Source organism: Xenopus laevis, chromosome 7S, assembly GCF_017654675.1.
Source record: "Xenopus laevis strain J_2021 chromosome 7S, Xenopus_laevis_v10.1, whole genome shotgun sequence".
Taxonomy (NCBI): Eukaryota; Metazoa; Chordata; class Amphibia; order Anura; family Pipidae; genus Xenopus; species Xenopus laevis.
In genome coordinates, this window is record NC_054384.1 from 88,916,658 (window position 1) to 89,056,986 (window position 140,329).

The 140,329-nt window shown below is 38.9% G+C and overlaps 1 protein-coding gene across 5 annotated transcripts; it reads right to left on the minus strand.

Moving 5' to 3' along the window:
* Positions 1-11,546: 11,546 nt before the first annotated feature.
* Positions 11,547-121,650, minus strand: LOC108697705 (tumor protein p73). 5 transcript variants are annotated; one of them, XM_041571501.1, is made up of 15 exons: positions 121,315-121,639; positions 97,136-97,231; positions 95,391-95,514; positions 64,575-64,820; positions 35,247-35,433; positions 33,008-33,123; positions 32,244-32,353; positions 29,118-29,260; positions 26,612-26,700; positions 26,178-26,302; positions 25,706-25,857; positions 24,497-24,629; positions 19,742-19,835; positions 12,643-12,787; positions 11,547-12,099 (listed from the first exon to the last, which is right to left on the minus strand). In XM_041571501.1, exons 1-15 carry the CDS (start codon positions 121,380-121,382, stop codon positions 12,050-12,052), a joined length of 1,878 nt encoding a protein of 625 aa, XP_041427435.1. In that variant the 5' UTR covers positions 121,383-121,639; the 3' UTR covers positions 11,547-12,049. The 5 variants fall into 5 exon arrangements, with proteins under 5 accessions (XP_041427435.1, XP_018083483.1, XP_018083486.1 ...); XM_018227994.2 differs by having other exon boundaries at positions 11,547-12,787; positions 121,315-121,638; XM_041571502.1 differs by lacking the exons at positions 11,547-12,099; positions 19,742-19,835 and having other exon boundaries at positions 12,622-12,787; positions 121,315-121,638.
* Between the last annotated feature and the right edge of the window lie 18,679 nt (positions 121,651-140,329).

Here is a 140,329-nt window from a genome sequence, read left to right on the forward strand (position 1 = left end):
AAACCTGTTTATTGCAAATTAACTCAGACTATCACTCTCTAAATTGTAATGAAAATTCTTTAAACCTCCTTAAAGGGATTTTTCCCCTAACAAACACTTTTTTCAGTTCAGTTGTTTTTAGATTGTTCCCCAGAAATAAAGACTTTTTTCAATTACTTTCCATTATTTATTCTTTGCTGTTTTTTCAAAAGTTTAAGATATAATTAATCCTTATTGGAGGCAAAACAATCCTATTTGGTAAAAGTAATGTTTAAATAATTTTTAAGTAGATGTAAGGTATGCAGATCCAATTATGGATGACCCCTTATTGGAAAAAGCCCATGTCCCAAGCATTCTGGATAACAGGTCTCATATATTACATATCTTATTCAAATTGCCTGATTTTCACCATTATCTTAACTCCATGCCCATCTCAGTCAGGGGACTTGTTAGATCAAGTTGCCGTGGACAGCCACCCCCGGTAACCAGCACTCCGTAATAATGAAGGCCGGGAGTTCAAGAAAAAGGAAATGAGGTGTCATTCAAAGGAAATTAGGACCAAAGGATGTCAAAGTGACTGATTCAAGTCTTATACAGAGTCACATACAGCCTGAGACCTAAGAGCCAAATGCAGCACTTCAGAACATTTCTAAGGCTCACGGCTTATTCATCAACATAGTTATGTGTATCACGTGATTATACATGAAAAAAGTCAACTCTGTGCAAAACCATCACTTCATATTCAAGATCTCATTTGATCTATTTCTGAAAGAACTGAATCAGATGTGTAGTTTTATAGGACTGACAATGGAGTCTGACATTGACATGAGCCACATGGAAGCCCATCGGGTGACTATCCTGTGCCGGGAAATACTTTTGCGTCCTTTGTCATTAAATTCAATGAGAACTATTCCTCAGTTTATTACAAATCATGTAGTTGTGTTTATTGTGCATAACTGCTACTCCATTGCTATGATTGATATACCAATCTTGAATTCCCTGTGTTTGAAGAAATCTGGAATAGGTTGATCACTATCAAGAAATTGTGATGCATTCCATGTATTCCCAAGCCATTTGTGAAGCTAATAGACCTCTTGATTGTCGACTACTCAAGAAAAATTGATTATTCGAATACTAACAGGAAGAATATCTTCACGTCGATTCTGTACTATCTTGGTGGGTGCAAGAGTTGAAGCCTCTGATTGTTTGAAGTTGAATCGCAGAGTTAGAATCCCGAGAAACTGAACTGACTGGCAGTGCATTCCTAAATCCAGTATGTTGTGCTTACCTGGCATATAATCTCAAAGGAAGACAACAGAAAGAAGAAGGAAAAATGTCCCACAATCAGTTGGCTGAATCTCATTCGCTACAGGGGTTCTGCCCACAGTGGTGGGAAAGCATAAAGGAGCATGAGATTGTGATCTCCCAATAAGGAGCTGTAAAGCCTAGCTGCACTACCTCATACTGAAAACGGAAATGTAGAGGGAATAATTGTTATTAAACTTTTATTAAAGGGATACTGTCATGGGAAAAAAATATTTTTATCAAAATGAATCGGTTAATAGTGCTGCTCCAGCAGAATTTTGCGCTGATATCCATTTCTCAAAAGAGCAAACAGATTTTTTTATATTCAATTTTGAAATCTGACATGGGGCTAGACATATTGTCAATTTCCCAGCTGCCCCAAGTCATGTGACTTGTGCTCTGATAAACTTCAATCACTCTTTACTGCTGTACTGCAAGTTGGAGTGATATCACCCCCTCCCTTTTCCCCCCCAGCAGCCAAACAAAAGAACAATGGGAAGTTTACCAGATAACAGCTCCCTAACACAAGATAACAGTTGCCTGGTAGATCTTAGAACAGCACTCAATAGTAAAAACCCATGTCCCACTGAGACACATTCAGTTACATTAAGAAGGAAAAACAGCAGCCTGCCAGAAAGCATTTCTCTCCTAAGGTGCAGGCACACGTCACATGACTTGGGGCAGCTGGGAAATTGACAAAATGTCTAGCCCCATGTCAGATTTCAAAATTGAATATAAAAAAATCTGTTTGCTCTTTTGAGAAATGGATTTCAGTGCAGAATTCTGCTGGAGTAGCACTATTAACTGATGTGTTTTGAAAAAAAACATGTTTTCCGATGACAGAATCCCTTTAAGTATAAAATCCTCTAACAGGCTCTTTTTCAGAGAAGTAGGGTAAGAGTAATCTACTATTAGTTTCCCACATGACTATGAAGTTTCTATTAACTGAGGTCATGGTATATCTAGTATAAGTAATTCTAAAACAACTGGACTTGCTGAGTAATCATTGAAGACGTTTCACTACTCATCCGAGCAGCTTCTTCAGTTCAGCTGACTGGTGTGGGAAGTCCTTGGCATATAAACAGTAACCCCACATAGAGACATCTCTGCGAGTTTCAGATATCACCTCTCTGAAGAGTTACAATGTGCTATTGTGATTGGATTAGTGGAAGAGTTTATATGCCGAGAACTTCCCACACCAGTCAGTTGAACTGAAGAAGCTGCTCGGATGAGTAGTGAAACGTCTTCATTGATTTCTCAGCAAGTCCAGTTGTTTTACAAATTACATTGAAGAATATTTTGTCAAAAATTCGAATAGGGTATGGTGCGCTGAGGCAACGGTATATCTGTCCCAAAATCTAAAAAGAGAAAAGTATGCCTGATAGTGCAGCAAGCCTGTAAAAAGGAAACGTACATTTTTGCAAAATATAACTACTCATAAACTTCTTGTGGTATTCATGCCAGTAAGTGTTCTCAACACGGTAGAAACATCAGGCCTCCTTTTTATGTGATGCCTACAGGCATACTTTTCTCTTTTCAGATTTTGGGACAGATATACCGTTGCCTCAGCGCACCATACCCTATTCGAATTTTTGATTACACACGTGGACCAGTGGATCCACATACTATAGGTGCTGCTTAGATATTTCTACAAAGCGCGGCCTCTTCACCACTCTACATGAAGAATATTTTGTGTTGCACTTTTTCCAGAATGTGATACCTGGCGGGTTTTTTTTGGGGGGGGTGGGGGTGGTTAAGAATGATCTATGGGGACAGTGAAAAGCTGAACATATAATTGTGCATATAATTGTGCACATGGGCAGTTATGTGAAACTGAAAAAGTCCTTCCTCACATTATTGTCACAAAGTACAATTCCCTAGATCATTACTGTACATAGTAGCGCGCAAACTTCCACTGGAATGAAGGGGGCAAAACCTATACCAGCAGATTCAGCCAACACCATAATTCCAGCTCACTTTACAGTTGGCACTACAGTATGAAGGGAAACCGGTATCGTTCTTTCGGCACCAAACTCACTGATGATGTAACATGATTCCTCTAGAACACTTTCCACTGCTCCAAAGTCCATTGTCCATGTGTTTTACACCCGTCCAGCCAACACTTGCTGATCTTTAGTCATAGAAACCGAGTGCCTGAAGTGCAAAACTGACAGTTATTCAATTGCTTCAGAGGAAGTTCGACACTCAGAAGTTAGTATTGCAGCCAAGGACAGGTGAAAATGATGTGCATTACCAATCGGTGGTCCATTTCTATGACCTGGGGTTGTGGTTGAGCTGCTACTGCTCCTCTTTACAATAATGGAACATAAACAGAATATACAGTATAAAGCATAGCGGTGTCAGGCTGAAGACTTAAACTGGACTGTTCCTTGGGTCTGTTGCACAGAAGATGCATCTGCCCTACATCATTAGTTGTCAAGACATTTTATAGCTGACTTTATGGACAGCGGATATAACCCACTGAGACCCATAAGTAGCTTTATTGTTCATGGAAGGATTAGTTAATCGCATTCCTTTATTTAAGCACATCCTTAATAACATGGTGTATTTATAATGTCCCACCCTCACCTTAATAGGCTAACATTACCATCTTAAATTAAACGAGTGGATACAGTTATGTTGTGTTTGATTGACAGTACAGATTGGGTTAGCCGAATTAGGTTTACTTAGAAAATTCACGTTTAGTGAATTTGGTTGGCACCCTCAATGGGCATCTAAACCCTTAAATACACTTACCGGTAAGTAATGTAAACGTATTCAGAGTTCTTCTCTGAGCACTTTTGTGGTTTACAGTTGTGTTCAGAATAATAGCAGTGTGAATAAAGCTCAAAATCCTTGATCAAGTACAAGCTACTGTTTTATTATTACAGAGAAACAGGAAATCATTTTTTAAAATTTGGATAAAATGGAGTCTATGGGAGACAGCCATTCCGTAATTCGGAGCTTTCTGGATATCGGGTTTCCGGATAAGGGATCCTATACCTGTAATAGCTTGTATCTCCATACACGCAAATGCATTGGGAACACTGCACTAGAGTCAAGTTTTGGACAGAAAATTCTGGTTCCGTGAGCAAGCAGGTAGTCCAGAGGTAACCCACCTGGGTACCTGGCTAAGGTGCCCACCCTCACTAGTGTTTTTTAGTTTAGTCCCTTTCATGCCGAATTGGTACTGGAGTGACACCACTTCTAGTCCACTGTGACACCTCGTCCGGTCCACGTCTGAATTATTTTTCCTACTTATTGTAGATTGGCAGACTGACCTGGACAAGTGTTTTCGTTGCTCAAAGAAGAAAATGTGAACATCCAGGGCATCTTAATGCTGTAATCCCTATATTCTAAGAGAAATTCCCCAGCCTGACCTTTTGCACGACCCCCTGATCAGTGATTGGCTGCAATGAATGCAGCTTAAAATAGAATAATTTGTGGTTTTAATAGAAATTGGTGATGGCAACATGGAACCATTTTTTTTGTACATTGAACCTTGTACAGGATGGAGAGAATTATTACAAAAACATTTGAAAAACGGGTGAAATTTTTATTATGTGACAAAGGACCCAAATACAGAAATGACATTAAAAAAATACATATTACGCTAAAATTACATTTATAAAATAATGTATTTACAGTAACAATTCTGGAGTATTGTAATACTGCCCAAAGAAAGTAACTGATCACCTTGAATATATGAATTAAAAAATAAAAAATAAAGCAATAAAGTGCTTTACATGAAAAGCTTAGTGACATACAAACACTGCTGTGACCAGGGCTAGAACAAGGGCAAAGGTAGTCGGCAAAAAAGAATGACAGTATGTGCAGAATGAGAATTCCGTTTCTTTATAAAAGAAAATATCAGAGGCGGGAAGAGAGTTTGCAGGGGAGACTTTCTGCTCTCATCCAGATGCAGCCATGCTTTATAAAATGACAATGTCGTCTATCAATGGATCAATCACGCTGCACTCTAACATTCCATAGTTTGCAGTTTTAATATGCAATCACACAGGAGGCCTATTCTGTATATACACAAAATGGTTTGGGCCAATGTGCCTGCAATTTCCATGTGCATTAGGTACAGGGTTTGCCTTTAGTTTACAAGGCACCCAAGTCACCCTATTAAAAAGCAAGGACCTCCTGTTGAGCATTTGCACGGGATGGGGATACACTAAATCAATTATTTTGGAATTCCAACATATCCTAAATCTTTCATCAAGGATTCCGGCGAAATTGAACCCTAATTTGCTCAAATCAGGGCACCGAAGGGTCATAGGGGCAAATACAATAACCAGTGAAAATTCGCCAGCGCTGGCTTTGCGCACATCGCAACACTTCGCCAGGCGTAAATCCCCCTGGATAACGCTAATTCACAAAGATCCGAAATTGCGCACCGGGTACCAAACGATGGCGAAATTACACCAGCGAAATTACATCAGCAGTGTGAATTTACGCTATCGTTGGCTAATTAGCATACGGGGTGCAGTTAAAGTACAATGGCCGTATATGCTGCAGCAAATACATTACACTACACAAGGCCCTACACATGTGCCCACAGTATAGTTTATGTGCCATATGTTAGCAAATGAAGGGGGGGGGAAGGAGGGAACCCCAAAAAAAAAATTACGATCACCCTTTAAATATGAAAAAACGCCAGCATTTTTTGGGACTTAGAAAAATTTTCAACTATTTTTTGAGGAACTCCCATCTACTCTATTGCACTTCGCCTGGTCTGAGGTGGCGAAGGCAAGTCTTGCTATAGAGGTAACGGTCAGTAAAATCAAAAACTTTGGGAATTTGCGTAGTAACGCTACCGAAAATTTGCCTGGCGTTAGAGGACGAAGTTGCGCCAGAGTTTATCTCCTTTGCAAAATTACGCCAGCTACCATTAGTAAATTGGTGAAGTGCCTAAATGACGTCACGCTGGCGAATTTTCGCCATCGTTAGCCACTTCGCCCTTTAGTAAATTTCCCCCATAAAGAACTTGATGCCAAAGATGAATCCCAATTTCATTGTGTGACAGAAGGTCACATGATTCAAAGGATTCGGATTCAGTTCAGCCAGGCACTTGAATTCAGCCGAATCCTATTAAAAAAGATAGAAGTCTGAACCGTTTCTTGGATTTGGTGCATCTCTACTAGTAAGTGCTTGTGTGTATGTAACTTCATGATTAGAAATCATCCGGCATGCTTTATTTACCATGGGGGGAATTTACAACTAGGCAACATTGTATTCAGCAGAATTATGACCAAAGCTTCAAGCCATTTTCACAGAAATTATGACCAAAGCTTTAAAGCAATACTGACGTTCCTATAAAAATCATAGGAATATATCCATATCAAGGAGGTGCAACACTATGAATATTTTCTACAAACCCCCCAAATCCATCCCCAGACCCACAAACCTTTGTGAAGCCGACCCTCGGACACTGCTAACGGATCTTCTGCGTTAGATCAGTGACGCTGCGCTGGGGGCGGAGCGATCCTTCCATAGGCTAATTACAAATGAAAACAGGACTTCAGCCTATGGAAGGATCGCTCCGCCCCCAGCGCAGCGTCACTGAAATAACGCAGAAGATGCAGCGTCAGAGGTTCGGTTTCACAAAGGTTTGCGGGTCTGGGGGCGGATTTGGGGGGCTTTTAGAGGAAAATATTCAGCGTACAGCACCTCCTTGATACGGACACTTTCCTATGATCTTTATAGGCCAGTTTCGCTTTAAGCCATTTTCAGCAAAATTATAACCAAAGATTTAAAGGGCACCTGTCACCAAAACATAAAAAGCTATATAATAAAAGTCCTCTTAAAATAAAACATGAAACTCAAATTCTTTTTTTTATTAAAACAACTCTTCCTGTTATATATTTGTTTAAAACTCCCAGCTGTCAATCATATAGTGCCTGCCCCTCCTCTATGCCTTAGGCATAGAGGCGGGGCAGACAATTACTTTCCCTTTCCATTCTGCACTTACTAGATGTCACTGCTCTCCTCACATTCCCCCTCCCTTCTGGCCATCTAACTGTGTAGCTGCCCCATTCTGGTGCATAAACAAGATTTTGGCATGATCTAAAGGTTAACTTAAAGGATAAGTAAAGCTTAAAATAAGTAAATGTAAAATTGATGAGGGTGCTATTCTAAGCACTTTTGCAACGTACATTCATTATTTATTCTTTTTAAATTCCAAGATATTAAAGGATACATGTACTGTTAACATGAATTAATTTTGTTACAACAGCACCACCTGCTGTTCTTCTGGTTAGGAAAGATTTGAGAATGGTTTCTATTTTTTTTTCCTAACCAGAAGAACATCAGAGCAGCCTCTTTCTTTTTTCCTTGACTACAACCAGCAGGTGGTGCTGTTGTAACAAAATTAATTCATGTTAACAGTACATCCTTTAATATCTTGGAATTTAAAAAAAACAAACAATGAATGTACATTGCAAAAGTTCTTAGAATAGCACCCTCATCAATTTTACATTAGCTTATTTTTAAGGTTTACTTTAATAACAGTGTCCAGTGTTTGGTGAACAAAATGATGTAAATCAAATTTTTATGACACTTTTAAAGGCTGTCAGGCCTAAACTGCTAGATCAGTGGATTAAAGTCTTCAAATGGCCATATATGGGCTCGCATTATATATTATTATCTGTATTAATTACTAATCAGCCTTATATTGTGACATTTCTATTCTATGTGTACTGTATATTGTGAGTGGGTCCCTAAGCTCAGTAAGTGACAGCAGCACAGAGCATGTGCAGTGAATCAGCAGAAAAGAAGATGGGGAGCTACTTTGGAGACACAGATCTTTACTGCTAAAGGGCTGTGGTTGCCTTGGGCTGGTGCAGAAGCCAAAAATATAATGTACAACATTTCTAGCAACTTCTTTAGTTAAGATTTAGTTCTCCTTTAAAGAGTGGCTGCTGCCTACTAGCAGCCTGGTCACCAAATCATTTTTACCAGGTTTATATTTTGTTTTTAATCCCATCAGGGACCTGACTCATGGAACTCTTCATTGCCCTGCTTTAAAGGGGTACTGTCATGGGAAAAAATTTTTTTTCAAAATGAATCAGTTAATAGTGCTGCTCCAGCAGAATTCTGCACTGAAATCCATTTCTCAAAAGAGCAAACAGATTTTTTTATATTCAATTTTGAAATCTGACATGGGGCTAGACATATTGTCAATTTCCCAGCTGCCGCAAGTCATGTGACTTGTGCAGTGGCGGAACTACCGGAGGAGCAGGGGGTGCGAGCGGGTCAGGGCCCGCACCCCCTCAGGGCCCCCCCGGCAGTCAGTGCGCCACAACAAATGCAGCCAAATGCGGCCGTATGGAGGGGGGCGGGGCCCGGCTGCGCATCACGCACCAGGGCCTGCCCCCCTCTATGATCGCTTCTGGACTTGTGCTCTGATAAACTTCAATCACTCTTTACTGCTGTACAGCAAGTTAGACTGATATCACCCCCTACCTTTCCCCCCCCAGCAGCCAAACAAAAGAACAATGGGAAGGTAACCAGATAGCAGCTCCCTAACACAAGATAACAGCTGCCTGGTAGAAGAACAACACTCAATAGTAAAAACCCATGTCTCACTGAGACACATTCAGTTACATTGAGAATGAAAAACAGCAGCCTGCCAGAAAGCATTTCTCTCCTAAAGTGCAGGCACAAGTCACATGACCAGGGGCCACTGGGAAATTGACAAAATGTCTAGCCCCATGTCATATTTCAAAATTGAATATAACATTTCTCTTTTGAGAAATGGATTTCAGTGCAGAATTCTGCTGGAGTAGCACTATTAACTGATGCATTTTGAAAAAAACATGTTTTTAAATTTCCTCTCCCGAGGGTGATGAAGCACCTGACACACCTGCCCCTTAACATTGGGGTGGTTCACCTTTCAGTTAACTTTTAGTATGAAATGAAAATGGATAATTCTAAGCAATTTTTCAAATGGCATTCAGTTTTTGAATTATTTGCCTTATTCTTCTGACTCTTTCCAGCTTTCAAATGGGGGTCACTGACCCTATCTAATAAACAAATGCTCTGTTAAGGCTATAAAGGTGTAGTTATTGCTACTTTGTAATAATCATCTTTCTATTCAGGACCTCTCCTATTTATATTCCAGTCTCTCATTCAAATCAATGCAGGGTTGCTATGGTAATGTGGACCCTAGCAACCAGACTGCTGAAATTGCAAATTGGAGAGCTGCTGAATAAAAAGCAAAATAACTCAAAAACCATAACATTGTATTAAAATCAACAGAAATCCTGTCTCTCTACATGCAGAATTTGTTAAAAAGGCAGTTATTTTGTTAGATTTGGTTTGTACTGGAATCAGTTATTTGAGTGACCTCTAATACATCTGCTAGGAAAAGAAACCCCCCCTATAAGATATATTGGATCATTCATCTGACACTGAACTGCTGCATGAAGAGAGAATGAAGAGAAACAGATGCTGAGAGAGGAATAGTGAACATAAACTTGATTATTTCAGAAACGATGCAGAATATTTAATTGATTGTATTTAGAAAGTTTCTTATTTCAGTTTGCTAAAGCTTATATTAAATAGTAATTTTCCAGATAGTTCCCCTTTAAATAAAATAAAATGTGTAAATAGAATATGCAACTGAAATACAACAGTTCCCTGAAAGATACACGCATGTTATTTGTGCAACGAAACAGCAGGCGTCAAACTGATTTGTTGTTTGCAGCTTGTCCCTCGATTTTATATTTTCCTGCCCACTATGCTGACATAATTCATCCGAAGGGCTAAACAGCCAATGAAAATACTAAAGGACAAGGAAAGTCTAAAATAGAATAAGGCTAGAAATGCTGTATTTTGTATACTAAACATAAGTATGAACTTACTGCACCACAAGCCTAATCAAACAAATGATTTATGCTTTCAAAGTTGGCTACAGGGGGCTGTCATCTTGTAACTTTGTTAAACATCTTTGCCTGACCCTGACCCTGCACATGCTCAGTGTGGTCTGGGCTGCTTAGGGATCATCATAAACAAAGCTGCTTGAGTTCTGCATGGCTGTTAAGTAAGGCAGGGGCTCCCCCTGCTGTTCATAAGTATGATTGTTTCCCTGCTCAGCAGTTAGGGACCATCTGACAATTCCTATCCACAGCAGTAAATGAAGGGAGAATTTCACTGCATACAGTCAGGTTTCTTATAAAAACAGTACACAATTTTAGATTATTAAAGTAAATTGGAGATAGGTTTCTTATTTTTTGCCTTTCCTTGTCCTTGTTTTTAAGCACACCTTGTGGTGGTCTATTTACATGTACACACACACACAACACTATTACTGACACAACATTTATAAACAGTGGTTCCCAACACACTGCTGAGGCTGAAATGTGCATTATTTTACACAGATTTAAAGGAGACATAAAGGATAAATGAAAAAACCCTAATTTTGTAGGCAATTATAATTGATTTTATATGGTGCTAAAAATTTATATTATTTTTAAAAATAGCCCCTTTATTGGAGCTCCTTATAGATGTTCTCTGGTCCCTGTCTGTGTTTCAGATGTGGGGTGGGTGTGTCCTACGGTCCCTGCCAGAAGAACAGTAGGAGGGGGACAGCCAATCACAGCCCTGCAGTCACACAAGCACAGACAGGCTTCAGTTCCCTGTCAGGTCCTGCTAGCGGCTGATTGGTTTCTGTCCTACAGTACAGTGATCTGAGAGCTGCCGGCTCCCCTGCACAGCCTGGGAATTCAGGGAGCAGGAAGTGGAAGGGAGGGATTATTAGGGATTAGATTATTATCCTAAAACATTAGTTTGTTAAATTTGAAAGCAGGAAAGGAGATGATTCCGCACACCGATGTGTTTAAAACTCCAAAGTTTTATTCAAATCAAGTAAAACAGGCACGTTGCAGAACGTAGCTTGAAGTGTTTTGGGCGCATGTGTCCTTAATCATAAGTTTATGATTAATCACATGCTTATGATTAAGGGAAATGCGTCAAGCTACGTTCTGCAACGTGCCTGTTTTACTTGATATGAATAAAACTTTGGAGTTTTAAACACATCGGTGTGCGGAATCATCTCCTTTCCTGCTTTCAAACATTTGCACAGCCTGGGACGTCGAAGGATTCCAGCGCCCGGATACTTACAAGCTGCCAGCCTTCTTCTGTGGATACATGCGGTATCATTCTTCTATATCTAAATGAGTATAACGCACTGGCACTTATTTTGGAGTTCTTATAACGGTTCTTATTTTTTTACACAAAATGTCTCCTTTAATAAAAAAGTAGAGTTTAATAAAGTTCAGCGTGAGGAAACCAGCGGCAGCAGCAGCAGCAGAGACACAAAGCAGATTATGGTTATATTCTATAATACCAGCAGCCGGCCACATTATTATTATGTACGGGGAGCTCTCTCTGCATATTAGAATCATTATTCCAACCCCCGACCGCCGGCAATTGTATCAGTGACCAAAAGAGTCAACACTTGTAATCTTATACAGAATAATTAAATATATATTACGAAGAAGAAGGAAAAACTGTATATATATACAACAACAAAAAACTGTAGGTCACGGTCAGATTTTCTCTTTTGTGCCCCTAAAACGCAGCAGGATTGAGACCAAAGACCTACTTCCAAAACACGCTCTGAGGTGTGTATCCATACAACAAGTGAACCCCTCTCATACTCGAAAGGTTATTGTTTTGTGTCGTTGTCTAAGGGTTTGAAAGTCAATGCAAAAAATACTTTTCTGGCAGTTCATCGGGAGAGATTGGGATCCACTTCCTATGGCAGAATTTCATTGTATGGCCGCCATCTTGGAACTGGAGATTTATCTGTGTGAAAGAAGAGGTCTTTATGAAATATATCTCGCTCTCTGACAGCCTTTGTGAAACAGAACATTTTCATTAGAAAATTCCCCATCTTTACTTGGTTGCTTGGCTGCCCTCTCTACAATAACACACACGTCAATGGTTTCTCCATTCAGTTGATCCCCATAATAAATGACCCTAAAATGGAAGCCGTTTAGCACAGATGATAAAAGCCACGTATCTCTTCTTGTTCTTGAACCAATAAGCAATCGTCACTTATGGTCCAAGAACCTCACAAGCTGCACACGGCACGGCCATTTTAATTTGGCTTTTCGCGCATGGCTATTTATTTGGTCGGCTACATGACTGCTTGAAGGAGTATCTTCTCATATTAGTTAATGTCACTGTTTTCATACTCCTCTTTAATGGACTGTTTGTGTGACTTGCAGTCAGGTAAATCAAAGCCGAAATCTGCCCATTCATCAGCACCGCCCCGGTTGGGAATGGTGATGGTGTGCCGTACGCGGAAATGTACTGCCTCCATTACACGCTGCCGCTGGAGCTCACCGGAGCTGCCGATCGAAATGGTGGAAGCGTTACTACTCGATCGAACATGCTGCTGGGCTCCATAATCATGGCTCTTGTTAAGCTCTTGAATGCCTCTCCAAATCACCGCTTTGTAATGTTCTGGGATTTTCAATGCTCCAAGATCCTAAAAGGAGAAGAATTTGAGCGTTAATTTATTTTATTTTTTTAAAACTTGCAGTATTAAGCTGCTAAAAAATAAATATGCTTGTGTACATAACTCTAAATGGGTTTGCATCTCTCTACATGATCTACTTTCAAGCTGGTGGACATTCTAACTACTCTTAGGTGGTTTATGTAACAGAAAAGTGAATTCTCCAAAAGCTCTTTTAAAAATATTTTATAGGGAATTTCTCTCTTCCTTTTGCAGTCGTTGTAAGTGTGTCCTATGACTATAACAGAGGCAGAGGGTTTTCAGTAGCCAAATAAGCAGCCGCTTCTGGAGGACTTCCCCCTGATCCAGGTTCTAGAAGGAGCCAATCACAAGGGGGCTAGGCCTCAGTTATATATATTATATATATGACTAATAATAAACATCAAAAGTTTTCGAAGAGTACAGATGAATGGTTCCATATTCACATTCACCAAATACATAGCAATAAATGTGCAGCATTTGTTTTAAATTGGTCCAAATTTAAAAATAAAAATTCTATTAAAATTGTTATTTCTCTTCAGCTAACCATTACATCCAGTGTATGTTTTTTTTTTTACCACGCCTTAATAACATTATTATATTACAGCACTCTAAACATGCCCCCCCCCTCCCACGGTTTATATATTTATTTATATTTATATTACAAGACAAATGTAGGACAGGACAATGTGATGTGATAAATAGATTTGATTTTACACTTACTACCGTTGAGTTAAAGGAAAAGTCGTTTAGCACTTGTTGGGGGTGCCAAATATCAGGCACCCCCAAGTGGATGTATTGACTTACCTGAAACCCCGGGGCTCCTATCAGCAGAAAACTGCACTGACCCGGGGTTATTCCAGCGAGCACCACGGAGCGCTTCTCTTCCGTCCTCTTCTTTTTTCGCGCGGCTGTGAATGCGCATTAGAAAAGCCCAACTTTAACTAAAAAGTCAGCTTTTTCATTCTACTGCGCATGCGTCTGCCCCGGGAAATTTGAAGAAAGAAGATCGATCCGCGGTGCTCGCTGGAATAACCCCGGGTCGGTGCAGTTTTCTGCTGATAGGAGCACCGGCACTGGGTTTCAGGTAAGTAAATACATTCACTTGGCGGTGCCTAACATTTTGCACCCCCAAGTGCTAAACGACTTTCTTTCTTCTTTAAAGTGCTGATGTTTGGATTGGTGATTTCAGCACTGTTTTTTGGCAGTAAATAAATATATCAATATTTAGTGGGAGGCAAATTCACTTAGTAAACTAATATAGGGAAGGTTCATACACAACCGTGCCCATAGATAGTTTGGACTCTACAATTTTAAAGGTGCACATATCATTTTCCATTTAAATTTACTTGATTTATAATAAATATAAAATATATCATTTGTATAAAAATTTTGATTCCAAATAAAGTAGAACTGGCAGCCTTAATAATCATCCTTATTTGTCCTCTGGTATCTACTGTGTGTAGAGACCTGTTACCTAGGGAAGAAATAGTCTTCCCATGCTGAGATGTTCCTAAGGGTCAGAGTACACAGGCAGATTCGGGGAGATTAGTCGCCCGGCAACAAATCTCCTATTCTTCGGATCGACTAATCTCCCCAAACTGCCTTCCTGCCGGCTAAAATGTAAATTGATGGCGTATGGCATTCCGAGCGATTCTTTTTCCGAAGCTGCCCGACATTGGAAAACTTTGGAAAACGACTCGTTCTGAGTGCTATTCCGCTGGCGATTTACATTTTAGCTGGCGGGAAGCAGGGGAGTCAGTCGCTCCGAAGAAGAGGAGATTTGTCACCAGGCGACTAATCTCCCCAAATCTGCCTGTGTGATCTGACCCTTACCCAGTTCTTCCCAAATTATGGGGTCTAATCTGAAGGCCACTTAGTGACGTGTTTGGGAAGAATACCCTTTTCTGATGTAGATTTGGTTAGAAACCCATCTTAAAGGTCAGTCAGAGCAAGATTTTGGATGAAGTTATTTGAAGTCTAAGTATTCTACAGTATGTCTTTTGTCTATGTCTATGGCTGATTAGTTGTAATATGTTTCACATGTTTATAAACGTGTAATTGACTAAGGGGAGGGCCTGAAATCAGGGTTGAAATTAATACATTTATAGACTGCTGCCTTGACCTATGATTACTATGAAACCAGAATATAACTGGCTCTAGCTTATTATGCCATCAAGAGGCTGAAACAAAACATGTACGCTTCGTGGCCAATGCAGGTTAGTCTAAATGGGCTAAACTTTTGTTGTTAATGACTATGAAGAAATATTTTTATAGTTAGACAATGAATGGATAAAAAGTTAAATGAGTCACATATTTTATTCTAATCAAGTTTGCAGAAAAAAACGTAAAAAACTGTCATTTTCTGGAAAATGTAATAATAAATAAGCGTGAAAAACCCGAGCAGATTTGATCGGAGTTTGTAGCAGAAAATATTGAGATAAATTCGGACTTTGATAAATAACCCCCTACGTGACTTGAGATATTCCTCCACTTACAGAGGTAGAATCCAATCCTACCAGCAGTCTTAACTGGCACCTTATACAAAATGTAATTTCATAGAAACTGGGGTTGGCAGAATCAGAATGGCAAATGCCAGAGAACCTAGAACCTAACTGCATTGCCATGCTTGATGCATTAACTATGCAGAACTTTAAAGATTTGAAATCCCTAAGTCATAGGGTTCCACTAAGTACATGAACCTGCTGTAATGATTTTCATATTGAGCAACCCATGCATATGCTCCAATGATCTGTAAGGGTTTAAGCACACGGGCAGATTTGGGGAGATTTAGTCGCCTGGCGACTATTCGCCTCTTCTGCAGGGTGACAATCTCCCCGAACTGCCTTCCCCGTGCCTGCCACCTCCTATAATGACAAAATGCCAGCACCAATGCACTCGTGACGTTTCGATTTCCGAAGTCGCCCGAAGATGAGGTGATTAGTCGCCAGGCGACTAAATCTCCCCGAATCTGTCCGTGTGCTAGCTCCCTAAAGCCCGGGTTTTTTACATCATCTATAGTGCTCAGTATGCTTGCACCTAAGCACGTTGACCACCAGATGTCTCTTCATGCATATTCATTAGGTGCGCGACAATAGAGGAGAAGTAGGGTTGCCACCTTTTCCCGAAAAAAATAGCGGCCTTCCTATACTGTATATTTATCTTTTTTCCCTATTAAAAACATAAAACATCATAATAATTAAACATCATTTTTAAAAAACCGGCCAGGTGGCAACCCTAAGGAGAAGTGGGACAACAAAGAAAGGGCAGGAGATGAACATCAAGATTTGAGGACATCTTGTAATTTAATATATTGCTGCAGGGCTGATTTTTACATCATAGCAAGATATAGTTGGGTTTTATTTGCCATTTCTGGCCAGAAGAGGTAACTGACAGTGTTTATGGTGGACGTTTGTGTTTATTGCATGCAGAGGACAAGTTAACAGCAAGTAATGCAAGGCTTGTGCTAGATTCATCTTTCAAGTGAGCTATCAAGTGACTGAGAAGGTACTTATTGTACTGAGCTCTGGGGATGAGAAAAATATGAGGCAATCATAAATAGCGTAAAATTAGAAGAAGCCTGGTGTTAGATATTAGATTAGAGCTGAACTGTTGAAATCTAAGAAGATGCAACTGTAATTAAGTGCTGCTGGTTGCCTACCAATGGCATGACTACATTGGCCAAAAACAGTTTCAGGTGAATGTTTCAGTACAGACATGTCAGCTCTCGGTGTCCTTTTTTTCTACATAAAGATGAAGGGAAAACGTGTACTAATAATGCACAATTTATTTACAGACAGGAATCAAAGTTTTTTACTTGGTAACCACTAAACCAAGCATCTCATAGACATGGCTGCCCTTATTGAATAGATTTTTGCCATATCTGATTATTATACAGGTATGGGACCTAATATCCAGAATGCTTGGGACCTGGACATTTTATGGAAAACTTATCTTTCCTGAATTTGGATCTTCATACCTTAAGTCTACTAGAAAATCATTTAAACATTAAATAAACCCAAAAGGCTGGTTTTGCTTCCAATAAGGATTAATTATATTTTAGTTTGGAGGTAGTACAAGGTACTGTTTTATTATTAAAGAGAAAATTAAAATCATTTTCAAAAATTTGGATTTTTTTTAGGATAAAATGGAGTCTATGGGAGACGTCCTTTCCAAAATGTGAAGCTTTCTGGATAATGGGTTTCCGGATAGTCGATCCTCTACCTGTACATTGCCAAGTACAAGAAAGGCATCAGGAAACAGGTTCCTGTTAATAACAATGTATAGAGCCCTCTAGACCAGTGATCCCCAACCAGTGGCTCGTGAGCAACATGTTGCTCACCAACCCCTCGAATGTTGTTCACGGGGGCCTGTTTTTGAGTTCCTGGCTTGGACGCAACTTTTGGTTGCATGAAAACCCATAGTAATGCCAAACAGAGCCTCCTGTAGGCTGCCAGTTCCCATAGGGGCTACCAAATAGCCAATCAAAAACTCTTATTTGGCAGCCCTGGACCTTTTTTTTGCTCCCCAACACAAGCAAAATGTTGGGGATTCCTGCTCTAGACTAGTGATCCCCAACCAGTGGCTTATGGGTATTGTAATTGTAATTATTTGATTAAAATGGAGTCTATGGGAGACGTCCTTTCCAAAATGTGAAGCTTTCTGGATAATGGATTTCCGGATAGTCGATCCTCTACCTGTACATTGCCAAGTACAAGAAAGGCATCAGGAAACAGGTTCCTGTTAATAACAATGTATAGAACCCTCTAGACCAGTGATCCCCAACCAATGGCTCGTGAGCAACATGTTGCTCACCAACCCCTCGAATGTTGTTCACAGAGGCCTGTTTTTGAGTTCCTGGCTTGGACACAAGTTTTGGTTGCATAAAAACCAAATAGCCAATCAAAAACTCTTATTTGGCACCCCTGGAACTTTTTTTTTGCTCCCTAACACAAGCAAAAGGTTGGGGATTCCTGCTCTAGACCAGTGATCCCCAACCAGTGGCTCATGGGTATTGTAATTGTAATTATTTAATTAAAATGGAGTCTATAGGAGATGGCCTTCCCATAATTTAGAGCTTTCTGGATAATGGGTTTCCAGATAATGTTTGGAAGAACATTCTTCTTCTTTAAAGAAGTCTTCTTTAAAGGGATACTGTCATGGGAAAAAAATATTTTTTCAAAATGAATCAGTTAATAGTGCTGCTCCAGCAGAATTCTGCACTGAAATCCATTTCTCAAAAGAGTTAACAGATTTTTTTATATTCAATTTTGAAATCTGACATGGGGATAGACATTTTGTCAATTTCCCAGCTGCCCCTGGTCATGTGACTTGTGCCTGCACTTTAGGAGAGAAATGCTTTCTGGCAGGCTGCTGTTTTTCCTTCTCAATGTTACTGAATGTGTCTCAGTGGGACATGGGTTTTTACTATTGAGTGCTGTTCTTAGATCTACCAGGCAGCTGTTATCTTGTGTTAGGGAGCTGTTATCTGGTTACCTTCCCATTGTTCTTTTGTTTGGCTGCTGGGTGGGAAAGGGAGGGGATGATATCACTCCGACTTGCAGTACAGCAGTAAAGAGTGATTGAATTTTATCAGAGCACAAGTCACATGAAATTGACAATATGTCTAGCCCCATGTCAGATTTCAATATTGAATATAAAAAAATCTGTTTGCTCTTTTGAGAAATGGATTTCAGTGCAGAATTCTGCTGGAGCAGCACTATTAACTGATTCATTTTGAAAAAATTTTTTTTCTCATGACAGTATCCCTTTAAAGAAGTCTTGAACTGAAAATGTCTGACAATCTCTGCTCAACAAATTCATATGAATGATACTTGAGCCTTATTTATCTCCCTGGTTAACGGCAATGGCCGACAGGGAGATTTGTCACCTCCGGTTATTTATCCACAACTGTGGGCCGGCCAGTCTCCTGAAAATGTGTCTGCATTGGAAGTAATGGAAATTGTTGGGGGAAACACCAATATATCGCTGCCCGAGGCAACTTCTCGGAAGAATGAAGTGACGGGTTTCAGTTATTTCCAATGGAGAGGCATATTTGGGAGATTTGTCACCTGCAGTCATGCATTTGTATCATGGGTGACAAATGTCCCAGTCTACCACTGCCCTAAGGGGGTTATTTACTAAACTCCGAATGCAAAGATTTGGACTTTTAAAAAATCACACTTTTTTCAGAATGTATTAAACCCTGAGGATGAAAAAGTCTGAATCAGAAAATCTGGCATCTCAGACCTGTCAAGGTTGCATATAAGTCAATGGGAGAAGTCTCAATACATTTTTGATGATCGCTGGGTTTCGTGCAATACCCCGAAGTTTTCAGGGAAAAAGTCTGAGTATTCGGGTGAAGAATTCAAAAAAATCATCAAAATCGGATGAAAAATCGTGAAAATCAGATTTTTTCCTGCAAAGCAAATTTTCGGGAAAATTTAATAATAAATAAGTGCAAAAAAAAACCCGAGCAGTATTGATCGGAGTTTGTAGCAAAAAATATTGAGATAAATTTGGACTTCGATAAATAACCCCCCAGGTGTATTCTAAACAGTTTATTTATAATTTTTTTGGTGTTACTGGCCCTTTAACGGAAAACGTGAAATATCAGAAGTCAAAGCAAAAAAGGGAGAAATAAGTTTGAGGAGACAATAACTAACATATTGGTCAAGATGCAGCTTTCAATATTCAAGCGACAATGAAGAGGGTTTCATGGAGGAAATAAATGGAGCAGGATGGATGAGAAACTGCAATTAGCATTTCTACTAACACTCTTTACCTTCACTATAATGAATGTATGGTGGAAAGATAAGAAACATACAGAATAAGTGAAGTGTGCATATGATATATATTTTTTTTAAATGCCATGTATTCCTCCTTTATATAAACATGAACAACTGGCCGTAAATATTTTTTTTATTTTTTATTCCTGAACGTAATTACCTCCATGGTAAGGTTCTGCAGGTGGTAAATATTCTGTAACCCTTGTGATGTGAAATATTCGATGCAGTTGGGGCACCCCAATCCTGTTAAAAAACTGCAGAAACAAAAAGAGTTTGGAAAATAAAGTGGTATTAACTCACAGACATATGACGGGATCTTAGAATTCTCGATTCAAATTGACTCCTGTTCTTTTCTATGATTTTGCCACCATTACTAAGCCGTTAAGTGGAAGTCTACTCTCCTGTGCTACAGAACAATGGGGGTTCACAGCCAAAGTGTAAAGAATTATCTAAAGAAATAGGTTTTAGACATGAAGCAAAGGCAACATTCAAACAGTTGTATTACACACACTCGTGATACTGAGAAGCCAATCATTTCCTTTGTTATCCTTTGCTTTTGATGGCAGTTTACATGAAAGCAGTTAAGAGAAGACTGTAATATGATTCCCTATTTAGAATAAATGGAAGCTTGGTTATAATATGAGCTATTTAGAGTCTATTCTAGGGATTTGCACTACCAGAAGCCTGACCCAGCAGGGGACTTGCTAAAAATGTCTCGTGTATGTTAGAAAACCTCTCGCAAAAGTCAAAATTGCAGCAGGGCTTAATGGATCGAGAAACTCAACCTCAAGGTGGGCAATGTCAGGAGAATATCTGCTTGTTGGTTAAAGGGATTCTGTCATGATTTTTTGGTGTAGTTTTGATTTCTAAATTACACTGTTTACACTGCAAATAATTTACTCTACAATATAAAATTTCATTCCTGAACCAGCAAGTGTATTTTTTTTAAATTTATAATATTGGTGTTTAGGTGCATCTCAGGTCATTTTGCCTGGTCATGTGCTTTCAGAAAGAGCTGCTTTCTGGCAGGCTGTTGTTTCTCCTACTTAATGTAACTGAATGTGTCGCAGTGGGACCTGGATTTTAATTATTGAGTGTTGTTCTTAGATCTTATCTTGTGATAGGGAGCTGTTATTTGGTTACCTTCCAATTTTTCCGTTGTTAGGCTGCTGGGGGGGGGGGGCGCGGAGGGAGGGAGGTGATATCACTCCAACTTGCAGTACAGCAGTAAAGAGTGACTGAAGTTTATCAGAGCACAAGTTACATGACTGGGGGCAGCTGGGAAACTGACAATATGTCTAGCCCCATGTCAGATTTCAAAATTGAATATAAAAAAAGCTGTTTGCTCTTTTGAGAAACAGATTTCAGTGCAGAATTCTGCTGGAGCAGCACTATTTCGTGGCTATCCAAGAAAGTGGCTGGATAGCCATGAAACGCGTCAAGCAGTGGTTCCTTTATGATATGGAGTGCCTGTTTTAATGGAACAAATAAATATGGATTTTTAATGATTATTTAAGTTTGAGTTGCTCCCTCTTTGGTGCACTGTGATCCTTTCTGACGCTTTGAACCTTTGAGCTCACTGGGGAAGCTTTCTATGGGCTGCACATTGCAAAAACATTGGAAAAACATGTTTCCCATGACAGTATCCCTTTAACCTCCCCAGTCAAGCAGATATTTCAATGTATGTCCAGCTTAAGAGAGATGTCTCTTTGGTAGGATCAGTAAAAGAAATGCATGCCCATGGTCGTACTGCACCAACATCTGCTCAACTCTCCTGAAACATTTGCTCATGCACGGGCAGCTTTAGGCTAGTGGCACAATGGGCTTTAATTGGGATTGCAAAGAAAAGTATATGGAATTTCTTGCTCAACTATTGTTTTAGAACATGGAATCTGCATTTTGACAGAATCATCTATTTGCCTGTTCCAAAAATTGAATCGCGTAGACTTTTTCAAGAAAATTCCTGGATTTTTCCCTGTGACTTGAACTTCTTGGACCCTTTTGCCCTATAGAAATACCTGACAGGTGTCTCACTCGGCTCAGCCTTCTCTGCCTTGTCCTAAAGATTTGACCTGCCTATCCTCTGTGACACCGCAACAAACAATCACGAAAAAACCATCCCATTCTCAAAAAGTTGAACGCAGGCCTCTGTACTCCTGCTGCAATATTTCTTTCTGAAGAGCAAAAACATGGCAGATTGCTCAACTTTTTTGCCCTTTGCACTGCACATAGTTAATGACTCCTGGTGAGTTCTGAAACAATGTAAAAAATACACTGGTCGCTAGAATGGAGGGGGGGGGGTTCTGATTTACTTGCACTGTTTCCAGTTCTTCACTGAGTTGAAATGAGGTGTATTTAAAGGAGAAGGAAAGCTACTGAAGTAGTTTATTGCCAATAGATTAGCCACAATAGTGCAAGCTATAAACACTATATTTATTCTGCAGGATGCTTTACCATACCTGAGTAAACTGCTCTAGAAGCTCTCTCTGTTTGTTTAGGATAGCAGCTGCCATATTTGCTTAGTGTGAAATCACTTCCTGCCTGAGTCTCTCCCTGCTCACTCATAGCTCTGGACTCAGATTACAGCAGGGAGGGGAGGAGGGAAGGGGAGAGGAGCAAACTGAGCATGCTCAAGCCCTAGCCCTGGAGATTTAAGCTGAAAACAGGAAGTCTGATACAGAAGCCCTGTGTTGTGCTGTGTTTCTTTAGACAGAGGACTTTGAGCATCACTACTTTGAATGTTTACTGGTGTATTTATATAGACCTTTCTGATAAGGCTTACTTAATTTTAACCTTTCATTCTAATTTAATGTATGGATCAATGAATGAAACCCAGCACTACAGCCATATAACCCCAACTTTAGGTACCAGTTATAGCTAAAGAAATGAATGTCTTTCCAACAGGTTCAGTGCACTATAACCCCAGTAGGTGCATCACTATTTAGCAAACTGCCTGCTGGTGCCTCTAAACTTAATGACAAATTGAAACAAGTGAAATGGTTTAATATCTACGATCTCGTGTTTTACTTGCTATGTTCAGAGTAGTGAAAGGAAGCAAGCGAGAAAGAGCAAAGCAGAAGAAAAGAAAAGCTTAAAGGAACAAAAAATGAAAGTGTCCTAAAGTAATAGAAATATCATGTACTGTTGTGCTGCACTGGTAAAACTGGTGTATTTGTTTCAGAAACATAACTATAGTTTATATAAACTTGTTGCTGTGCAGCCATTCACAGCTGAAAAAGGAGAAAAGAAAACAGATAAGCTCTGTAGTATACAATGGGATCCTTCAGAATTTATCTGTTATCTACTGTGTATCCTGTGCTTGAATGGCTGCCCCCATGGCTACACAGCAGCTTGTTTATATAAACTATAGTTGTTTGTCTGAAGTACACACACCAGTTTTGCCAGTGCAGGAGACAAGTACATTATAATGTCTTTCCTTTACAGCACTTTAATTTTTTTAGTGGTACTGTCCCTTTACGTAAGGGTTACATGGGTGACTTTGCCCTGTCCAATACGGCTTACAAGCAACAGTACCAGATTAACAGAAGGATCACCGTGTTGGGGAATTGTGGGTGGCTGGGGCATGGCAGATGATGAGCCCGTTGTGATATCACCACTTGTAATGTAGGGGGCTTACAACAGTAGTCAAGGCTGTACAGTATCACATCACCACTCATTACCCATTTAGCCAAATCACTGGCCTAAGCCACCAAGGCACATTAGCAAACCCAGAGTTTCTCCAGTAAGTGATCTATAGGCTGCCATCAGGTGATGAACTTTTTTGTCTGAGCAGTAGTATAGTGAAGGGGTATTTTTGCCCTATGGCTGCCATAATAACCCCATACCAGATAAGTGTGCTCTTCCTATGCCTCTCCTATTCAAAACCGGACATTAACAGATGCCAGGATTCCGTTTCAGTCTGAGTTAAAATATGTGCCTTGTAGTTTTAGCTGAACATTCATTAAGTTCCCATTATAAAACAAACAAGAAATACCATATGATATTGATACTTTTTACTATGGCATTCCCTAGCACTGTATGAATATATCTACATGCTGATCTCATACTAAACATGTCCATTTTAAAAAAGAAAATGTATACATTTTGGGGTTATTTATTATGCTCCGAATATCCGAAATTCGAATAATTTGTGGTTTTCGGACTAAAAAAAAAATGTGAATTTTTCGGAATTTATTAAAGCCCAGTCTTAAAAGTCTGACATCTCAAAGCTCTCAAGGTCCTGTATAAGTCAATGGGGAAGGTCCCAGTGTCTGCACTGCTGTTTGTACTGATATCCAATCATTTTGGGGATTTTGGACTAAAAAGTCCAAAAATCCATAGTATTTGTGGAAAAGTACTTTTCGGGCAAAGCTCTGAAGTTATCAGATTTTTGCCTGACCCGATTTTTTTCGGACTTTTATCATGATAAATTAGGTCCATTCGGGCAGTCGAAGTTGATCGAATTTTTATGTTAGAGATACTCGGACCTTGATAAATAACCCCCTTAATGTGTATATTGTGTGTTACATACATCACCAGCAAAGTGAACATCTAATAAAAGGTTTCATACGAATATTGATTAACTTTGGGTTGCCAAATATATGAATTCCACAACTATTGAAATGAATTTGCCTTTCATTGTTGTTTTACTACTCATTTGCACTTACTATTAAACAAAGCTAAAATCACTTATATACCTTTGAACAGGCCTTCAGAATAAATATATACTGTACATGTATTTAAAATGGATGAGGTAATATGTTATCATGACATGACACATGCTGATGAATGGTTTCTAATGGCGCAGCTGTCATTTTTTCTTTTCTAAGCACAACATTTTGCATTAATAGAAGCCGTTAGACTTTTGCAAAAATAATAAACGTGCTCCAATAAAATAAAATAATAATAATAGTACCTGACTAAGCTGGGGTCTGCACTGTAGGGTGGTGGAGGGGTACAATGTGACCCTGATACCATAGATTGGGATGAATGAGCCCCATTCATCTCTCCATTAGTCTGCAAAGGATGACTGTTTAACATTCCAGGTCCTACAGAAAAGAAATCACAATATTACAATCTCACAGGGACGATTTAGGAGGAAAAAGCAGTGATGATTTAGTAGAAACCCAACGCCATGTTGTTCTTCAGAAGTCGACAACCATGACTGCCCATGGTATATATAGAGATATATAAAGATATATACATAAAAGCTGCCATATAATGAAAAGATATTGGATTATGAAAAGTAAAGACACAGACATTTGAAATGTTATAATTCCATCCTTTACCCTGAAAATGTTTAAATGGGAACTATCACGAAAATGAAAATTTAATATAAGCTTCATCATACACCTTGTAAATACAATCAACTGAAAATTCTGCATTGTTTCTGAAATAATCAAGTTTATGTTCGCTATCCCTCTCTCAGCATCTGTTTCTCTTCATTCTGTCTTCATGCAGCAGTTGGGTGTCAGATATTCATTGACAGTTAGATCCAATATTTCTTATTGGGAGGCTTCCTTTCCTAACAGATGTATTAGAGCTCACTCAAATAACTGATTCCGGTACAAACAAAATCGAACAAAATAACTGTCTTTTGCACAAATTCTGCATGAAGAGAGACAGGATTTCTGATGATTTTTATAGAGTGAGCTTTAATACATCTTCTAGGAAAAAGGAGCCCCCCTATAAGATATATTGGATCTAACTGTCAATGAATATCGGACACCCAACTCCTGCATGAAGAGAGAATAAAGATAAACAGATACTGAGAGAGGGATAGTGAACATAAACTTGATTATTTCAGAAATGGTACAGAATTTTTAATTGATTGTATTTAGAAAGTTTCTTATTTCAGTATGGTGAAGCTTATATTAAATTGTAATGTTCCCCTTTAAGGGCAGTAGGTTTGGAATTCCTACATGAATCTCAAAATGGAAAAAATTATATTGGAAATTAAAAAAGGTGAGGATGTATTCAGCTGACAAGGTAACACAAGCGTCATAACAAACACATAATGACGTTCATCTTTGCTCTGGGATTTATATATAAATTGGCACTAAATCATATGGATGATATTCACAGCACATGCCCATTAATTCTAAACCCTTTTTTATTTACTTACCCATTGGTCCCAGGTTTGGCCCTGCATTAGAATTATGCTGATTAGGTTGCCCCACTAGTTGGTTGACAGAAGGCAGCTTGTTGATCCCTCCATGATGTTTATTCATTGGTGAAAGACCAGGGCCATACGAAGAAGTAGACTGCATATGGGTTCTGTATTGAAACAGTGATATGTTGTTTTTTTATTACATCTACATGATTTGTTTTTTAAATATCAATAACAAATTTTGAAAAGCAGCAGTACTTTATTTAGAGTAAGGGTCAGAAATAGGCAAGAGGGGCCTAAGTTATTTTAAAGATGTCCCTCACTTTAGAGAAAACGATACCTAGTACTGGATTCCAACTAAGATATAATTAATCCTTATTGGCTTAAACTATCATATTGGGTTTAATTAATTTGTGCATCATTTTTTTAATAGCCTTGGGAATGAAGATCCAAATGACACAAAATACAGAAATGCTAACATTCTTACTGTCTCTGAAGTAGCTGCTGCTGTTGCTGCCTATACGAATCCACCAGCTGCTGAGGAACAAGCTCCACCAGCTCCAAACTTTCCTTTATTTTCATCAAGATTTCAAAATTCTCCCGACCACGAACCTGAAAAAAAAAAATCTCTATTGCCATTTCTTTTGCCTCCAGATGCACAGATTTTGTGGCTCCCTCTAGCTACGATGAATATTTGAGACATGCGGAACTAAAGTTTAGAAGTAGAAAGCCGCAACGGTTTTCCAGGCTAAAATGTTTGGAATATGTTAGCTTTCTTTGTGGAGGGATCTACGGTAACTAGCAGTAGTATATGACAGTATAAAGCTCGAGGTAAGGCAGTTGCCCAGAGCAGAGCATGCTCCCTATTGATATTCTTAATATACATAATAATTGCAGATTTTATATATATATATTACTTACAGGTATATAAAATATCTCATCTTCGCCATGCCTCCTTTTCTTAATATTGGAACCCACTGTAGGGACACTCGGGGGACTCTGTTTGAATGCTGTATTATAGAAGACATTTGTTAGTAAGTAGAAAAAAATTAGGATACATTTGCAAGGAGCATTGAACACAAGCTTGTCTTGTCTAAGCTCCAGTGCTGATAACAGGAAACTAGAGATGACTCAAGCAAACACAATCTCAAGTTGACTAATGCTGAATGTGTTTATGAGCAGGCCTGGGCTGGAAATCTGTCAGCTGGGGGAAGTGGAGGTTTTAAGGGTCTGTCACCATAATAATCCGATATGGGGCATGAACTGGAGCCATTGTTTGTAGATGCCAGAACTGATTTGTACTCTCAGGCTGCTACTGCATGTGAGGGATATTATGGCTAACTGCAGTTGCAATCGTACCTAAAATGAGGCAAAATGTAAAACGACAGTGAAACCTCACTTTTACATCCCCTGATATTAAGTTTCCCCTCATTTTACATTGTTGTTTTGTGCTCCCACCTATAGTATATATTATGTATAACACATTTCCCTGATTTTACATTTTCCTGGATTTTACACCATATTTTTACTGATCCCCTAAGAAAAGCTAAAATGGGGGTTCTACTGTACATAAAACTATTCAAGAAGAGGTTTCCCTCATTTTAAGATCTGTTGCTAAATGTACTGTCCAATGGTCTGTGTATGGGACCAGACCAATCGGTCTTGTATATTGGCCTTGCGTGTGATGGCTAAATGATCTGATCAGTCAGACATGGCCTACAACTTGGGTGGAAACTAAAACGAGAAATGCTTACATATCTAGACAGGTACACTGCAGCCTATCAAAGTGAGCCTCCCTAGAATATCATCAAAAATATCATGGGGCTAGCCTAATAAAGGAACACCTTACAAGTCACTGCTTTTCTGAATGCTATGGACATCTGAGATGCTTGTATAATACTGGACTGAAATGTTCTAATGACTATACAGTAGGTGGCGTTTACTGAAAGAGTGAATCTTCTGCAGTTTACTGAATGCACAGCTGATTATACATAATAATAATAATGAGGTTTAATAACATGCCAAAATGCTGCCCTGTTTAAACCCTTGTGTATTCTTGTTGTTGAAAGGTTTATTGTATAATGGGGGACATTAATGAAATAAACAGCAATCTTAGGGCTTAAAGGGGTTGTTCACCTTTTTAATAAACTTTAAGTATGATGTAGAGAGTAATATTCTGAGACAATTTGCCATTGGTTTTCATGTTTTATTATTTGTGGGTTTTTGCGTTATTTAGCTTTTTTATTCAGCAGCTCTCCAGTTGGCAGTTTCAGCAATCTGATTGTTAGGGTCCAAATTACTCTAGTAACCATGCACTGCTTTGAATGAGTGACTGGAATATGAATAGGAGAGGCCTGAATAGAAAGAGGAGTACCGTATATACTCGAGTATAAGCCGTCCCGAGTATAAGCCGAGGTACCTAATTTTACCTCCAAAAACTGGGAAAGCTTATTGGCTCGAGTATAAGCCGAGGGTGAGAAATGCAGCAGCTTCTGGTAAGTTTCAATCAAAAAATTGAGGGTTTCTGCTCCCATTGGAGGTGCCGGCGTCTCGTTTTCGGATGCCGGCGACCATTCTTGGACACCGGCGAATATTCTTGGAGACTATTCTTGGACGCCGGCGACTATTCTTGGACGCCGGCGACTATTCTTGGACGCCGGCGACTATTCTTGGACGCCGGCGACTATTCTTAGGCGCCGGCGACTATTCTTAGACGCCGGCGACCATTTTTGCGCTTGACCCAAGTATAAGCCGAGGTAGCGTTTTTCAGCATATTTTGGTGGTTGAAAAACTCGGCTTATACTCGAGTATATACGGCAGTGATCCCCAACCAGTAGCTCGCGAGCAACATGTTGCTCTCCAACCCCTTGGATGTTGCTCTCTGTGTCCTCAAAGCAGAAGCTTATTTTTGAATTCCAGGCTTGGAAGCAAGTTTTAATTGCATAAAAACTAAGTATAGTGCCAAGTAGAGCCTCTTGTAGGCTGCCAGTCCACATAGGGGCAACCAAAGAGCCAATCACAGCCCTTGTTTGGCACCCCCAATGGAATATTTTATGCTTGTGTTGCTCTCCAACTCTTTCTACATTTGAATGTGGCTCACGGGTAAAAAAAGGTTGGGGACCCCTGATATACGGTAATAAAAAGTAGCAATAACAATACATTTGTAGCCTTACAGAGCATTTGTTTTTTAGGTGGGGTCAGTGACCCCCATTTGAAAGCTGGAAAGTGTCAGAAGAAGAAGCCTAATAATTCAAAACTATATATATAAAAAAAAAATAATGAAGACCAATTAGAAAGTTGCTTAGAATTGACCCTTCTATAACATACCAAAAATTAACCCCTTTAAATAAAATCCTTATTGGTAAAACCCCAAAGTTGTATATTTCATGCACATAGAGATTTATAAATGTGTCTGTACATTACGTACTGCGTTTGTTTGCATTGCCATTTTTTGCTGCTGTTTCGTTTAATGCTGCTTGCTCCCGGAAGTGATCCTCATCAGCCTTGCGGTCTCTGCCCGGACAGGCACAGATACGACCTTCAAAAGACCTTCTGCCCAATACTTGCCCACTAGATAGCAACGAGAAGACACCAACTATATTTCCTTTAAGAACCATTGTGTGTCTATCCTCAACAGTGCTTTAAATACATACATCACTTAATATTGATCCTTTAATAAAAAGAAAAAAGATGTTCCTGGATCCAGTATCCTAATGCCTTTACAGATATGGTGATGTTTAATATCCAATCTTGACTGTGTGCTATTACTGCTGTTGGACCCATTTCTAGCTATATTAGATTTAAAAACTACTTGTTTAAACACATTCAGTGGAAACAGTCAGGCCAAGATAAAAGAATGATGACGGTTTAAGTTTTATACTAATACACCAGTTACAAGTAGCAGCTACCTGTCACTTCTACAAAATATAATTGGCTTTACTTATACACTCTCCCCCATATGTAATGAAAGGCACTAAGTTTGCCCAGCAGCAGCAGTAACCAATAGGATGTTTGCTTTTAAACAGATGACCAGAAAATTCTACCTGCTGATTGATTGCAATGGGTTACTGCTCCTGGGCAAACGTAGTGCCTTTTATTACATTACCCCCTAAGTAATGTAATAAAAGGCACTTTTAGCAAAGGCAATTCACTGTATTTTCTATGGCAGGCTCCATTCTGTAACCACCAGAAGTATCTCTGTGTGTCTTCACCCTAAGGGTGTTGACAAACGCTAAGATTCACCCATCGACAAATCGCCTTTTCTTCGGCGACTAATCTCCCCGAAAAGGTTATCCCTCCGGCTAGAATGTAAATCATCAGAGGGATGGCACACAGAGCGATTCGTTTTCCTAAGTCGCCCAAACTTTCTTCATGAGGCAACTTCGGAAAACGAATCACTCTGTGTGCCATCCCACAGGCGAATTACATTCTAGCCGGCGGGAAGGCTTTTCGGGGAGATTAGTCGTCTGAAGAGGCGATTTGACGCTGGGCGACTAATCTCCTCGGAGTCATGTTTTTATATGTTTACATTGAGGGGGTAATTTATGAAAGTTGGAACGCTAAAAAGTTCTATTTTTTTTTACTATAAAATTCAAAGTTTTAGTGGAAAAGAAATTTTTTTTTGAGATTTATTATAACCCAAGGCTGCAAAAAGTCAGAATACTCCATCTTCAACCTGTCCAGGTCCTGTAGAAGTCAATGGCAGAGGTCGGATTTGCAATTTGAAGATATTGTCTGTGCTGGGTTTCGTACAATAATCCGAACTTTTCTGGCTTTTCTGCCGATTTAACAAAAAATTGTCAAAAGTGTCAAATCCAAACATTGGATTTTTCGTGCGACGAGCCGGAAACGTTTCAGCTTTTGTTAATCCGATTGTTTTGTTTTTTTAAAAAAAAACAAAGGTATATTGTCGATTCTAGTTTGGTCAGACTTTTTTTATTTAAAAAATCTGAAAAATTCGGATTTTGATAAATAACCCCCTAAATATTAAAGGACTGCAATAACCTTACATTTTTCTTTGGATTAGTTTTAAATACAGGTGAATATCTAGGCTTGTCAATGATGTAAAGAATTTGTAAATGCCATATAAAAAAAAATAGGATGTTTTCCCTTTCCATTTACATCCCCATCTAGCTGGCTACATCTGATGCTATTAGGCCCCACCCATTAAAATGCTTTGCCACACCTCTTCTTGTTTCCTGTTAGGGGGATTATATCATAATAGTCTTGGATAAACCTTCATATGTCATGGATTATGTCTAGCAAAATACAAATATTAGCAAAATTCATTATCGGCGACTAAAGGGCTGATTTACAACCAAAGGTGCTAATTTGCACAAGTTCAGTTGCTAATAATAACCAGTTAATTTCCTAATTTATAACAGATTTGTAGATGATAAACTTAGCTGTATCAAGCAATGCCAGTCAGCAGCATCAAGGGCAAATAAGGTATTGAGCTGTATTAAAAGGGGCATAGAGTCAAGGGAGGAGGGGGTCATTCTTCCACTGTATAGAGCACTGGTAAGGCCCCATCTAGAATATGCCGTACAGTTTTGGTCTCCATCACTCAAACAGGACATTATTGTATTAGAGAGGGTACAGAGAAGGGCAACTAAGCTGGTGAAAGGTATTGAAAATCTTAGCTATGAGGAAAGACTGGCCAAATTGGGGATGTTCACGCTGGAGAAGAGGCGCTTAAGGGGTGATATGATAACTATGTATAAATATATAAGGGGATCATATAATAATCTCTCTAATGCTTTATTTACCAGTAGGTCTTTCCAGCTGACACAATGTCACCCATTCCGATTAGAAGAAAAGAGGTTCCGCCTAAATATTCAGAAGGGGTTTGTTACAGTGAGAGCTGTGAAGATGTGGAATTCTCTCCCTGAATCAGTTGTACAGGCTGATACATTAGATAGCTTTAAGAAGGGGTTGGATGGCTTTTTAGCAAGTAAGGGAATACAGGGTTATGGGAGATAGCTCATGGTACAAGTTGATCCAGGGACTAGTCTGATTGCCATTTTGGAGTCAGGAAGGAATTTTTCCCCCTCTGAGGCAAATTGGAGAGGCTTCAGATGGGTTTTTTGCCTTCCTCTGGATCAACTGGCAGATAGGTAGTTAATAAAAAAAAAAAAAAAAAAAAAGGTTGAACTCGATGGACATGTTTCTTTTTTCAACCTTACTTACTATGTTACTATGTTACTATGTTACTATGTAGATTGTTCAGAATGAATTAGGGTAAAGCACTGCACATGCACCTAGCCAGCGAAAAGAAGAGCTGCAAATATGGAAGCTAAAGGGAATATAAATTGCACCCCTGCAACAACAGCTCTATGAGTAATAACAAATTGGCTTAAAACTATTCTTAGCTTTAGTTTTATCATAAAAAGTGCAAACCATTTTAGCCTCCAACAGCAACCAATCAGAATATAGCATTTACTGGTCACCTGATAAAAATCAAGCAATGCTTTGCACCCAAATGCAGATCAATGTTATTAATAAAATCAATATTATAATGCCAGGCCAGCATAAAACAATGACCCCAACTCACTCTCTTGTTTCCAGTGTGATAATGATGAGAATAGGCCGCCTGTTCATTCCTCCCACGCAGCTGCTGTTGCACATGAAGTTGTAGAGTATTGTGGTGCACTCAGTCCCAACCTAGACACATTGAGCAATATAGTGAGCAATATAGTATTTAATTACAGCAATTAACATAAAAAAATAGCAAACAGAAAAATTGCTTGCCTACCCAGTTTAATGTACAAACACAACCAACAAGACATTCATACATCCATTATCAACACAGATTTAACTCGGAAAAACTACAGGTTTTAGTTTAGAATGAAAAATGTATTAATTCCTATGTGGAAATATGCCATTGAATCAGGAGATGTTTTTCTTACTCATGGTTTTAGGCTCAAATTCTAGTATGCCTTTGGTTGGATTCAAGCTTTTGCAATGGCTGGAGTTTGCCTAGTCCTGAGTATGTCATACCAAGCATAGAACAAATGGGGGGCTACTGTTCCTGTTGATCTGGGATGTTGTTGCTCTTGTAGAGAAGGTTGTTACCTTGTCTACACCTCAGAGACAAAGTATTCCAGGAATATGTTAAGACAGGAGAAAAATGGAAAGCCTGGAAACGCATTAATTATCCCATGGATTTAATCTGCTGCGAACATGTCTGCACAGATCTCCATGTGACTCATTCAATCACCCACTGGCATGGACAGGTAAAGCATATATACACTCATTTGTCAGCTTCCATCTTTAGCCAGTAAGCAAGGCGATGGTTTACAATAATGGCAGTATTACCTGGGGTGGTTCATACGGCACCATAACGCTTTGTCGACCCGTTACTGGGTCATCCACATACTGAGACAAGTTATTGCCTTCCACTCGTATGAGGTGGCTAGCTGGTGCTGCTTGACCTGGAAGAAAAAGACGAATGGGTAACTAAGCTTGGTAGATGAAGAAGCATTGGACGAGACAGTTGGATTTAAAGGGGAACTAGTGTGAAAAAGAAAAAATAAATATAAGCTTTATCATACTGAAAGAAGAAACTTTCTAACTACAATCAATTAAAAATTCTGTACCATTTCTGAAATAATCAACTTTAACTTCTCTATTCCTCTATCAGCATCTGTTTCTCTGCATTTTCGCTTCATGCAGGAGTTGGGTGTCAGATATTCATTAACAGTTAGATCCAATATACTGTATCTTATAGGGGGCTCCTTTTGCCTACAAGATGAATTAGAGCTCACTCTATTAAAATCACCAGACATCCTGTCTCTCTACATGCAGAAATTGTTCAAAAGGCAGTTATTTTGTTTGTACTGGAATCTGTTATTTGAGTGAGCTCTAATACATCTACTAGGAAAGGGAGCCCCCCCCCCTATAAGAGATATTGGATAATTCACCTGACACCCAACTGCTGCATGAAGACAGAATGAAGAAAAACATGCTGGGAGAGGGATGCAGTAGTGAAGATACTCTTGATTAATTCAGAAAGATGCAGAATATTTAATTGATTGTATTTAGAAAGTTTCTTATTTCAGTTTGCTGAAGCTTATATTAAATTTTAATTGAACGATAGTTCCCCTTTAATATTTGCACTTTCAATATTTTGCTACTCCCATTGGCTACAGGTTGGTATAGTCCTAAAATTTTTGTAATCGTCTGCAATGGGTTGGTTTATTTTATGAAGGTTTTAATACTCTCATTCCTTATCTGTTGGTTTTAGTTCATCCCACTTCCCAATAGGTACATGATAACTCCTTCCAATCCCTACTGTAAGAGGGCAGTACATTGACGAATGGGATGTGATACCTGCAACACGTCTGTATTTCCAATTTATCTATCCTGTTAAATTATTTCAGATGCATAGCTGCACATGGTCTGTGCAAGTGCGATTTGTGTATCATCTACTATTCACTTTCTACTTTCTCAAATGCCAAGAATATTGCAAGTGTGCACCAACTATGATATAGACTGTACTCTTCCTTATTCAAGAGGTTCTACTCCGCGTTATGCATGTGGTAAGATTGCAACATGCATTTACAGCTCAGCAAAATGCATATTTTGCATTTTGACAAATTGGTTACCAGTGGCGTCCCATGAGAAAATCTAACCCCTTCGTGAATATAGGTCCAGTGTATAATTGAAAGCTATATGCACACTAGGCAATACATGGCCAAATAATACAAGATGTTCCTCCAGTGAATTAGGGGAGCATTTCTTTTTCTGAAGAGCAGGGATCCCCAACCTTTTGAACCCGTGAGCAACATTCAAAAGTAAAAGCAGTTGGAGAGCAACACAAGCATGAAAAATGTTCTTGGGGTGCCAAATAAGTGCTGTGATTGGTCATTTGGTAGCCCCTATGAGGATTGCCAACCTACACTGGGGCTTTGCTTGGCAGTACACCTGGTTTTTATACAACTAAAACGTGTCTCCAAGCCTGGAATTCAAAAATAATCTCCTGCTTTGAGGACACTGGGAGCAACATCCAAGGGGTTGGAGAGCAAAATGTTCCTCACGAGCTACTGGTTGGGGATCACTGTTATAGAGCATACTATACCCCTGTAAGGCTACACTAACTAAATCCCCTCATCCTTCATTTGTGCATGAGATGCAATCTAGAACAAGGTGCACTTTCTCATTTACCCGAGGACTCTAAACTGATTAACTTATACTGGTCAGAGGTCCCTGATACTATACACGCCATTTTAGATACTAAAGAAACTAGGTCACCAAAGCTAACAATTGAAGGGTTTAAAGACCTAAATCAGTTTCAAATCACATTTATACATTTATTGCACATTTGCTAATTCAATCAATGTTTGAAATAAGCAAACTGGAGCAATGAATATTGTGGCACAGTATGTCTCTCCCAGAATAATAAAATAAATAGTACATTGTCAATAATTCCCTTGAAACAGAACATTTCAGTGCTCCTTTGCACATCTCCAAGCCCATATTTACTGCTCTTATTTAATATACAGAATCACACCTTGCTATGTGCATCTATCATTAAGCCAGCACACCAATTTCTTACCATCATTAAAGTCTCGTCCAAGTTCATGATTGGGACATCGTTTCACAACCTCAGTCACATGTTCTGCTTTCTTAAACACCGGCATTGCCCGAATGACTGAACCAGGCGGTGATGGATTAGATAACTTGATTTGGATGGGGCACGTCTTAGCTATCTGGCAGTACAGCTTTTTCAGCAATGGAGAATACTGAAATAAACAAAGGTAGTATTATTATTATTAACAAAGTCATCCTGATACACAATCTGCCCTCTAAACACAATTTCGAAGGTTTGAATTTTAGGCCCATGCCATTAAATCAGCAAAGGGCCATCAGAGCAATGACTGGACACAGACATAGATCTTGAAACACTTCCATTTATGATAATCCAATCCAGGTTCTCACAGGTGCCCACTTTAGGTCATATCTTCAACATAATCCACTCAGATTATATTCAGATATTTTCTGAACACAATTAGACAATGCATTAAGTTGAAAACCTATACAACTGCCATTCATTTTTCACTTTCCATAAGAACCCCTTCCATAAATACCCCTAAAGAGGATTTTAAATAAGAATGTCTATTGGTGTAGAACAAAAACATTTTGCAGTCAATGAATAATCTTAACAAGAATTGCATTGCATGCTTTAAAGGGCACCTAATGGGGCAAAATGTTTCCCCCATCAGAGATGTGGGCTAATAGAACCCAAACTCTATTTGGGAAAAAACAATACTATTTTTATTACTAAAATGCACGCACCGGGATGGATCTCCGGGTGCAGCTGGCCATGATGGGACACAAGAATGCAAAGGCTTAGTGTCCCAACTTGCTCATTATGCCATGCCGGGATGCCCTGTCCCCTTCCCCCTCCTGGTACAGATGGCATAGCAATCACTACTATCTTTTTTTGAAAAAAATAGTACTTTCCCCTTACCAGGGGGGCAACCCAACTATCTTAATATCTCACTGCTGTTTCAAAGTAACCCTTTGAAACTGTCAGAAATGAACTTTGTTCAGCTATTTGACTGGTTGTTATGGGGTACTGCATTTGTGCAAATCTGCCCGCTTTTATTAAATGTGCCTAGTCTGATGTCAGAAGTGATACACGCTAGGCCAGGGGTCCCCAACCTTTTTAACCCGTGAGCCACATTCAAATGTAAAAACAAGTTGGAGAGCAACACAAGCATGCAAAAAGTTCCAGGGGGTGCCAAATATGGGCTGTATTTGACTGATAGTAGCCCCTACGTGGACTAGCAGACTAAAGGAGGATCTGTTTGGTAGTGCACCTGGTTTTTATGCAACTAAAATTTCCTTCCGAGCCTGGAATTCGGAAATAAGCACCTGCTTTGAGGCCACTGGAAGCAACATCCAAGAGGTTGGTGAGTAACATGTCGCTCATGAGCCACTGGTTGGGGATCACTGCCCTAGGGTAACATGCAGACACAGCCCCCAAATTACTGCGCCAACACTGCCAAACTCTGCTTCAATGTAGCTTCGTCCTCACTGGGTCATGAAGTCATGAAGGTGGCCCTGTTAGAGGCTGTAATTGCAGTTTGTTAAATGAGAAGGAAACATTAAGAACCTCTTTTCAGTTTATGTATTTAATTTCCTTATCCTAAGCTTGCTAGGACTTCCATATGCTTTAAAAGCAGTTGGTCAGTATAAGGGTCTGGCCACACGAGCAGATTTGGGGCCAGGCGACAAATCTCCTCTTCTTCGCGGCGACTAATCTCCCTGATCTGTCTTCCGCCGGCTAAAATGAAAATCGCCTGGCCCGTGTGGCCAGACCCTAAGAAGAAGGTACCATTCTATCTTATCTAACCTGATAATAAAGAATAGTTCTATGCCAGTTATTTGGGAAAAACATTACTTCGCTTGTGACTACATTCTTCTACATTCTGTATCATTTCACTGGTGTGCACTTGTTCTGCATTCTAAATGAAGTTTGTCATTCCGTTCCTTCAGGCATCACAAGCTCTGCACCTGCTGTTCTTCTGCCCTGTATATACACACCACTGAGGGAGATAACTAAGGTTAAGTGCAAACAATAGTATAACTATAGCTGCTAAAACATTATCTTGTAAGTCTTCTTGTTTCCCATTCAACTGACTGTTTGGGGCCCATTCATTAAGTTCGAGTGAAGGAATAGAAGAAAAAATACTTAGAATTTTGAAGTGTTTTTTTGGCTACTTCGACCATCGAATGGGCTACTTCGACCTTCGACTACGACTTCGAATCGAACTATTCGAACTAAAAATCGTTCGACTATTCGACCATTCGATAGTCGAAGTACTGTCTCTTTAAGAAAAAACTTCGACCCCCTAGTTCGCCACCTAAAAGCTACCAAAGACAATGTTAGCCTATGGGCTTGGCTATCTTTTTTTGGTCGAAGGATAATCCTTCGATCGATGGATTAAAAATTCCTTCAATCGTTCGATCGAACTATTTGCGCAAAATCCTTTGACTTTGATAATCGAAGTCGAAGGATTTTAATCCCCTAGTCGAATATTGATGCTTAATTAACGATATTAAATATCCCCTAGTCGAATATTGACGCTTAATTAACGATATTCGACACTTGACACATTTGCCCCTTAGTGTTAGGTTCCTACCTCTAAGTGATGTTCTATCCTACATTAGTTTGCTTGTCTCTTTTATTGTAAATCTAGAATGGGCTTACTCTTTTCTTATTGCTTTGGATTTCTTTCTTTCTTTCTTTCTCTCTCTTACTTGATTAGATCCAGAGCTGTGAAGTTGGGGTTGAAATCCTGGAGTCTGAACCAATTTTGGATATCTGGAGTCGGAGTTGGAGTCCAAAAATTGTACTGACTCCGACTTCTAATAACTTTAAATACAAGCACTGAAAATAATCAAATCAGATTTAAGAGCTTCTATGAAGGAGGATATGGCAAAAGTAATTCTGTTTTTAAGAACAATCCTTTAGTAAATTTTGGATTGTATTTAACAGCTATATGCCAGGTTCGATTAATATATAAGTTGTTTTGGGTTTTCCAGTTGTTTTTGGTTCACATAGTTTAATTTTGATTTTGTTTTAGAATTATCAAAGGATGTGATTTATATTTTTGAGCTTTGGCAGTGATGAATTGCCTTATATGTTGTGTACTTCTTTCAACCAACATGGAAAATACATAAGTATATTAGAAAAAAACAGTAACACCGAAAAACGAAAGTAATTGACATATAATATACTGTTATGCACTGGTAAAAGCTGTGTGTTTGCTTTATAAAGATTACTATAGTTTATATATACAAGCTGCTTTGTAGCCATTCAAGCTGGGAAAAAAGAGAAAAAGCAAAGGTCACATAGCACATAACAAATAAGCCCTGTCCAATACAATGGTGATTTCCAGCTTTTTCTCCTTTTTTAACAGCTTGAATGACTTGCCCCCATGGCTACACAGCAGCTTGTTTTTATAAACTATAATAGTCTTTATAAAGCAAACTCCAGTTTTACCAGTGCAGAGCAGCAGTACATTATATTTTAATTCCTCTGATACACTTTCAGTTTTTGGTGTTACTGTTCCTTTATAAACAGAGGAGCTGGTGTCAGAGTTGGAGTCGGAAGTACCATAAACAGAGGAGTTGGAGTCGAAGGATTTATGTACCGACTCCATGGCCCTGATTAGATCGTTCTCACTCTAACTTGATTATGAAATTGGTGGAAGAACCCATTTTCTTATTTCATTTCAGTTTTCATGTGGGTCTTGTTTCCCTTCTCGGTTTTTATGGGAAACGTTCAAACCGTGTGACGCAAAACGGGGTGGAGCCAAATTTCTTAAAGTCTATATATAAATGCAGAGAACATGCAATCCTTGTAGGTTCATGTATTTGACAGAATTTTACTACAAATTTTGGGAGGGCAAATGAAACCTGTTAAACTGTCTCCACTATGACATCATAATGGCTACAAGACCCAGATTTATTAGGCACCATCCAGGGAACAAAATTTCTAACATTCTGCTCCCAGATGATGCGTCCCCTCTTCTTATTTTAAAATAACCATCCTTAGAGACTTCATTTCAAGGATCATGAATTATTTTAATAAAACTAGGTCTATATTGTACCAAATGCTCAATTTTCTCATCTCATTGTCATGGGTTTTACTGACAATTCAATAATTTTTACCTTGAACTCCAGCATAATTGCAAGCTAAATAGTGACCATCAAGATGGACAACATTTCCCCTATATTTGTGTTAGAATGGTATCATTTCTGCCATAAAGCTTTAAAGGAGAAGGAATAGCATTTTACAATTGAGGTGCCAAAAGTTAGGCACCCCAAAATAACAATTTTTACTTACCTAACACCCCAGGCTGGTGCTCCGATCAGCAGAAAACTGCACTGGCCTGGAGTTTTTCTAGCGAGCACCACAGAGAGATCCTCTTCCTGCTTCACCGGTTTTCAAATTTCCCGGGGCAGACCCATGCGCAGTAGAGCGAAATAGCCGACTTTTTTGGTAAAGTCCGGCTTTCCGCTTGACTGCGCATGCACGGCTGCATGGTCTATGTCTAAGGTGGTCGCTCGAAGAACCCCGGGCCAGTGCGGTTCCCTTAAACCAGTACATTCACTTTTTGGGCACAAGTGAAATGCGTCACTGCACAATTAATATTGCACCCATTTTAGTGCTTTGCACTTGCGCTTGTGATCATCAATGAGGCTGAGCAAATCTTCCAATTAAGGCAATTGGGTGCAGAGAAAAAGTACCAGAAATAAAATGCCTAGAAAAATCACACTATATAAACATGGATTTTTTTTTATTTATTATGTTACTTTTTTTTCCCCAAAAGATAAAATAAATTTCATAGGCATCGTTAACGACAATATTCAGCATGTTAGGGCAGGCAGTAATGCCTTAAATGATCCCAAACATTCACCTGAAGCAAAAAAGGGGCCTTTATGCACCATTTGACTGATCATTGAGATCTGCCAAGACAAGTAGGGTGTAATTTGATGTCAATGATAAACAATACAAATAGCTTTGGCACTGTTTCCTTGTGAATATATATGGGGGTGGTTTTTATATGAGGCAATTAATGGATTTTTTTTTTTTTAATAGAATGCAATTTAAAAGTATATTTTATTGTACAAGGAGCATCTCAAATGATATATCTTAGGCTACATCATTTAAGGTGTTTCTTGTTCAATGAAATAAACTTTTAAATTGCAAGTATTGGAGTGAAGTCCAGTTTGTTCCAGTCCTATTACGAAAATCATACTGGATTTTAGATGGGCACTAGCATCTAAAGCAGCTGCAAGCATACCATTTCAGAAAGTGCTAAGCCTAGATCTGACCCTATAAGCAATATTCCCTCTGAAACCCACAGAATATGAAAGGCAGACATTTTTTTTACATGTTCCATAAGCATAGGGCACTTTGCTGAAATAGTATAAGGGCACCACTGATGCATCTCCTAATGATGAGGAAGGCAAGGTAAAACTGAAAGCTGAGACAATTAAACCAGAAGCTATGGGGTGTAGAAGCTAGGGGTAACAAGGTTAAATATATGACCTAATGTTTCCATAATACATACATAAAGGAAATTTACAAATAATAGTGCTGCTCCAGTAGAATTCTGCACTGAAATCCGTTTCTCAAAAGAGCAAACAGATTTTTTTATATTTAATTTTTAAATCTAGCATGGGGCTAGACATATTGTCAGTTTCCAGGCTGCCCTCAGTCATGTGACTTGTGCTCTGATAAACTTTAGTCACTCTTTACTGCTGTACTGCAAGTTGGAGTGATATCACCACCTCCCTTCACCCCCCCCAGCAGCCAAACAAAAGAACAATGGGAAGGTAACCAGATAGCAGCTCCCTAACACAAGATAACAGCTGCCTGGTAGATATAAGAACAGCACTCAATAGTAAAATCCAGGTCCCATTGAGACACATTCAGTTACACTGAGTAGGAGAAACAACAGCCTGCCGGAAAGCATTTCCATCCTAAAGTGCTGGCTCTTTCTGAAAGCACATGACCAGGCAAAATGACCTGTGATGGCGCCTACACACCAATATTACAACTAAAAAATATACACTGGCTGGTTAAAGAATTACATTTTATATTGTAGAGTGAATTATTTGCAGTGTAAACAGTGTCATTTAGAAATAAAAACGACATTGTAAAAACCATGACAGAATCCCTTTAAGAAGACTGGTGGCAGGTTGTTATTGGTGTTTTCACCTTAACACTCATTCAGTTGTATTGGCAGAAAGACTTGTGTAGTCAGTTCAGTGATGAAAGACTCAGAGCATAATGGATTTCAGGACTTGACAGATCGTCTGGCCTTTGAAAGCTTCCCACTCATCTAGCTTTCTCGGCTATAGTGTTCGAGACGCCTTCATCGGCAAGCTGAGATAATTACTCATACAAAGCAAGTGATTACATATCCTGACATGAATATTTTGCTTTTGTTGTAACATGAGGAATCTGTTTTAATTGTTCTTTTTTTTTTGTTGGTAAGTAGCACTGAATATAGCCAGGCCAATGGAATACTATTATTCCAAAATAATGATGTAACTACAAAAACTTTCATAGATTTCTGCATGTAACATTTGGCAACAATTATCTGGCAAAATGCTTAAAGTCCAAAAAAATAGAGACATTAATGACAATTTTTAAAATGCTTGCGTAACACTTACAGGCAGAAAACCAAGATAACCTCTGACCCATACCAGCAAATTTATGGGGTTAAAGGTCAATTTAGGCCAACAGAAGAGACTGCACAATAATAGAAATTAGACTAATTGGCCCACAAGTTTAGCTATGTTCATATGGGTGACTTTTCCCCAATAATATGAACCTATAAGATATGGCTTGCTTTGTCAAACACTATAAGCCTCTGAAAGTTACTGCTCAGTTAGTTGCTTATGTCACCATTGGATATGCCAATATTTTGCCTCCAACTGTATATTAAATCAGGTCATTAAAGGGATATACCTTCTAAAAACAAGCTATTTTGCTGTATATAGAATCTGGAAACCCGTTATCCAGAAAGCTCTGAATTACCAGAAGGCGATCTCCAATAAACTCAATTTTAATCAAAGAATTATTTTTTTTAAAAATGATGACCTTTTTCTCTGTACATGTGTGGGATCCATTATCCAGAAATAAGTTATCCAGAATGCTACGAATTAAGGAAACACCGTCTTACATAGACTCTATTGTATCCAAATCTTTACAAATGTATTTATAAATGTAATAATAAAACAGATGCTTGTACTTGATTCCAACTAAGATATAATTAATCCTTATTGGAAGCAAAACCAGCCTATTGGGTTTATTTAATGTTTACATGATTTTCTAGTAGACTTAGGGGCAGATTTATCAAGGGTCGAATTTCGAGTTTATGGGGGTTTCTAAAAACTCCCATCAACTCGGAATTCCTAAAAAAACGACCAATTGAAATTTATTTTTAAAAAAAATCAAATTTTTTTAAAAACGGCTGAATAGGATCGAGCTGCAAACTCGAATCATCACACAAAAAAAAAGTCCACCAAACAACTCCAAATTGATTGTAGGAGGTCCCCCATAGGCTAAAACACCAATTCGGCAGGTTTTAGATGATGAATATTCGAATTCTTAAAGGGACAGTACATGATAAATTTCCAAATTAGAATTTCAATTTTTTTTAAAACTCAAATCGAATTTGGACTATACCCTATTTGAATCACACTCAAGTAAACTCTGAATTAGATTTAAAAATTCAAATTTTCAATTCAACCCTTGATAAAGCTGCCCCTTAAGGTATGACAATCCAAATTGCAGAAAGAGCCATTATCCGGAAAACCCCAGGTTCAGAGCAATCTGGATAACAGGTCCCATAACTGTAGGCAGAAAACAACATCTTGTACTGGATCCCAACTAAGACAGGGTAAAACTCAGGAACTAGGGGTAGGCAGAAGAGACACTTGCCGAGGGAGCAACGATAGCAGGGCTCTGGGCAGATACAAGTTAAACTGTCATCTGCCCACCCCTAATCCATGAACCTACCTCGGTTGCTCTCCCTCCATCCCTCCCCAATCCCTCTCCCCCTCCGTTGCTCTCCCCTCCCTCGTCTGTCTCCTCCCCGCCTACACAGAATGTGCGTGTACGGTTTGTGGTCGGGGGGTGCGAGTGCACAGGTGAAGGAGCACATTGACGCTCGGTCGGCTTGGCCCGGCGGTTTGGTAAAACTCCACAATCACTTTTCATCAGATTTTATGGGTCAGATTTTATCTGATGCTTCATGCTACACCACAGAACAACACACAATGTCGCACAACAGCATCAGATTTTGTAGGATGCTACAAAATCTGATCCCCCGAGGCTAGAATGTAAAGTTGTATCAGATAAAGTCGGTTGGAGTCTTTTCTTCATGTATTTACATCCAAAAGTCAATATATTTCAATAAGAAAAAAAAAGTATTTCCGACATGCGCTCGCACACACCCCCCAACAGCAAACCGTACTCGCACATGCTCTGTAGGCGAGGGGCAGTTTTTATCTTGGCGGATGATGAAGCATCATGCATCGTTCACATCCGACAGTCGTGCAGTGTTGGATGGAAAATGTAGTTACATGTTACATATAGTTTATGCATTCGATTTTTCAGTCCCATTATATTTTGACCCATGCAACAGCTCCCTTCTCAATAATTGAGTGTGTCTACTCCTGCATTCCCCTGCGGCTGAACGGAAGAAAGCGCAATGCAGGGGAGCGCAGAAAAACCACCCATGTGTACGAGCCCTTACTTTACGGAGATCCAAATAACAGAAAGTTGCCTTATCTGGAGAACCCAAGGTCCTAAGCATTCTGGATAATGGTTCCCAAACCTGAAGCAAAAGCTTATAAATTCAAGTTGGGATACAAGGAATTAATAGCAAAATGGGAGTGTCCACTATCCAATGTCTATGGGCCCATCAAGAAAGAGAAATGACCCTACAACAAACTTGCTTATGTAAAATATGTCAATTCTTTCCTGTGATATGTGGCAAGTTCCATATTGGTTTCATCTTTCTGTCAAGCAGCCATGGAGCCTTGGAAGTATAATTATAACAATGTGCACTGGGTTAGATTTATAACATTGACCAAAGTACTAGTACAATTCCACCGCAGGTACCTGAATCTGGCACCCAAAAACTGATAATGACGTGTCTGCATTTTACACAGGAACATGTGAACTGGGACTTCTCCCATTGACTTATATGCAACCTCGACAGGTCTGAGATGCCGGATTTTTTAATACGGACTTTTCCATCTTCGGGGTTGAATAAATTTCAAAAAATTTGTGAGTTTTTTAAAAGTCCAATTTTATAAAAATAAATCATAAATTCTTCGGGATTTTTGCATTAGGAGTTTAATAAATAACCCCTTCAGAGAAATGGACAAGGAGTTGTATTTATCACATTCTCAACTGCAAGTAATAGCAGAATCAGAGCCCAAGGAAAATTATACCATTACAATAAAGATGCTGCACATGGGTAACTGAAGGTATATTCGGGATTCTGCAGGTTTGCAGCATATACATGCTGGGAATTGTAGATCTTCCTTCAAAGAACTGCCTTTATGTCTAGGTTTGCTTTCTTTACTTAACCTTTCCACTGTAATCAATCAGCCCCTTGCCTGCAAGGTGATCTGTCTGTGTTATAAACAACTAATTGACTGAATAATTGGCTATTAGCCCATTCCGTGTTATCCTAGCCCGAAGGCCTACACATTGTAAAAGCCATGCAGATTTGCAGTCATTAGCTTCCTTAAAGAGAACTCTTTGCACTTTGCACATTTGTTGTTAATGTTGTTTTTTTAAATTAGTTGAATCTGAATGCACAACAATAGTAATGCTGAAGGCTTAAGCACATAATAACACAGCACATGAACCTAGATCTAAATCTTGGCTTTAACTCCAGAGTCCTGCCTGCTTCTAACAGCTGTGAAAGATGAGTTCCCAAATGTGCTAACTCCTGAAAGGGGGTGCAGTGGCTTCTCACTAAGGGGGAAATTTACTAAGTGGCTAACACTGGTGAAATTACGCTAGCGAAGAAGACTCTAGCACAACTTTGCACTCTAACGCCAGTTAGTTGGCCAGATGTCGATCGGACGGGACTAAAAATCCCGTTGGATCGCGGCGGCATCTGTTTGTTGATGCGGACCCGCGATACGACCGCCCGTTACCCTTCATTAGGAAGGTGGGCATATCGGGGACAGATCCGCTCGTTTGGCGACATCGCCAAACAAGCAGAACTCTCCGTGTATGGCCACCTTAAGTTTTTGTTTTTACTGAACGTATTGTTACCTCTATCGCCAGACTTGCCTTCTCCACCTCAGACCAGGCGAAGTGCAATAGAGTAGATAGGACTTGGTCCAAAAAACGTCCCAAAAAACGCTGGCGTCTTTTCCTTTTTACAGGGTGATAGGCTGAAAAAGATCGTACATTTTTTTCTGGGTACCCTCCTTCCCCCCTACATTTCCTAACATATGGCACATAAACTATACACTGGGCACATGTGTAGGACAATATAACACCTCTATTTTATTTTATTAAGGTTCCCTGGGCTTGTGTAGTGTAATGTATTTGCTGCAACATATACGTCTATTGAAATTTAACTTCCCGCTGTATGGAAATTATCTAACGCTAGCGCAACTTCAATATGCCTGCCATAGTAACGCTAGCGCAACTTCGCAATCGTTCTGTGCCAGCCAATGAAACTTCGCAACTTAGTGAATTAGCGTTGTCTGTGCGAAGTTGCGCCTGGCAAACTGTTTCCCCCAAAGGAGGGTATCTGGGTAGCTATAATGGATAATACAAATGTATAGTACTCAAGTTCTTATCATATGAACTGAAAAATGAATGAACTGAAAACTGAAAAAGTCATGATTCAGTTATGCCTTTTGCTGTACTTATAACTTAAGCAAAGATCTGATTGGTTGCTGTGTGTAAGGATGGTGGCAGACGGAGAGATTTGTTAACCATCGACAAATCTCCTCAACTGCGGGCGACTAATCTCCCCGCCAGCAAGAATACGAATTGCCGACGGGATCAATTCGGATTTTCGAAGTCGCCGAAGTTGCCTCGTGAGGAATTCCTGCCAGCGGGAAGGCAGTTCGGGGAAACTGTACATTATATTTTCATTACTTTAAAACATTTTTCTTTTATGATGTTACTATTCCTTTAATTGCTTAATAAGGACATTTAAGGATAATGAGATGGGTGGAGAAAAGGGAGCAGAAGAGTGGAGAGCAATTTCTGATAGTTTGACTACAGTGCTATTAATTCAATATATCACTCTACAGAATATCTTTAAGGCACAGCAAATCCCCGATCCGTGGAGTTTACAGACTTAATCTGTGGCACCTCAGTAGCAGGGAGGAGTAAGGACTTGCCCAAGGCCACAAAAAGTTGGTAAAGGAATCAAAGTCAAAATCCGCAACCACTGTCTCACCAACCAGTGATTCAACCAGTAATCCACAGAGAATAAAGGTTAATAGGGGAAATGTTATAAAAGCCCATCATAGAAGTGAAGTTCTGTGGGACACCAGGCCACTGGTGCATTATACAGTATATTATAGTAACCCATAACAACCAGTCAGCAGATAGTATATATCAGCCACACGTATGAAAGCAAACATTTACTTGCTGTATATCACTAGACCCGGTACAAATGTTGCTCTTTCTATTACATTACCCCTATGATCTTATGGTCAGTAGTCTATGGTAATGCGATAACAGGTAAATACAGGTATAGGATCCATTATCCCGAAACCGGTTATCCAGAAAGCACATCTCTCATAGACTCAATTTTATCCAAATAATCCACATTTTAAAAAGTGATTTCCCTTTTCTCTGTAATAATAAAACACTAGCTTGTACTTGATCCCAAATAAGATATAATTAATCCTTATTGGAGGCAAAACCAGCCTATTTAGTTTATTTAATGTTTACACGATTTTCTAGTAGACTTAAGGTATGAAGATTCCAAATTATGGAAATATCTGATATACCGGAAAACCCTCGGACCCGAGTATTATGGATAACAGGTCCCCTCCCTGCATTTTGTTCCAGGGCTAGTGACCGATAGATGTTTATTCTGAAAAAGTAGACCAGTAAATTACAAGTAAGCTCTTATTACCGTCTATTGGAATCCACAAAACCTATAGCAGTAGAGAGGCACCAAATCGAGGACTTGGTTTGGGATGTGGACAGATCCATCCTTGCACTTTGCAGGTTTAAAATGTAGCTAAATTCTATGTTTTCAGTCAAACCAAATTCAACATTAAAGTCATGTGGCAAAAGAAAGCAATAATTCTCTCTGTGCAAAAGAATACGATGTAAATAAAACATAGTCTATTCCATTTTTAGAACACACATTTCTTTCTCTCTTACAAGCAAATCCTGCACATTTTGGGAGATTTTGCAGCTGCCCAGGTGCTAGTATACTGTCAAATTTTGTCAAAGGACCCTTTTATGTAGACATTCCCAGGCAATCCTGAACTTGTCTGGGAAATAAAAATTTCCACAAGAGGAGATGTGTATTATAGTCAGTTCTTAGGTAACAAACTCTCTCATTATGCCATGTTATGACACGGATAAACCTCCGCTAAATAGCTCTGCAGATGCCTGCAGCACAGAAACACTACAGTCCAACCCGACATGTCTCTGCTGATAACCTTATCAAGTTCTAACAGCTACAAGATCTTCTTCAAATATCGCTCAACATAAACATCAATTCAAACCACACATAGTTCTCCCTCTTCTACAATCCCTTTGTTCTGAGATTCAAAAGTAGCTTGTTGGGAAGAAGAAAAACACTCATCCTTCATAAATGGGGCACAGCATCAGTTTCTAAGGGCTTTAGCACACGGGCAGATTCAGGGAGATTTAGTCGCCTGGCGACTAATCGCCTCTTCTGCGGGGAGACAATTTCCCCGAACTTCCCCTTGCCTTCCACCTGCTATAATGACAAATCGCCAGCGCAATGGCACTCGCAGCACTTCGATTTCCGAAATCGACCGAAGTTGCCTCACAAGGAAACTTCGGACCGCTTCGGAAATCGAAGTGCCGCGAGTGCATTGGCGCAGGCGATTTTTCATTTTAGCAGGCGGAAGGCAGGGGGAAAGCAGTTTGGGGACATTGTTGCCCCCCAGAAGAGGCGACTAAATCTCCCTGAATCTGTCCGTGTGCCCCTGCCCTTATAGTCCATTTATTTTGTATTTGTTTAAATATAATGGGCATCAAACACTGTCAGTGTCATGCGCAGCATGTGGGGCAGAGTCAGACCAGTGCTACAATAAATAGGGCAAACAAGGAGGTAAAGGGCATGTAACATCTACATGATTTACAACATGCTTCTTATCATCTAAAATGGTTTAGGAATCCTATCAAGTGTATTGCCTTTATTCAAATATAAACCTTTAAATCTTACAAGGGACCAGTAAATTCTGTATAATATCTGGAATTCTTGGGACCTGGAGTTTTCCAGATCTGTACTCTACAGAGGGTCACCATAACTTAAGCCTGCTAAAAAGACATCGGATTTGATTCGACCTTTCAGGAAGGCTGCAAACAACTACAAATTCATCCCAGGACTTCCCCCGTGGACTAAAACAGCAATTTGGCAGGTTTAAGGTGTCGAATAGTTAAATTCTTAAAGGGCCAGTACATAATACATTTCGAAAATCAAATTTGAATTTTTTTTAAAAAACTCTTATCGAATTTGTCTATTCCCTAGTCGAATTACACTTCAAAATTCAAATTCAAAACTTTACATTTTTGACCCTTGATAAATCTGCCCCTAACTATTTAATTTTATGAATTTATGCCAACTTAGCTATTATCATTTGTCATAAATCTGCGAAACCACGGGCAACAAACCGCTTTCCCCTTGCCTAATGAAAGAAACCATTTCCCCCCATCTGAGCAGGATAGTCTAAAATAATGTATTTTATCTGTGGCAATCTAAAGGTTTATCTGTGGCAATCGCTCTGATTTAAGGAAGACAACAAAACTTAAAAAAGTAGACAGAGGTGAATAAAGACAGTGTTGGACTGTGGTGTCAAAGGTTCATAGAAAACCTTAGACCACAGATCAACATGAATTTCTCCACACTTCATTAACCTCTTTTATTACACTAGTCTCTTATTTTATGTACTATTTTCTATCCTTCCCCCCAGACTTCCACTTTGCTCCCATATAGAAATGAGGAAAAGCTATGGCATAGACATAAAGGTCAGAAAAACCATCTGGATTTTCCCAGTCCGATATTGAACAAAGGGGATTATTTATTAAAGTCCAAAAAAACTTGAAAAACTTTTTTTTTTGAGATTCATCATACCCTGAGGCTGCTAAAAGTCCAAATCCAAAAATACTCCATCTCCAACCTGTCAAGGTCCTGTAGAAGTCAACGGCATTTGTCCTGTTTCAAATTTGAAGATATCATCATGGTCTGCGTTTCATTCAAAAATACGGGGTGTTATGGGTTATGGGTATATCTCATAAATAATGAGGCCATCGCTCACAGATAAGAAAATGAAGCAGGAGTCTTCTGATACAGTTATGTAGTTATTTCTATTGGCATAAATTGGAAGATCAGCATATATGGGGGCATATGTTAGTAATTAGCTTGTTGTTATTAGAGTTCCCTTATCAGTTAAAACATTTTTTTCAGGAGTGCAGAGAATGCAAACAGTCAGACAGATATTGCTTTTAATTACAAATATATTTTGATTTAATACAATGAGAATTAAATCTCACCAATATATGAAACTGTGGTCAATGTTAAGTGATTTCCAAGCATTCTTGATAACAGATCCGATACCTGTACTTCTTTACAGGGAGCAAACTTGTTTTAATTAACAACCTACCAATGTCTATTAATGTAAGTTGCTTAGAATTAAATTTTATTATTCTTTTATTAGGCAAGATTCTTTTTTTGGATTTACAACATAACATGGATAAAACTATTCACATTTCCCACGAGTCAGTGATTCCATTCACCCCCTGATGTGCTAAACAACTGGCTCAGCGGCTGCATTATCCTTTCCTCCAAAGCTCTTTATCTTTTAATTCCTATAAATAATGCCATAATTTGAATCCCTGATGCCCTTGTCTGCTCAGATCTTCCTTTCACAATACACCTTTTATTATATTATGGGAATCACAGTAATCATAATCCCAAACAACTAAAGCTAAACGTGTTACCTCTCTTAGCATTACGGAAACAAAAAGTTCAACATTCATTACTGGACAAAGTACTTTTCTGGTTCCTCTGGGTTTTGGAACAAAACCAAATTTTCTCAGAATCATCCAAAATTCATATTTGATCAAATTACAGATACTTTTCATTCTAAAAACATACCAAATGCCAAACATTTCAATTTGAAAATGAATGCAGGACTGTTTCTTAAAGGGGAACTATCGCGAAAATGAAAATTTAATATAAGTTTCATCATACCGAAATAACTTTTTAAAAACAATCAATTAAATATTCTGCTGCGTTTCTGAAATAATCAAGTTTATGCTCACCATCCCTCTCTCAGCATCTGTTTCTCTTCATTCTGTCTTCATGCAGCAGTTGGGTGTCAGATATTCATTGACAGTTAAGGTGGCCATAGACGCAAAGATCCGCTCGTTTGGCGACATCGACAAACTGGCGGATCTTTCCCCGATATGCCATGAACATGAATGGCTATATCGGGGGGTAGTCTGAATGATCCAATTACGATCCAATTACGATGCGTAATGGGCTGCGGCGGGAGAAATGTGTTGCCCATAGATTTTGATGCATTTCTGCAAATTTTCACTGTTTCCCAAATTTTTGCCGAATTGAAACTGGTCAGATCCACCTTTCACTAGTTCTTGATGCATAGGGGCAAATTCACTAACCTCCGAAAATTCGACAGCGACGGCTTCGCTCACAGTGCAACACTTTGCCAGGCGTAGATTCGCCAAGACAACACTAATTCAATAAAATCTGAAGTTGCGTACAGGACGCCGAAAGCTGGCGAAGTTGCGCAATCGTTACCTAGCGTTGCCTAAGTTGGATACGGCGGGAAGTTAAAGTTGAATGGACGTATATGTTGAGTTTTTAGGAACTCTATTGCACTTCGTCTGGTCTGAGGTGGCAAAGGCAAGAGGTAACCTTCAGTAAAATCTGCATCTTAGTGAATTTGCATAGTAACGTCCATTCGCCAGGGCGAAAATTAGGCTGGCGTTAGGGAGCAAAGTGCCGCTAGAGTCTATCTCCTTCGGTAGCGAAGTTACACCGGCGACCGGTAAATTGGCGAAGTTCCGAAATGACATCACGCTGTCTAATTTTCGCCAGTGTTAGTCACTTCGTCCTTTAGTAAATTTGCCCCATAGTTGGGCAGTGCTATGCGTGTAGCATGAGACTTGTAAATACCGGATGTTTTTAGAAGGCTTTACACTGCATATCTTGCATTGTGAAGGGCTTTTTGCCTCCTTTTAGCCAACCAGGTTGGTTTCTCTGCTTAGATACATCACTCACTGCCTATTCACAAGCTATTCATTTACAAATAAGGGGCCTTATTCAATTCTATAGGAAACACTCAAACTCAGATAATCACTGCAGATAAGGTCTTTGACTTAAAACCTGTGCTTGGGTAGCTTTATGAGGCTCCCTACTGAGCAGACAATTCATTTCGCTGAGTGGATGGCTAGTCTCCACAAAGCCAACCTAGGACAATTAAAACCTAGCAATCAGATAATCCAAACAGTACAAAAAGGAGAACATGAAAACAACATGTCACAATGATAACATTGGGTTGCATTAGACCAAGGTGGCTATTTTGATGGAACTGTATAGAAACTTATGGGCAATTATCAGTAAGCATTACGTTAATACAAAATTCACTTTCAACCTTGTGTAAAAAAAAACAAAAAACAGGAGATGAAGTAGTCCTCTTAAGTAAAACCGCTATCTGATGTGTCCCAACACATTCCCAACTGATAAAACAGTAGTTATCCTCAGCTGTTGACAAGGCAGCGTCTAGACTTGTCTGTTTTGGGGTTATACTATTCCGTTGTTTTTTGTTTTTTTTTCTCTTAAAGGAAATGATTTGCCCAAACAATTACATTTTCCCACCCATCACTCCCCTCCTACTGTACATTCCAGCTGGTGTAAAAAAGCTTAAAGTAAACTTGCCAAGGACTGAAATCAATGTATCCAAGTGATGCCACCAACAAGGCAGGAGGCAGCGAGAGAAAGAAAAAATGCAGCTGTAGGCTATTTTATTTTTTTTAATTTCTTGCACTCCTACCAGGCAGCTGTATTTGTGTCCCAGGGCAGGTTTGGACAAGACTGTGGCACAGAAGTGATAATAATGTGTCTGTCATTTTACTATGGCATGTAGGATCTTGCAAACCGCAAATACCGTTAACTGGCTTGAGTGAATCTGTTACAACAGATCCTGGAATATATAGGGACTGCAGCACGTACCTCATTGTTTCTGCAACGATACAGAATAATTTTACCTTGTTTGGTTCGAATTTGGGTAAGAGCATACGAGCAGATCCGAGGAATATATATATATACAAATATAGAAGTATATACAGATGTGGAGATAAACAAGGCTTTCTTAAAGAGGTGTTTCACCTTTAAGTTAACTTTTAGTATGTTATAGAATGTCTTATTCTAAGCAACTTTATAATTGGCCTTCATGTTTTCTTTTTTTATAGTTTTTGAATTATTTACCTTCTTCTTTTGCTTCTTTCCAGCTTTCAAATGAGGATCACTGAGCCCATCTAAAACCAAATGCTCTGTAAGGCTACAAATGTATTGTTATTCCTCATCTTTCTATTCAGGCCTCGTCGATTCATATTCCAGTCTTTTATTCAAATCAATGCATGGTTTCCAGGGTAATTTGGACCCTAGCAACCAGATGGCTGAAATTGCAAACTGGAGAGATGCTGAATAAAAAAAGCTAAATAACTCAAAAACCACAAATAATAAAAAATGAAAACCAAATGCAAATTGTCTCAGAATATCACTCTCTACGTCATACTAGAAGTTAATGTAAAGGTGAACGACCCCTTTAGGGTAATGGCACATGCTAAGATTCAGGGAGGTTTAGTCACCCGGCGACAAATCGCCTCTTCTTCAGGCGACTAATCTCCCCAAAAATCCTTCCCACCGGCTAGAATCTAAATCGCAGGCGGGATGGCACTCGGAGCACTTCGTTTTCCGAAGTCGCCCGAAGTTTCCTCGCGAGGCAACTTCAGAAAACGATGCAATTTGAATGCCAGAATGGAAATCGAAATCACCGGTGGGAAGGCTTTTTGGGAAGATTAGTCCCAAAGAAGAGGCGATTTGTCGTCAGGCGTCTAAATCCCTCCGAATCCTAGCGTGTGCCCTTACCCTTGAAAAGGCCCATCCTGTATGATTTAGGTAGGACTGATAATAGAATAAAAAGAAACAAGCCATTGCTATCAAATAGAGTTGTATAGGAATTATTTCCTCTTACTTGAGAAACTGTCCCTATGGAGAGTGCATAACAATGGGAGTTCTCTAGGGAGTATCTCATAGGGTCAATAATGATAACTTGGCTAACATTTGTGAGATACAGGGGCCGATTCATGAAGCTCGAGTGAAGGATTCGAATTAAAAAAACTTCGAATTTCGAAGTGTTTTTTGGGCTACTTCGACCATCGAATGGGCTACTTCGACCTTCGACTACGACTACGACTACGAATTGAACGATTCGAACTAAAAATCGTTCGACTATTCGACCATTCGATAGTCGAAGTACTGTCTCTTTAAAAAAAACTTCGACCCCCTACTTCGGCAGCTAAAAGCTACCGAAGTCAATGTTAGCCTATGGGGAAGGTCCCCATAGGCTTGCCTAAGTTTTTTTGATCGAAGGATATTCCTTCGATCGTTGGATTAAAATCCTTCGAATCGTTCGATTCGAAGGATTTAATCGTTCGATCGAAGGAATAATCCTTCGATCGTTCGATCGTAGGATTTGCGCTAAATCCTTCGACTTCGATATTCAAAGTCGAAGGATTTTAGTTCCTAGTCGAATATCGAGGGTTAATTAACCCTCGATATTCGACCCTTCATACATCTGCCCCTAAATGTGAAATTCAATTAAAAATCCTTAAATTAAAATAAATGATGGTCTACATGTAATATCCTTAACAGAATCAACAAAGATAAATTCCAAAAAAAGTAAAAATCACCTCTAGATTTAATCAAAACACAATTTGCCTTTTTATAACAGCTCCGACATCAGAATAACGCTGAACAGCCTGAAAGTTTTACACCACTCCTCAGAAACACTATTACACTATTTACACTATTTACAGAGAATTGCAAATGCACCTTTTTTTACACAGAGTAAAACAGCATATTTAAGTGATATCAACCCAATGCAGTCGTTGTTTTTGCCACTAATAGTACAGGGATGGGATCCCTTATCCAAAAACCCGATATCCAGAAAGCTCCGAATTACGGAATGGCTGTCTCCCATAGACTCCATTTTATCCAAATAATCCAAATTTTTAAAAATGATTTCCCTTTTCTCTGTAATAATAAAACAGTAGCTTATGCGTGATCCCAACTAAGATATAATAAATCCTTATTGGAAGCAAAATTAGCCTATTGGGTTTTTTTAATGTTTAAATGAATTTCTAGTAGACTTAAAGCATGAAGACCCAAATTACGGAAAGATCCGTTATCCGGAAAACCCCAGGTCCCGAGCATTCTGGATAACAGGTCCCATACCTGTACATTGTGAAAAGGAAACATTTCATGTGCACACTACCCTACCCTTGTTTTTGAGAGGGCCGAACAAAGGACATTTATATTTCCACAAATTCATACTAATTAATAATATATTTTACATAAAAAAGAATCCCCTACATCTCTAGTATTCGTTCCTGAGGACATGATAGACCCTCTGACTCTTCTCACTTTCACACAGTTACTGACACTGGCAATGAGGCCTGAAAACAAAGTCTCAGATTGTGCAAGTTAACTGACGAAATGGTGAAGGATGGAAAGATAAGTCAACCACAACACAGGGGGGCATTCTCAGAGGTGCTTTATGTGATGTGAAGACTATTTTCCATCTCATCATTTAAACTTGGTCTCCTGTCTGTGTCCAAAGCTGGCCATTTTCATTTTCTGGACTGTATCGTTAATTATCAAAACTGATAGGATCCACCTGAGGGTAAGGTGCTTAAAGGGGCCACTACACACTGCTGGGAGTTGCAGGGAGTTGCCCATATCCTCATGGTGCCTGGGATACACTTGCAGCAAGTTACACTATTCCCGCACTTCCCATGCTAGAAGTACAAATTCCATAACAGATTGTGGGGTTACAGGTTCCCAGGTTTTGAGAAATTCATCATGTAACTGAACTGAGAAGTCAATTTCTCATTAATTATAATAGTGGTTACTTGTGCTTTCAACTGGAAGACTGAAGAGTTACTAAACAGCTTTTATTATGTTACCCCCCCCCCGTTCCCTACTAGAGGCTCACGTTTGAAGAATGGTCAGTATTATCTGCTACAAATTAACGTGTGTGTGTTTTTTGCCTGTTTGTGGAAACCAGGGCATCATCAGATCAATTTAGATATGTGGAGAACAAACTTCATGTACATATATAAATATACAGGTATGGGACCTGTTATACAGATCTTTCCATAATTTGGATCTCCATAGATTAAGTCTACTAGAAAATAAAGTAAACTTTAAGGGGGTTATTTACTAAACTCCGAATGCAAAAATCACGAAAAATTCTTGATTTTTTTTTTTAGAAAATCAGACTTTTAAAAAAATTACGATTTTTTCGGAATTTATTAAAACCCGAAGTTGGAAAAGTCAGAATCTGAAAATCCGATATCTCAGACCTCAGGTTGCATATAAGTCAATGGAGAAGTCCCAATGATATTTTGATGTGTGCTGGGTTTCGTGCAATACCCCCGACGCTTTCGGGTGAAAATTCAAAAACAAATCATGAAATTCGTGAAAATCGGATGAATAAAATCAGAAAAATCGTGAAAATCTGATTTTTTTTTACTGCAAAGCAAATTTTCGGGAAAAATGTAATAATAAATAAGCGTAAAAAAACCCGAGCGGAATTGATCGGAGTTTGTAGCAGAAAATATTGAGATAAATTCGGACTTTGATAGATAACCCCCTAAATGAACTCAATAGGCTGGTTTTGCTTCCAATAAGGATTAACTGTATCTTAGTCTGGGTCGAGTACAGTGCAAGCTACTGTTTATCTATTATTATTTATTATTACAGAGAAAAAGAAAATAATTTTGAAACATTTGGATTATATAAAATGGAGTCTGTGGGAGGCGAGCATCCCGTAATTCAGAGCTTTCTGTATATCAGGTTTCCCAGGGTCCCATATATATGCCCTATCCTGCCTGACTCGGCAGAGTCTATTGCTGGATGGCCTTCCGCTTCTCTGTTCTTTGTGTATGCAATATATAGTAGTAGAGCATGTTTGAGGGCATATGATAACCAAAGGGTTAAGAAGACCACATTGAACCCACAAGCAAACAATAAGGATTGTCAGACATTCAACAAGCCTGAGCAGCTTTATACAGCATCTTATTACCATCACTTGCATAAAAAACCCCAAGATTTTTGCATGTTTTGTCATGTATACCAAGGATTTGCTTTTACTCTTCCCTTGAAAACACAAGGGGGGGTTCAGTATGAAGCAGTGGTGCCGAAATAATTACTTTTCAATTTTTGGCTTTCTCCATACAGGCGAGATAACTTCTCCGTCGCTTCATACTTATAGAGACCTTGACATACACTGCAAATTGCTAGCCCATGTGCCATAAATTTATTTTATGTTACTGATTAGTGAGGAGTGAATTTTTTTGGTTTTGCGGTAAATTTCTGCATTTCGCAATCTTCGATTTTTTTTTACGAAACTGAGGCAAAAATCCCCACGAGAAAAATTTTGCAGCGACAAAAAAAGTCGCCATGACAAAATTGTGGCTGAGACGAAAAAGTCACCACAAGAAAAAATGCCCATTGACTTTAGTGCATTTGGACAAAAAAGTCGGCAAAACAAAAAAGTCGCCACATTTGGAGTGAGAAAAAATTGTCTTGCGCGGAAAAATTAGTTGGGCGGAAAAATTTGTTGACACTTCAATGCGCGAAACGGGACAGATTTGCTCATCACTATTACTGATATTTATTTTCCCCTATCCATTTCCATTGTAGTCTCCTGTTTCTTATCTTTGGGTCTAAAGATGTTGATGCTCTATAACCACTAGCATACTTTCATCCTTGTTTTTATGGTGAAGGATGCTGGAGGTTTGGTACATCAACATCTAGGAACCCTGGGTAAACTAACTCTAACATTATACAGGTTCCAGAGCTCTTAATGGTTTCATTACCTCTGCAGGCTGCCTTGCATATTCTATAGGACAACTGTTGCATTTCCCATTTTCCATTTCTACTAACAATCTGTTATCTCCCAGGTCAGCACTACTTCCAGGTTTTTCTGGGTGTTGACCATTGTGCCGTGGATTGGTAAAGAGAACTACTGATCTGAATGTACTGTGTCCTGGACTTGAAGGAGTTCATTGATAGAGGGCTGGTGTCCATGGGATGCAGTATATCAGTTCTATGCTATAATAATGCTCATATGAGGCTCCATTCATTCTTTAAACAAGCCCATCATGCAGAGAAGAGCCACCATTCCTGTTCTCTCCTTTGTTTTGAAAATGACAATAGTACTTACTGTGGTTCTCAAAGCCATTAGTCCTACCTTAAAAGCTTGTTATCCTAACTATGCATGTGTGACATTAAGGATGTCACAACTATTGTTTAATCTCTGTGACTCTCTGGAATCTCCTGCCATTGTCTCCAACACCACTACTCAGCAGGGGACATATGAAACTTGACCATTTAGCCAAACTTTATCTTCCCTTAAAATATGAGGCCATGATTTGTATGCAAGGGGATGTCCTTTCTTTTCATAACGGCATTTATATGAATGTGCAAGAGTTGCTATATTGTTGCCTTAACCCAAATGATTGTTTGAAAAGTCAAGTGACAAGGAGGCTGTTAATGAGGACTGATTTCTTACCCATGAGAGCCTCTTTCCTTAACTGCTCTGGTTCCATTTATTAGCTATGTTAGAGAATCAACCCATTTAACCAGGTAGACACCAGGTTAACTAAGGCAAGTTAAGCTGTAAACATTGTTATATCTCAAGGGATCCCAGTAAAGTCTAGAACAGTGATCCCCAACCAGTAGCTCGTGAGAAACATGTTGCTCTCCAACCCCTTGGATGTTGCTCCCAGTGGCCTCGAAACAGGAGATTATTTTCGAATTCCAGGCTTGGAGGCAAGTTTTGGTTGTATAAAACCAGGTGCACTGCCAAACAGAGCCTCAATGTATGTTGACAATCCACATAGGGGCTACTAAATGACCCCTCACAGTCCTTATTTGGCACCCAGGAACATTTTTCATGTTAGTGTTGCTCCCCAACTCCTTTTATTTCTAAATGTTGCTCACGGGTTCTAAAGGTTGGGGATCCCTGGTCTAGAACAAGGCAACCTAACATGGGGCATATGTTAGCCTTCCTCGGAGATGGCCATAATGGATACATTTTGATCAGCCCCAACAAGCATATCAGAAAATGAGCTGTGGCCTCCTTTTTAATCCTCATAAATGAGGACCAATTGCATCTGTCAGGGCTCATTCTCCATGGGTGGATGATGCACTGGCAGATAGAATTTTCAGGATTATCTGTCAAAACCACCCCAAGGTACCATTCATGCCCAGACAGGCAGTGTGGTCAAAATCAGCCAAACTGTGAGATCACATGTATGGGTATATTAAGTCAAATATACAGCAGACATACAGTATTATGGAATAAGCAATGAACAGTCATTAGTTACTGTATTTATACAGTATAACCATAAATAATAAAAACAAAGTTATTTTGGAAATATGATCATTCATAGGGACAGTTACCAGACTGGCCAATCATGGAAACCAGGAACATAATCCTTAGACACTATTTCTATAGCATAGTCTATCTGAGCCAAACCAACCACAATTTTTAAACCTCCAATGAATCAAAAGCCCAATATGTACAGTACAAGGGAGACTGTTTTCATCTCCATCGTTCCGCGGACACACATCCAGAAAAGAAATGACAATAGTTGTATGTGTACAGCCAAGCTGTATACTGTATCGGCAAACCCAGTTTAAAGGACCAGTAAGACCAACATTTAAATTATTAATTTGCTCAAAGCCTTAGCCAAAAGCCTAGTTTGGTAAGTTTTGCAGAGATCTGTCTTTTCACCCCCACTGTACATTTGCTTCAAGGTGAGCATTACTGATAAATGTATAAAGAGCATTTTCATAAAATGTTACTGGACCTTTAAACCTGTAGTTTCTGAATATATGGTGCAGTCCAACATTTGTTGTGGCAATCTTATATAAAGGTTTAGTATATAAATTCAGTAAATTAGTGTAAGGGCTCTCACACAAGGGCGTTTCTTCATGTTATCTTGTGCAGTGGCTTTTTTTATGTGTTCCAGGACAGAAGGAAGCCATGAATTAATACACTCCTTGCAGCACCATACTGAAATGCCAAATGCAGTTAGGACCAGGGCCGGATTCGTCTATCCAGGGGTCACCGGGACCGGGACAAAGGGCCCTCTTCCAGATGCCCAGCTTTCAACCTATACAGCCCCACCTTCTCCTCCCTTGCCACTATCAGGTGTGGCTGAGGGATCTATAATCTGAGCAGTGGAATGGCTAGTTCACTAGGACCCATGAAGGCTAGGGCCCATCAGATGTTTTGCCATGTCCTAGTGGCCCAGTCCAACACTAGTAGAACACAACAAGCAGTATTCCATTTGCCTTTGGCAGGTCACTACTGTGTAGTGGGTGTTGTCACTTTTGGATAGAAATAGGGACCGCTAACCGATGAATTCTCATTTAGTGCAATGCATAAAATAGACACACAGGATGACATGACACAACATCCATGTGTATGTTAGAGTCCTAACACTGATCCTGCAACAATTCACAACTTATACAAAAATTTGCAGTAGCCCCCAAACCTCAGCTAAATTAAACCGTAGGATTTTCTCGTCCCCACTATCAATTGTGATTAGGCAAGCCTTGCATTTTGGCAACTTTTGACTGAAACTCAGATTTCTGCTTGACTTTGTTTCCATGACACAAAGCGAATGCAAACACCGATTTCTAGACATTAAGACATTAAATTCACTAAGCAGCGAAAATGCGCTAGCGACGCCTTCGCCCCACTTCGCCAGGCGAATTTTCACCAGGGCGCAGCTAATTAACTAAAATCCGAAGTTGCGCTCAGGGAGGCAAATGGTAGCGAATTTGCGCAAGCGTTAATTCGTCAAGCAAAGCGAAGTTACGCTAGTGATGCCTAATTTGCATACGGCGCCAAGTTAAAATTGAATGGACGTATATGTAGCAGCAAATACATTACACTACACAAGCCTGGGAAACATTCATAAAATAAAATAGAGGTGTTATTTTGCCCTACACATGAGCCCACTGTATAGTTTATGTGCCATATGTTAGGAAATGTAGGGGGGAAGGAGGGTACCCCCAAAAAATTTTATGATCTTTTTCAGCCTATCACCCTTAAAAAAGAAAAAAACGCCAGCGTTTTTTGGGAAAGTTTTCATGAGAAAAAACATTCCAAGGAAAAAGAAAGAAACCAAGGAAAGACATTGAAAAGAAGTGAAGCTATAGGCTCCACAGGATATTGTGTATTTTAAGGGAATTACAAGAGTTTAGCACTGGAAGGCCATCTCTTAAAATGATTTCCCATTTCTCTGTAATAATAAAACAGTACCTTGTACTTGATCCCAACCAAGATATAATTAATCCTTATTGTAGGCAAACAATTTTATTGGATTTAATTCAAGTTTAAATTATTTTTTAGCAGATTTAAGGAATGGAGATCTAAATTGCATAAAGACCCCCCCATTTCCAGGTCCTGAGCATTCTTACCTGAGTGAGGCATAGCTGGGTGAGCTTATCTTTACTGCATGTGACTGCATGGCAGCATATACCACAATGCTGTATGCATAGGAGTATATATGTCTTGGCTGTGCATAGGAGTATATATTTCTTGGCTGTGCATAGGAGTATATATTTCTTGGCTGTGCATAGGAGTATATATTTCTTGGCTCTGTAATGACTATATCAACATAACAACAAATTACAGGCAGCAGACCAAGTAGTTAACGGGGCCCCAGAGTATGGAGAACCCAGGACACTTTCAATACATGTTTGTGAAACAATCATCTCGAAGACACCATGGGAGGCCCTAAAAAAATATTTTAGTGTAAAGCCATGTAAGTTCCAATCATGCTGCTGTGCATACAAGCAGAATAAGTCAAAATATGGAACACATTTTCCATCTATACTTGGCAACAGCTGCTTGTTTGGTTCCACTTGCCCAATTTCCTATAACAATCTGCTCACAATTGTGCTCATTCAATTCACATAAAGAATCATGAGTAGATGAGAGACTGTCCTACCTAAGGATGCATGTACTTCTGTCTCTATTATATGCGAAGGGCAGGGATCTTTTATCGAGGGATTTACATATTTCTGTGTATTTGTAATGCAAACAGCGTTGTTAAAGCTTCCTGCTAATATGTTTATAATGTTATCACAGCGAGTAAACTACCCGTGGATACATTCAATCATCTAGATCACTGATCTTCCTACTTGTCATTTGGACTCAGCAGCATCACGTGTTTTCAGCACATAAACACCATGCACAACTGCATCATTCAGTAACACAGGCACACTTCTCAAACTTCCCCATGACCTTGTCTTTATTCCTTTGTGCATACAGGAGCACCCCATGTTACATTTTCCAGGGGACCAGAAAAAAATGGTGTAAAATCTAGGAAAATGTAAAATCAGGGAAATGTAGTATGCCTAACAAAAAATCACTACTCCGAAATCATGTGCTGTAGGTTCTAGGATCAGGTTTCAGGACAGTGATCCAAAACCTATAAGGGCAGGGGCACACAGGCAGATTCGGGGAGATTTAGTCGCCTGGCAACTAAACGCCTCTTCTGCGGGCAACAATCTCCCCGAACTGCCTTCCCCCTGCCTTCCTCCTGCTATAATGAGAAAACGCCTGCACCAATGCACTCTCGGCACTTCGATTTCCGAAATCGCCTGAAGTTTCCTCGTGAGGCAACTTCGGGTGACTTCGGAAATCTAAGTGCCAGGCGACTAAATCTCCCCGAATCTGCCAGTTTGCCCCTGCCCTAATTGTCTAATAACAAATTGCCAGCATCCTTGACCCTGACCTAAGTATAATGATTATTTATATACTGGTCCCGGAATTACTTATTTTAGATTTCCAACCTGCAGTCATCCATGTGGTTGTAAGGCACCAGTGGAATGGAAAGTTAAATAGGTAATAAGTAGTGATGGGAAAATGTCTCCCGTTTCGCCAAAAAATGTGCGAAATTCCTGCAAAACAGCGAAGAATTCGTGAAACTCTAAATTTGACGCAGCTGTTAAAGTCAGTGAGCATCTGAATAGTGTTGACGCGCAACGGTTTTGATGCAAGCGACTTTTCAGACGCGTGCCCAAAATTTTTTGACGCCAGCGAATTTTTACGGGAGTTTCGTGAGTTTATTCACCAGCGCCGAAACACAAAAATTCACTGCAAATTTATTCGGCCATCACTAGTAATAAGTAAGAAAAGGTAAGCAGCCTTTGTTGTATAGGTATGGGATCTGTAATCCGGAAACTCGTTATCCAGAAAGCTCTGAATTACGGAAAGGATGTCTCCCATAGACTCCATTTTATCTAAATAAGTCAATTTTTTAAAAATGATTTCCTTTTTCTCTGTAATAATATAACAGTAGCATTCTGGATAACATGTGCCATACCTGTATAGTGTCAGCGATGGTAATCACAGAGTGTTAAATCCTACCTACAATTGTATGTCCAAAGCCCATGAGCACTGCATGGCTTGAAATGGCCCACATGGGGGTGCTAACAACATCTATAGGTAAGTGTTGGGGGGGAGCGGAAAGGTTATGACCAGGCTGAGTAGTTTCCTTTATAAACTGTTTACTGTAGCTTTCTTTCATAAGTGACTAACAGTGCGGTTAATATGTGTTCATACTGGAAAGTCCCACAGCATGGAGGGATGTTTATAAATGAAGCAGTTTTTGAATGTCTAAGAATAGTAGATGTTACTGTCTAAACAGAGTTTACTCATTATGTCAGTAACAGTGTCTATTCGTCTGTAAGTATAGAATCATTAACAGATAGCCCACAAGCCTCGTCTTCTCTATAGATGGCTCAGCTGGCAGTTAGCCTAATTGGTTTGGCTAGAGGCACAGTGATTGGCAGTTGCTGAAAAGGAAGCCTCTGTAATGAAAAGAAACAAAATGGGCTATATTTACTACAAAACAACAGAACTTCCGGGGGAAGACTTTCAAGTGATGGTGATACATAACGAACATCAGCAATCACTGAATTATAAGACATTTAAAGGCTAATTAAAGCCCTAAAGCTAATTAAAGCCCTAAAGGGGAACTTGTCACTAGGGACTGCAATTTTTTTACAAATTCTCTGTCCTTGTTATTGCTACTTTTTATTACTCATCTTTCTATTCAGGCCCTCACCTATATATATATATATATATATATATATATATATATATATATATATATATATATATATATATATATATATATATATATATATATATATATATATATATATATATATATATATATATTTTCCAGTCTCTTAAACAAGATAATGCATTGTTGCTTTTTTAATTTGGACCCTAGCAACCAACTTACTGAAATTTTTAAACTGGAGAGCATCTCAATAAGAAGCTAAATAACTCAAAAGCCGCAAATAATGAATACCATCTGCAGAGAATATTTCTCTCTACCTCAAACTAAAAGTTATTTATCGGTAAAACCCCCTTTTATTTAAAATTGGAGGATCTGAAACATCTGTACAGTCCACACACAGGATACATTGTCTTTCATAATTATGGAACAGTCCATGCAATGCATACTGTTTGATTGACAAGCAGCCCACAATTACATGGCCCATACAAGGGATGCACTGCTGCAATATTTAAATTCTGCTGGCAGGACGCTACAAGGGATATATCATTGTTACTGGAATGGTTCATATAAAAGATACATTATGTGATCATTTTGGTATGGCCCACAAAAGAATGTCCATATCAAACTCATATCAGATGAGTGACCTCATGTGTTATAATAGATTCTCTTAGCAGGACAAATACAATTATTTTTAAAAGGAGAAAAGCAAAAAGCTGCAGAACTCACCGTCCATGTGGCTGACTTGGCTGTACTGGATTGCTGGAATGTCACCTCAAAGTTGTGTGTTCCTGGGTAGTCTGTGTTGGAAGGGATGATGGGAGCAGGTGACATGGCCTCAAATGTGGAGCTGGGCTGTGAGTAGGGGGAATGCGTGGGAACATTCGAGGTATGATCAGGGTTGTAGGGACTAGTGGAGGCCGCTCTGCTGCCGATACTCTGATCCATGGTGTTGTTCAGCAGATTGAACTGGGACTGCAGTAAAGGAAAGGGGAGGAGAGAAAGAAGTAAAGGTGAGATTGATAGAAGCATCAGCAGCAATTTAGGACTCAGGGTATCTTATTACAGAATTCTTAAAGGTCTTGCTTGCTTAAGAGACATTCAAAACATTTCCTCAGGCTTTTTCCTTTTCTTTTTTCCTTTTTTTTTTTTTAATTTTAAACAGGTCAACACTTGTGAGAGTGACAGACTTTGTTGTGAACTCATTCAAAACACAGGAATACCTCCATGCTAGCAAAGCGCTGGGATGTGGGAATATGTTGGAACGTTAGCTACTAATTCCATATCATTAGCAATTTTCCAAAACCAGCTAAGGAACGCAAGCAGGAGATCATGTGTATAGGATAAAAGCACATATTGTCATTTCTTCAAAGATTTGCCATATTTTTCTTTCATCTACTTAATAATCTGCATTTCAACTGGGATTTCCACTCACTGGATCTTTTTGTCCTTATGTACTAAATTATTCATTAGAAGTGGGGAAAATGCAGCTGGTAGTCGATAAAGCCCCAATCCAGTGCCTAGTAGGGATCTTCTCTAAATGTGCCCTTCAATTACACTCATATACAGCTATGGGATCTGAAATGCTTGACTTTTCCATTATTTGGATCCCTATCATTTAACATTGGGCCAACAGAATGGGTACCATATGAAGGTCCATACATGTGTATGGACACCTTTGCATTTTTCCTTTTTCTCAAGGTGACCTCCTGAATGATGGAACAGCAGGAGGACAAATGAAAATTCTCCATCAAGTCAGAAAATCCTTTATACACCAGTCCCCAGACTATGCCCATGCATATACTAATGGGTTAACTATAACAGGAAACTCGAGCTTCCCAATCAGGTGCTGTTTAAATTTATAGGTACTATAAGTTATATTTCCTTTGCTAGACATGAACGCCTTGAAAGCAGAGCTCAGCAAGTGTGTTTTGACAAAACAGAAGTCAATGTGGGTGTTTTTAGGGAGGATCTACATGCATCAGCATCCTACAATGCAGAAATCACACCGTTTTCTGCATTTATAATTGTTAGACTCTTAGGGGGTTATTTACTAAACAACGCATGCAAAAATCACGGATTTTCAGATTTCGGACTTTTCCATCCTCTGGGTTTAATAAATTCTGAAAAATTTGTGATTTTTTTTTTTTATAAAGTCGGACTTTTAAAAAAATTACGAATTGTACGGAATTTATTAAACCCCAAGGATGGAAAAGTCAGAATCTGAAAATCCAGCATCTCAGACCTGTCGAGATTGCATATACCGTATATACTCGAGTATAAGCCGAGTTTTTCAGCATCTAAAATGTGCTGAAAAAGTCTACCTCGGCTTATACTCGGGTCAGCGGGCAGTAGCTGACATTGCAGTCACTTTTAATCATTCCTATACCAACAGTAAACTTGGGGAGAGACTGCAATATCCCACAATGCCCTCTGTTGGTTATATGAAAGAATAACAGTGCACCCTCTGTTGGTTATATGAAAGAATAACAGTGACTGCAATATCACACAGCGCCATCTGTTGGTTATATCAAAGAATAACAGTGACTGCAATATCACACAGCACCATCTGTAGCTTGTATCAAAGAATAACAGTGACTGCAATATCACACAGCGCCATCTGTTGGTTATATCAAAGAATAACAGTGACTGCAATATCACACAGCGCAATCTGTTGGTTGTATCAAAGAATAACAGTGACTGCAATATCACACAGCGCCATCTGTTGGTTGTATCAAAGAATAACAGTCACTGCAATATCACACAGCACCCTCTGTTGGTTATACGAAAGATTAACAGTGATGGCAATATCACACAGCGCCCTCTGTTGGTTATATGAAGGATTAACAGTGATGGCAATATCACACAATCCCCTCTGTTGGTTATACGAAAGATTAACATTGATGGCAATATCACACAGCACACGGTAGTGGGACAGTGGGACAATGCACACAGTAATCCGTTTGGCAATTCTCTGTCACCATCAACTTTGCAAAGAAGTCCGGTTGATCGCTGGGGGGGTCTCTTTGGCGGAATGTGCGCTGCTGGGAGACAGAGCTGTAGTTGTGTCTAGGCTTTTTAAGTAGGTAAAATTAGGTACCTCGGCTTATACTCGGATCGGCTTATACTCGAGTATATACGGTAAGTCAATGGGAGAAGTTCCAATGATTTTTTGATGTGCGCTGGGTTTTTGGCAATACCCCAAAGTTTTCGGGCAAAATTCATGAAAAATCCTAAAAAAATCTTGAAAATCAGATGAGAAATCCAAAAAAATCTGATTTTTCACGATTGTTTCAGATTTTTTCCCAGAAACAAAATTTTCGGGAAAGTGTATTAATAAATAAGCCCAAAAAACCTGTGCTGATTTGATCAGAGTTTTTTTCAGAAAATATTGAGATAAATTCAAACTTTGATGAATAACCCCCTTAGACATATTAATACTATTTGTGCTCAGAAGGAAAATAGGTGTCTATTTAGTGTGCAAAGCCTCCCCAGTTCCTTCCTCCTCCCATTTTCTCTTCTTTCTTATTTGGCCTCTAAACACACCGATAAAAGGCACTTACACTTAATCCTGCTGTCATTGTCTCTCACTACAATGCACTAAACACACATTTTAGGGAAGAGTAATTCAATCGTGTCTGGAGCTTTAATCTTAAATTCCATATATGGTAAAATACCATGCGCATATTATATGTGTGTGTGTATATATAATTATTTTTTAATAATGTAATAATAATGTACCTATTGTAAAATATAAGTTTGGATATTCATGCTTCTTGTTTATTAGGGTTACACGTATAGGTGGCTATTTACTATAATCAGATTTTTTCTGATTAATTAATAAAAACAAAATCCAATCAAACCAGAATCTGCGAATTACCTTTATTTATCATTAAAAAACAATGAAAAAACAAAAACACTACTTTTTCAGATTGTCACAGCAAAACCACAACTTTTTTGGATTTGATGCCCAAAAAGTCTGAATTTTTTGTGAAATCGTATGAAAAGCCGAAAATGTTCAGATTATTGTACATAACACAGCACAGACCATAATATCTTGAAATTGCAAATAGGACCTCTGCCATTGACTTCAGGACCTCTACAGGTTGAAGATGGAGTATTTTCGGATTTGGACTTTTTGTATCCTTCGAAAAATTGTAAATCTCGAAAAATTCTATTTTTTCACACAAAATTTTTTTTTTAAGTTTTTACCATTCAAAGTTTAATAAATAATCCCCATAAAGTCCACATGTACAGCTATCTCATTGTATATACAGTATATCTTTGCAAAGTCGTATGGAGGCTATACAAATAAAAGGCTCCATAAACATATAGTACATTCTATTGAAGCGATACTCAACTCCAATCCACACCCACCCCACCACAATTTTTAAATTAACATTTTGCAAGGCTGAGCTGAACTGCGTATGCATGTGTTATTTGAGCATGAAATGAGTGTGGTCGGTGTAAGTAAAAATACAGAAATCCACCTAGTGACAAAGAAAGAGAAAAGCAGGGGGTCATGGTAATTTTAAGTACGATTTTAGTTAGACGTTCTTGACGTATAGCAATGCATTTAGCTTACAAATTTACTATAGCAACCATTTTTTTAATCTTTTATTTTATTCAGTAAAGGTAAGTGAACAGTGACAATAAATATAAAAATACATGCATATATAATGGTAAACTAGGTAAGTAAGTAGAGTTAATCCTCACTTGTAAGGCCAGAATCCTGTGTCATGGCCAAAATGGCTTGAGTTTTCACTTTTTCAGTGCGATCTATGTTATTTAGGAATAATCTCCACTTTGACCTGAGTCTGAAACCTTTCTTAGAATTGTTAGATTTGTAAGAAACTGTTTCTATTAAGTATTGTGGTTCAGCGATGGCCTTATTTAGGGGGTTATTTAACTCAAACTCAAATTTTTGGATATTTATTAAACCCACAGGATGGAAAAAGTCTGAATCTGAAAAATACTCTATCTCAGACCAGCCGAGGTTGTATATAAGTCAATGGGAGTGGTCACTATCCTATTTAGAAGATTCTGTGGTGTGCGCTGAAAGAAGCCTGAAAATCCGACTATTTCTGACTTTTCTGGCAAAAATCCGAAAAATTCTGGGTTTTCGGGAAAAAGCCAGAAAAATCAAGAGATTTGGGAAAAAACTAAAAATTTTTATGTGTTTGTCCCTGATCCGATTAAATGGTGCTTTTTTTATATAATAAATAAGCTCCAATCATGGATTCTAGTTTGGTCTGACTTTTTTTTATTCAAATAGTCAGATAAATTCGGATTTTGATAAATAAGACCCCTCCCCCATGTAGGAGTAGGGTTGCCACCTTTTATAAAGAATTTTACCGGCCGGTGGGGTGGCGGGAACAAAAAGGGATGGGCCGTTCCGTAAAAGGGGTGGAGCCACGTACAGTGACGCAAAAGGGGCAGAGTAACACACGCAATGGACAGAAACCTGGAAAAAATGGTAAGTACTGAGCGAATTGGGGCGGGCCAAGGGCTTTTTCTTAAGGGTATTACAAATTACCGGCAACTACATTGCCAGTAAATTTGTAATACCGGCCCCGGCCTTGGCAGTTGTTTTACCGGCTATACCAGTAAAATAACGGCCGGGTGGCAACCCTATGTAGGAGGGTGAGCTTGGATCCATTTCCTGAATAGTACTCTTCTAGCTGCAGCTAACTATATCGACTAAGTGAATGTGCTTGTATATATATTTAAGAAATTTCAATAACAGATCAGCATGAGTCTGAAATAGTCTAAAAAGTTTCATGTTAACTCTTTACACTGACAGTAGCGTTCAATTTCCATTAAGAACTGTAGGAATTACAGATGCCTGCACCACCAGAACTTTTCTCTGAGCATTCACTGGATGAAGATGTTTACAGATAAAATTTGCATTAACCGGATGTTGAATAAGTTATACGTTTGTATTTAATACAAAACTCTCTTTTAATTCAAAGTATTCCATCACACTACTAATAGGAAGTAGGGTTGCCACCTTTTCCGGAAAAAAATACAAGCATTCCTATATATTTATGTTTATTACCTATTAATAAAATTTTAAAATTTTTAAAATTTTTACTGGCAAGGCCGGTAAAATACCGTGGGAACCCTAATGGGAAGGCTAGATATATCAACATAATAACACAAACATAGGCATATCATATCCTTGCTAAATGAAAGGAAAGTAAGTACAGGTATGGGCCCTGTTATCCAGAATGCTTGGGACCTGGGGTTTTCCGGATAACGGATCTTTCCGTAATATGGGTCTTCATGCCTTAAGTCTACTAGAAAATCATATAAACATTAAATAAGCCCAATAGGCTGGTTTTGCTTCCAATAAGGATTAATTATATCTTAGTTTGGATCAAGTACAAGCATCTGTTTTATTATTAAAGAGAAAAAGGAAATCATTTTTAAAAATTTGGATTATTTGGATAAAATGGAGTCTATGGGAGAGCTTTCTGGATATCGGGTTTCCGGATAAGGGATCCTATACCTGTATTTTGTATCCTCGAGATCCAGTAATTAAATTACATACAGGTGTTAAATAATACACATATTGGCTACAAAATACTGCAAACACCAATTTTTTTTTTTTGCATTGCAGGTTTATGCTTCTAATTCCCTTCCTCTTTCAGATATAATATTTTATCTATTTATTCCTAGGTTCCATGGTACGCACACCTGATATTTCTCATTTCCAGTTAGCTGTGAGATCAGTCTGTTCCAGATTTCTCATTAGATTGGGACGTTGCTTTATGTGCATTGTTGTTCAGACTTGTATTTTTCCAGTCCGTAAATTTACATTTATAAGAATGAGAAGCTGAATGTAAGTAGATATTCAGGTTCTTAAAAAATGCATGGAAACTCCTAATATAAATTGAATTTCTAGAAATTGAATTTCTATCTAAGCCAAGTTTTTTTAGATAGAAAAACAATTATGGAAAGATTTGTCAAGGGTCGAAGTGAAAATTCAAATTTGAATTTCGAATTCAAATTTTCGAATTTTTTATGGCCAAAATTCGACTATGGAATTGTTATAATTCGACTCGAGTTTTTTTTAAAATTCGAATTCGATTTTCGAAATCTATCCTACACTGGCCCTTTACGAATTCAAATTAGAATAGTCGCCACCTTGAACCTGCCAATTGGTGTTTTAGCCTTTAGTGGACGTCCTGGGATCAATTTGGAGTTGTTTGCAGCCTTCCTGACATTCTAATTTTTTTCAGAGAAAGTTCGAGTTTGTGGGTCGATCCTATTCACATGAGTTTAAAAAAAAATTGATTTTTTTTTTTTTTTAATAAATTGCAGTTGGTCGAATTTCGAGTTCATGGGTTTTAAATAACTCCCAGTAAAAATGTTGGTGGCTTTTCCAATTGAAAATTTGATAGAATTCTGAAAAATAAATACAGGTATGGGACCTATTATCTTGGGACCTGGGTTTTTTGGATAAGGGATCTTTACATAATTTGGATCTCCATACCTTAACTCAACAGGATTGTTTTGCATCCAATAAGGATTAATTATATCTTAGTTGGGATTGAGTACAAGGTCATGTCTTGTTATTACAGGGATAAAGGAATTCATATTAAAACACTAGAATTATGGAGTGCATGGAAGATGGCCATCCAATAATTCGGAGCTTTCAGGATAATGGGTTCACCTGTACAGGTATGGGAACTGTTATCCAGAATGCTCGGAACCTGGTGCTTTCCGTATAACAGATCTTTCTGTAATTTGGATCTTCATACCTTAAGTCTACTAGAAAATCATGTAAACATTACATAAACCCGATAGGCTGGTTCTGCCTCCAATAAGGATTAACTTTATCTTAGTTTGGTTCAATTACACGTTATTGTTTTATAATTAGAGAGACCTTTCTGTAATCCAGAGTTTTCTGGATAATGGGTTTATCATTGTTTTTATCACCTTGGTGAAGCAGAGCACATTTATGTAAAAAAAGACAGCCGTACACTTTACTATTACATATTGAAACTGTAGAAGCAGTCACCCTGTATAGAGACTGCAGGTTCCTTTCTTCCTGCTCAGTGAGTCACATCTACGGCAAGCACAGTTGAGTCTATAAAGTTTTATTTATTTGCATGTTTTATTTTATGGTATGGGAACTGCCATGCTGCATACATACTGTTATAATGATATCTTTCATGAGATATCAAATTTACATGTGACAGTTAGGGGCAGATGTATCAAGGGTCGAATATCGAGTGTTAATTAACCCTCGATATTCGACTGGCGAATTAAAATCCTTCGACTTCGAATATCGAAGCCGAAGGATTTTGCGTAATTCGATCGATCAAACGATCGAAGGAATAATCATTCGATCGAACGCTTAAATCCTTCGAATCGAACGTTTCGAAGGATTTTAATCCATCGATCGAAGGATTATCCTTCGATCAGAAAAAACTTGGAAAGCCTATGGGGACCTTCCCCATAGGCTAACATTGACTTCGGTAGCTTTTAGGTGGCGAACTAGGGGGTCGAAGTTTTTTCTTAAAGAGACAGTAATTCGACTATCGAATGGTCGAATAGTCGAACGATTTTTAGTTCGAATCCTTCGATTCAAAGTCGTAGTCGAAGGTCGAAGTAGCCAATTCGATGGTCGAAGTAGCCAAAAAAATACTTCGAAATTCGAAGCATTTTTTATTCTATTCCTTCACTCGAACTTAGTGAATGGGCCCCTTAGTGAGTGTTTCAATTGCTGTGTGTACCATAGCTCTTACTCAGAGAATGTCAGTCCAGACCAAATTAAAGGAAACCTGTCACCCGAAAAAATTGTTCCAAATCCTATTTTATCACGTTAGTCAAGCAAAAAAAAACTTTAATTAAACTATATAAATTATTTGAATCTTGTTTCCTTTGGTCTGGGAATTCATAATTATATCAAGCAGACAGGAGCCATTTTGTGGACACTGTTATTAAGACAAACCTTGTATTATCTCAAAATCTTGAGTGAGCACCAGAATGGGGGACCTGATATCCATCCCCATTCCCTGATTACACAATTAAATGGTGAAGAGAACAGGGGGAATGTGGGGAGAGCAGTGACATCTAGGAAGTGCTAAATGGAAAGTGAAAGTAATTACTTGCTCCACATATATGCCTAAAGCTCCCCATAGACGCAACGATTCTTCTTGCCGAACGACCGATTTTAGGGAAGCCCGACCAATCCTTCGAAATTATCGTGCGGTTAGTGGGATTCGAACGATCGTACATCTTACGATTTTTCGGCCGACATCTGTCGGGAAATTGATCGGCCAGGTTAAAAAATCGTTGTCGGTCCCAGTGCAATCTATCTATGTTTGCAGGGCCAAGCAGGCAGCTCCCCTTTGTTTTCCTGGCAAATTGGTCTTTTTAGTTGATGGTAAATTCGTACAATCGTACGATCGTTCTGAGAAGATAGTGGTCTCACGATCAGGATGTGATCTTTTAAAAATCTCAACCTCTATGGCCAGCTTAAGGCATAGAGGAGGGGCAGACAATATTTGATTGACAGCTGAGACTTTTAAATGCATTTATAACAGCTATGAATGCTTTAATAAAAAAAAGAATTTGGATTTCATGTTTAATTTGAAAAGGACTTTTATTATACAGATTTGTATCTCTGGGTGACAAGTCAAATAAGTCAAATAGTTGTTATTGCACTGAATTCAAATGCAAGAACCATCAGCAATAGCAAGTTTGTTTATTCCAGAACATATAGCCCCAAGTAAGACTAGCTCAGATAATGTTTTCTTGGCTCCTTTAGGTCAGGTCACATTGTTTATTTTGGAAGTGATGTTAATTCATGGAAAGAAATCAATTTCAACCTGCCAGCTACCCATGTGCCTTCAGTTGTAAAGAATTGCTGCTGCTGTGAATGGGGCTAAGCAGCACATTAGTAACAACATAAACAAAGTAATTGTATGTTTAGCCAAGAAGTGTGTTTTCTCTAGTTCTGCACAGAACAAATACTGACTGATGGCCACACCAAAATATACCATCAGCCTATGCCGGGGCTACAGGTATGCAACAGAGCAGGTTCCAGAATTAAAAATGGGCTGAAATCACATGGAATGTGAATGAGTGAAAATGTAATTGGAGTTAAACAAGGATATGGTTGGGTTATGTATTAACATGGGTAGGTTTTGTGCTATCCAGTACCCTTCAAAAGTCATTTGGTATTTTGGTATTGTCCAGATAACAACGGTTATCCAACAGTATGCAAGCTTCGACCGCTGCAGAGGAACTACATTAAAACTACAGGTATGGGATCCGTTATCCGGAAACCCATTATCCAGAAAGCTCCGAATTAAGGAAAGGCTGTCTCCCATAGACTCCATTTTATCCAAATAATCCAAATTTTTTAAAATGATTTCCTTTGTCTCTTTAATAATAAAACAGTAGCTTGTACTTGATCCAAACTAAGATATAATTAATCCTTATTGGAAGCAAATATTGACATGATTTTGTAGTAGACTTGAGTTATGAAGATCCAAATTAAGGAAAGATCCCTTATCCAGAAAACCCCAGGTCCCGAGCATTCTGGATAACAATTCCCATACCTGTACATTAAAACCTGAGATCCTTATTGTACTCACATAAGCATGGAAGGTCTCTGGTAGTCCTACTAGTATATAAATGTAACGCCTATATTCATCTAAACCAAGAATAAAGATGGGGTTTTGGTTTAAAAATTACCGGTAGGTGTGGGATAGCAGAAGAATAAAGCGTCCCTGCCTGCCAGCAACCTAACTTGCCAAGTACAAGTATGAGATCTGTTATCCGGAAACCCATTATCCAGAAGACTCCAAATTACGGGAAGATGATCTCCCATAGACTTCATTTTCTACAAATAATTCACAATTTTAAAAATGATTTCCTTTTTTCTCTAATAAAAACCGTAAGATATAATTAATCCTTATTAGAGGCAAATCAATCCTGTTGGGTTTAATTGATGTTTAAATGATTTCTTAGTAGTCTTAAGGTATGGTGATCCAAATTAAGGAAAGACCCTTTATCCTGAAAACTCCAGGGCTCGAGCATTCTGGATAACAAACCTGTATTTCAAGTAGTTTGGCCAATTACACTGCTGATACAATGCTGCCATGCTGACTGTTCCCAAATTCTTTCCCCCAACACCCAAAAAAGTCATTATTCAGATGCACATTTATCAAGGGTCGAATTTCGAAATTCATGTGAGTTTTTTTAAAAACTCCCACAAACTCCCATCAATTTGAAATTTGACTAATCAAAATTTATTAATAAAATCAAATTTTTCCAACTCGGACAAATTGAAATGACACCAAGGGGCAGATTTATCATGGGTTGAATTTCAAATTGAAAAAACTTTAATATATATATACACTGTCAGTAGAATTTATTTTTAATATATGTATATATATATATATATATATATATATATATATATATATATATATATATATATATATATATATATATTAAAAATAAATTCTACTGACAGTGTAAATCAAAGTCATTGCACTTTCCTGCCTTTTGTGCTAATTAATTGAAATTAAAAGCCATTCCCTGTACACTAAGCCTCTGCGTCCCTAGTGTAATATCACTATGGTATCCTAACTTGTCTACATTAAAGGATTATTTTAGATCTGAGAACCAAAGGAGCAGTTATCATATTTTCCCCGACATCTGCAATATGTTCGAGCCACTGTGTATTGCAATGGCGCTACCTTTCTGTGACCAAAATTGGAGAAAATGCCGCATTTCGCAGTGATTTATGTGCAACCATGCAGTAATCGCCCTTTAGAATATAGTTTTCATATATCCATGGGGTACTGTTTTATTGGTTGAGTCAGGTTTGACTACGGTATTTTATTAGATTAATCCAGAGCCATAACATTTTCAGCTAAAATCAATCATTGTTGGATGCATTCTCTACTGCCATAAGTGATAAAAGAGACTGGTCCGGAATGTCCCAGCTGAACACAGGCTGCTATTGTGAGACAGCCATGCAGGACTCTTGACAGTCTAACCTCAGTAATTTAAAAAGAGAAGATCACAGGCGTTGTTAGATTAACTGAATATTAATCATAGAGGCAAATAGAAGGGAGACGTCAGGGTACATTTTACTTCCAACTGATCATTTACAAATGCAGGCACTATCGTTTTTCTTTGTGCCAAACTAGACAAATATGTCCTGAAGAAGAGGGTTGTTTTACCTATATATCAGTTGTAAAAATCTGTGGAGACACGAGGGACCTGCCCCTTATTTGCTTTCTAATTATCCCTCACTTGAGCTTTGAAAAGCTGGGAGGGATGAATTTGTAGCCCCAGGCCACCACTCACAAAGCTATTTATCAGAGTGCTCATCAGGGGCTTAATGACAACTGGTAAATATCGTCTTCACAGAACAGGCTCAATTACTTGTCAGGCCTTAGATAGGACTCTGGAGAACCAGTTGCTGATTCAGTGATTCATTTATTCAAAATTTGCATGACATGTTTCGGGCCTAGTGGCTCTTCCTCAGGTGCTTCCTCAGGAGGAAGGGCCACTAGGCCCGAAACATGTAGTGCAAATTTTGAATAAATGAATTACTGAATCAGCAACTGGTTCACCAGAGTCCTATCTAAGAATTGTGAAAGTTTGAAGGTCTGGCGGTGCCTTACTCTGAAGGTGAACCACATAGTACTAAAATAACGAAAGGATCACATCATCCATAGGAATATATATTTTACTTGTCAGGTCACCTATGGATACTCTCCCAAATCTGGCTGTATTTCCCAACGAATTCCCAAAATAAAGAAGAATTTACACAATAAGACCTGTTATTCAGAATACTCTGGACCTGGGGATTTTCTGGATAACAGCTTTCTGTAATTTAGATCTTCATACCTTAAGTGTACTAGAAATCATGTGTATATGTAGATATATATATATTAGGGATGCACCGAATCCAGGATTCGGTTCAGGATTCAGCAGGATTCGGATTCGGCCGAATCCTTCTGCCCGACCGAATCCTTCTGCCCGACCGAATCGAATCCGAATTTGCAAATGCAAATTAGGGGCGGAGAGGGAAATCGTGTGGCTTTTTTTTTTACAAAAAAAGTCAAAAATATGCATATGCAAATTAGGATGCGGTTGCGGTTCAGTAATCGGCCGAACGATTCGGGGTTCGGCCGAATCCCGAATAGTGGATTTGGTACATTCCTAATATATATATATATATATATATATATATATATATATATATATATATATATATATATATATATATATATATATATATATATATATATATATATATTTTTTTTTTTTTTATTTTTTTTTTGGTACCAGAAACAAACAGAGGAGGAGACTGGAATCATTACAATGTTACTACAGAAGGAAGTCTATTGGATTAAAAAAAAATAGACACTGTGGCCCCACGAGGATTAAATAAATGTGGCTCTACTAGATAAAGTGACTAGGTTTTCATGTTCAGATTAAGTGCCTTTCTCAAAGTTTTTTATGGTTATTGATGTAACATTTTAATATTCACGGAGTGTTTTATGTGATTTTAATACTTTTAGTATTTTTTATAATATACACCAAATGAGTATAACTATACAGCACTATGTATTTTGTCTTTCAGATCATTTTCCTAGGAGATTATCACACACCAGTAGATGTTCACCAATTGATTAATTCACACACCTGAAATATGGGCGTGATTTGGTGGTGGGTGTTTGGTGGGTGTGTCTATAAAATGCTTTCACTATTTTGTTAATCTATCTTGATAAAGGTCCATGGTGAGGAGGGAAACGTTGATAAAATAAATAAGTTGTCTTTTTTAAGATAAATCCTGGTGTGCATCAGCTTTTTTTTACAAGTGGATATTCAGTTACTGGACTGCACCCAGGTATATAACCCCATAAGTGAGTGCCTAAGCCTTCCAATGCATATATATATCTATATATATCTATATATATCTATATATCTATATATATATATATATATATATATATATATATATCTATATATATATATATATATAGATATATATATATATATATATATATATATATATATAGATATATAGATATATAGATATATAGACTGTATATAAAAACATATATAAACCCAATAGGCTGGTTTTGCGTCCAATAAGCCTTAATTATATCTTACTTGGGATCAAGAACATGGTACTGTTTAATTACTGCTCAGAAAAAGGAAATCATTTTTAAATATAAATCCCATACAGATATCTGAATCCAGTTTATCCTCAAAACTAAATTTACTAGTAGGATAGAGCCCCAGGTTTGATTCTGGCCAGGGCACTACATACAAGAAGTTTGTATGTTCTCCCCATACTTGCTTGCTTGTGTTTCCTACATGTACTATGGTTTACTCCGATACTCCAACAACATACCAGCATGTTAACTAGCTCCTGATAAAACGGAACATAGATGGTGATTCTGACAGGGTCCCCCCCCCATATGTAATACAATGCACTAAGTTTGCCATGGGGCAGTAACCCATAGCAACCAATAAGATGTTTTCTTTTAAACAGACGGCAAATAAATGCTACCTGCTGATTGGTTGCTTTTAGTTACTGCTTCTGGGCAAAATTAGTGCCTTTTATTTAGGGATGCACCAAATCCAGGATTCGGTTCAGGCTTCGGCCAAATACTTCTGCACGGCCGAACCGAATCCAAATCCTAATTTGCATTCGGCGGAATCTTTCACAAAGGATTCAGGGGTTCGAATCCAAAATAGTGGGTTCCGCTGAATCCAAAATAGTGGATTCGGTGCATCCCTACTTTTATTACATAACCCCATCGGACTGGGGGTCCAGGCCCACCAGGGTTGCTACCTCAGCCCCCCCCCAGCCACAACCCCCATTCCAACAGATTCCAGCCCCTCCCCCACCCCCAGTGCACCTTGTTTATTCTTCTTGCAACTGGGTCAGATGGGCCCACTAGTTGTTTTTTTTTTTGGTGTCCCCCTGGCCAAGCCCAACCCTGACCCCAAGTTTCACTGGGACAGGGACTGGTGTATAATCTCTGTTCAGTGCTGCAAAATGATTTAGACATAAATAAGTAATAATGGATAAACACTGCAATGCCTCGTGCCTGTTACAAAGGCTTACTCTCCATTAGAGGCAGCACAGGAGGTGAACACATAAAACAGCAACTGAAGTGAAGGCAGAATTATTTGTGTGTGACTATACAGCAGACTATAAAAAGTAACTTATTTAAAGTGTGTTCACTTCAATTTCTTCTAAATAAATGCATTTGAACAATTACACAAGATGAGACCTGCCCTTAATCTGTGGGCTATTACTTTAAATATTTTGTTTATCACCAGTTTTGGATGATGTTCCTGCAAGCCAGCGTTTGAAATCTGCACAGTTCAAACACATCTGCATTCTTCTAGACCACAAGAATGAATGTTCCTGGCAATGGCAATAAATATTTCTTCCTAAAAGTAGAAAAGACAAACGTGCCATTCACGTTACCCTTTCACTATGTGAATTCAATCCACCAAACCAAAAAAACGACTGCTGAAATAATTTTATTGTATCTTAAAGTGCTATGAAGAATAGTTGATGTCATGGCGTGAGTCGCTCACACACTCCAGATCATACCCTACATGGTCTCATTTTAAGTTCCGAATGTGGCTGCAAAGTTGGTAAATTATTGTAGGGTGCATGGGGCCAAGTCAAGTGGCAGATAGGAAAGGGAATACCTCCCAACTGTCCCGTTTTGAGCAGGACAGTCCCGATTTTGACAGCTCAACCCGCAGTCCAGGCTTGTTACCGATATGGCCACCTTGAGGTGGGCAAATCCGGCTGATCCGATCATGGGCCCTAGGGCCCAACGATCGGATCCTAACGATGGATAACAGGCGGTCGGATCGCGGGACCGCATCAATGAACAGATGTGGCCACGATCCAACTGGATTTTTAGTCCCGTCCAATCGACATCTGGCCGACTTTCGGCCAGATATAGATCGGGGAAGGCCAGTCAAAAAAATTTGCCTTTTTGTCCCTCTTTTAATTTTCGAAAATGTTGAGAAGTACACCAGGATGATGTGGATGGCTAGATCAAGCAAAGTTCCACACATTCAGGGTGTTATTTATTATTATATAAGTCCGAATTTATCTCAATATATTCTGAAAAATACTCTGACAAATTCCGCACGGGTTTTTTGGGCTTATTTATTAATACACTTCCCGAAAATTTTGTTTGCGGGAAAAAATCGTGAAAAAACTGATTTTCACGTTTTTTGGATTTCCCATCCGATTTTTTCGGATTTTTCACCCGAAAACTCTGAATTTTGCCCGAAAAACCCAGCGCACATCGAAAAATCATTAGGACTTCTCCCATTGGCTTATATGCAACCTCGACAGGTCTGAGATGCTGGATTTTCAGATTCGGACTTTTCCATCCTTGGGGTTTAATAAATTCCGGAAAATTCGTGATTTTTTTAAAAGTACGATTTTATTATAAAAAATCAGGAATTTTTCGTGATTTTTGAATTTGGAGTTTAGTAAATAACCCCCTTAGAGACTTCACCCATGGGGCAAATCTTTTTGTGTATGCCCAGTTTAAGCAACCTATACAACCAGAAGGGCAGACAGGAGCAGCTGTAGCTAAAGACTAGTAGAGTCAAAACTCTATGGGGCAAATTCACTAAGCGCCGAAGCGCCGAACGCTAGCGTTACTTCGCTAGCGTTTGGCATTTTCGTTACTGCGCAAATTCACTAACGAACGCTCGCGTAGATTCGATAGTGTAACTTCGCACCCTTACGCCTGGCGAAGTTTCGCTACGGACGTAACGACGCAAATTCACTAACGCGCGCATTATACTGAACGCTACCTTTTACGCTAGACTTCCTTCGCCACCTCAGACCAGGCGAAGCGCAATAGAGTAGATAGGGATTGCTTCAAAAAAAGTCAAAATTTTTTCTAAGTCCCAAAAAACGCTGGCGTGTTTTCTACATTATGGGTGATAGGCTGAAAAAGATCGAAATTTTTTTTGAGGCTCCCCTCCTTCCCCCCTACATTTCCTGACTCATGGCAACTTACCTATACAGTGGGCACATGTGTAGGGCAAAATAAAATTTTTATTTGATGTTTTGAAGGTTTTCTAGGCATTTGTAGTGCTGATACGTATTCCTCCATTGAAATTTGAACTTGGCGCCGTATGCAAATTAGCCTTCGCTAGCGTAACTTCGCTTCACTTAGCGAATCAACGCTAGCACAACTTCGCAACCTTACGCTACCCCTGAGTGCAACTTCGGATTTTAGTGAATTTGCGAAGCGCTGGCAAAGTGCGGCGAAGTGCGGCGAAGTTATGACTGGCGCAACTACGAATCTTCGTGAATTTGCCCCCTATATCTCTCTACCAAATAGGTGCAGCAACCTTATTAAAGAGGAACTCCACAAAAATATAACTTGAGCTTTTTGAAAAGTAAGCATAATTTAAAGCAACTTTGCAATATACATCAATTAAAAAATTTGCAGACTTTTCATGATTTTTAATGATTTGCAACAGTTTCCTAAGCCAACCCTTCTGCTCTCCTGTTGATATGTCTGACTACTTTGCTGAGCTGGCTGACTACTTTTACTTTGTATCAAAAGCCATCTGTCCTTAGCCTGCATCCTCCAGAATTTGTGGAGAATTGTGGGGTTTGGAGGATGCAGGCTAAGGACAGATGGCTTTTGATACAAAGTAAAAGTAGTCAGCCAGCTCAGCAAAGTAGTCAGACATATCAACAGGAGAGCAGAAGGGTTGGCTTAGGAAACTGTTGCAAATCATTAAAAATCATGAAAAGTCTGCAAATTTTTTAATTGATGTATATTGCAAAGTTGCTTTAAATTATGCTTACTTTTCAAAAAGCTCAAGTTATATTTTTGTGGAGTTCAATTCTCCACAAAAATATAACTTGAGCTTTTTGAAAAGAAAGCATAATTTAAAGCAACTTTGCAATATACATCAATTAAAAAATTTGCAGACTTTTCATGATTTTTAATGATTTGCAACAGTTTCCTAAGCCAACCCTTCTGCTCTCCTGTTGATATGTCTGACTACTTTGCTGAGCTGGCTGACTACTTTTACTTTGTATCAAAAGCCATCTGTCCTTACCCTGCATCCTCCAAACCCCACAATTCCCTGCACACGTGATTTCAAAATGCAGAATCATTCTCACTGCTAGCCAATATATTTCCACTAACCCCATCACATTTGGCTGGTACGGAGGAAGAGATCTGTTTTAAGGAGTTGCTTTGATACGGTTAGGTGTAGGCCAACTAGCTAACAAGATATGAGGAGGTTTAGTTCTCTTTTAAGACATACAAAACTGGCTCTGGTGTTTTAGCAAGGTTTGGGGGTGCTCATCCTACACTCTTTCCTTCCTGGTCTCCAATAATTTAGGAGTCAACTGAAGCGGCAGTGTGCACAAATAGGTCTGCTTCAGCGAGACTTCTGGGAAATGATGTCACAGCTTGGTCCTTATTCTAACCCATCGGGGAACTGTTTTCCTTTTGACCACTGTGTGTGTACCAGTGGAGACGACTTTATTGTGTATGATGTGAACTACAAAATGTCGCATTTATGCATGTCTGTGAGTCAGTCTTTCAAGTAAATTTACATTACTATTGTGCTGTTTGGAGGTTATCTTTATCCAATGTATTCAGTGGCCAATTAAATTAATTCTTTTATCATACAGGTATGGGATCTTTCTCTGCAATAATAAAACAATACCTTGTACTTGACCCCAAGATATAACCTTTGCGTTAACTTTAGTATGATGTAGAGAGATATACTCAGACAATTTGCAATTGGTTTTCTTTTTTTATCATCTGTGTTTTTTTTAGTTATTTAGCTTTTTATTCAGCAGCTCTTCAGTTTGTAATTTCGTCACTCTGGTTGCTGGGGACCAAATTACCCTAGCAACCATGCACTGATTTGAATAAGAAACTGGAATATGAATAGGAGAGGTCTGAATAGAAAGATGAACAATAAAAAGTAGCAATAACAATACCCATGTATAGCCTTAAAGAGCATTGGTTTTTAGATGGAGTCAGTGACCCCCCCATTTGAAAACTGGAAATAGTCAGAAGAAAAAGATTTATTTAATTTAACAATTATAAAAATAAATGACTAAGACCATTTGAAAGGTTTCTTAGAATTATTATATAACATACTAAAATTTAATATAAAGGTAACCCATCCTTATTTGAGGCAAAACAATCCTATTGGGTTTATTTAATGTTTAAAATATTTTTAGCAGATTTAAGGTATGGAGATCCAAATTACAGAAAGATCCCAGGCCCTGAGCATTCTCTAACAGGTCCCATACCTGTACCTGAATCCACTTCCTATTCTGGTTTTATTTATTCAAGTGTTTTTATCTGTTCTTTTATTTAACTTCATTTCATTGAATGCATTATCTTGAAAACTGCATTTCTGAACTCCTAGGAGACTATTATAAATTTGCTGCTCGTATTCTAGCCTCTCTTTGCCAAAACAAATCTAATTGCTGATTGGTTGCTATGGGTTACTTGCCTGATGCTAAGGAAGGCAGACTTTTTACTAGAGACAAGCAGTATGGCAAGCTGAATTTTTCCTGAAGTGGAGAACGTATTGCTGTAACAGTGACAGTAACCCCCCTTTTACTGCAGAAAATAAGGTGATCCACGTAGCAAGAGGGACAGAACAGGTAATTGCACAGCAGCAATACACTATTCACTACAAGAATAGAACAGAGTCAGTCATTAACCACCCAAGATAGCATGAAGGTACTTTAAATACACTTATTTTTTTATTGTGGCAACCAATCAATGCTAATGGTTACCTAGTGCTTTCTGCAGCCTAGGGTTGGGGCAGACAAACAGATTTGGGGAGATTTAGTCGCCTGATGACTAATTGCCTCTTCTGCGTGGTAACAATCTCCCCGAACTGCTTTCCGTCTGCCTTCCGTCTGCTTAAATGAAGAATCGCCTGTGCTAATACACTCGCATCGCTTTGATTTCCAACTTTGGAAATCGAGGCGCCGTGAGTGCATTGTCGCCACGCAGAAGAGGCGATTAGTTGCCAGTAGAGATGCACCGAATCCACTTTTTTGGATTCGGCCAAACCCCCGAATCCTTCACGAAAGATTCGGCTGAATACCGAACCGAATCCGAATTTGCATATGCATATGCAAATTAGGGGTGGGAAGAGGAAACCTTTTTTACTTCCTTGTTTTCTGACAAAAAGTCACGCAATATCCTTCCCCGCCACTAATTTGCATATGCAAATTATGATTCTGTTCGGCTTGGCAGAAGGATTCGGCCGGATCCGAATCCTGCTGAAAAGACCGAATCCCGAACCGAATCCTGGATTCGGTGCATCCCTAGTTGCCAGGCGACTAAATCTCGCCGAATCTGCTCGTCTGCCCCAACCCTCAAAGGAAAAGAAGCACCCGGTAATAACCCATTATAATGTGAAATGATACAATGTAACAATCTCAAAGTAAAAAGAATAAGTGGAAGATAAAAAAATAACTTTGAAAAGATACAAATAACAATACCGTGGGTAATGTTGACAGTTAATGTTCTCCTACTACAATTGTTTTAACCATATGTATCAAATATGACATTTGTTAAATATCAGTAAAACTGTGACAAGAATAAATATGTATCTTCAATGCTCAGTGTTGCTGCCGGCTCCCCTGGGTACAAACTCGTACACAGAACCGCACAGCAAACATATGTGATAACACTTAAGCATACAGTTCCTAAAGGTGAACAAGTCAATGTGCCATTTTGCCTTTCAAAAAGAGAAAAATGCTATCACTTTAATTTTTTTCTGCGCTCTTTCCGTCTTCTAAACATTTCTGCATCCAGATAATTTAGCTTTTATATACTATGAAAGAGAAAACGAGTGCATCATTAAAGTGAAACTGCTCCTTCTTAAATATATATACAGGTATAGGATCAGTTATCGGGAAACCTGTTATCCAGAAAGCTCTGAATTACGGAAAAGTTGTCTCCCATTTTGTCACAATAATCTAAAGTTAAAAAAAAAAAATGTCTTTTTCTCTGTAACAATAAAACAGTAGCTTGTACTTGGTCCAAACTAAAATATAATTAATCCTTATTGGAAGCAAAACCAGCCTATTGGGTTTATTTAAAATTTACATGATTTTCTAGTAGATTTAAGGTAAGATCCAACTTACAGAAATATCTGTTATCCAGGAAAACCCCAGATCCCGAACATTCTAGATAACAGGTCCCATACTTGTATTTAAATTGTGCACAATCTGATTCTGAGCAAATATCATTTTAATGTTATCAAACAAATGTAGCCTCTGCATACCGAACATGTACAGAAATGTGATAACGTAATTAATAATCTCATAAAGAGACTTTGTAAAATACAGAGAATTCTAATACTATTTCAATATTTCTCTGATTAATAGAAGCAGATAATGACATTTTATTATACTTTTTCTAAATTTAGTAAAACTTCCTATAAAAAGAAAAACTCCAGTCACCATTGTCTTTTAAGGGATTAAATCGGGGAGCTTGCTTCATGGTGCTGAACAAATCAGCAGAGGGAATGTAATGTATCTTTCCTCCTGTGAGGAATATAACCTGTAGGATAACTAAGTAGAGTAATAATGGTGTTAATAACAATTAATATCAGACAGTCAACGCAAGCCCTCCAGTTGAATTCTTATAGTCAGCTAATGGCTAGAGGCTTTCAGAAGGTTCATTTGATTAATATAATAAAAATGCACCCATCATCCCCTGTAGCTGTTTGTACTGTACCGCACTGTATCTAAATACTCATAATGCTCATTACACAGATGCTATTTATTTGGGCCTACTTACTTTAGAATATTATATGAGTGCTATTAAATCAAAATAGAATCCATGTTGTATTGTATTATCATCATGCAATATCACTATGAAAATGTTATTTTAACTACATTGTTGTTTATATCATCCTTTAAGCTATAAACTTGGAATATTTATGCATAAAATAAATAATTCTATTCTAAATATCCTATTTATTTAAAATGGGAATTTAGCACTAGAGAGCCTACTTCTAATTACAAAGAGGAGCCTTATTGCAGTTTGGGGTACACCTAAAGGCACACAATGGCATCATAGGGTATAACCAGGGTACCCGGCATTACTAACAAAAGAATAAAATTCAGTTACAAAAAGAAAATTTTGGAACCATAAAGCACATTGTTGATGTTTGGAAAAAGTTTTTTTTTGCATGAAATCTGGAATATTTACAGGTAATAAAAGATTCCATGAAATAGCGTAAATGTAAAATAAATCAAGGAAGCTTCTAAGAACGGCACGTTCTGCACAATGCTTTTTTTTTTTCTTTTGTTGCTGCCGCCCAAATATCTCTAAAGGAGCCCCCTGTTCCATGCACAAAGTGCCTAATTTCCAAATCTCACGCATGGCGGAACTTCAAAGCCAACAGGTGTGAAAGCAACAAAGAAGACGAAATCCTGGGAATGGGAAACCAAATCCAATAAGGGAGGTAAATTAGAGAATGGCACCTACCGAGTACTGCTGCATGGGGTCGCTTATGTACAGCATTTTAGTCTTCCTGGAATACAAGTGCTATAGGGAAACGTTCCACCTGAGAAGTCATGGGGGTCACAGGGTTTGTAGATGAAGTGGAAAAGAAAGTAGGCATGTAGATAGAGCAACAGCACCCAACAAAGTGCATGAGGCTCAGAGGATGCTGTGGTACATGTAAGCACTATGTTGTTTTTTTTTCCTTCTTTTTTTTCCCATCACCCTTGGTTCTGTCAACTAGCTGCATCCAACAACAAACATGGCCCCTCCCCTTTTCTTTTCCTCATGACTATTCATTAAACAACGAGGCAGGCCCAGGCTTGCCCAGTGATGTATTGGACTGCACCAAGTATCCCACAGAGGGGAAGACAGGGGTCCGTATTTATTATTGAACTTAAAGTGTTTTAATTAGCTAATGCTGGATTCTGGCAATCAGATAGCTTCTTGGCTATAGCTGAAATGCAATAAGAGCTGCACTGGCACCAGAGCAATTAAATAGTATAGCTGTGCCATTGCTAATGGCATGGGCAGATGTACCGAGCTGTTTGCGCCTCACTTTTTTTTGTAGGTAATAACCTGAACAGGTTTCAGATCATAGCCAAAATAAGGGTGTAAGATAAAAGCAATATGGGAGGAACAATTTATGGTGCATAGATACATGTGCTTAATTCTTTCCCTGGCACCTTTGCCAATCCTTTAATGTATGCATTATGAATTAGGCAACAGGGAAAACACTTGTACTGAATTGAGGTTCAGGTTCAGTATAACCAGTGAAAGCCACAAATCTATTACACAGACTATAAACTGCCTAGCTTTTATTGTGCCGGTGTATTCCCCTATGATGCCAATAATGATAGCATGCAGCAAGTCACCTACAGACCCACTAACAGGAGAAGCCGCAGTCTCACAGATTTTTCCTGCTCAACAGATCCATTCAAGGTAAATGGACTTGAAACAGCAAGTACTACGTAAAACTAGTCACTAGGGAGCCACCAGATCCAGAACTTTTTGCACAATTCAAATTTGAACAATGGTTCAGCCATTCAATTAGTACACATGCCCATTTTTCTGCATCTATTCACTCTATCTCCCGAAGCCCATGCAAAGTGATGTTGTATACATTAAATGACATTGTTTGAGGGTTAGCCACTCTGTTCCTTCCTTTGTTCCTAGATCTAGACCATATCACCAGGGTGATTATCTAGCTAGATAGGTAAGTAAGTACCTTTAGTTCCTATTTAGTGAAGTGGAATGTTAACTTGGCTCAGATTGCTTTACGTACAGAAGCGTATATTGTGGGAAGCATGATAGGACAGATCTTTTCAGTCCCATGAACACAGTACCCTACAATATACATGGCCAGGCAGTAAATGGCAAGTTGTGGACAGAACAATTTACCAAAGGCCAAAGCCATATTATTGTTAATATTTTGTTTCTCACACTATGGGAAAAAGATGTCAAAGATAAACAGGAGGGGAGATCTTGGTCATATAAGGCAAAGTCAGGACAGGATATAGGCTCTTTGCTGTGGAAGAAGGAAATAATATATTTTTCAGCCTTTTGGCTAAGATCAGGTGTAGTATCTGTTCGCTGTACTTATTTGGCCCCTTCACTTGCTGAGGCAGAGAGGCACTTGATCCTCTGGCCATGGGCTGGCAGCTAAATTGAGCCCAAGATCGCCCCAGGACTTAAAACCCCTGGGGAGCTGGACACAGTGATGAAAGGACACTTGTAATCAGTGCACTGGCATCCTGGGTCAAAGCACGGATCTGGAGGGGAGCCAATTAGATTCCTCCCCCCCTAAATCCTGGGCGCACCCAGTCGTTGGGACTTCAGAGGTCCCCTGGTTATCCTGCCCCCTTATAAGCCTTTTGGCTGCAGGGGGAAGGACAAAGAGACCCCCTAGCATTACAGCAAAGGACCCTTTCTCTCCATCTGTGCCTTTTGTGCCGCAGGAGTCGGGGATACAGTAGCCTCCGTGGACTACACTTTGCCTCAACGACAGACGCTGGATCTTTTTGTGCCTGTTGGACAGGGACCCAGGAGTTTTTACTCTAGTCATGCACCTTTTGCACTTTTGTTTGCACTTCTGCACAGGGTGAGAAGCACATGGGGCTATAAAAATTTGTAATGAACCATGAAAATAATGGACATTTTTAAAAATCTCAGGTTGTGGAGTAAATTTGCCTGGCACCTCATTCAATGTGGCCATATTATCTCGAGCCCAGACACATTATGACTGACTCTTGAGTGTGAGTACAGCCCCCTTCACAATAATTGAGTGCGTCTTCTCCTGCCCTCCCCTTCGGCTGAACGGAAGAAAGTGCAACGCTGGGGAACGCAGTACAAAATGGCCGTGTATGAGAGCTGCCTTCCAAGCTTTATAATATAATCAGCCAGAATGTGAGCTGCAACCAAAGGCTTGCTATATAATTAGTATTCTACTCTCCACCTGATCCCTCTGTTTTTTGTTTGCCAACAGCGCAAAGAAAGCCTGAGCAAGTAAGAGAGCAGAGCAATGAAAATTTCCAAGAGCCATTCTGCACTTTCTCACTGACATGACAAGTAACCTGGGTTTTATGACAACTTTAGGATTAGGAAGATCAACCATTCAAACATTCCACTAATGACTATTTGGACCTAAAAGTAGGATGCAGGGAGATGCAGGAACAAATGCCTGTGTGTCCCTTATAAGGACCTTTTGACTCCAGACATGTCCAGTTTTCACACACCCAGTTGCAGGTCTGCAGTGCAACGACTAGTGTAAATGTCATGTAAACTTTTGGCCTATGTCCCCTTTCTTTCCTCCCAAAAGCCAAGTCCCAAACAAGCAGCAGTTTCGAAATCTCAACCCTTTTACTCCTCTATATGCTTTAACACCTGTGAAATACTACTATTGCCCAATGTTTTGCACGTGGGGTCTACAGTAGGGTTGCCACCCGGCCAGTAGGCCGGTAAAATACCTGCCACGGCCGGGGCCGGTATTACAAATTTACCGGGAATGTAGCTGCCGGTAAATTTGTAATACGATTAAAAAGAGCCCTCGGCCTGCCCCAAATCCCCTTGAACTTAGATTTTCTTTTGGTGTCCGTGGCGCGGCCCTGCCCCCTTTGACGTCACAGCCCGCCCATTTTGACATCACGGCCTGCCCCTTTGGTAAAGAATTTTTAAAAAGGTGGCAACCCTAGTCTACGGTTGCAACTGCACCCCTTTAAAACCCAACAATATGGGGGTATATTTATGAAAGAGTGAAGTCTGAGATCACCACAGTATGCTAGAGTGAAAGTCCGCCACTCTACATTAATTTCTATGGGATTTTTAAAAGAGTATTTATCATGGGTGTAAGTAAAAAAAACTTTTATGGGGGGCAAATGTTTTTTTTTTAAAAAAAGAACTTTTATGGGGGCAAATGTTTTTTTTAACTTATAGGGGGGCCCTGATCACCAATTATTTTTTTTCAACTTGTAGGGGGGCCCTGATCACCAATTATTTTATTTAAGTTGTAGGGGGGCCCTGATCACCTATTATTGTTTTTTAACTTGTAGGGGGGCCCTGATCACCAATTATTTTTTAACTTGTAGGGGGGCCCTGATCACCAATTATCTTTTTTTTAACTTATAGGGGGGCCCTGATCACCAATTATTTTTTTTTAACTTGTAGGGGGGGGCCCTGATCACCATTTTTTTTAACTTGTAGGGGGGCCCTGACCACCAATTTTTTGTAAAAAAAAATTTTTTATCGGGGGGGCCCTGGCACCACAGTTTTTTTTTATTTATAAGGGGGCCTGACCATCAATAGCTTTTTATAACGTGTGTGGGGGGGTTACCTTTTTTAGCACTGACGTCTATGTGGTCTTTTAACTGTAGTGTGGAGTGGGCAGGATCTGGGGTGGGGCTTGGGGGCTGGGGTGGGCGGGGACCAGGGGGTCCTGAACACTTTGTTGTACGGGGCCCCGTGATTTCTAATGGCGGACCTGCCTAGCATGATCCTAAGGTAAATAACAAAACAGGACTGTGTGTGTGTGTGTATGTACAATATAAGGTACATATTTTATGTGGTTTAATGCCAGTTCTGCAAGTTTCAGCATATTCAGCATATTCCTTCATTTGAAAACTATTCCAGCATTACCTCTTAATATATGTCCCTGCCAAAATGGTTCATGCTCGGACAGGGCTCTTCTCCCGCTGTTTTGCCTTTTGTGGTCTTAAAATTCATATTTTAAAAAGTCCCATGAAATACCTGTAACTTATGAAGTTCATTTTGCCACTTTGAGTTAGTAACAGATACACAGAGAGGGCAGACATGTATGAACCTATGTCTGCAGGGTTAACAAAATGATTAAACAAAAAAAAAATAGAAAAGGAATTTAGAATCTCCTCCCCAGCTTAAGGGCTTTATGCCCCTGTTCTTATAATATCCATTATCTATGTCTATAAAAGTACAGTGTGCACATGCTGCCAGTTAAACATATATTATATTTAAAATGATCTTTAGGCTAATAGCACACTGGTGTGATTTCGGCATGGCAGGTCTCAAGTATGCAATTTTGCGACAAATCTGGTATGATGATGCATTTGTGGAGTGGAAGGGAGAATATATACGCCAGCAAAAAATACAACCCATGTGCCTTTAGCCTTATACAAGTGATCCCCAACCAGTAGCTCATGAGAAACATGTTGCTCTCCAACCCCTTGGATGTTGCTCCCAATGGCCTCAAAGCAGGTGCTTATTTTTGAATTCCAGGCTTGGAGGAAAGTTTTGGTTGTATAAAAAAACAGGTGTACTGCCGAAGAGAGCCTCAATGTAGGTTGACAATCCACATAGGGGCTACTAAATGGTCAATCACAGCACTTATTTGGCACCCCAGGGACATTTTTTATGGTTGTGTTGCTCCCCAACTCCTTTAACTTCTGAATGTTGCTCATGGGTTGTAAAGGTTGGGGATATCTGCCTTATGCAGAACCACAAATGTACTTATGCAGTGCTTGTAAAACGTAGATAATAGTTCTAAAAGAGACTGTGGGATAGCAGGTATAGTAGGAAGAGATGGTGCCTATAATAGCAGTGGGGATTATAGCCTCCGAGAAGGGACTGTGGCTGTGGAATAGCAGTTGTAGTAGGGAGAGATGGTGCTTATAGTAGCAGTGCGATAATAGTCTCTGGGAAGGGACTGTGGCTGTGGGATAGCAGGTAGAGTAGAGAGAGAGGGTTCCTATAGTAGCAGTGGGATAATAGTCTCTGGGAAGGGACTGTTACTGTGGGATAGCAGGTATAGTAGGGAGAGAGGGTTCCTATAGTAACAGTGGGATAATAGTCTCTGGGAAGGGAGTGTGACTGTGGGATAGCAGGTATAGTAGGGAGAGATGGTGCCTATAGTAGCAGTGGGATAATAGTCTCTAGGAAGGGACTGTGGCTGTGGGATAGCAGGTATAGTAGGGAGAGATGGTGCATATAGTAACAGTGGATAATAGTCTCTGTGAAGGGAGTGTGACTGTGGGATAGCAGGTATAGTAGGAAGAGATGTGTCTATAGTAACAGTGGGATAATAGTCTCTGGGAAGGGAGTGTGACTGTGGGATAGTAGGTATAGTAGGGAGAGATGGTGTCTATAGTAACAGTGGATAATAGTCTCTGGGAAGGGGGTGTGTCTGTGAGATAGCAGGTATAGTAGGGAGAGATGGTGCCTTTAGTAACAGTGGGATAATATTCTCTGGGAAGGGAGTGTGATTGTGGGATAGTAGGTATAGTAGGGAGAGATGGTACCTATAGTAACAGTGGGATAATAGTCTCTGGGAAGGGAGTGTGACTGTGGGATAGCAGGTATAGTCGGGAGAGATGGTGTCTATAGTAACAGTGGATAATAGTCTCTGGGAAGGGGGTGTGTCTGTGAGATAGCAGGTATAGTAGGGAGAGATGGTGCCTATAGTAGCAGTGAGATAATAGTCTCTGGGAAGGGACTGTGGCTGTGGGATAGCAGGTATAGTAGGGAGAGGTGGATCCTAGAGTAGCAGTGGGGACAGATAGTGTGAAGAAAATGTGGCTGTAAGACAGCAAGTAAATAAAGATTAGAATAAGCATATCTATGCACTTGCTGTCCAACCTGTGGCCCTTCAGTGTTTGCTGAAGTAAAACTACCACACCAGTCCAGAAGTGAATGGATTGTCAATTGCCACCACCATACCTAAAGAACTATGCCACTGATTTCCTAATGTCCTCTAATTATCAACCACTAATGCATTAGTGACAAATAATGCCCCCAAACAGGCATGGCCTGAAAAATAATGGTTTGGTTGATGCAGTTCAGTATGAACCATAAGACACTGATAAACAAAGAAGATATTACATTATTTGCAGCAATTAAAATGATTATTCAACTTTTAGTTGGTTTAAATTTTTTTATTATCTGTGACATTATTTTGTAGTTATTTAGCTTTTTTTTCATTAGCTCTCCAGTTTGCATTTTAGCAATTTTTGGTTGCTAGGGCCCAAATTACCCTAGCAGTGATGCATTCATTTGATCAACAGACTGGAATGTGAATAGATAATGGCCTTAATAGAAAGATGATTAGAAATAATAATAACGTTTTTAGCCTTGCAAAGTTGTTTTTTAGATGGTCATTGACCCCATTTGAATGCTGGAAAGAAGTCAGAAGAATGCAAATAATTAAAAGAAGCTGAAAAGAGGTTCAGAACTGACTATTTTATAACACACTAAGCGGCCTATTTATTATGCTGTGTTAAAATAAATTCGCAAAAAAACTGTGTAAAAAGCTGTGTACAATAAATGTCGACTTTATCAAGGTGTGCTTTATTTTATGCCATGCGAACACCAGATTTGCCACCATCATTTTGCACTTCAGTAGACATTGTAAGTAAGTTCCGGCGGAAGTTGCTCAAAGAAAAAGCGCATAAAAAAATGATGCTGTTTTGTACACCACATAATAAATCTGTAAAAGTGACCCATCCCTTTAAAGTATTTCAAATAATAAATGTCCTTGGCATATACTTTATGTATATCTTCTGCAACAAATCATGTCTATCTGCCCCTATAAAGCTTTAAAAGAGTTGCTGTGATGATTGCAGCTTCTCGACACACACCAAGTGAATGTAAAGTGTAAAGCAGCAGTTTCCAGTAGTCTGTGGACCCCTAGTGGACAGAGCACAACAGGCAACAATCTCACCAGTCAACTCTCTGAAATGGAAATACTGTACATCATTTGGAATATGTGTTATTTTTTAAAATGTGTAGTTAAGGTTTTTGTTAGGCCTGGGGGCATCATAATTAAGTGTGTTTGCAGAAAACAACTAGTTACAAGGACCCCTAAGATGTTTTCAATTATTAATTAAATGAAAATGATTACATTTTGCTACATTCATTTTTTTGGGAAAGTGTTATTTTTGCAAAGTCCTACCACTTTGAAAATGTTAAACATCCCCTTTAAAATTTAAGTTCTTAGATGTTAAATGTGAAGTGTTTGGAAATCAATTTTCCCAGAAACAGACAGCAGAGAATAAGGGTGTAAGTTATTGTGCACAGTCTGTAAAATTGCATATTTAAAGGTATACTTCCTTTAAATCAACTGCATAATATTTTCAAGACCTAATTTCCTGGACATTACATCTAAGTAAACTCAAGTAGCACTGGCAGTTGCATTGCTGCCCTCTAAACCATATGGAAGAGCCATGCAACCCAATTAACTAAGTACTCCATAGAGAGGTGGCCATTGAATTTGAGTGTCTAGAGATTATATTTTTAGAACGACTTAGATCTTTCCTCTATATATGCCAATGATGCCCAGTTAAGACAATAACACCCCAATCTGACATTTTTTTGTAAACACAGATTCTTCTGGGGCATGCTGGTACCCAAATTGCCAAGGCAATTACCTCCAGGGTAATCAACTACTTAAACACTCTCTCTGGACAGCATGAGACATTAAAGATATTGTTCAGTATAAAAATAAAAACTGGGTAAATAGATAGGCTGTGCAAAATAAAAAATGTTCTAATACAGTTATTTAGCCAAAAATGTAATGAATAAAGGCTGGAGTGACTGGATGTCTAACAAAATAACAAGAACCACTACTTCCTGCTTTGCAGCTCTCTAGGTTTGCACTGATTGGTTACCAGTCATTAACCAATCAGTGTTTTGGGGGGACTACGTGGGTCATAACTGTTGCTTTTGAATCTGAGCTGCATGCTGAGGATCAATTGCAAACTCACTAAACAATCCCATGTGGCCCAAACTATCTAACTCAGAGTTAGAGATCTGAAAAGCGTGAAGTTGGGTTCTGTTGTGTTATGTTAGACATCCAGTCACTCCAGCCTTTATACTTTAAAATTTTGCCTAACTAACTATATAGAAACAAAAACTCCACAGGCAGACGGCACTTCTGGATGGATTTATTGGGAAAGAAGCTGCTGTATGCCGCCTAAAGCGTTTGGGATTGTATCCCTTAATCATAGGCTTGATGATTAAGGGATACAATCCCGAAACGCGTTAGGCGGTATCCAGCAGCTTCTTTCCCAATAAATCCATCCAGAAGTGCCGTCTGCCTGTGGAGTTTTTGTTATACTTACAGTGGGGACACTGTCGACTGAGCACCTGGACGAGGGGAGTATCGGTGAGCTGGAGCGGTCTGATCTTTTGTTTCATTAACTATATAGAAACACTTTTTTTATTTTGCACAGCCTATCTATTTACCTAGCTTTTATTTTTATACTGAACTGTTCCTTTGAATGGACAGGGTTCGTCTTTGACTTCTTGCAAAGCATGAAAGCAACGAATGCAATTATCAAAGCCAATGCTCAAGATTAATTACCATAGACTTTTTCCTCCCAAATTTCTTCATCTTACCCTTTATACATAATGTACTAAAAAGAAATAATATATTAATAAGGCAGAGGAAGCAGATAGTTTACATGAATTACAACCCTTTATTTTGTTAGTGTGTTGTATAAAATATGCTTTCACTTACCATGATAGATTCATTCATGCTCCTCATTTGATAAACATCCATGTTGACGTCTGTTCGATTAGATGCTTCAGTATTGTTTGAATGGCTTGATTGTGGAAGTTCGAAATAGGTGCTGTCTGGCTCTCTAACGGAGGAATAAACAGCACATTATTTCAAGGCAGTGTTTCACATGAAACATCTGTAATATCCATCCGGTGGATCTCAAACTGTGGGGCTGCCAATTAGAGAGAGCTTTTAGGAGCTCTCCTAGACAGGAAGGCCAATCTGAAGGCCATTTAGGATTTAATTTATGGTCCTAAACTTTCTTGGAACTACTGTTGAATGGCTAATACAGCAGCCTAAAGGGGGTCCTAAAAATATCACAAAAAAGGGCTTGTCCCAAACATTTATGAAAACCAGTGTGGGACATGCAATGCAGCAATATGATTGATTGGTTGTAAAGGAATACTTCTGCCACACAGGATTATAGTATGTTAATGAATGCAAAAGAAGCCCATTTAGACCTACTGGAATTGTTATTTCTTATAGTTATAGTTATAACTCTTAACCACCACCTTTTTAGAATCTACAGTACTACCATAAAAGTGCCAACCCCATAGATTTTGATAGATAAAACCATTAAATAATAGTTTCTTCAAAAATTTATAAAAAGTGAAATTGACACATTCCTATTACAGGTACTACAGTACAAGGAAGGTAAATTAGGCAAATACATGTAGTTTTGCCTACTAAAGTAAAATCTGTCTATTTACCAGGCTTGCATTGCACATTGCATAATGCCTTCTTGGACAACAAGGTCTAGCACTGATCCATGAGGTGCAGAAATTATTGCTGCTACTAAACTGTCTTCATTAAAGGGATACTGTCATGGGAAAAAATGTTTTTTTCAAAATGCATCAGTTAATAGTGCTGCTCCATCAGAATTCTGCACTGAAATCTAGTTGTCAAAAGAGCAAACAGTTTTTTGTTTTTTTAATTTTGAAATCTGACAAGGGAGGGGTGATATCACTCCAACTTGCAGTACAGAAATATTAATAGGTGAATATATATTTAATTTCCTCTGGCATATTGTCAGTTTCCCAGCTGCCACAAGTCATGTGACTTCTGCTCTGATAAACTTCAGTCTCTCTTTACTGCTGTACTGCAAGTTGGAGTGATATCACCCCTCCCTTTCCCCCCAGCAGCCTAACAATAGAACAATGGGAAGGTAACCAGATAACAGCTGCCTGGTAGATCTAAGAACAACACTCAATAGTAAAATCCAGGTCCCACTGCGACACATTCAGTTACATTGAGTAGGAGAAACAACAGACTGCCAGAAAGCAGTTCCATCTTAAAATGCTGGCTCTTTCTGAAATCACATGACCAGGCAAAATGACCTGAGATGGCGCCTACACATTAATATTACAACTTGCTGGTTCAGGAATGAAATTTTATATTGTAGAGTGAATTATTTGCAGCGTAAACAGTGTAATTTAGAAATAAAAAATTACATCATTAAAACAGAATCCCTTTAACAACAAAGCTCTGGGGGATTATTACTATTCAGCATTAAATTGCCCCCTTTTAGTTATCATTCTAGTGCCACTCTGTAGTGGTCATCAGGATAGAGAGGATCAAACTATGAGAGACCATGTTAGCATTTATTACTTCATTGCACCTGGGTCTGTCCTTAGACAAAAATGGCATCATTCTGAGGGGGGAAAAACTGTTTATGACTTTTATGATTTTGTAATATAACTTACAGGGTACTCCAGAGGTGCTCAAATGTAGTCCCTTCATCTGCTCCAGTAGACTGGGACATCTTTACAGAAGGAGATTCCGGCAAAGGGTATATCACTCTGAAAGCAAAAAAAACAAAAAATGTAACTATAATCAAAGCTATACAGTTCACAATCTTTTGATTCATTTGATGACTTATTTGCAAAAAGTTTATTCTTTTGTTACATCATCCAGTATAAATCATGTTTATTTACTTTCTTATGTGCTATAAGGACATGAGCTATACTGTAACGGTAGGTATCAGTAAGGTAAAGGTCCTATAGTTAGGGCACAGTGGGAATTATACATAGTCAGTAATACTGGTACAGAATCTATGTGAAGCAATGCCAGAGGAAATTAAATATATATTCACCTATTATTATTTCTATTAGACAAGTAGAATGGGAAAAGGTACAGTAAGGTTACCAAGGCTTATGAATGTATCCCTGTCTTGAATTAATACTGATTGCTTGAAATGTGTTTGTTAACTGGAATTATCACTTGGTAAGGGGTCATCATCACAGAATTCCTGATATATAATTGTGTACTAATTCATTTATTCAACAGCCAAGACTGAAGAAAACAAATGGTATGGAAGGGCAGGGTAAATCTCTTTTTTTTGTCACCTAGCTTCTGCTTGGGTCATTGGTTGGACTGCCCTGCTATGGAACGAATGGGAAAGATATCTGAGGTCACTTATACCCAGTGTATTGTTCTAATGATATATGTACCCCTACATACTTGCTGAACAAGGACAATATTGTAAGCCTTCCAGGGCAATCAAGTGGCTATAACATGAATATTATTATTCTATTACAGATCATTTTCTAAATTTGCATTCTCTTGTATTCTAGATTTGTGTTGTATGTTTGTTTTTCATTACCCCATATTTTCTTGCATAAAGGTAAGCTTTCATAAGCTCCACTTTTTCCCAAATAAGCTTAAGTTTTCTCTTCCCCTCCTGGATCATTACTACAACATAATAGCAGAAGCAGCAGTTTAAACTGATGTTTGACGTGATTGGTGTGTGTTTTACAAATGTATTCTGCATAGTGTTTTGAAATCCTTATCTTTTTAAATGTATTTATTGAAATTAGGGATGCACTGAATCCACTAATTTCCCTGAATCCTTGGCGAAAGATTCGGCCAAATACCGAACCAAATCCTTATTTGCATATGCAAATTAGGGGTGGGAAGGGGAAAAATGTCATGCAATTTCCCTGTCACCCCTAATTTGCATATGTAAATTAGAATTCGGATTTGGTTCGGCCTGGCAGAAGGATTCGGCCGAATCCGAATCCTGATGAAAAAGGCCGAATCCCAAACCGAATCCTGGATTCGGTGCATCCCTAATTTAAATGTATACATTTGACTCTCCTTACAAAAATAGCATTATCCAAGCAAATAAGAAGTATTCTACATACCAGTCATACTGTTCTCATTACTTTGCTAGAACTTTTAACTGACTAAACAGTGGATTATTAACAGCGCAGTTGTTAGACAGTTCCAGTGCACCATTGGGCATGTCACATAATTAACGGAGTGTGAACACAGCACTGTAAGAGTCAATTACAATAAAGTGTTACCACTTTCTTCAAGAGTCCTCAGCTCAGACACCAGTAAAGCCTCTGGAGGACTTCAGTCAGCGGAAGCCCAAATTAGAAGCTGTACTTCCCATCGTTAAGAAGTGTCAAGATGGACTTGCCTAGGCCTGCTCAGTGTTGGTCATCACAGGCTCAATATATCACTTTATTCTCTTCATATCTTACTAAAAATAAGCACATTAGACCACCAAGAGGTTTCTGATGTGAGGTTTTCACCATACAAATTGGTATAATACTTTTGTGTTAAAGCTGTACAGGCTGGGTATACACACACTTTTATATCAAAGGCTGCATAAAGTATTCTCCCATTATATTACTATAATGCAATTAGAAAGCGTAAATCCTGCAAGTAGCCACCTGTCTTATAACTTCCGCTGGAGATACATATGTGTGCTTGAATTTATATGAAACCAATAGTTGCCACTGAATTAGGAGTAATTATACTGACACATAAAGACCCCAAACTTAAAAAGGTAACAAGCAGAGGGTCCTGCTAATGAAAATGTACAGTCTAAAGGGGTAAGCATGGAAAGGTAGTCTTAAGGTGGCCATACACGGGTCGATAAAAGCTGCCGACAGACCGTGTCGGCAGTTTATTGGCCCGTGTATGGGGCCCCCGACGGGCTTCACCGATCGAGATCTGGCCGAAAGTCGGCCAGATCTCGATCAGATGGGACAAAAAATCCCGCATCTATTTGTTGATGCGGTCCCGCGATCCGACCGCCGGTTAGGCATCGTTAGGATCCGATCGTTGGGCCCTAGGGCCCACGATCGGATCAGCCCGATATTGCCCACCTCAAGGTGGGCATATCGGAGGGAGATCCGATCGTTTGGCGACATTGCCAAAGGAGCGGATCTCTCAGTGTATGGGCACCTTTAGTCCATAAAGAGCTTCATTATTGATGTGCCAAAGAAGCATCAATAGGAGCATATAGAGCCCTAGGGTACTCCATGAGTGTCATCATATCACACGTATGGCCTGTAAAGATTAGCTACTGATCATTATATCTAAACAGATATGATTATGCAAAATTTTGGATTGGTTCTATGGCAATTCTGGAAAAGAATGAATACCACTCATGCATAATTCACTACTTGTTTAAACTAACTGATATAATTAAATAAGGTGCTAAGCAGAGCCAGCCTGAACCAAGGTGAAGTTTATTGGCCAAAAATGTTTCAAATTGGTTTGCCATTTTGGCTTGTAACCCCAAAATAATGGGATTAACACACGTGTATGTGAACAGCATGCATAAGTTCTTCTGGCAAGAAAGATACTGATGAGAATGATACAATTCTTCAGTTTGCTGCCTGTAATAACTGACGAATGCAAGGTACTTTTAGACTGGTATATGCATTTCAAGAGAATCAATAAACACTGTATTACTCTGTTACTGCCGAGCCATCGCTAATACATGCATGTCATGACAGCACCTAGTGCTTTACACAAAGAAGTCAAGTTGTTCAACAGATGCTCAAAATACCAAAAAATATTAGCCTTTTAAGATTTTTTTTTACAAATACATTGTAGGGTATCATTTTATAATATCAGTTATTGTCGATATTAACTCTCTTGTCCGAACAAAGAATAAGCATAGAAACTGCTTTGCCATAACTATGTTATAATTTCTTCTCTTTAGGAAACCTATTATTTACATGAAACACAGTGTACTGTGCTGCCACCATCAGAAATGTGTTGGCGCTGCTGGCATATTTAATATTAATTTCAGAACGCAATGCCTGCTCCGAATTTGTCAACACTAAATTCTTGCAGGATGGGCTATGGGAGGCACTTCCTCATCCCACCCCTAATTTGGGTATATGGTAATAAGGACGGTGGTAAGGACAGGGCTGCCTTGCACCCACCAGTGCTGCACCCTACATCTTGTGCATGATTTTAATTCTGAGGTGCAGAACTCAGCAAGTTCCTGGGTGCAAGCGCTTACTAAAAAAGGGTGTTAAATATTGTGCCCCTTTATGCTCCAGCCCTTGCATCTGTGGCCTTCACTAATGACCATTGTGTGTTCTGAAAAACTAACAGGCTGAATCTATTTAAAAGCGATAATGTACAAGTTTCCCAAAGTAAGAATTACTATCATACTGAAAGAGGATATTAACCATAACCATACAATTAACTTTTGGGACAATTTGCAACTGATCTTCCTTTTTTATTTTTTTGTGGATTATTTTTTTTTATAGTTATTTTAAATGTTGTCCTGTAATGCTCCTTTTGGGAATTCAAACTGCTTTCAGTGGCTATGATAAGTGCGATCACTGCAACCAAAAAACAGTTAATTGTATAACAAGCTTGAAAAGAAACATAAAAAAAAAGAATACAAGTAGTCTAAATACAAACATTAAAAATCTTGCCAAAGAAAGAATCTAAAATGGTATGAAACATTGTTACACACCTGGCATTAAAATGCAAACATTGAATTAATGTTACAACTTTCTCTATTGAGCATGATGTGTTGTTGATCTAATAGTAACCCCAGATTTTATGGGCAGTATGGCCAATTCCAACAATACTCCTGGGTATGCATGATAACTTAGGGTGGTAGTTGCTATAGATCACTCTGGACAGTGTCGGATTGGCCCACTGGGATACCAGTAAAACTCCCAGTGGGCCCAGTTGTTAGTGGGCCCTTTTGCTTCTAACCATTTGGCCAATTTGCTGGCCATTCTCTATTTGTTTATAGGAAAAATATCCATAATAATGGAAGAATATAGCAAGTAGATATTAGGAGAGGAGGAATAATAATTTGGAAAGTGGGCCCACAGTCTAAGTTTTTCTGGTGGAACCACGATCTAAGGTTTTCTGGTGGGCCCCTGGCATCCCAGACCAACACTGACTCTGGAACTGAAAATATAAGCAAATAAGGATATGAAAATGACCCTAGAAATGGTGTAGCATGCTGTAAAAAGTGGGCAGGCCTGTGGAGTTGGTACATGAATCACTTGACTCCGATTCCCAAGTTTATGGTACCTCCAACTCTGACTCTGACTCCTCTGTTTTTAATATACTAATGTAACACAACATACAGTACAAGGCATTTCATCACTACCAAAGCATAGTAATTTTAAAGCTATATGAACATAGTGTCTGCGTTAGGGACCAAACCAAAGAACTACTGGCTTGGAAGCTGATGCCATCGAAGCCTGTTACTGCCAACACAAATGAGGATACTGTTCAAGTTTAGGTCAAAGTCTATAACGAAGCCAATGTGGCATTTTATTTATTAAAAAATTACAACATTTTTTTAAACCAAAACAAGACAAAAAATGTAAACAATAAGGTTACAGCTCAGTTGGACACTAGTGAAACACCTATGAACTGGGCTTTATTCTTATAGCAGAGAAGTACTTTATTATGACTATTATCTGTGAAATAGGACATTGTAACACTCTGTATTTTTATATCATTACAATTTATTAGAATTAGATCCTGTGATGTTCATGGCTGTTACAGGGGGGCCAGAAAATCCACTGTTACACCCCTATCAATAACAATTAGATTCTGCAGCATTAAATGACAAAATGGGATTTTAAAGAAAACAAGGTAATCATTATATCCCAATGCTTTAATATTATGATCTGAGTTAAAAACAAAATCAGCAGTTACTTGTGTTGACCAGTTTTGTGGAACTAATATATTTCTGAAACACCTTTTCATTTGTTTTTTGAGGTAAGGACTGATGTCTAAACAGACTTTTATTACTGCTCACAAGTTGTTTAAGTTAAAAGATCCCTGGTGAATGGTTACAACATTAATAAAGATAACAGATGTATTCATCCCTAAAGGAATTGAAAGGCAAGGGAATATTAAAGCATCTGTGTATGTAGGCTTTCCCAGGTAACCATATGCCCCATGTAAGTCATGCATATGTTCCTGTAAGGAGACTGGAACTTGAACAGAGAATCACAATATCCAGACTTCCAATGGGAAATAGTTTTATACACAGAGGGTAAAGACTCGTATGCCATGCCTAGATAATGTTGCTTGTAATTACCAGTTGTCATTAGCATACTCTCCCAGCTTGCTCCCATTTCTGCGTTATTTTTGTTAGCATCTTAAAGCCCCAGTAAAGCTAAATAAAAAAGGGTCTCCTTATTAAAAATAAATTTGTCCGAACTCCCAAACCCGAATCCCTATTATATACCAATAATTATTCTAGAAAAAAAATTGCATAATGACATAATCGTGTGTCAATTCGAATCGTTTGACTTTTTGATTCGACGCTTGAATCATTTATCTTTTTCAAGTAGTCGCTGAAAAATAGCCCAAAACTATTGAGAATCCTGAAAGTGAAAAACATGTTACAACTGTTAATTGACTTCTACATGATTTGACAGGTTTTTGCTGAAGTATTTTCAGATTCGAAATTTTAGCAGCTTTGGAGTATACAGTATGTGCCAATATTGCAAATAAGCTCTGCTTCCAGGCCCATCTCATTTTTTCATTGGAAATGGGTTGTTACCCAGGAAACTACAGCCCAATGGATACTGGGCCAGATTCAGGTGCTTATTTTTAAAACACTGGCTTGGAAGCAAATGTTGGCTGCATAAAATCAGGTGCACTGCCAAACAGAGCCTCGTGTATGTTGGCAGTCCACATAGGGACTACCAAATGGCCAATCACAGCACTTATTTTGCCTCACCCAAGAACATTTTTCATCCATGCGTTGCTCTTTGCATCTGAATGTTGCTCATGGGTAAAAAAAGGTTGGGGAACCCTGTTCTATATAAATGAAGGTACATCTAAAATATCAAGTTGCTGACACCAGCATTCTATATTGATTATAGGTCTCCAGCATGGCTTCTAATACCCCTTTCAATATTAGTATTGGTACACGAACCACTGTGTGCTTGTACTACTGCATCAAAGAGCAAAAACAATAGCGAGTGCACAGAAAATTGTGCATACATTGACACAATTCAGTATTTGCTCAGATCTATCCATGAAATGGTGTATACAGTTTTCAAAGAAGTGAGCGCCATTATTTTTGTGCACGTGGCCTATAAAAAGCAGAATAGGAAACTCTGGGTGCACTGTTGTTATGAACGACACTATCCGGCTAATGCACCATTATGTGATAGAGGTAGAACTCACTTTCCCACACTCTCTGCACTCTCCATACAAATCTCCACAGATCACATTCCTCCACCAGAAACTCACAAAATACACAAGTTAAAAATGTCGTTTCAAAATACAATGTTATTAAGAAGTATTTGATTGTATAATAAAAGCAATTCAAGTGGCCTGGGAAAAGTGCTCTTACAAATGGTGCTTAAAGATATTATCACGGGTACATGTGTCACATGACCAGCCAAAAACGTGTGCATTTATACCGCCCTATTTGTAATATATTTATAGTTTATCATCTTTAAATGGAAGAAATGGCTGAAAAATATGAAAAAGCCTGCACAAAAGCTCGCAGAGCAGAAAGGTCCAAACAGTAGAAGTTTAGTTTCATTTTTAGTCGTATTTCTTTATACACATGACAACACATTTTATGAAGATATCTGGCTCCTCCTTCAGCATAAAAAGAGTAACAGTATTCTCTTGCTTGTCTAGTGAGGTGCCTTGAGTCTCACCCTGCAGATGGATTTGACTCTCTCAACCAAGAGGATTAGGTACAAGTGCGCTTTCTTGCCATTTTTAAGAGTGAAAACTGTTTCCTCTGCAAGATATAGAAAACACATGACTAGCAATAGCCAATTAGATTGTGAGACTTTCTGCTTTGTTTTATCACACTACAGCAAGATGATGTCTCAAATGATACGTATTTGGATGTGGGTATATGTTGTATATACTTAGCAAACAGTAAAAGCATTCAGAGGAGCAATATGTAGCATTTAGGCACCGAACCAGTGACTCCCATGTGTATACAAGTGTTGTGTAAATGCCCTTCCTCGTGTTAAAATCATTGTGCAAAGTGAAAGCATCACGTTTTGTTTACAGACACGGGGACACCCATGGGTGAGCCTGCTAAATGTTATGGAAGTGCTTCAAAGTCTTACCTATGATGCCAAATCTACTTAAGATCCAGAACACGTCCAAAGGATGAAGCGCACTTTTGGCACAGCTACCAAGCTCTAGAGGATATGAAATAATGAGTGCCAGAGTCACAGATCACGTGGGTCATTCATACTGAGAAGAAGTCAGATCTGTTAAGGACGTGTTGGGTGTTCTTTTCCACCTTTAGTTGCTATAAATACTGTAAAGCAAAATATTCTGCTGTATGCAGAATAAGCTACTATAACTCAGCACACTGCAATGGAAATGAAAAGCGGCTTGATAATAAAGTGAATATTCAGCAGAGTGAAGGCAAGATGTAAAATTACCACAAAACGTGAATGTAATAATCCACTGCTTAACCCCCCAGAGGGAGCTGCATTCCAGTGTACAGTCAATTGGCCCTGGCCAATTGCAAGCAACAGATTAAAGATTTTTACTTACACAACAATTGAGCAGAAATGTTCTTTCCTTCTTGGACTTTAATTGATAAAACAGCTATATTTAAAAAATAAATAACTGGATAAAAGTAAATTACAAACACCAGTGAATCTCTTGCGTTAAATATTTAGGACCTAAGTGTTTAAGTTGGGCACAAATGAGAAACTTTCAAGCACCACATAGAAAAGTCACTAGAAATGCCAGGCATTGCCCCATTTGGGTGTAGCCAATCTGCAGACAAATGGGTAAGTGGGAAATTAGACTCCTTATCTATGCATGCAGCATTCCCACAAAAATGAATTGCCATATTCCTGGTAAAGGTCTCCGCTGGAGGTTGGATAGACTATGCAATAGATTGTACTGGGAGAGAGTGGTGGAGCAATGGGATAGCTTGTTGCAATCTATACTACTCCGAGTGCCTTGCCAATTATCCATAGGATTCCAGCTCAACACTACTGAATGCAAAAGCTTCCATTATTTCTTTTATTTGGTTCAGATGGCACATCAGTGATTATTTTCTGTGGGATACCCTACTGATATGTGTTTCACCCTGGAGTTAGCTAGCTGTATCACATAGTGCCATCCTGGTCTAACTGCTCATACCTGTAACGCCCGCCACGCTCACCAGGTATTCTTACAATATCAAGCCAAAGTCTCAGCAGCACTATGATATTATAGATATCGGGGAGTATGAATTAAAGCAAAGTATATACCTACTTAATATCCATATAAAAATACAGGATTACATATACATATAAACATATATATATATATATATATATATATATATATATATATATATATATATATATATATATGTGGCACACTACACTCAGTCTTTAGAACGCTGACTTCTAAGGGGCACATTTACTAAGGGTCGAATATCGAGGGTTAATTAACCCTCGATATTCGACCATCGAAGTAAAATCCTTCGACTTCGAATATCGAAGTCAAAGGATTTACCGCATTTAGTTCGATGGAACGATCGAAGGAAAAATCGTTTGATCGAACGATTAAATCCTTCGAATCGAACAATTCGAAGGATTTTAATCCATCGATCGAACGATTTTCCTTCGATCAGAAATTGCTAGGAAAGTTTATGGGGAAGGTCCCTATAGGCTAACATTGGTGCTCGGTAGGTTTTAGGTGGCGAAGTAGGTAGTCAAAGTTTTTTTTAAAGAGACAGTACTTCGACTATCAAATGGTCGAACAATTTTTAATTCTAATCGTTCGATTCGAAGTCGTAGTCGAAGTAGCCAATCTGATGGTCGAAGTAGCCCAAAAAAAACTTTGAAATTCGAAGTATTTTTCATTCTAATCCTTCACTCAAGCTAAGTAAATGTGCCCCTAAGTGTCTGAACTATACCCACCGGTCAACATAAGCAACTACCATGCATCCAGTTCAAGTCCAGAAGGGGACAGGGAGATCAATGTGGTTCTTGATGAGAGGTCCAGAGTAGCCTTGGCCTAATTTAGGCCAACAGCTTAATCGTGAAAACAGCAGGAAGTGAAGGCAAGTTCCGCTTTTTTATCTGCCGATGAACCATATAGTGTGCATTCGCATGCCCAACTGATAAGCCAACGGATATCCACAGTACATGAACATTGGTCAGGATTGTCATCCCGTATGAAACTATATTATTGTTATGTCTCTGATCAGCTTCAGGCATGAGTGTGAAAATTTCCAAATAATTATTTTTCGGACAGAAAACGAGTGTAAAATTAGAATACACAACATTTTGTCGGCAAATAAACTAATGTAAAATCTATTCTTCCTGCCACATACAAGCAACCTCTGATAGATTCAGAACATGCCCCTAAAGCTACTAGGAAAGGTACTGACATGAATGCATTCTACAGTGTACAACACAATGATCAGTCTATTGTTAACCATGCATTAACTCAATACTGGTTATAATGACATTTTCTCGACATTATTTCGGGTGTACAATGCCTGTAATTCAGGACAGACATGCAGATTTTCACATGGATGTCAATAAATGCCACTTCCTTAAAGTCTGAAAACTGCAGCCATCTTGCCTATAGCCCTTGTTTCCACCTAAAGCACGAGGCTGCAGATGAACCTTCCAATCTAATACTGACCACATGCAGTTAAATAAGTGAACCCACAATTTTATTTTGTGCCTTTTAACTTCCCTAGCTTTACACACACGCACGGGTGCTGCCTGATACACTTAAAAAAACCATGCAGATAGCACAATCAACAGAAGCCCACGACAGTATTAACCATTATAAGTGAAAATAGCTGCAGCAGATAAACGTGGCTCTCTCTTACCCAAACTCCATGATGACTTTTGAAAGAAAGGCGTATTTTCCTTTAGCAAGTGTATTATTGCAACTATCTAGCCTGATTTCAGCGTGGTTATAATGCATGACAACATCAGATGTCACGTGGCTCCATTCAGTCTTAACAGTATTGTGGTTTTAAGGTCGTTTTAAAAGATTCTCACTTCCATGTTGTGTGTAGTTGCATCTATCACACACTGGCCTGATTAAAACATTGAAGGGTGAAGGGCATCCTAAAAAGTGAAAAGTGGAGTTTTAACAAATATTTTGCAAAGGGCTGAGATAAATTTAACCATGAGTGGGACAGATAGCAAAGATAAGCCGAGCATTGATACATAAAACCACTGAAATATTAGACCGCATACACATAAACACCAAAATAAAACAATATTTCAAAAAAAACTGTAAAGATGAAATAGAATTATAAATGGGAAGAACATCAGTAATGACAGTATATAATTAATTAGCCATTATATAAAGCATAATACAAGTATTTAGATAATATAGACACTTGTTTAATTTGGCAAACAGTATAAATAATTGGAGTTCATAAATAAAAGGCCTCTGCCAACTTATGTGGGCTTTTAAATGGCTCCTGGATTCCTCAATGGCTTGTAATATCACTACGAATGTAGTTAAGAGTTTAATATTTGACACACACATATTATATCTCCACAGAGAGTCCTGTCTAAACAACTGCCTAAACAACACCATTGTCACATTGCATTGTCATATGCTAGACTGTAACAGTAAGGCTCAGTGTATCCCTTGTATTAAAAAGAAATTGTTCCTTTGTTTTCAAAAGTATAAAAATTCTTCCATATGAAAGTACTTTCACCTAGGGGCCTCAAAGCTAAGGGCAGGGGGACCATCCATGAAGGTGGAATTTGGGAGACATTCTGAGATATACTCTGGGAACTACACCAGGATTACAGTTAATACAGGTTTGGCATCTGACATATGAAATGCTTGGGATTAGAATTTTCCAAACTGGATCACCATGCCTTGGAGCTACTAAAAATGTACATATTTAAATCAAACATTCAAACAAAACAAACGCATTGTTTTGCCATCAATATGGATTTATGCAGCTTAGTTACCATGAAATATAAGGTGCAATTTTACTATTACAGAGAAAAAATAAATCATTGAATCATTAAATAATAAAAAATGTTTGATTAAATTCCTTCATGAAAAGAGACAGACTGCTGACAGAGGGATACTGAAGAGTAACTTAATTACAGTATTTCAGGAACAGGCACAGGATTTTTAATTTTTGCTATAGTTTCCTTTTAAATAGGACTTCCTGTAATTTAGAGCTCTCTCTGGATAATGGGTTTCTAAGTAATACATCCCATACTGTTATCCTTAACCTAGTAATGAGAGAATCTGCCCCTGTTTCAATGCAAACGCGTCCAGGGTGGTTATTATTGTCCTATCAAAACAAGATAAAACAAGTAGGATGGGCAAGACTTATGCTTCTCCTATAAACAAAGAGCTGGCATTTTAAAGCCAAACATGCTCCTCCTCTGCCCAGGAGGCACGAGTCTCTAAAGAATGGAAGTGTGGTTTTCAGTGTCTGTGCATGTTTGTCCTCCATTCTTGATTATCCAATTTTAATAGAATACAATAAAATGTATCAATATTTATATCCTGATCAGAAAATTATATATAAAAAAATCTGTTCATTTAAGGAAGAGGAGAAGGGAAGGATAGTAAAAAAAGAAAAGGAAGGAAGGAAGGAAAGTATATTTTATCGTACCGAATTCAAAAACAAAATAGCAATTTTAACAAAACCTTCAAAAAAGTATACCAAAATATGGTAACATTAAACAATGCTTATTTGCAAAGCTCTTCTATACTGTCTTTCATCTCTCAAAATTATTGGTACATACAGGCAAGACAAACTCTGCATGAAAATGACTGAAAGTGGAGTTTTAACAGAAAGTGTAAGTTTCCCTACCTGAGCTGCAAATGGGATAACTGCGAGGAATTTGAAGCTGAAAGGAGCGGCCTGTTCTTGCGAAACAACTCGCAGAGCATAAGCAGCCCTGTAGCGTCCCTGTCACCAAGGTGATGATATCAAAGCTAATAGGGTTAAGTGAAAGTGTGTCTTGGCTTTGTCCCATTTTCCTGGTACACTGAGCACATAAAAGCTGGGAGTGCTATGCTTGGTTTGTGAGAAGGCTTTATGTCAAATATGTACTTGTTTTGTCAACATTAAAAATTAAGAACATTTCCTCTATTAACTCTTTAAGTAGTATAAGGTTAAAGGGACCTTTCACCCCAAAAACGACAATAATTCTCCGCAATGTCCCCATATACATTCATTTAACATTGGCTTTAAAGTTAGTGTCGTTGCAATTGAAAGCAGCATTTGTTTACTGTATGGGGTAAATTTATCAAAGAGTGAAGTTCCGCCACTAGAGTGAAATTCCGCAGCTCTCAATTCATTTCTATGGGATTTTGAAAGGCGTATTTATCAATGGGTGAAAGTGAAAGTTCACCCTTTGATAAATCTGTCCCTGCTTGTAATACAAATTATGCTTATGTGTTGTTTCTCCTTTTGTCCCTCACAGTTTTTTTTGTAAACAAAATGCTGTATATATGTCAGTGCCAACATTGCTTCATTGTAATCAGCTTTGAAGAAGGAACTGCAATGTTCTGAAAGCTTGCTGTGATTATCATCTTAGTTAGTCAATAAAGGTATCACCTTTACACCACTTTTGTTATGTTTCATATCAAAAGCTCTTCCCTATAACTTTCTCAATGGGCTAACACAGTGCAAAAAACGTTACCTGGAACCACAAGGCGCCAATAGCGATTATAATATTTCCTTACTAGCCCAAGCCACCATCTTGCCCCAGGCTCCAAAGTAGCCCCATGACAAGTTCAGACGTTGCACATGCACAGCACAGAATCTTCAAAAAAGATGATTTTACTGAATTTTAAAACAAACCTCTGTAAAGAATTGTGTTACGGCCATCTCCAGATGCAATAAAGAGAAGTGTTTTGCTAATGGAGAACTTTTTACCAATCTCATCATCATTTTTCTATATAGGGCCAGCAAGTTATACAGCAATTCACAGTAATTTACAGTGAAACCTCAATTTTACATCCTCTGATTTAAAGTTTTCCCTTATTTTGTGGTCCTACCTATATATTATGCAGAATATATTTCCCTGATTTTACATTTTACACCATATCTTTTCTCGTCCCCTGAAAAATGTACAATAGGGGTTCTATTGTATAATAAACAGGGGTCTCCAATAATTTAACAATGATTACAGAATAAAAATTGGATAAAAAGGCCCTGCTCACAAGAGCTTACAATCTCTCATCATCATGGCAGACAACCATGCCCGCAGGAATGTGCAATTGTGACAATACCTAAAAGGGAAATAATCAGCATGCAAGGTTAGCAAGAGGCCCAATACGCCCCAACAGCACTCCTTGGTCCAATTGCTTTTGAGGGTTTTGGACACTTTTTAATGCTGAGGGTAAATTTATATTCAGGTGCCAGTTACCGACAGCAGGTGACTGGGCTAATACTGTGGGTCACTGGGTGAGGGAGAGCAAATCAGGGTGACCCAAAGTCCCCATAGTTTGTGTGTCTTTTATCACCTGCATGGCACAACCCACCAGGGTTGCATGAAAGGTATTTAAATAGTCTTTTCCCAATACTTTATATAATTTGTAAGCCAAAAAAATCATCAGGCCTTCTACTGAATTGAATTGAACCCTATTTCTAAAATACGGAAATGGTAATGTTTACTATTTCAGCACCCTTTGCAAGTTTTCATCAGTATTAGAATTGACTAAGTTGAAGGGGGTTATTTATCAAAGTCCGAATTTATCTCAATATTTTCTGGAAAAAAACGCAAAGGTTTTTTCACCTTATTTATTAATACACTTTCCCGAAACAATTTTTGCGGGTAAAAACCTGAATAAAATAATATAGTGTATAATAAATAGTAATGTAATAAAATAGTGTAAATTTAGTAAATTATTTCTGTTAAGAATAGAACACCAACTTTTTTTTTCATAAATGTAAGGTAAAATTGCTTGCAAGAACCAGGAAGCTGCCAAGCAAAATCAGTTTAATTTTCTCTTATTTGCTGTGTTTTCTGCAAGGAATAACAAATGCATGGTCAGCACAAGACATATTGCTTCAACTCATGTTGAACATGGAGGTGTAGTACAGTACCTCTATAAGTTACCCATATTAATAAAAGTTCAACAAATGGTCTTTGTTGGGATGAAGTGAGTGACAAGAACGATGCCGTAGTTTAGCTATAACAACATACATCACACTAATCTAATTTTAATGGTTCTGTGTAAATATGGGCATACAATCCATGTCTCTCTGCATTTTAATGAGTGAAGATATGTTTATTTTTCTTTCATACCCAATTAGACCCTTGTTTATCAATGTCTCATTTTTAATTTGCAGTTTTGTGAAAAGCCAATGGAAATGTTAACAAGTAAAGACTTTCTCATTTTATAGTGAAATAATTAGTCAGCAGATAGAAATTAAAGTATGGTGCATGTTTGGGCTTGTATTTCCAAAAAAAACCTGGAGAAGAAGAGATTACTAATTATCAGAATGTTTTGAGGATGTTGTTAGACTACAGGGAGGGAAATAAATGGAAACAGAAGGGAAAATGAGAGTCCTAATAGAGCTTAGCTACATATCTTAAGTCATTAAAATATTGATGCATTTCTGTCCTTATTACATACAATATATATGAGTAAAGCCAATCAGGCTTGTCCCTTTGGAGAAAAAAACACAATAAAAATATTAATTTGGTCAGATTTGGTCAGAGTGCAGGGAACGTAAATGTCTTTAGTCCATAAATGATGGAAAAGTATAATATAATATATATTTATTGAAGTTATATCCTAAATGTATGCAGTTGATACGATTTGCAATTAGTTTTCATTTTTTATTTGTGGTTTTTGAGTTATTTAGTGTTTCATTAAGCAGCTGTCCAGTTTGCAGTTTCAGAAATCTAGTTGCTATGGTCCAGTGGTTTGGATCAATGGTTAATCAATGATCCATAGAGCAAACTCTGGTTTTTCTAATGATGAAAAATAAGATCGTTTGTGCCTAGTATCAAATTTGCACTTGCTGCTTACTGCACAGCCCCACTTTGCTGCATCTGTTTGCTCTAAATAAAGATACATAATAAACAGGGCCGGATTTATATAGTGGGTGCCCCTAGGCCCACTGCCATTCGTCGCCCCTGTCCCCTCCGCTTCCCTTTATTCGTGCAAATTTTCCTCATCTGGACAGGAGCAATGGGGAATGTCGCACAGGAAATTTAAAGAATGATTGTATCTCCAGCGCATCCCCAGTGTTTTTGAACCAATGTGGGTGTGGTTGGGCAGCATGCCACCCCCTAAAATCCTGCCGCCCTAGGGCCAGGCCTTGGTGGCCTTTCCACAAATCCGGGCCTGATAATAAATATAGCCAACAGACAGGACTCCTTTAATAAATGGTCAAAATGGGCACTTGTTTTTCTTCATGATGCCCTATCTATAGCTGGGTTGTACAAGACCAGTGGTTTGCTTTATTTCTAAAGAATTAAGTAAGTTAAAATACATCTTAAAGCAATGAACTCATATTTTTCATCTGTCTACACAAATGAGGAACCAGCAAGTGAAGGTTTCCTTCTTAACAGTCCCAATTCTAGTAATACAACTAATGATGCATGGTTCACACATGAAGAAATTCAAAAGAGACTAGAACATGTCAAGATTAACAAAGGTCCAGGGCCAGATGGTATTCATCTCAGGGTAATTAGCGAGGTTAGCTCTGTGATTGCCAAACCTCTTTACTTAATTTTTCAGGATTCATTGAGATCTGGCATAGTGACGAGAGACTGGCGAATTGCTAATGTGGTGCCTCTATTCAAAAAAGGATCCCGTTCTCAGCCTCAAAACTATAGGCCAGTTAGTCTGACGTCAGTGGTAGGAAAGCTTTTCGAAGGGTTAATAAAGGATAAGATACTGGACTTCATAGCAAATCATAATACTATGAGTTTGTGCCAGCATGGTTTTATGTGTAATAGATCTTGCCAGACTAACTTAATTTCTTTTTATGAGAATGTGAGTAGAGACCTCGATTCTGGGATGGCAGTGGATGTGATTTACTTAGACTTTGCTAAAGCATTTGATACAGTGCCACACAAAAGGTTACTGGTTAAATTAAGGAATGTTGGCCTGGAACATAGTATTTGTGCCTGGATAGAGAACTGGCTAAAAGATAGACTACAAAGAGTGGTGGTAAATGGAACATTTTCTAATTGGACCAGTGTTGTTAGATGAGTACCGCAGGGCTCTGTACTAGGTCCCTTGCTTTTCAACTTGTTTATTAATGACCTGGAGGTGGGCATTGAAAGTACTGTTTCTATTTTTGCAGATGATACTAAATTGTGCAGAACTATAGGTTCCATGCAGGATGCTGCCACTTTGCAGAGTGATTTGTCTAAACTGGAAAACTGGGCAGCAAACTGGAAAATGAGGTTCAATGTTGATAAATGCAAGGTTATGCACTTTGGCAAAAATAATATAAATGCAAGTTATACACTAAATGGCAGTGTGTTGGGAGTTTCCTTAAATGAGAAGGATCTAGGGGTCTTTGTAGATAACACGTTGTCTAATTCTGGGCAGTGTCATTCTGTGGCTACTAAAGCAAATAAAGTTCTGTCTTGCATAAAAAAGGGCATTAACTCAAGGGATGAAAACATAATTATGCCTCTTTATAGGTCCCTGGTAAGGCCTCATCTGGAGTATGCAGTTCAATTTTGGACTCCAGTCCTTAAGAGGGATATAAATGAGCTGGAGAGAGTGCAGAGACGTGCAACTAAATTGGTTAGAGGGACGGAAGACTTAAATTATGAGGGTAGACTGTCAAGGTTGGGGTTGTTTTCTCTGGAAAAAAGGCGCTTGCGAGGGGACATGATTACACTTTACAAGTACATTAGAGGACATTATAGACAAATGGCAGGGGACCTTTTTACCCATAAAGTGGATCACCGTACCAGAGGCCACCCCTTTAGACTAGAAGAAAAGAACTTTCATTTGAAGCAAACGTAGGGGGTTCTTCACAGTCAGGACAGTGAGGTTGTGGAATGCACTGCCGGGTGATGTTGTGATGGCTGATTCAGTTAATGCCTTTAAGAATGACTTGGATGATTTTTTGGACAGACATAATATCAAAGGCTATTCTGATACTAAGCTCTATAGTTAGTATAGGTATGGGTATATAGAATTTAATTAAAAGTAGGGATGGGTGTATGTATGGATGCTGGGTTTTCATTTGGAGGGGTTGAACTTGATGGACTTTGTCTTTTTTCAACCCAATTTAACTATGTAACTATGTAATGGAACAGGTAGCGATTTCAGTTTACTTCAATGGCCAGGTATTAACAGCTCCATTAACAAGCACTTCCCACTCATTTGACTTCCAACCACCGGCCCTAGCTTTGCTTGGCCCTAGGCCTTCTTGTTACATTGGTGGGAGACAAAGGAAGGTGCAGCACACTATCGCAGAGTCCCGCATGGGACTGGGCCCTGGCCCTCTGGGGCCCTGCCAGTTCAGACTTGCCAAAGTTATTCCTTGACCTCCCCCTGCCCTGATTGCAATAAAGAGATAAGGTGCCCACTGGTGGGGGTGTAAGGGGTCAGACGGTGGTTGAAGCTGGGGGGGTCCTAGTGGTTTTGACGCTAAATCTGGATGGCAAACATCTGTAATGCCTAGGTATGCCATTAGTCCTCCAAAATATGCACACCCTAAACTAAATGGATAGATCAAATGATGTGTCGTGTTTTAGGATTTAGCTAGTTTATTCCTTATCACAGTGCAACAGTCCTAATTTATACACAACACTCTCTGGAAATACCATGCTGCCACAGATTTGTAAGGGTTATGGATAAGGTGGACCACCAACAGATTATATGCCCTGAACCCACCAATGTCTTAAAGGAAAACATAAGCAACAGATAGTTTACATCATATTAAGTGGCCTATTAAAAAATCTTACCAAACTGGAATATGTATTCAAATAAAAATTGCCCTTTTACAGCTTTTCCTTTGAGTCACCATTTCAGAATGGCCTGTGTCCTCCCCCAGAGATCACCTGACCAAAAATAATGCAGCTCTAACTGTAACAGGAAGAGGTGTGGAAGCAAAACTTTTCTCAGTAAAGGGTTTGTTCACCTTCAAACGCTTTTTTCAGTTTAGATGTTTTCAGACAGTTCACCAGAAAACGTTTTCCAGTTACTTTCTATTTTCTAAAAATTGTGTAAAGTTTTCATTCAAATTTTCCACCTTTTACAGCAGCTCTGAGAGGGGGGGGAGCTGACTCTTTAACTGTTCTAAATGGATGCATTTAATTGATACATTTGTCATCTTTGTCCCTGCTAAGCAGAATCCCTGAGTTTCATTAAAGACAGCTGTTAGAATTGATACAATAGTCGCTAATAGTGATGTGCGGGTCGGGAAAAACTTGACTCGTGCCCGGCCTGGACTCACGTGCTCTTGATCCTCGCCCAACTGCCGGCTTCCCTTTATAAACCTGCCCCAGCCGCCAATGACGTCACAAAAGGGGCAGGCATGTGCCTATAAAACCAGAAGTCGGCAGTGCGAGGTCACAAATGGGGCACCGAGTGTGGGGTCACAAATGGGGCTGCGAGGTCGGCCCGAACCCGCGGGTACCGGCACGCACAACACTAGTTGCTAATATCAACTAATTGTATCAACTAAATGTAGCAAATTGGAACAGTTCAAAATGCTCCTGGATCACTGAGCTGCCAGACTGAAGCACCACAGACAAGAACATTCAACTTTAAACTTACATTTTGGGAAAAGATGCAAAGCAATTGAAAAAAGTCGACATTTATGGTGAACAATCTGAAAATAACTCAACTGAAATAAGGTGTTTGGTGTGCAGTGTGAATCATATAATACCAGGGGTGGCCCTTATTTCCAAATAGCTATTTTCTATTTAGGATTACCCAGTGGCAAATCCTACTGAAAAAAATTTATTATGAAAAAGGGTTTACTTACATGAAGCAAGGTTTTACATATAAAATGTTTTATGCAAAATATTTGTATAGAGCTATACATTGTTCAGGGGTATAGTTTTCCTTTAAAGCAGTCCTGCTAATAGATGAGGTTGTCCATACAATAGACTACATAATACAAAATACTATAAATAACTACAAAATACTACAACTGGGTTTAGTATCTAAAACACGTATTTCTGTCACAGAATAAAAAATAATTACATGATAAATCACACTTCTCAGAAACATAAACAATGTGTCCAATACTTCCCTTTGTTGCTATTCCATTAGCAATAATGTCTGACATAAGGTTTGCATTAAGAAATAGTCTCCCTTAATTAAAGCGCCTAGCAAAGGAGAAGTCAAATGATGTATTTTATTTTAAAGGTTGTTAATAAAAACATTCACCAAATGACTGAACTGCAGGCACAGAGAGGGAGAGAGAACACCTGCCCAAGTACATACGTAGGTCCCAAGGCTCTGATTCCCATGATATTATATTGTACAGTGAGAAACATCAGACAAACAATTAAATGTACCAGGCCTGAGAAAAGCAACAAAGAGAATTGAATCTCCAGCTGTAATGCGCATGGAACAAGATATTATTAAATACCAAGGGGATAACATGAGACATTGAATATGCAGACTCTCACATTTATTTTGATGTTATACGGGAAAAAATAAAAGTTCCTGAACCTAATTGTATTTGTATACCATACACTGTACTTACATAGCAAACTGCTGTGATAGCTGCAAAAAAAGGCCAAACGCTGCAGTGCCTGAATGAACAGCAGCTATTGCGAGTGGCCAGTGTAGGAGTGGACCACCAGGATACCAGGAAAAGTACTGATGGTCCCAAGTATCATTGGACCCTCCTTGTTCTTATTTCCTTAGAAATAGAAGTAGGAGAAGAGAGGTGAGAGAAGACTAGGAGAATGAGTGAAAGGAGTTAATATACTGTAGAAGAGTGGCCTTTTGGTTAATCAGAATATCCAGAGGGCCAGTCATAACTAGCATTTTAGTGAGCCCAAGACATACTGACCAGGCAGCATGGAAATAATGCCAATGACAGATCATATAGACCTTTGCAGTAAATAAATAAAAAAAAGCAGACATGGCAGCAGCCACGTAAACCAACTGCCCTGGTACCTCTAGCAATCAAAGGGTTAAACTGAAGTCTGAAGGCACTGTCTTTTAAAGGAAAACTATACCCCCAAAATAAATACTTGAGCAACAGATAGTTTATATCAAATTAAGTGGCTTATTAAAGAATCTTATCAAACTGGTATATTTCTATATTTAAGTAAATATTGTCCTTTTACATCTCTTGCCTTGAACCACCACTTTGTGATGGTCTGTGTGCTGCCTCAGAGATCACCTGACCAGAAATACTACAACTACAATACTACAACTACAACTGTTAATTGGCTCATGTGACCTAACAAGTATAGTTTGTTTGGTATGCTTGTGTGCGCCATGAATCATAGGATCCCAGGGGGCTGTCCTTAGTTTTTAAAATGGCAATTTTCTATTTAGGATTACCCAATGACACATACTACTAAACAAATGATATTATTATGAAAATGGTTTGTTTATATGAAGCAGAGTTTTACTTATGAGCTGTTTTTTGCACTATATACATTGTTTGAGGGGTATAGTTTTCCTTTAAGCTCATGGTAAACTTGCGCATACAGAATCATCAAAATAACTATAACAGGCATCTTACTATGCTGTATCACATATGTACTCGATTCCACATATTGCACCCACTTCTCTATTTATTTTAATCACACAGTACACCGTAAACAGCAAAAGCACAGAAGACTCCTGCAAGTCAAGCAAAGACAAATTTCCAAAGCACATCACAGACAATAATTTCCCTTTCGTTACTTAACACCAAAGGCCTCCACCTTTTTGATACAGGTGTATATACTGTACATATATACCGCTGCACTGCAGCTACAGAGTAACCTGCTAGTCAGTAACACGTGTAACAATGTAGGTAACATCCCTCCCCCCCCCCGCATGAAAGACACATCATGTGCTCCAAGACCAGTTGGCGCTGCTGAAGGCTGTTATTAAGAACTAGTTCTGTGTGATGTGGCCTCACCTGTGTCCTAGTTGGTTACACAGGCATCCATGGTAACAACCATAGTAACACAACGCAGCTAACCCCTGCAGTGTCACAAGCATTTCCCTTTAGATTAAGGCACACCGGGAGGCAGCAATGTTGCAAGTCTGGCAAACTGCACCGTGGGGCTCAGGGGCACATTTACATTAGACTGATTTCAGATTTAGTGCAGTTAATTCAAGTAAACCAGGGTTCTCACTCGCCAGTGGACATACTATAACTACTTACAGGACGGGTTGGGAGCAGCTAGAGAGTCCAGGCTTGGGCATCCCCTGAACTAAACTTTCTTTCTTTACTTTCTTATAAATCAATACATGAAAAACATTTGGAAACTGTAAATGTGTAAGCAAAAATTACTATTAGTGTCCTATGATGCCCAACCTGCTACCCCTCCATCTGATTTTCAAGCAACCAACCCCCCCAACAACTGAAATGTATGATGTGACAGCAGCTGGAGGGCCACAGATTGAACACTGCTGCTTGTAAGGTGCTCTTGGTCCAAAATACCGCACCCATTGAGCATTCCCTTCCCAGCTATGTGCAATCCTATTTGCTAAATGTTTAGCCAAGTTGCTTCCCTGGAGATACTTTATCAAAACAAAGCACCTTAATAAGGGGCTATTAACTACATATAAATGATGATAGAGAGTCGCGTTGCATGCACAGGTTCCGTTGCACTATATTACACACTCACAACAAGATGTCCCACTCAGCACCCAAATTGTTCTAGAATAGATTGCAAGCCCACCTAACAAGTAGCCCTATTTTAGCAATCTCTTTGCTGCTTATCCCATAAATGATGTACGGCCAGTGATGGACTGGCCCACTGGGATACCAGGAAAACTCCCAGTGGGCCCAGGTTAGAGTCCTGCACAGGTCCATTTTTTGGAACCCGTACCCGACCCGTACCCGCAACCTGCAATCCGCAACCCGGACCCGCAACCCGCATTCTTACCTGCTTGGACCCGCTACCCGACCCGACCAGAGACGGAACTAGGTGAGGGCGGGCCGTGCAGCCGGGCCCCGCCCCCCACCCTCTTCCGCGCGGTGCTGCAGCCACTGCAGCGGGCGCGTGACTGCCGAGGGGCCCTGTGGGGGTGCGGGCCCTGGCCCAATTGCACCCCCTGCTCCCCCTGGTAGTTACGCCACTGGACCCAACCCACAAGTACCTTATCTGCAAGTGCTGTCATTGTAAACTGGAAGTGACATCACTGGAAGTCGGCGTGATCGGAAAAAAAGGAGTAAAAACCGCTACTGAGAAGACCCGTGGCCCACAGAACCACCGACCGCATCTATACCCGCACCCGCAACTTCTACCCACTACCCGCAGCGTGCCGCAGGTTTTTGCGGGTACCTGACCCACTGCAGGACTCTAGCCAGGTGTCAGTGGGCCCTCTTGCTGCTAAAAATGTGGCTTATTTCATAGTCATTCCCTATTTCTTTATGGGAAGAAAGAGGCTTAATAGTGGAAGAATATAGTAATTAGATATAAAAGACTAGGAGAATAACGAGGTTAAGTGAGTAGAGGAGGAATAATAGTTTGGAAAGTGGGTCCAAAGTCTAATGTTTTCTGGTGGGTCCCTAGCATATGGCTCTGTAGAATAGGCTTGGGGGTTAACCTAAAAAAAATAATAAAATAGGGAAAAACAAACTACTGCTCAGTAAAAATGTGTATTTAGTGTCAGTACTACTTTTTTTCCATATAACCAGCACATAAATTTATAAAAAGTTATAAATTGTTCCATCAGTTCTATTGCAGTGAGTGATCACATGTTGCGACGAGCATCCCCTCACTGACTCACCAATTAACTATAAAAAACAAAAATCAGAATATGTGTATTGACTACTAAATCATGACACACAATTATCCATTGAATTTCAGGCGATTATGATTACAGCAAGGCACCATTACATTTTAGTCCAATTAAAAAAACAAATGTCCAGTACTATTATAATTTAAAAGCAATAATTAAACCAACCTTAAGTAAATTAAGACTGCATTACATTCAATAAAAATATATGTTGAAAAATGTATTACCACAAGGGTGGAGCCCTGAGTCACTGTTGGCTTGTAACTAATACAGTTCTAAAACAGACTAGGTATATGGAACTGGAACCTACTTGTACCTATCTTAGTGGTACATTCAATTCACATTCCATGTACAGGTATGGGACCTGTTATCCAGAATGCTCGGGACCTGGGGTTTTCCAGATAACGGATCTTTCAGTAATTTGGGTCTTCATGCCTTAAGTCTGCTAGAAATGCATTTAAACATCAAATAAACCCAATAGGCTGGTTTTGCTTTAAATAGGGATTCATTATATCTTAGTTTGGATCAAGTACAAGCTACTGTTTTATTATTACAGAGGAAAAGGAAATCATTTTTAAAAATTTGGGTTATTTGGATAAAATGGAGTCTATGGGAGACAGCCATTCCGTAATACGGAGCTTTCTGGATATCGGGTTTCCGGATAAGGGACCCTATAGAAATCATACATTGTTATACAAATCTATTAGAAAGCACTTGATCTCAGTGATTATGTACATGTTGGCAAGGGAGCTACCATGTCAGTGCAGAGAGGGTTCTGTACCTGAAATGCCAGTCTGTGCTGATGATGGTCCCCTGCACTGTCCTCTGCTTGATCAGTGTCGCTTGCATGAAACTGCTTGACTGGGATCTGCCAAAAGAGCTGACGATGAGCGATCCTGCTGCCCGGACTGTCCGGGTTAGCTGCTCACACTCGCACAGATTGCAGCAGTTGCAATCGCAAGCCTTCCTATTAACCTCTTCATCGCCGGGCCCCCACTAAGCAGCAGGCGATCACACCTGTTTCAGGCATTGGCGACATAGCTGTGAAAGTGACGTGTAGAATAGGAGGTGATGGAGGGTGGCGGTTGTTAGATTATAAAGTTGATACACAGGGACAGAGAGGAGGCAGGATTTCGCCTGGCAAATTAGGGGGAGGGGAGCCGGGTCCTTGGCCGCCTTTTAACAGGCAGCCGGCGGGAAGGGGGACTTTTTAAAGCTGTGATTCTGCATCTGGTGTCTACAGGTGGAACTATAACTTTCAAATGCCGTCAAGCACAGATCATTCCTGTAGTAATATGCTGAAGCCGCTTGCTAAATAGCAGCATCTTGATAAGGCTACATTTTTAACGATTATACACGATCCGTTTACGGTAGTCGCTGCGACTCTGCACAGACGCGCTGAGGGCGCTAGCCTCGCTAGCTGCACAGTTTCTCAAGCCACACGTTGTCTTTCGTACCGAGAGGCAGTATTTCTTACAATTCCGTCTTATTATGATACATGCAGTTAATAATATTCTACACGATTGTGTGACTACAGCTTGCGACAGATATTCTCCCCCTCCCCCATAATTCTATATTTATTCGTTCTATATTTTTTACTAACAACCAACGAAATCAAATATGCCGAATAAATCATTGGGTGAACACATTTTCCAGAAATTGTCCTGTTGCTTCGTATTGTCGCAATATGTCGCTATCAATTAATCAAATCAAAATAAACCCAATGCCAATTAGTTTTTTCATGCTCCTCTTATTTTAAATTTGTAGAAATTATGCGATTCATCTTTACCTAATATACGTTTCTTTTTCTCTGAAAATACCCGAGTTTATCTTAAATATGCTTTATCTATAAATATTCTTTCTAGGCAGCCTTTATTTCAGGCGATACATTGTTGTTTTTGTATATTCCTGGCCAAATGAATTTATCATTTCAAAGAAAAAAAAAAGGCAATTGTATTTTCCGACTTCATGCCACAGTCGCAAATGTATCTGCGCCCACCTACAGTCGCACAATGCAATATATGAGCCATCTGATTTGCCACCCGCAAATTCAGCAAATGTGTCACAATACAGAGTGATTGTTTATTTGCTGATAAGAATGTGCCCTCAGGGGAAAGTTTGCAAAAAATTCTGAGACATACATTTCTGTAAATGTAAATACTTTAAAATATATATTTGAAAAAATATATAGTTGCTCTCTCTTGTTAAGTATGTTTTATTATCTATACTCCCTAGCATTACTGGTTCGGATATACAAGTGTGATCATTTTATACACCGAAATTATATAAATACTTTAAAATTTATTTGAAAATAAAATAAAATATATATATCTTATTAAATATGGTTTATTATCTATACTTCCTAGCGTTGCTAGTGCTGATATACAAGTGTGACCATTTTATACATGACATTATCTAAATATTTTAAAATATATTTGAAAAATCTTATTAAATATGGTTTATTATCTATACTTCCAAGCACTGCTGAGCCTGATATACAAATGTGACCAACATACACACTGGTGTATGATTTGAGATTACAATCTGGTTATGTAAATACTGTTTAACACTATGCTGTATATAGGTACTAATAATATAGCAACATAATTATAATAAGTAGGTATCACTGCCCAGTGCCTATAAAATATTAATTATGTACAGACTTGTCTCTAAGCAGTTTAATTACGATTGTGCTTTTGTGACCAAGTAAGTGATTTACAGCATTTGGTGTGAAATGCAATGTATGGTCATAGGGAAAAAAAAGACTCTAGACTAGTAGTTTATTTCTAAATTAACTTTTAGTAATCTGTAGAACAGCCTAGTTTTATTTTTGGCAACTTTGCCATTGGTCTTCATTTATTTGTATAGCTATTACCTTATTTTCTGTTCCTCTGTGCAGCTACAAATATATTTATTTTAATGAATTACTCCTCTTTCTATTCAGGCCTTCTCCTGTCTGTCAAACAAGCCACTGCCTCATTGCTAGGGTAAATTGGACCCTAGCAACTGGACAACTTCTGAAGTTCCCAACCAAAGAACCATTGAATAAAATGCAAAATAATTCAGAATAAAAAAAATAATAAAGATGAAGACCAACTGGTAACTTTTTTCAGAATATGGTTGGTTCACCATTAAGTTTTACAATGCCCTATTCTAATCAACTTTTAAATTGGCCTTTTTTTTATTATTTGCCTTCTTCTTCTGACCCCATTTAAAAAACAAATACTCTGTAAAGCGACAAATGTATTGTTATTGCTACCTTATATTACCCATCTTTCTATTTGGGGCCTCTCCTATATATATTCCAGTCCCTTATTCAAATCAGTACATGGTTGCAAATCGGAGAGCTGTTGAATAAAAAGCTAAATAACTTAAAAACCTCAAAGAATAAAAAATTATATACAATTGCCAATTGTCTCAGAATATCACTCTCTACTTCATGCTAAAGGGGTGATTTACCTTAAAGTTAACTTTTAGTATGTTATAGAATGGCTAATTTTAAGCAACTTTTCAATTGGTCCTCATTTTTTTTATAGTTTTTGATTTATTTGCCTTCTTCTTTCGACTCTTTGTAGCTTTCCAATGGGGGTCACTGACCCCATCTAAAAACAAATGCTCTGTAAGGGTACAAAGGTTGCTACTTTTTATTACTCATCTTTCTATTCAGGTCCCTCGTATTCATATTCCAGTCTCTTATTCAAATCAATGCATGGTTGCTAGGGTAATTTGGGCCCTAACAACCAGATCACTGAAATGGCAAACTGTAGAGCTGTTGAACAAAAGGCTAAATAACTCAAAAACCACAAATTATACAAAATGAAAACCAACTACAAATTGTCTCAGAACATCACTCTCTACATCATACTAAAAGTTAACTCAAAGGTGAACAACTCCTTTAACAACTCATTTAAAGGGGTTGTTCACCTTTAAGTTAACATTTAGTATGATGTAGGGAGACAATTTGCAATTGGCTTTCATTTTTTATTTTTGTGTTTTTCGAGTTATTTAATTTTATATTCAAGCAGCTCTCCAGTTTGCAGTCTCAGCAATCTGGTTGCTAGGGTCCAAATTACCCTAGCAACCATGCATTGATTTGAATAAGAATATGGAATATTAATAGGGGAGGGTTGGAACAGAAAGATGAGTAATAAAAAAGTAGCAACTTTTGGCGACTATTGAAAACGCATTGCCGCGTGTGCATTAGCACAGGCGATTTTGCGCTGTAGCCTATGGGGAAAAGACGCTGAGGCAGTTCGGGGAGATAGTCGCGCAAAAGACGTGGCGATAAGTCGCCAGGCGACAAAATCTCCCGAATCGCCTCATCTGGCCTTACCATTAGAGAGGATTTGCGTTTAGAGGGGATCAGCGACCCTCTTTTGAAAACTAGAAAGAGTCAAGAGAAAAAGGCAAATAATTCATAAACCATAAAAAATAAATAATGAAGACCAATTGAAAAGTTGTTTAAAATGGCCCATTCTAGAACATACTAAAAGTTAACCTGAAGGTGAACCACCCCTATAAAGGTGAACTACGTCATAAAACTGCCCAAAAGCTGCAGAGGAATTATAGATCTACCGGTCTATTGTAAAATAGGATATAAACACTAGTGAGCTGCTCTTTTTGTACAGATACAAGTCCCAGTCCGAGGTAAGCAAGACATTATCATTCAACACAATTTACTATTGAATAACAAACTATTAGTGGCTGCACAAACACAGCAACATCTTGGTTATGACTCTCCCCCAGTTATGTAGGAAAATTACAGCATTCGCTTCATAGCCGATGATCTTTCAGTTTGCGTCAATTCTCAGGAGCACGTAAAGGGCGGAAATATTACGGGAGGAAAGAATCTACAGAAATCTGGCCCGTATTAACCCTGCTCTAACGACCAGACGCAATTTCTATATTTACAGGCGGGATCAGTTCCCGCCCTTGAATCTTCCGCGCTTCCCGCCGCTTCACCCGCCGACGAGGCGTAACTCCGCCCACCCGCTGTGTCTACCAGTTGTCATAATCCCACAGTTCAGAGCCAAGAGACTGACCATTTACTCCGTTATTTATTATTAACCCCGCCTGCTTCCAAGATACGCACACGCCCCTCTAGCCTTTCGCAATAATAAGAAAGGCCTCTTGATCACGCCCTTCCGTCTTCATGTTTCCTATTGGCCGCTTTGTTCTGTCTGTCAGTGAAGCTCCGCCCTACTACTGAGGTACTGCCACCCCCTGTCGTAGTCGTCAAATCGTATTAGACGTAATGTTTGTTATGGAATTGATTGACAGCTTACTAAATGTCACTGTGGGGAAGACAATTAATTTCTCTCAAGGGTTTAAAGGGATACTGTCATGGGAAAAAATTTTTTTTTCAAAATGAATCAGTTAATAGTGCTGCTCCAGCAGAATTCTGCTCTGAAATCCATTTCTCAAAAGAGCAAACAGATTTTTTTATATTCAATTTTGAAATCTGACATGGGGCTAGACATTTTGTCAATTTCCCAGCTGCCCCAAGTCATGTGACTTGTGCTCTGATAAATTTCAATCACTCTTTACTGCTGTACTGCAAGTTGGAGTGATATCTCCCCCCTCCCTTTTCCCCCCCAGCAGCCAAACAAAAGAACAATGGGAAGGTAACCAGATAACAGCTCCCTAACACAAGATAACAGCTGCCTGGTAGATCTAAGAACAACACTCAATAGTAAAAACCCATGTCCCACTGAGACACATTCAGTTACATTGAGAAGGAAAAACAGCAGCCTGCCAGAAAGTATTTCTCTCCTGAAGTGCAGGCACAAGTCACATGACATGGGGCAGCTGGGTAATTGACAAAATGTCTAGCCCCATGTCAGATTTCAAAATTGAATATAAAAAAATCTGTTTGCTCTTTTGAGAAATGGATTTCAGTGCAGAATTCTGCTGGAGCAGCACTATTAACTGATCCATTTTGAATTTTTTTTTTCCCATGACAGTATCCCTTTAAGCTTTCTAATCAGCTCTGCAAATTCTCCCCCAACGGGAAGTATCTCTTGTCAGCTTGAGGTTTTCACTACAGAACTTCTTGTATATTCTTGGGGGGGGGGACAGGGGATTCTGGGAGTTGCAGTTCAGCCACAGACAAAAGAAGACTGAGGGGTTCATTCTGTGGTTACCTTGACCACAGTGTCTCCTGTGAAAAGTGTAGTTAAACAACAGCTTCTTCACATATTTGACCCCTTCCTTTTCCTCCTAGAACCAACTTCTCTGGTAATTAAAGGGGGTTCTGTGTCTTTGTGTAGCCCAGACAGGGCCGCCATTAGAAATCATGGGGCCGTACAACAACATTTTCGGGGACCCCTGGGCCCCGCCTACACTGGCGCCCAAGCCCCACCCACTCCACACCACACGCTGCGATTCGTTTTCCGAAGTCGCCCGAAGTTCAGGCAACTTCGGGCGACTTCGGAAAACGAATCTCCACATGTGATTAGCCCCCGGCTTTTTTTAATTTTAGCAGGCGCAGAGTCAGGGAAGGCATTTGGAGAATAGATTGCAAAGACGAGGCGATTAGTCGCCAGGCGACCAAATCTCCCCAAAACGCCCAGTGTGGCCTAACCCTAAAAGACCAAACAGACATCAGCACTAAAAAAGTAACCCCCCCCCCACACACAAGTTATACAAAACTATTGATGGTCAGGGCCCACTTATAAGTTAAACAAAAAAAACATTGGCGCCAGGGCCACCCATAAAAGCTTTTTTTAAAAAGCATTGGTGCCAGGGCCCCCCTTACAAGTAAAAAAAAAATTGGGGCCCCAAAGAATATTTTTCAAAAAAACTTTGGCGCCAGGACCCCCCTTACAAGTTAAAAAAAATTGGGGCCCCCAAATTTTTTTTTTTTTTTTTAAAAAAAACATTGGTGGCAGGGGACTATAGAATATTAAAATAATACATTACAACTTTAACATTGCAATGTAGAGGGAGGGGGAACCTTAGTACAGAGAAACAAGGTGAAGAAGGAAAGAAAACTAAATAAAACTAAAGAGGAGGGAAAAAAAGCCGGTACATATCTTTCATACTGATGCTTATGTCTATTACAGTTTGGATTTGGAATAAGTCTGCCATGGGGACCATATTTCTGTATGCTTATCCATTTGGTCTGTTAATAAAGCATTTAAGTACAATACGTTTTGTGTATTGTTTACACATTTTACAATTTAAATGCTTATTTAAATTGTGTTTCCACCATGAAGCAGAGTTGCACTTGAAGAATGACATTTTGAATTCTGCCAATACTAGCTTTATGCATGGATACTGTCAGGGGTACTGTCAGTAAATGAAAATCTTCATAGTCATGTCAGTGAACTTATTTTCTGGGTGTGAGTGTAGACAGGTCACATTTTCTTTTTGTATTAGGAGGTGCATATACCTTGAGGACCTCTCCAGTATCCATTTTGTAGCAGTTGTTTCACATCTTTTTTTTGTAATAAAGGAAATTGGAATTCTAAGCAACTTTCCAACATACATAAAAGGAGAACAAAAGATTCCTTTGCTTACTTCTGTGCATTTGCAGTATATACAGTAACTTGTTTGCCAAATTCTATACTGCGCCTCCGCTCAGCTTCTGTTGTTGCAGTCATACCTGGGACCATGGTAGTGCGGTGCTCACATGAAAATTACTACAGGCCAAGAAGAAGAACAGCACAGCCCAGGGTAGGAAGTAAGCTACTAGAAGCACTGAGAGTGCCTAATAATTTGATATAACTACTCTACCTTTCCTTCTCCTTTGATTAAAAAAGTGTTTTTAACGTTATTTGTAAATGTAATTGCTATTGAAAGCAATCTGTCCGTTTATATTTTCTGCTCTGCTGGTTCGGACCTTTTAAAGGGATACTGTCATGGGAAAAAACATTTTTTTCAAAATGAACCAGTTAATAGTGCTGCTCCAGCCGAATTTTGCGCTGAAATCCATTTCTCAAAAAAGCAAACAGATTTTTTTATATTCAATTTTGAAATCTGACATGGGGCTAGACATATTGTCAATTTCCCAGCTGCCCCAAGTCATGTGACTTGTGCTCTGATAAACTTCAATCACTCTTTACTGCCGTACTGCAAGTTGGAGTGATATCACCCCCTCCCTTCCCCCCCCCCAGCAGTCAAACAAAAGAACAATGGGAAGGTAACCAGATAACAGCTCCCTAACACAAGATAACAGCTGCCTGGTAGATCTAAGAACAACACTCAATAGTAAAAACCCATGTCCCACTGAGACACATTCAGTTACATTGAGAAGGAAAAACAGCAGCCTGCCAGAAAGCATTTCTCTCCTAAAGTGCAGGCACAAGTCACATGACTGGGGGCAGCTGGGAAATTGACAAAATGTCTAGCCCCATGTCAGATTTCAAAATTGAATATAAAAAACCTGTTTGCTCTTTTGAGAAATGGATTTCAGTGCAGAATTTTGCTGGAGTAGCACTATTAACTGATGCATTTTAAAAAAAACATGTTTTCCGATGACAGGATCCCTTTAAACAATGTAGCAGAAGACAGCTTAGTAACATACCTGGAGGGAAATTACTTCTGCTACAATGTTTCAAGAGTCAGACTCCAAGAACATATACAGCAGGGGTGTCCAACCTGCGGCCCAGGATAGATATGAATGCGGCCCAGCTTGAACTTCCGCCAATCAAGGAAACGTCATGTTGCAATGTCACGCACAGAGAGCGTATGTACGTGGTATGTATGCATGTGTGCTTTAAATTTTACATGGGGTGTGCGGTGTGTGACTTCCTAGAGCAGGAAAAGCAGTTAACAAGTAAGCGTTCGGTTACTTACAAAGGCAGGTAAGCATTCTTCAGCGGCATCACCCACTGTGCTAGGGATATATGCAGCGCCTACATTTGTGAGCAACTTTTTTCAAGAATGAACACACATAGGGGCAGATTTATCAAGGGTCGAATTTCGAAGTGTAAAATACTTCGAAATTTGACCATCGGATTAAAATACTTCGAATTCGAATATCGAAGTCGAAGTATTTTTCACCGAATTTGGCCAATGAACGATCAAAGTAAAACCATACAATTGAACGATTAAATCGTTCGAATTGAACAATTTTAACGTACGATCGAACGATTTTACTTCGATGTGTAAAGACTTAGAAAATGGTTGTAGAAGGTCCCCATAGGCTAACATAGCACTTCGGCAGGTTTAATTTGGTCGAAGTATTGGAGTCGAAGATTTTTTAAAGAGACAGTACTTCGATTATCAAATGGTCGAATATTGGAACGATTTTTACTTTGAATCGAAGTCGAAGTAAATTCGAAGTCGTAGTATTTGATGGTCAAAGTATCCAAAAAATTACTTCGAATTTCGATTTTTTTTACTTCAAAAATTCCCTCGAATTCACTTCGACCCTTGATAAATCTGCCCCTAAGAGTAAAATTAGAACCAAATTATCTGATGAGCATCTTGAGAATTGCAACTACTTCCATTCAACCAGATATTGATACATTAGTTTCTCAAACACAATGTCAAAAATCCCACTAGGTTTATGATACCCTCTGTTCTTTTACTTTTACAATAAAATAAATCAAAAGTTAGCATTAGTGTTTGTGTGTATTTCGAGTGTAGCCCCAGAACATTTTTCCTTCTTCCAATGTGGCCCAGGGAAGCCAAAAGGTTGGACACAGGTATGGCAGCTGTTATCCAGAATGCTCAGGACCTTGGGTTTTCTAGATAACAGATCTTTTCTTAATTTGGATCTTCATACGTTAAGTAAACCAGAAAATCATGTAAACATTAAATAAACCCAATAGGCTTGTGTTGCTTTCATTACAGATTAATTATATCTTCGATTGGATCAAGAACAAGGTGTTGTTTTATTACTAGTTATGGGACCTGTTATCCAAAATGCTCCGGATCAGGGATTTCCGGATAACTGATCATTCCATAATTTGGATCTTTATACCTTAAGTCCAATAGAAAATCATGTAAGCATTAAATAAACCCAAAAAGGCTACTTTTGCTTCCAATAAGGATTAATTATATCTTAGTTGGGCTCATATAAAAGGTAATGTTTTATTACTATAAAGAAAAAGGAAATCATTTTAAAAATTTGGATTATTTGGATAAATGGAGTCTATGGGAGATGGCCTTTCCGTAATTCGAAGCTTTCTGGATAACAGAGAAAAAAGAAATAAATAATAATCTGGATTATTTGATTATAATGGAGTCTATGGGAGCCTTTCTGTAATTCAGAGCTTTCGGGATAATGGGTTAACTGTACTGCTTTTAACTGTAATTGCAATTATTAATGACATTAAAACATTTAAAAATGTTACATTAATATATTGGAAAGTTGCTTCAAATTGAAAGTTTCCCCCCCCGCACACAATTTTTTTTAATGTGGAGATTCTCTTTAACTGTCTGCATTTTTCATTCTTTGTTAAATGTGCAAAGTCCCATGCAAATACAGATGGAATCCCACAGATAGGCAACCTAAATCACAAGAGGTTTTCCACCATTATAATAACAAAGCACAAGAGGTGTTGCGCAACTATAATTACCGTTTGGTAGTTCAGCAATTAGACTTGCTTGCCCCGGTATAGCTGGCTGATATTTGCACAATCATATTTGTTCTAGTGTGTAAAAGGCATGGCAGAAGTTGAAGGACTACAGTCTTAATGCATGTTGTCATGGAATAGTTAGTATAACTATTGTATAAGCAGATTCCTGTACTTATAGATGCTATGATTGGTATTTCAGCAGTATACAGAGAGTTGTAGATAGATGTTTAAACCTGTAAGCAGTTCTGTTACATTTTTCTTTACAGGTATTGCCCGGCTTTAAAAGGGGAAGCTTACCCTTAAAGGAACAGTAACATCAAAAAAGTAAAGTGTTTTAAAGTAATAAAAATATAATGCAGTTTTGCCCTGCACTGGTAAAACTGGTGTGTTTGCTTCAGAAACTCTACTATTGTTTATATAAATAAGCTGCAGTGTAGCAATGGGGGCAGCCATTCAAAGGAGAAAAGGCTCAAGTTACACAACAGATAGCAAATAAGCTCTGTCTGACTAATGGTGTTATCTGTTATCCATTAGTTAACCTGTGCCATATAGCCGTTTTTCAATTTCCGCCATTGCTACACAGCAGCTTTTTTATATGAACTATAGTAGAGTTTTTGAAGCAGATCAGTTTTACCAGTGCAGGGCAACCGTACATGATATTTTCATTACTTTAAATCACTTTAATTTTGTTGGTGTTACTGTTCCTTTAAATTAACTTTTAGTATGTTATAAAAGCACATTTGCAGTCGGTTGATTATTTACTTTGTATGCTTTATTTTCCTAATAATAAGTGCTTCTTTGCTGCCTAGTTATAAATTTTAACTGAAAATTCTTTCTGGTTGTCGTGGTTATTGACCCAGGCAGTGTTCAATTTCATTGTGAAATCTTGTTTTGTATTGATTATAATGTAAGACTCTCTCCTATTTATTTTCCACAATGTTGCCCGGTTACTGGAGTAATTAATCCCTAGGAACCAGATAGCAGTTGAAATTCCAAGCCTCCAGAGCAAAAATTTGAATATTTCAAAACACAAAGAATAACAAGTTATGTTGAATTGCAAATTGTCATAAAATACCCATTCTACATCATATTAAAATTGAATTACCCCTTTAATATGCTCAGTTGTCCATATTATGAGTTCTTAAAGTACAGAGATGTGATGGGATGTAAATCTACCAGTCTGTCTTGTGTTGACATGTTTGGAATGTTATTGTACCTTGGCTTAACCTTATAAACTGTTGTGCTGGATATTGTTTTTATGGATTATTCATGATTTGCAGCAGTATCATCTGAATAAAAACAAAGGGGGTTCAGACCACTAAGTGCTATGGCATAAAGAGCCCTAACTAAGCCATGGACTTTTTTTTCAGGAGAATGACTTGACTACATAAAGTAGACAGGCTGATGTATAACAGGAAAACGTAAGCAGAAAATGGCAAAAATGTTAAGAATTTCAGATTTCCCAACATCGCTGTCTAAGTCCTGTATATTGTCTTCAGGTTGTAGCATACCTTTAATACATATGTCCCTAGGTCAATATGACTGTTGTGCTTAAAGTAATGTAACCATGACAATAGTTTTTACATGGGGAGTAGTGATGTGCGGGCCGGCCCGATACCCGTGGGTTTACCCGGACAGGTTCGGGCAGACCTCGCACGCTCCTTTCCGGGTCACAGGCCTTCCTAATGGCGGCTTCCGAATTCCGGGTTGAGTTTATATAGTCGCGCGACTCTCGCCCTGCCCTTTTTGTGACGTCATCAGCGGGGCGCGGCGCAGGTCTATAAAAGAGACTCAGAAGTCATGCTTAGGCAGGTGTGGGTTGCGGGCGGGTGCGGGTCGGGAAAAGCCCGACCCGCACTTCACTTATGGGGAGGCACATTTATCAAGGGTCGAATTTCGAATTCATGTGAGTTTTTTTAAAACTCCTATGAACTTGAAATTCGACCAATCGAAATTTATTATAAAAATCAAATTTTCGAAACTTGGGTGAATATGATTGACTCGAAAACTCGGAATCAAATTCGATTTGAGCTTTAAAAACTTGATTCGAGGTTTTTTTATCTGAAAAAAAAAACCTTGAATGCCAGGAAGGCTGCAAACTACCAAATTGATCTCTGGACCTCTCCCATTGACTTATACAGCAATAAGGCAGGTTGTAGGTGGTGATTAGACTAATTCGAGTTCTTAAAGGAACAGGGTATGATAAATCCGGAAAATCTTGAGATTTTTTTAAAAACTTGAATCGAATTTGGATAACTCCCTAGTCGAATTTGACAGTTTTGGCCATAAAAAAACAGTGAAAATTTGAAATACAACCCTTGATAAATCTGCCCCTTAATGATTAATGGGCTTATTACACTGGTAAATTAGCCCATCATGGAATGTGCGTCCTGTAGCCCTCCAGCTGTTGAGGGCTCCACTACTCTGAGCCATCCCTGTTGGGTGCAAAGCTGTGGGGTGTTCTAGCCTAACACTTGGAGGGATGCAGGTTTGACATTGTTGATTTAGTCATTCAAATGTAATTATGAAACCTGTATTAAAGTACTAGCTATGTTTAAATGAAAAAACTCGTGTCTTACTTTTGAAGTGGAACCCAGTGCCAGTCCTTCATTTTCCTGATGGTTTTAAAATCCCTTTGGTTTCCAGCTAACAGTCCCCTGTCCAGGTCTGGTCTCTGGAGCAGCCGGACTGGCACTGCAAGATTGACGAAGGGTCAGCGGGGCTGGTGTCTTCCAGATGGTCGTCACATTCTCAACACAACGGAGTTTCATGTAAGCGTGGGTTGATGCCTCCTCCACTCCGGATCAGATGTTAATGTCTGCACTCCCGTTCTGAAAATAAACTCCAGTGGGCACAAAGCTATCAGGTTCCCAAGGCGGAAGTGCAGAGCCATTCCCTTTTTCCCTTCTGTATTAATATTAATCTTCAGCATATCAGAAGCCAATTTTTGTGCAGTCAGATAACTGCAGATGGATTGTATAAACAACTGTACATTTTTAATTAGCTCAGGGAAACTCAATATGAGCAGTTTCTGCTGGGACAGACTTTTTATTATGAGTCTATATAGTCATCAAATTGACCTCTGGTCATAATATCTTTTACCATCTTAATGCCAAACATCATCATTGTCATGTAAACAATAATGATTCATACAGCAGCAAGGGTTTCCTGATATGCTTCAGAAGTTATACAGTAACATGATATAGTACATAAACACTTTGCCTCAGCTCAGATAAACATGGGGAATAGCTGTAAAACCCAAAATAATGAACACACTTGCTGCATTTATTTTTAACATGTAAGTGTTTTTGAGATAATCATGTACCCCCTGTTAAACAATATGGAATTTAGAAGCCACCAAGGAGTTTCATGGACATGTACGGATCATAAGAACTTAAAGGTGAGTTCCTATTATTTATGAGCTTCACTATGCCATCTGGATTGCCCATTGTTTTCAGATGAACAGCTTGGCAGTGAATTTAAAATTCGGTACCGTTTCTGAAATAATCAAGTTTATCATCACTATTCCTCTCTCAGCATCTGTTTCTCCTCAATCTTTCTTCATTCAGGAGTTGGGTATCAGATGAATGATCCAAAATATCTTATAGGGGGCTTCTTTTGCCTAGAAGAATGGAGCTCACTCTATTAAAATCACCAGTCTATCCCTCTACATGCAGAATTTATGCAAAATTTTGCTAGATTTTGTACTGGAATCCATTATGTGATATATTGCATTGGGACAAAATAGTCGTGCGTGTAGAAATTGTGCACCAAAATTATTTGGATGCCCATGGATTTAGATAAAATCAGTGCATGCGTAAAAATTGTCGTTCATGTAAAAAATTTTGCACGCATCAAAATTATTTTGATGCCCATTGACTTCAATGCATTTTGTAAATTTTTGGGAGTTTTGCGAATCTTTCGTTGTTTTTTTTTTTTGGCGTTCGCTAATTTTCACAACTTTTTTTTGGAGTTTAGTAAATTTTTTGGCGAAACAGGACAGATTCGTCCATCTCTAGCAATAATCTATGATTTATGAGATGTGGCTCAAGGGAGTGGGTATTATGAAAACATATCCATGTTCCATGATATTCCTGAGCATATGATGGCATGTGACTACTGGTGAGTTGATGTGATGTGCTTGCTGCTGAATGCTGCACATTTATTTGGTACATTATTCATAAGGTAAATGACCATGCCAAGCTATGTCTGCTCTGATGTTGTGGTTCCTTAGGGCAGTATCGTGCAGCCTTTGCTGATGCATGTTTGTAAGTGAACATACAGTACTACATCTCTCACCCACTTATAGGGGAGCCGTAATCCAAAAAAATTAAAAGCAAAATTAACTTTAATTACACTGTATAAATTAATTGAATCTTGTTTCCTTCAGTCTGGGAATTCATAATTATAGCAAGCAGGCAGGAGCCATTTTGTGGACACTGTTATTAAGGCAAACCTTGCAACATCTCAGAATCTTGTTTGTGCACCTGAATGGGGGACCTGATGTCCATTCCCATGCACTGGATACACAATTAAATGGTGAAGAGAATGAGGGACTGTGGGGAGAGCAGTGACATCTAGAAAGTGCTGAATGGAAATTGAAAGTAATTGTCTGCCCCATCTCTATGCCTAAAGGAGGCCATAGACGTAACAATTACGATCGTTCTTGGAAAAGATCTTTCCAAGAAAGATCGTTCGTTTAAATACACACTTGTAGAGCTGAATCGTCAGATATACAGGTATACTGTATATACGGGAAGAAACAATAGAATTCTACCTGTATCTGACGATTCAGCACTAACAATGGCCGATATTTGGGTCCCTTCAAAGGCACCCGATCAAAATTTTCCGTCCAGCTCGACTGATATCCAAGTCTTCTGCCGATATCGGCTGGCTCTTTTTCCACCATACACGCACCGAATATCGGATGAAAATTTGTTTCGTACAATATTATCTGTTCGTCTATGGCCACTTTAAGGTATAGACAATATTTGATTGACAGCTGAGATTTTTAAATGAGCTTACAACAGCTATGAATGCTTTAATATAAAATAGAAATTGGATTTCATGTTTAATTTGAAAAGAACTTTTATTATCCACTTTTTTGTGTCTGGGTGACTGGTCCACTTGAATTCTGATCTTGCCCACTCCCACACCTTGTGTCTTTTTCCCTTCCCTTTAGATTGTAAACTGTTTTGCACAGGGCCTTCCTCACCTTTTGTACCGGCATTGGTTGTGATGTACAGTAAGTAACTCCATATGTTCTATGTATGTAATTCATGTCATTTAGTTGTATAAACACATTTACTTTACAGCTCTGCACAATACGTTGGCGCTATATAAATACATTTTAATAATAATAAGTGAGCCCCAAGAGCAGAGCTAGTAATATTTACGTCGTAAAGGAATATCCCTTAGAGGAGTAGTCAGATAAGGTCAGCTTTGCAGTCATCTGAGTTCACAAAACAGCTGATAACATGGTGTCAGGAAGCATTTACATTTTTAAAGAGTCAAACAGATTTGAGTTGTCTAGACCATAAAATCCATGCTCCATTAGTTTGATTACAACTATATTCATATTGAAGAACACTATAGATTTTTGTTCGTAGCAATGAATCTCGGTAAGAAAGCATGCAGATCTAATACGTGCAGTTGTGTCACGGTTAGACAGTGTGGCACTTAGTGAATTTTATACACACTGGTGATGACAGAAACATTAAACTGTGCTGCAATTACTACAGCAAGGGTTTGTATAGAGAGTAGCGTAACATATATCATATGCCAAAGCCTAATTAAGTCTTAATCGTATTAAAGGGTTGGGCACACTAGTGAGCTTCGCTTAGGGCAATGTGAAGAATGACAGCGAGTGATCTCATCTTTACTATTTGTGTTTTTTTTTTTATTTACTTCTGTTTGATTTTGCGACCATTATCTGTGTAAGGAATTTCCCAGTTGTTCATGTTAAGTACAAGTGTCAGACACCAGTCCGGCAGTCTCAGTTACCTGTCTGTGGGCTGTAACGCAGTGGATCTCTCTCCCTCTATCTCCCTTGCACGTGCTTGTGTAGGCGGTATGTATTTTTGTGCAGCCATCACAACTTGACGTGACCCCCAACAAGATTTCATTAAGCTTTTGCCAGGATGTCAAGATAGATTTACTCTCCAGCTGTAAACAGGTTGCAAAATTAACTCATTTCAGACAGCTGCCTCGCTTGTGTCAGTGTCTGACTTGTGTTTTCACTCAAGTACAGTAAATCCAGAGCCCACCAGGAGTGTTTAGTTCATCATTAATGGGACAGCTTCATTCAAAAAAACTCTTACTATTATAGCATGGCACAGATTCAACTAGAAGGGCGGTTCTCTAATAGCAGCTTTAGCACTGATTGAAGCAATTAGGAAACAAACTTATGGAATGGGCACCTAAAATGAACTTTTTGAAGTGTCTAGTAGCTAGTTCAACTGTAGTGTGCTAATGATTTGACTATTTTATTCTTAATTTATAATCCATAGCAACAAGGCCCTGGTTTGAATGACAGACTGGAAGGCGAATTGGAGAGCCCATATGGGAAGATAAGCCATTGTAAAAGTAAAAGCAACAGGTCAGCGGTAACGGTCTTCTTTGCAGTTGCCCCTAAAATTTGGTTTGAGAGACTTTTGTAAATGTACATACTGTAGAAAATAAAGGTTGCTTAGGTTATCTTTCTTTATAGGAAAGGTTGAACAACATGCCAACCTTTGAGAGAAAGCATACATTTGTTGTTGATGTTCGTTAATATGATGTAGACCGTGGTTTAAGACAATTTGCAACTGGTATTTTTTTTAAATTTTAAATTTTCATTGAATTTGAAAACAGATTCCAACTCTTAGGCATGTTACATTACATCAATGCAATAAGTCACATGTATAGATAGATTACATGAACAGTCCATGCTCTACAACATATGCATAGGAAAAATCGGACCATTCTTATCTGTAATCATAAAATGTACTGACTCTCTCACCGAAAATAGACTGCACCGACCGCTGTCATTGTTAGATTTAAATATGATTCCTGTATATAGAATTGGATTTATAAAGGGAGAAAAGAAAGGAAAAATAAATAAATAAAAAAGTAAATAAATAAAGGGAGGGGAGGTGGAATTCCAGGTTAAGCAAAACCATGTCAAGTCTAATCAAACACGAAAGCTAGAAATTCAGTCTGTCATAGAATTGTATTCATATTTTATATACTTTTGTGTTTTATTATTTACATTTATTGGTTGTGCTAGTCTAAGGTTTAAGGTGGCCATACACGGGCAGATTAAAGCTGACAATATTGGTCCTTTAGACCAATTTGGAAGCTTATATGTGTGGGGCTCCCGACGGGTCCTCCCAATTGATATCAGGCCAAAAATTGGCCAGATATCGATCGGTCAAATCTGATTTTACGTACGATCCAGGACCGCATCGGCTAGTTGATGCAGTCCTGCGACCCATCGGAGCCCATTCGTAGTATTGTAATCTGATAGTTCGGCCCCAGGGCCGAACATTCAGATTCATCTGATATTGCCCAGCCGTTAGTGGGCATATCGGGTGTATGGACACCTTTAGAGATTAAACTGCTATCTGATTACTTGGATTTAATTTCCCCAACGACCATGGAACAGATTAGAAGAGTAGAGGGCCTTAATAGATGCCTCACAAATTATCTATAATTTCAATTGCTGTGTTTTGCTTATTTTAAAGGGGAACTATTGTGCAAATAAAATAAATACATATAAGCTTCAGCATACTGAAATAAGAAACTTTCTAAAAACAATCAATTGAAAATTCTGTATTGTTTCTGAAATAATCAAGTTCTCTCAGCATCTTTTTCTCTTCATCCTCACTTCATGCATCAGTTGGGTGTCAGATAATCATTGACAGTTAAACTGGCCATAGACGCAACAATCTGATCGTACGAATCGTGGATTCGTATGATTTTCAGACCGTGTGTGGAGAGTCCCGACATTTTTCGTCCAGCGGAGATCGGTCCTTTGGTCGATCGGACAGGTTAGAAAATTTCTGTCGCCTGCGATAATATCTCTGCATGTCTTGCCGATTGTACAATTTTCAGTGGGAGACTGTCACTAGATTTGTCAGACATAACTATCATACGATCGTGCTATCATACGATCGTGCTGTCAAAGGTAGAACATTGGCTGATCTGATCTGAGGGTCGGGAGATGGGAAAGTCCGATCGTACGTTGATTCGTACGATCGGATCTTTGCGTCTATGGCCAGCTTTAGATCCAATATATCTTATAGAGGAGCTCCTTTTGCCTAGAAGATGTATTAGAGCTCACTCTATTTTGACCAGACATCATGTCTCTCTACATGTAGAATTTGTGCAAAAGGCAGTTATTTTGTTTGTACTAGAATTAGTTATTTGAGTGAGCTCTAATTCATCTGCTAGGAAAGGAAGCCTCCCCTATAAGAAATATTAAATCTAACTGTCAATGAATATCTGACACCCAACTGCTGCATGAAGAGAGAATGAAGAGAAACAGATGCAGAGAGAAAAATAGTGAATATAAATTTGATTATTAAACTTAATGATGCAGAATATTTAATTGATTATATTTAGAAAGTTTATTATTTCAGTATGATGAAACTTATATTAAATTTTCCTTTAAGATGCAGGATGATTTTCCAGTCAGATGCTCAGTATGTTTCCTTTCTACACTGTTTATATTCAGCACTGAAATAGTTGAAAACCCTTCCTCTTTAGAGCAGAGTTAAACTTCCCCCTTTGCTACTGCGTAATACTGGCAATCGCCCCAAAATGCTGATCATGCTGTCCCTAGGTGAGAATTCCTTCAATGTCTGCTTGCCAGTGTCATTTGCAGATCTGGCTTCTGGTTATATCTTGTGCTAAAAGGAAGGCATTCAACTCTTCCAGCACCAAATATAAATTAAAATGCAGGAACAATGTGCCTACAAAGCAATGCTAACTGGATAATAATAAGACCCATAAATTGGGTTGGACTGGGCCTGCGGGACACATGGAAAAAACCCGGTGGGTCCCGACTCTTGTGCGGCCCAGATCCACAACCAGATCCGCTTCTTAATGCCACGACCTCCCTTTGTTTGGCGGTCATGGAAAAAACACTGCGCACGTACTCGGCACACACGCAGAGCCACTCGCATGAGCCCAGACATGTCGCAGCGCACCAACGCAGCAGAGGGGCCCTGGGGCAGTAGCCCCGGTTGGTCTCGGGCCCCCAGTCCGAAACTGCCCATATATAAT

What these genes read in the sequence shown, in the direction of transcription:
- LOC108697705 (XM_018227994.2), bottom strand. Translation starts at nt 121,382, where the DNA reads ATGCAAGCGACACTGATCAAGCAGAGGACAGTGCAGGGGACCATCATC. An exon ending in ATCACACTGGAAACAAGAGA is followed by an intron (nt 29,261 to 32,243) that starts GTGAGTTGGGGT and finishes GTTGCTATCTAG; the next exon opens with TGGGCAAGTATTGGGCAGAA. An exon ending in GCCAAACCTGGGACCAATGG is followed by an intron (nt 24,630 to 25,705) that starts GTAAGTAAATAA and finishes TCTTTTCTGTAG; the next exon opens with GACCTGGAATGTTAAACAGT.